General features: G+C 41.9%; 2 protein-coding genes and 8 non-coding genes across 10 annotated transcripts; 1 reads left to right on the top strand and 9 right to left on the bottom strand.

Annotated features, from left to right (window-relative positions):
- Window positions 1-20891: 20891 nt before the first annotated feature.
- Window positions 20892-31017, bottom strand: LOC143715761 (uncharacterized). The gene is made up of 4 exons (XM_077207501.1): window positions 30961-31017; window positions 29848-30061; window positions 29473-29548; window positions 20892-21669 (listed from the first exon to the last, which is right to left on the bottom strand). The coding sequence occupies exons 1-4, from the start codon at window positions 30978-30980 to the stop codon at window positions 21665-21667; spliced, it is 315 nt and encodes a 104-aa protein (XP_077063616.1). The 5' UTR covers window positions 30981-31017; the 3' UTR covers window positions 20892-21664.
- Window positions 31018-35826: 4809 nt separating this feature from the next.
- On the bottom strand, window positions 35827-35899 carry trnak-uuu (transfer RNA lysine (anticodon UUU)). Its single transcript has one exon. It is a non-coding gene; the product is annotated as a tRNA-Lys (tRNA).
- A 3870-nt stretch (window positions 35900-39769) lies between these two features.
- Window positions 39770-39842, bottom strand: trnak-uuu (transfer RNA lysine (anticodon UUU)). The gene has a single exon. It is a non-coding gene; the product is annotated as a tRNA-Lys (tRNA).
- A 4325-nt stretch (window positions 39843-44167) lies between these two features.
- On the bottom strand, window positions 44168-44249 carry trnas-uga (transfer RNA serine (anticodon UGA)). The gene has a single exon. It is a non-coding gene; the product is annotated as a tRNA-Ser (tRNA).
- Window positions 44250-44368: 119 nt separating this feature from the next.
- On the bottom strand, window positions 44369-44441 carry trnak-cuu (transfer RNA lysine (anticodon CUU)). Its single transcript has one exon. It is a non-coding gene; the product is annotated as a tRNA-Lys (tRNA).
- A 902-nt stretch (window positions 44442-45343) lies between these two features.
- On the bottom strand, window positions 45344-45425 carry trnas-cga (transfer RNA serine (anticodon CGA)). The gene has a single exon. It is a non-coding gene; the product is annotated as a tRNA-Ser (tRNA).
- A 7642-nt stretch (window positions 45426-53067) lies between these two features.
- Window positions 53068-107091, top strand: LOC143716465 (membrane frizzled-related protein-like). Its single transcript, XM_077209033.1, has 11 exons — window positions 53068-53074; window positions 54885-55034; window positions 61170-61389; window positions 83369-83499; window positions 89519-89644; window positions 89741-89817; window positions 101904-102052; window positions 102988-103118; window positions 103226-103360; window positions 106514-106641; window positions 106737-107091. The coding sequence occupies exons 1-11, from the start codon at window positions 53068-53070 to the stop codon at window positions 106959-106961; spliced, it is 1479 nt and encodes a 492-aa protein (XP_077065148.1). The 3' UTR covers window positions 106962-107091.
- On the bottom strand, window positions 53290-53371 carry trnas-aga (transfer RNA serine (anticodon AGA)). The gene has a single exon. It is a non-coding gene; the product is annotated as a tRNA-Ser (tRNA).
- Window positions 53440-53512, bottom strand: trnak-uuu (transfer RNA lysine (anticodon UUU)). Its single transcript has one exon. It is a non-coding gene; the product is annotated as a tRNA-Lys (tRNA).
- Window positions 54155-54226, bottom strand: trnah-gug (transfer RNA histidin (anticodon GUG)). Its single transcript has one exon. It is a non-coding gene; the product is annotated as a tRNA-His (tRNA).
- Window positions 107092-127064: the final 19973 nt, after the last annotated feature.

Below are 127064 nucleotides of genomic sequence, written 5' to 3'. Positions count from 1 at the left end.
AAACAGAATGTAATATATATATATATATATATATATATATATATATATATATATATATATATATATATATATATATATATATATATATATATAATATATATATACATAAAAATCGAATAAAAAGTTAAAATCTTGAGGTGTCTTATATAGTTAGGGTGATTGGAGGTGGGGGCTTATGTGTGTGAGTGTCCATGGGTGTTAGCAGTTCGTATGGCCCAGGGGGAAAAGCTGTTCGTCAGCCTGCTGGTGTGGGATTTGGTTGATCTGTAGCTTCTCCCTGAGGGCAACAGATCAAACAGGGGATAGGCAGGGTGTGAGGGGTCTCTTATGATGGCCTTGGTTCTCCTGAGGCAGCAGGATGTGGAGATGTTTTCCAGGCTGGGCAGAGGGCAGCCGATGATCTTTTGGGCAGTGTTAATGACCCTCTGCACCGCCTTCCTGTCCTCAGCTGTGGAGCCTGCGTACCACACACTTAAGCAGTGTGTTAGTACGCTCACCACTGAGGAGTGATAGAAAGCCAGCAGCAGCTTCGTGTCCAGATTGTTCTTCCAGAGGACACTCAGGATGTCTAGCCGCTGCTGAGCCTTCTTAACCAGGGACCTGATGTTGTAGGTCCAGGAGTGATCAGCAGAGATGTGGGTGCCCAAAAACATGAAGGTGGTGACAATTTCCACCCGATCTCCATTTATGAGGAGGGGGGTGTAGTCCTGTCTGTGCTTCCTGAAATCCAAAATTAGTTCTTTTGTTTTAAGAATATTCAGGGTCAGGTTATTGTCTGAGCACCAGCACGACAAATCCTTCACCTCTGCCCTGTACACTGTCTCGTCCCCGTCGTAGATACATCCAACTACTGTGTTGTCGTCCGCATATTTTATAATCTGGTTGGTTGGGTGGGTTGGAGAGCAGTCGTAGGTGTACAAGGCGTACAACAGAGGGCTCAGAATGCAGCCTTGAGGGGAACCAGTGCTGAGTGTGAGTGTGGAGGAGTGGTGGGGGCCTAGTCTCACAGATTGTGGGCGGCTCGACAGAAAGGTTTTAATCCAGATGCAGGTGGAGAGGGGGATCTGTAGCTGTATCAGTTTGCTGTAAAGAATGTCCGGAATAATTGTATTAAACGCTAAGCTGTAGTCCACAAAGAACAACCTCACATAGCTCTTCTTGTTTTCCAGGTGGCTTAGCGCTGTGTGGAGTGTGAGGGCGATGGCATCCTCCGTGGACCGGTTTGCCCTGTAGGCGAACTGGTGGGGGTCGAAGGAGGGAGGGAGGCAGTCTTTGATGTGCTGGGAGACTGATCGCACCAGGCACTTCATGATTACAGACGTCAGAGCGATGGGTCTGTAATCGTTCAAGCTGTCTATAGCCGTTTTTTTGGGATGATGGTAGAGGCCTTCAGACATGTGGGGACGGTGGCATGAATCAGGGAGAGGTTGAAGAGTTTGGTGAGGATCCCTGTCAGCTGGTCTGCACATGCTTTAACCACCGCTCCCGGGATGCCGTCGGGACCAGCAGTTTTCCTGGGGTTCACTGCTCTGAGATTCTTCCTCACCTCGTGCTCCTGAAGAGAGAGAGATGGAGTGCTGGAGCCAGGGGGAGGCAGTGACTGCAGGTGTGTGGTGGTGGTCTCGAACCAGGCAAAGAAGCTGTTTAGCTCCTCTGCCAGGGTGCTGCTGCTGGAGGATGTGGGAGGGGGGCGGCCTTTGCAGTTGGTTATGGCATGGATAACCCTCCACATCTGTCACGGGTTGTTGTCGATCAGATGTCCCTCTACTTTCCTTTTGTAGGAGTCCTTGGCCTGTTTAATGCCCCTCCTCAGGTCAGCTCTGGCGGTGCTGTAGAGAGTTCTGTCTCTTGTCCTGAAGGCAGAGTTACGATCTCTGATCAGGGTCTGGACTTCACTTGTCATCCAGGGCTTGCTGTTTGGGAAGATCTAAATGCGTCTCTTCGCTGTGACATTTTCGATACAGCACTTGATGTAGAAGAGGACAGACTCTGTGTGTGTGTGTGTCCAGGTCCTGATCTTCAAAAATACTTCACTCTGTGCAGACTAAGCAGTTTTGCAGCTGGATGAGAGCATTTTCAGTCCAGGCTGTGATGGTCTGTGTGGCTGGTTTGGTTTGCCTCCTGAGGGGGGTGTAGGCCGGGAAGAGGAGCAGGGAGAGGTGGTCTGATTGTCCGAGGTGGGGGAGGGGGGACGCTCTGTAGTCATGTTTAATGTTTGAATAAACATGATCTAATGTGTTTTCTCCCCTAGTGGCACACTTGACGTGCTGATGGAATTTGGGGAGAACAGTCTTAAGGCAAGCTTTATTAAAGTCCCCCGCGATGATGTGAACGCCATCCGGATGAGCCCTCTGTTGTTTAGTTACCATGAGCTGAAGCTGGCCGAGTGCCGTGCTAATGTTAGCATTGGGATGGATGTGATTTACTTTTCCCTCCACTTGTTAATGCCACATTATCACCAATACATGACCAACTTTAGATGTTGATGTATCATTGAAAATAAATTATGGTGATTATTGTTTGCTTTAGTTGGGCTCTTGACCCTTGACGTCTTATCATTAGTTTGTCTCTGGCTGCTGTAACTGTGTATTTCTTATAATAATATTTGTTATGCCAAAAAATGCAGGAGAAAATGTCATCAGATGAAGTTGGTCATGTATTGGTGATAGTGTGGCATTAACAAGTGGAGGGAAAAGTAAATCACAATTTAAACTAATCCGACTATGCCACAATGTGGCATTAACTAGTGGAGGGAAAAAAAACACAAATGTTATGGCAAAAAATGCAAGCGAAACTTAGATGATGTTGTTCACTTGTTAATGATTGTATACCGTAATTCCTCAAATAAAAACCGGGGCCTTTATTTACCTGAACTGCAGGAGGTAACAAGCTTTTATTTGAAGCAGGCTTTTGTTGGAGGCAGGCCTTTATTTCTAATTCCATCTTTTTGATAAATAATAGGATTGGGCCGATGGACTATGCAATCATCTATCGCGATGGCTGACAGACATCACTATGTTGAGACGGCATCGCGATCCCCCCGCCCCCCCATGTTTCCATGGTGACGCGTCATGCTTGGCATGTGATTCACCACAGCCAAAATAGCGCTGTATGACAGATGTAGCACTTTTATTTCTAAATATTAACAAACTTGCTTACCATGTTATCAACTATCTTCTATTCCGATTCTCAAATACATGCAAGTGAGTTAGTTTTGTCGTTTAAAAAAACCTTTATCAATGATCTTTATCTGTAACGTGAGATGTTTGTTTGGGCCGCAGCAGTTAAGAGATTCCTGTCTGTTGGATTTATTACAGCACGTGAATTCATCAGTTTCTCCCAAAATACATGAAAGTAAGTGGACGGTGAACTGGAAGAAGAATAGAGTAAAAAAAATTTATGTTCAGAATCAGCACGAGCTTTATCCTTTCGCAAATCCCCCCATAAACAACAAAGTCTAGATGCGATATAAATAAGAAATTCACTGTGCAGTGCAGACAACTTCAGGGTTTATGATGAGATTTTAGTGAGAGTGCAGAACGCGGTAAGTCAGTCATGGCTTAAAGGGAGCGCTATTGACAATCTAAATAATAATTTTGTTCGACTACGGCAGCTGGTTTAGTCCAAAAATGCGCAGTTCTTTGGCAGTTGGGTCTGTTCGATGTCGGATCACGTTCTCACCACAAACAAACCGCTCCAGAGTTCGCTTGAAAGCGTACGGAGACCACCTCTTCGAGGAGGTCTCGGTACGCTTATTTGGTCCGCTTTTGGTGCGGTTTGCGATTGCTGCTTTCACACCTGCCCAAACGAACCGCACCAAGGGGGAAAATGAACTCTAGTGCGATTCAACCGAACTAAATGAGGCAGGTGTGAAAGCACCCTAAAAAACCTCGGCAAATATATTTGAATGAATAATTATTGCTGCTTCCATAGACACCATTGTGTATTTTACAAACTATAAATGTATTGTTTTGCTATAAATTATATGTATATAAATGTCTGAAACCTAAAATAAAAATTATGTGGTTAAAAACACTGAATAGTTGTGATATACGGACGGTATGACCAGCGCTGAAAGTCCGTCTTTAGCTCAGCGCCAGCCATAGCGAGAAAGCACAGTTTGAATTTGGCAGTGATGTCACGTCAATCTACATCCGCTCCTCAGTGGTCAGCTGCTGCAGTGCGTGTCAAAATCGAAATTGCTGATGAGATGTAACGTTAGAGGGAAATATCTAGTGGAAAATGATTATGTTACGTTATGTCATTACATGAAAGGCACTTAGGAGATTACCTATCAACACTAAATTTTCCCCAGCCTTAATTTAAGACCGGCCTTTAATTGTCTGTGTTGACCCCGCCCCCGGCCACTATCAGAGGCCCAGCCGGCGTTTAATTGACTACCGGTTTTTATTTGAGGAATTACAGTAGTCATCTTTTAGTGGCCTGATTGACTGATATCAGAGTCTCTGATTAAATTGTTTAATATTAATTGTTAATTTCACATCCCAATACTACTGCAGAAATTCATGCAGTGCCGTGATACTCTGAAAGATTTCACACGTCACACGCATCACACACATGACCAGCATCGGCCAATAGTGAGCCTATGTGACGACACAGAAGCGCTGCGCTATTACACTAGTAAACTCACTCTAGGCCCACAGAGAAGAAAATCCCTTAGAAGCCTGTGGAGGAGTGACCCAGCTCTCAGATTTCATCACAAATATCCTAATTTGTGTTCCGAAGATGAACGCAAGTCTTACGAGGTTGAAACAACATGTGGATGAGTAATTACTGACAGAATTTTCATTTTTGGGTGAACTAACCCTTTAAAAGTAATTTGAATAACAGATTGTCATAATACTGATGCCACAATATCACAAGGCTACTGTAAATCATATGAAATTGACTGCTACTGTTTTTTATGTAATATTATTGTGGCAGAATAAGTTATTTTATCATCTGATTAGTTTAGTTTGGGGTATGGATTGGCTGGCCAATGGGGTGGGGTCTCCTCTCCCTGGCATTTCCGTTCCCATTCCTATTCAGGTATGTTAAGACTGTAGCTTGTTTATTGAGGATGCAGGACAGCCAGCTAATAAAGCATTACAGTAATCTAGTCTCGAGGTCATGAATGCATGAACTAACTAACTAAGGTGGAAAAAGGCTATTCTTGTAACATATGAAATATGATTTTCGAAAGACAAGTTGTGGTCTAGTATAACACCCAGATCTTTTACTGTAGTGGATAAAGTAACAGGACATCCTTCTAAATTAAAGTTGTATTGTACAAGGTTTTGGGGGTAGTTTTTTGGACCAATAAGTAATACCTCCGTTTTATCTGAATTTAATAGCAGGAAATTACACGTCATCCAGCATTTTATATCTTTGAGACACTCTGTCAATTTAGATGAGTTAGTGTTTTCATCTGGTCGTGATGAAATATATAATTGAGTGTCATCAGCATAACAGTGGAAATTAATTTCACGTTTTCTTATAATATTACCAAGTGGCAGCATATATATTGAGAATAGCAGAGGGCCTAACACCGATCCTTGCGGCACTCCATAGCCTACTGACGTTATCTTTGATTTTTCCCCATTTAAACAGACAAAATGATAACGGTCTGATAAGTACGATCTAAACCAGCTTAATGCCTGTCCCTGAACACCAGTGTAGTTTTGTAGTCGATCCAAGAGTATTTTATGATCTATAGTGTCGAACGCAGCGCTAAGATCGAGTAGAACTAGTATTGAGATACAGCCTTGGTCAGAAGCTAAAAGTAAATCATTTGTAATTTTAACTAGCGCAGTTTCTGTGCTATGATGCGGTCTGAATCCTGACTGAAATTTTTCATAGATATCATTTTCTTGCAAGAAAGAGCACAATTGAGCGGACACAACTTTTTCTAGAATTTTAGACATAAATGGAAGATTTGAAATGGGTCTGTAATTTGCTAGGTTATTTGGATCTAATTGCGGTTTCTTAATGAGAGGTTTTATTACTGCCAGTTTGAATATTCTTGGAACATGACCTAAAGATAAAGACGAGTTAATAATATTGAGAAGAGGCTCTTCCACTACAGGTAACACTTCTTTCAGTAGTTTAGTGGGTATTGAATCTAATAAACATGTTTTTGGTTTAGATGCAATTGATAAGTTTATTTAACTCTTCCTGTCCTATAGTTGAAAAGCGGTGTAGTTGTTCTTGAGGGGCGATAATTGAGGCTGAATCATAAGACACCATAAAAGATTGTACATTTACAATTGTGTTTCTGATGCTTTCTATTTTCTCATTGAAGAAATTCATAAAATCATTACTACTATACTGTAATGGAATATTTTGCTCTGGTGATGTTTGTTTATTTGTTAGTCTAGCTACGGTGTTGAATAAAAACCTTGGATTATTTTGGTTATTTTCTATTAGTTTGCGGAGATGCTCAGCCCTGGCTGCTTTTAGAGCCTTTTTATAACGTGACATACTGTCTTTCCACGCGATTCTAAAGACCTCTAAATTAGTTTGTTTCCATTTACGCTCTAAGTTACGCTCTAAGTTTCTCTCTTGATAACATGCGTAGCACTGTTGTACCATGGTGCTTTAGTTTTCTCTCTAACCTTTTTTAATCTAATTGGTGCAACAATTTCTAGTGTACTAGAGAAAATGGTGCTCAAACTGCTAGTCATTTCCTCTAGTTCATCTGTTTGTTTGGGTTCACTGAGCAGCTGAGATAGATCAGGTAAGCTATTTGAGAATCTATCTATAGTGGTTGGAAGGATTGTTCTGCCTGGTCGATAACGTGGCGCAACATGACAAATTTCAGGAGTACGTATTATGCAAGTTATCATGTAATGATCAGTGACATCATCACTTTGCGGTACAATATCTATATCAGTTGGATTGGTTCCATATGATATAATTAAATCTAGTGTATGATTTAGACGATGAGTGGGACCACTGATGTTTTGCTTGACCCCAAAGGAGTTTAATAAATCTGTAAACGCAGCCCCTAACGCATCATTTGTGTTATCTACGTGTATGTTAAAATCTCCAACAATTATTGCTTTATCGACATTGACCAATAGATCTGAGAAAAGTCTGCAAACTCTTTTAGGAAATCAGCATAGGGCCCTGGAGGTCTATATACAGTAGCCAAGGCTAGAGATAATAGGGATTTCTATCTTACAACTAAGAGCGTAACATTTAGCACAAGTACTTCAAAGGAATTAAACCTGTGACCTGTTTTCTAAGTAACATTTAGAATATCTCTATAGATTGTTGCAACACCGCCGCCACAACCGATCAGACGGGGCTCATGCTTATAACAGTATCCTGGTGGAGTGGACTCATTTAGACCGAAATAATCATTTGGTTTAAGCCAGGTTTCAGTAAGGCAGAATACATCGAAACTATTATCTGCGACCATTTCATTTACAATAACCGCCTTAGGTGTGAGCGATCTAATGTTTAGAAGACCTAGCTTTAGAAATTGTTTTTGTTCACTGATATTGAGATTTTCTGGTTTAATTACAATAAGATTTTTCCTAGATCCTACAGTAGATTTATTGTTTGGCCTCACTAAACGAGGAATAGACACAGTTTCTATATAATGTTCTACACTACTTATATTAATTAAGTTGGGACAGCAAAGACTGTGATTTGGACTTTGACTTACTAGTCATATGGTGTGTAACGTCTTGGAGATGTTGTCCGACAGAACAGCCGCTCCGATTCTGCTGGGGTGCAGGCCATCAGCACGGTAGAGCATAGGTCGCTCCCAGAACAGATTCCAATTATTTACAAAGAGCAGTTTCTGTTCATTACACAATGACATTAACCATTCATTTAGTGCAAATAATCTACTGAACCTTTCCTGTCCTTGTCGGTACGTGGGAAGCGGTCCAGACACGATGATCGTTGCTTCAGGCGATGTGCTGCGTACCGTCTCGATCAGGCTCCTGTAGTCCTTATTCAGAACCTCCGTCTGCCGCAGACTGATGTTGTTCACTCCCGCGTGCAGCACAACAGCTCCGACGCGTTCGTCAGCGTTCAGGATCTCGGGAACATGTGCAGCGACATCTAGAACACAAGCACCAGGAAAGCAGTGAGTGCGCACCTTACCCTTACCTGAGGTAGCACGGACATGACGGACGATGGAACTGCTGATGATCACGGCGTCGTCGCGTTCCGACTCGCGAAGAGGGGAGAAGCGGTTCCGGGTGGAGATCTCGAAGACCGGGAGAGGTGGAGAGGTTCTTGGTCTGGTCCTGGCTCGTGTCTTCCGCTGAGGAATCACCCAGGGCCCATGGTGTTGTGTCGGTGCCGGAGTGAATGAAGCCAGGGATGATCGCGTCCTGGGTGCTTGCGTCCTGTGCAGAGAAGCACACGGAGTAGACGAGGTCGGAGTCAAAAAGTTACTAACCACTGACTTGTGAGCTCGGCTTGCCTCTCTAGCAGACCACGGATCTGCTTCTCCACGGACTCCAGCTCCAACAGCACCGAATGCAGCTCTAATGTGTCCTCACCTGCACTCAGAGGTAACGTTAGACACACATCCGATATATTCGCCATTATAACAGATGAACAGTAAATTAGTAGTGATACTACCAATATCACTACTAATTTAGGACTGAAATCCTGGATATAACCCGTATCCTTTCAGTGAAACGGGTGTAAATGAGACGATCAATAGGCGAGAGGCCACGTGTGCGATGCTAGCGGGCTAAAGGCTAGTAGCGGAGATTCGAAAAGTTGGATCTAAGTAGCGAAATCAAAGCAATCCGATTGTTTTTTATAAGGAAAAGTATCGAAGATAAGTTCACATGCTATAAAAACAGAAAGTGCTTGTTTATAAATGAGTGGTAAAGAAGAAAATCAAGGATTTATGAATCAATTCGACGGAGCTCCAAACACAAACCGCACGCGCATGCGCAAAGAGTTGTGTCTTAGAAATGCATTTCCAATCACATTTGGCTGGCTGCGTCAGTTAATGAGCATGCGGTTTAATGAATTACCGGAGAACGTGTTTCATGAGGCTCAAACTCACACACACGCAAGGTCTCTCGCTCTCTCCCTCTCCGCCGTGCGCGCGCTACACGGTTTGGAGCACAGTTCTCGCATGCGCGCTCTTGCTCGCTCACTCTAGATTCCAGGAGATTTGAACTAATTTGTGGGCATCAGGAAGCGGGCATCAGGGAGCCGCTATCAATATGCGGGAGACTCCCGGAACTTCTGGGAGACTTGGGATGTCTGCAATATTAAATTACAGAAAGAACTGAGTTTCACTTTGCAGTGTATTCTTGTAGTTTTAATAGGTTTTCAAAGTAACTTGAAAGTAAAATAATTAGTAATCTGATTTTACTTGCAGTAATCAGTAATGTAAGCAAATTACAATTTTAAAGTAGTAATTAGTGATTTGTAGTGGATTACTTTTTTTGAGTAACTTACCCAACACTGGTAACCATACAGCTTTACATCTGGTGTTTGTTCAATCCAAATCATAAGTAAGCCTCACCCTTTTTTTACATTTGGAGTTTTGTGAATTTAGTTTACCTCTTAGATTTTTTTGTTAAAGGTAAAGGGGGAATGGAACATAAAAATCTTTAAACCCTACTTTTGTTTTTTAACTATTTTGCAGCTTTACCATAGCCTATTCCCAATTTATTTTCTCTTTTTTTTCTGCAATGTATTATATTGTTTTATTGTAAAGTGCTTATGCTTCTCGCCTCATTCAATGTCCTGTTATAGTGTATATCTGCTCTTGCTGTATGTGGTGTCGTCAGGGATCCTGAGTGCTATAGCCTCATATTTACGACACAGTGTCTGTAAACTTTTTTGCCACTTCTCCCTTGGGTGTCTTCACTTTCAACCGTAGGGAATATCTTTTGATAAGGACAGTCTTCTTCATCCCCCCGACTCCATGGACTATAAGCCTGATATTCTCACCGCACAGTCCAAGGCGATCAGCTGTTTCATTGGTGATATAATTGGTGTCAGATGTGAGGTCGATTAGTGAGCCAATAAGGCAACCCGAGTTTGTCGTTACTTCCATCAGCATCATCACCACTGGATGTTCTTGCAGTCCATCTCCAGCCTTGGCACATACAGTTGATGATATTTTGTTTGAGAACACATTCTTGCATTTCTCTCTTTGTTCTGGAGTAAGCTCTGCAAGAAACTCTTCGTGTTTGTTGGTTAGGCCAAGTTTCTTTCCTCCAATTTTTATGGTGCTCTGCTCCTCACTGCTGCTGTATTTATTTGAAGTCAGATGCTTAAGACACAGAAGGTAATTGTGGTCCGATACCCCTCCTTTCCGACAGTCTACTTTTCGGCAGAGGTATCTGGGTGTGCATCCTTTCCCATCCTTGGGGTGGGGCCGCAAACACTTGGAGCACAACCATAGCTTCTTCACATGGGCCCTTTTTCTTAAGAGATCTTCTTCCCTGGAGACCTTGCACGCAAATAGCTTGCCGGCATGGGAGTCATCTTCACAGACAGTACAGCTGGGATAGTCGTCCTTCTGACCTGCTGTGGATTTAGTGAATGCCTTCCTCCCTCTCTTATCTGGGTATTCTGCAGCACCCTTTTCCACAGGGCCTTTATCTGCAGGGCTTGCCTCCAGCTGGTCCAACTCCTCAAGAATCTCCTCCTGCTTCTTCAAGAATCCTATGAGGCAATCAAAATGATGCAGTGGAGAGAACCTGTTTTCCGGGTCAGTTTTGTGCATAATCCACTCCTTCTTGAGTGAACTGGGAAGCTTGCTTTCAAGAGATTGAGCAACAACACAGTTCTTCACGGCGTCTTCTTCACCAAGAATCTGGAGGTTGCACAGTGCCCTTTCCAGAGCCTGGATCAATTCAATGGTTATTCTTGGATTGTTTCCTTTATCGGGGGAAGAGACTGGACCTCGTTGGTGACCATTAAGACTATTTTCGCTCTGTTCCCGTATTTGCTGTCCAGTAGCCTAAACATATCGTCGGAGGATCCACAGCTAGATAGGACAAGATCCTTCTTGACCTTTTCGTGGAGACTATTTAATAAGTGGAACCTTTTTAAACATTCCACACCTTGTGGGTTACCCAATTCTTGTAGGTCCTCCCACTCAGTCTTCCAGCAGTAATAGTCCCTCATGTCACCAGAGAAAGTGGGTAGCCGTGCTTTTTCAATGCTGATTTGAGGCTTGAGATTAGAGTATCCTTTGGTTCTTTCTGGGCTGCTTTGCTGTAAGAGAGGCCGGGTGTTCATGTTTAATGCCCCAGTGTACCTTTTGGGCTTCAGCTTGCGATCGGCAGACATGTCAGGGAGAGAGAGGAAAGAAGCATCTTGTATCGGATCCATAATATATCATACATAATATATCATAAATTCTGAATAATACACAAATATAAATAAATATAAATTCCAATATAGCCAATACTATAAACACTATGGAATAATATATAATATATTATGGAATTTAATCAACATTCAATATTATAAATATTATAATATACTTAGTGTTTAAACTAAATGACTAAACAAAGCATACACATTTAAACACAGAAATGCTACAGTTTCACACACACCAAATATACAACAATGTCAATGTTACACACTAAACCAATCGCCCAAAACCACAAAAGGTATTCTCAGTGTTTTGGCCCAAAATGAAACCAGTGAGTGTAGTTTTAAGTAGTAACGCTGAGCATAGTAATCCATTATCAATGTAAAGCAATTAACTGCATTACCCATCCGGCACCGCAAACACGAAGTAACTCGTGTGACAGTGAAACGCTCCAAATCCAAACATTTACTTAAAATATAACCATGGATACTATAAAGCCGACATTGTTAAACATCAGGCCGCAAACAAGGTTTTATGAACGTGACCAAAGTAACAGTTATCAGGCATACAAACCGTGCACATATACAGCGGCAGTACAGCGGTAGCGCAAACAAACAAACTTAAAACCGCAGCACAATGGATAGAAACAGCATCTTTCCGGTGGTCACATCTCTCCTGATGAGACAACATGCCAAAACTAGTACTCGCTCCTGCTTATAGCCCGTACTCATTCATTACTGGATTCTAACACACCGTTTTTTGGGGATTTTTACTGGTCCACGTTTCAACTCTTGACTGGCCCGTCCTTCAATCAGGGAAGTGAACCTCCCGCCTATTAACCTGCGTTACATTGCTGCTTAACACCCGTGAAGTAGTGAACACGACAGAGTGAGTTCAACAGCAAGCAGTAAAATCAGCCGCATCACAGGTGGACTCCACATGCACAAACAACAGGTTCTTCTTTGCTGCTTTTTAATCTAAGTTGAACTGCATTAGACAGTTTGTCACACAAAGCATGACATTCCAAAGATTTGGATTACAGGAATAAAATCTGGTGTATTTTATGACAGCATATTAATAAAAATATGCCCCACGATAAACAATATTACAGAAATATTGCATGATTATGGTTAAATGATCACACAATTATGTTATGAATTCAATATTTTAAACTGTAGTATTGTTTAAAATGTATCCTTTGAAATGCCAAATCATAACAGAGTAAAATTTTATAATTTCAAATGAAATAAGTTCATAATCCTGATTTGGACCAAATGATCACTGGATTGATCTGGGCCACATTCCTTCCATCAACAATCGGCCCTCACCGTTGCCACAATGCCCAGTTCTGGCTGAAAGGATACGTGCTATTGCCGACAGAAGGCCAGCAGTGCTAGCTTGAGGCCACATTCGGCCCAAGCTTGCTTGCGATGTGGGTTTGTGTGGATTAATCAGGACATTAAGATAACAGGTAATTGTTTCTTTATACTGTGTTTCGATCATTAAAAGTGTACTGTCTCCATCTGATTCAGCTCATCACTTTGTCAATAGAAAGGGGACTAAAAATATATATTTTTCCCCAATTGTCCCCAAAGAGAAATTAAGAGATATGTCTAACAACCAACAACACAGTGATGTGCTCAACACAAAACACTACTGGGAATATCCCGTCTTTATGTTTATATACCTTTTGCATTATCAGTATTACACTTATATTATTGTATACTTGTGTTATTATATACTTGTATTACACTTACATTTATATTGTTACAGCAGTACAGTAATGCGTACTATTATATGGGGGAAGCAAGAATGGCAGACAGAAAAAATGTATTTAAGTGCAGACAGGGCCGTCCATAAGGGGGGATAAAGGGGAACGATTTCTGGGGCCCAGCCGCTAGGGGGGGCCCATGCAGTCCAGCAATAATTATGTTCATTCTAAATATAAACAGGTTACCATATTTTATTTTGAACCAAAAAAGCACCATTCATTTTTTAAAAAGTGAGAAAAAAATGCATTTTATTTAATGCTGCTTGAGTAAAATGTAGCCTGTGTCATAATGAAACACCCCTCTCCTGAAAATGGTCTGAGCAGGCTATTTTTTTTTTACGTAACGTAACGTCAAAAACACCATTGGTTCACACCAGTTTGCGGTCAGCAGCAAAGTGACATGAACAAAATAATTATTAGCTATTGTAGTAGCCTACATTTAGTTGGTATGCCAGGTATGTAGTACACGAGTACATTTCTAATAAAAAAAAACCTTTTACTCCGTTACTTTATTTTAATGCAATACCTGTTAAATGCGTAGTTTATTCCAAGCGCGCTGTATCTTTTTTTCTGGGCATGAGCGATGCTCAATTCACAAATTAATCACTCTTTCGAGTCGATTCGGTTCAAAGACTTCATCAAACAAGTTGGCAGATCTGTCTAAATCGGTTCGCGAATCAGTTTGAATGATCTGTTCAGTTCCTGCACGCACCGAATCGTTTGAAGGGCTTTCAATTCACACTTGACTCGAAGTTGTCTAACAGGAAGATTTAAGAACATCACAAGCGTTGGATGAATCGGCCGTGGACTACAGTACAGTCAAGTGAGAGCAAATCTTCAAATGCATCATATTGTTTGCCAGCGTCAGTGATGAAGATCTTTATTAGTTGAACATCTTCTTATGCTGTCTGTGAATTAATGATTCCACAGGACGATACAATCGATTTCATTTCATTCAGGTAATACATTTTACAGCCAAACAGATTATTACGCCACGATAGCACTACTACAAAGTATGACATCTATGGAGTCAAAATAGGGCCATATATATCTGCAAAATAAAACAATGTTTCGCAAAAAAAATATATGTTTTGCAAAAAAAAAAAATGTTTTGCAAATAAAAATAGAGCATTGAGAAAAAAAATGCTTTTTTGCAAGTAAAAAAAATAATTGCAAAAGAAAAGTTAACCACTGGGGGAAAAAATAAAGTTTAGCAAAGTAAAACTTCAGCAGCATTGACTTTGCAACACATATTTCCCTTTGCGCCGCTCCTTTAAATCCGCGTTTCAGTCATCCGTGCCTCTGCGGCGCACGCTTTCCTTTGCGCTTCCTTTTTCTTTGCGCCTCGCTTTGTGTCCCTGATTTGACGTGGGGGCGGGGTCAAGATGTTGGGGGCGGGGTCAAGAGGTTGGGGTGTGTAAAAGGGACGAAGGCGCGTCCCTCTCGTTTACGTCATCAGCGCGAGCCCCAGACCGAGTGGATCGATCGAAATGGCGGAGCAGACCAAGGGGGTAATCCATCAGTCGGAAGTTGAAGCTGCCTCCGGGGGCCGCCATTGTAGCTGGCTATCACCTGCTGTTAGCATCCCATTGACTCCCATTCATTTTGGCGTCACTTTGACAGCGAATAACTTTACATCTGAGGCGTCCAAAGACTCCATTTGTCCATTATTTATTTCTAAAGAAACACGACAATGTATAAAAGGCTCCATTACTTTGTATCTTACGTTATGGCCCCGTAGAAGCCATTCTTGTAAAAATAGGCTAAAAATTGCGTCATAACCACGCGACTTTATGTCGCACAATAGAGACATTACCGTATAGACAGGAGGAGAAGCTCGCAGGCAATCTTTTACTGTCTAAAGTCAGCCCATGGCATAGATAGAGTCCATAAAAGCAACGCGACAAAATATTTCAACAACGTTTTTGATGAATTTGAAATAATTCGAAATAATTTGATATGTGGCAAGTGAATACATATGAAGTAACATTTATCCACGAACTTTAAATTATTTATCTACTTCACCTATATATATTAACGGGGGATGGGGAAATTATCAGGAAATTATACATGCAATGGAAGAAGAAAAAACCCATCTCAATGTCTATCGCGGTTAACGTTGTTCCTTTATTTATTTATAGATCTACGCTTGAAGATGAATGTGATCCCGTTCGGAAGCCATGTACAAATGTCCTAGCCTACATAACGTGAAATAAAGAAAAACGTTTTTGTTCAAGTGTTTTTGATCATGATTTATTAGCCAAAACTACATGATTTATATTTTGGAATATTATATGGTCACATTGAATATACGAAAATGACGCGAGGGGATAGTATTTTATAGTATGGTTCCTGGGCTTATATACTAATAAGTCTTTTTTGGATGGGTTATTATTCTGTTTGATGTAGAAGGAAACGAAAAAGAACAATTGTAAATGTGTGCGTTTATGTATGTATGTGCCTATTTGAATCACTTTTAATAATTTTGGAAGATTGTGCTGAGATGTACATGTACTTATTTATCTGTTATTTTTGATTGTATTATATATATGTGTGTGTGTGTGTGTGTGTATATATATATATATATATATATATATATATATATATATATATATATATATATATATAAACATGTTCAAAATAAGCTAAATAAACTAACTAACTAAAATTACTAGAACTGCAGGCTACTCAAACGATTACAATCCAAAAGTAGGCTATTTTAAAGTCGATTTTAGCCACTTCTTGTGCCAGGCCTATAATGTTTTAATGTAAGATGTCATATTGTAATTATATAGCGTAAGTAGTTATATTAATATTATTGTAATATATTAATAAACATTGTATTATATTATTACTATACGATTTGATTTCCAAAACACACACACACACACATCAATGTGAGTTTACTCTGATCGTCATTGACCGTTCGAGATTAGCTTGATTGCGCTTTATGACAACACCTGCTAGTCAAAGCCCTTATTTTCTGGAGAGCCGTGATACTTCGACCTTGGAAACTTCTGATCATCATTCAAGACAAGTATTGTGTTATAGGTGGTATTTTGTTAATTCAGTGTGATAACTGTTTGTTGACTTTTTTTTTCGTGATTTCATCTTCCCTTTTACTTCAATTTACTTGTTGCTAGCATATTGTCCCTCGTGCGAAAATGTCTTGCTGTGTAGCATACATGTGTTCTAAGAGACAAGTCTCTTCCAAGTTAAGCTTTTTCAGGTAAGTCCACTGTCTCCATCAGTATAATGCATTATTTATCTACGGGTGATTAAGATTTGTCTTGGCACAGCTACTAGAAGATTTACAACTCCCAGTCAGGTTGCTCACGTGACATCTACGTCATCAAGCTCAGTTTGAGCCTGCGCAGAACGCTTGGCTATCAGGAAGTGAGTACCCATGTTTGGCTTCAACTCTCTCCGTTGAAATCAACGGGGTCGCTCTGTCCATTTCTTTTACTGTCTATGGAGCAGACTGGACCATAGATATCATATAGAGACTAGATGCCCTATTGGCCGCTGAGCACCGAGAAATACGGCCGCCATCTTGAACCGTACATACTCCTAGTTTCCTTGCCTGGCAGCAGATAAGATGCCAGAGCATTGTGGAGCATTTTCCTGTTCTAATCGCCGGACCATCGAAAATAGGGCTTTTCACAAGTAAGTCTTAACATTATTGTACTATTGGTTGTATTTTGTGAATAGAATATTTACAGATAATCGAGAAGGAGCAAGGATATTTGCTATTACTGTACTGAAATCGTTGTGAAATGCTGTTTAACTTAACGTTACTACATCAGCCGGTGTTCTGTTCACCCGGCATGGAGAGGTGGGGTAACGTTAACTGTTAAAGTAATAATTACAAGAGCTTCTAGGTTATCAGATAAGCATTCAACTGCCCTGTTGTAGGTTATTTGTGTTTGCGCACATGATATCAGGAAGCAATGTAATGATTGAGTTACCCCTCCAACTTCTAGTGTTATTGATATCTTATCACACGCGATTTGCCTATTGATATTACAGAAGTCCTGTGGTAAAATTACATTATTAACTTACTCCATCTACCCTTGTAAAGTTAATCCGAATAGGGCTTTAGTCTCGACATTTTCCCCTCCCACATCCACATACAATAAAAAAAGGTATAGGCTTAATGTTGTCCGAATTTAATTTTTAAAAATTACTGATGCAAACACGTTGAAAAGCTTCTTCTCAATTTTTATTACAGGTGGCTGCGTTCGGTGGATTCGGTGGCTGCGTTCTGTGTGTGAAAGTGTGTGTGTGTGTGTGTGAGAGAGAGAGAGAGAGAGAGAGAGAGAGAGAGAGAGAGAGAGAGAGAGAGAGTCTGTTCGTGTTTGTTTCTGTTCGTGTGTATGTGCGTGTCACAAATCATAAATTGTTTCTTCAACTTATTAAAATATCTTACTTTACTGCAACTACCTGTTTCTGCTTCTTTATTATATTTATAGTGTGTGATTTATAAAATACATTATATCCTTCATCACACATAATGTGTCTGGTCACTTTATATCTTATATCATATTACTGTTAAGCCTACTATGGATATTAAAATACGCCGAACCATGTGTCCTGTATCATAGCTACATGAATGACCTTTGCAGCAAAAAAAACCGCGTGAAAATCAGTTCAGTATTCTGTGAGATATGATTAATTTAATGCGCTGACAGCTCATTTCACCTGCCATTCAGATTACACTGACCGGAGCGGATGACCGGTTTAAGATGGCCGCTCCAATTCTCGTCCGTGCCAATAGGCAGTAGCGGTCGATAGGGCGTCTATCTATATGATGTCTATGGACTGGACATGCGGGTGATGGATCACATGTATGTATTATTGATAGCTTTCTTATTATTATTATTATTATTAGACTCATATATTATTAATAACAGACACTTCAGACCGGCCAGAGGGTGGTATTTAGCGGGGTTTTGAAGTAAAATTATTTTTATGTGTGGAGAGCTTTCACTGAACATCATAATCTCATTTTTTGATGGAGATGGGCCTTTAGAGGCTTTTTGCATCTGAAATCTTTAAATGTAATCCGCAAAAAAAGGCACAATATAGTATGGGTGGTGGAAATAGCATTCAGACATACGTTACTGCATCCGCCATGTTCTGTTGTCATGTGACCCGTATGTTCTTTGACCTGAGACGTTAAGAGTAACTGCAACCTTTTCCTAGGCGTTAGCACAAATAAGGCTGTCACGATTAACAGACATTATATTGTACATGATTTATTTATGAACAGCTCTCGTGCGAAAACTCAAAATAAGCGCAGTAGAGGAAGACAATAACACACATAACTAGTAATAGGAAATGCATATGGACATCATTTTATCAATATTATTAAAACGTTCTCAGGTATTTTCATGATAATAAAGTATATTAATAATAATGATGATGATGTTCGACTGGTGTTGCTTTTTCAAATGCACGTTATAAGTGACTCAAACTCGATCTGCTTTTACATAGAGCAGCATTTCCTACTGATCAGAATCGTGAAAACACTCAAATAAGAAACAATCGTCCACAAAACACACACAGATGCATGCACAGAACTCAACACGCACACACCAGCCAAACTCCTAACGGTGTTTAAACTTTAGCTGACTCGCATATCAATTTGTAAATCATTTTTAATACATTTAATCAAATAAATTCTTATCTTTAGGTCCATGGACCTAATGATGCCACAAGTCACCAGTTGGGAAGGATGATCATGGAAAGACTGCTATACAATGAGTCGCCTACCCCTAGATTTAGATTATTTGCAGTTTTTATGCGGTCATGAGCTTCTCTTCATTTCATCAGTCTATGATCAAATTTCAGTCCCAGAGGAACTCCTTGGCGAACTTTCAACCTTGAAAAACACAGTGGATAGGCATATTGACAATAACAATGAACCTATTACTGCCCTTGAAGTGGAATTTGGAGTTAAGGGGCCCCCAAAGTTTATCATCTCCAGAGAACATCTTCAGTACCTAGTTAATATGCAGCTATCTGTTACATGTATTGCTGAGCTTCTTGGTGTGTCAACAAGGACAGTCAAACGTCACCTCACTGAGTATGGCATTTCTCTAAAGGACACCTACAGTAAAATCACAGATGAAGAACTTGACAACCTAGTGAGATCAATCAAAGCTAAAAGTCCACACCTAGGCCATAGAATGGTGAAGGGACACTTACAAGCCTTGGGTCATCGTGTGCCATGGACAAGAGTTTGGGATTCCATGCATCGAGTGGACTCTGCTGGAATACTAGCAAGAATTACACAATTGAGATGTGTAGTCAGAAGGACTTATTCCGTCAAGGGCCCTCTTCATCTTGTTCACGTAGACACAAACCATAAGTTGATAAGGTATGTCATGCGTGTCAAGCCATTGATGTAATGCTACTGATAAAAGTTTGTGACCCTTTCTGTGAAAATATCACACATTGTGATCACATTACATTATGTGAAGTCATTATTTGTGAGTTTCTGTGTTTTCTACTTCTATTTAATTTTTTTTCAAAATGTATGAAGGAATATAAGTAATGCCCAAGATTTTTTTGATATTTGATATTTTTAATCCTTAAAAATGACTTTTATTATGCATGTGAGTTTCTCTACAGTTTACATACGCATTTCAACTGGTAATAACAGATTATCTTTTATCAGATATGGCCTTGTGATATTCGGTGCCATTGATGGGTACTCCAGAAAGGTATTTTTCTCTTTAATGCATTGTTGGTCTATAAATTTTGTACAAATCAAATTCCTGATGGAATGCATAAGTCTAACTTTACTTTATGTCTGAGAATGTAGAGATTGCCAGATGTATGTTTTCTGTGCGAGGTTGTGGCAGGGGAAGCTACATCTCAGGAAAAAGCGTGCATAACCAGCGGTAAGCAGCAATATAAACTAGAAAAAAAAGTTCGTCGAGACAAACTTTAAGTTGACTTGTGAAAGTTTGGACCAGAAAGTTTAAAGTAGTTTATCGTTTAAAGTAGTTTATCGTTTAAAGTAGTTTATTGTTTAAAGTAGTTTATCAGCTTGATATGAATTTTAAAGTGTTCTGTTTCTAAGAATGATGATTTTTTAAACATTACACACTGTTTTCTCTTCCATTTTTAGCATTGAGCGCCTTTGGCGTGACATATGGATGGCAGTTACAAACATCTATTATGATGTTTTGCTCAGCCTTGAAGAGGAAGGATTTCTAGAGCCAACCAACAGCCTTCACCTCTTTTGTTGTCACTTTGTGTTCCTGCCTCGTCTCCAGGCCAGCCTCGACTCCTTTACCAGCGGGTGGAATAACCATCCTCTCCGCACAGAGCGTAATCGAAGCCCAGACCAGTTGTGGGAAATTGGACTCCTGCAAAACCCTGTCACTCCTCCTCCAGTCCTATCTGAGGTATTTTAAGAATTTGTGTCTTTTAAAGTATGTAATGTTTTCATGCAAGATATTGCCCCAATGTCCATAAACTATTACCAACTTTTAACAGATTGCACAAGGCGACGACTCTGACTGGGACACAGACAGTATCTCTGACCAGCCGTGGACAGGGATTGTAGTTCCTCCAGTCGAATGCCCCTTAACTGAAGAACTTAAGGCCCAAATTCAAACTTTTTTTAACCCAACCTCACACTCTCAAAACTATGGAAGAGACAAGTATTTAGAAGTTTAAAATTTTGTGCTGCTTCATTCTTAATTGACACTAAATCAATCATTCAAGTGACCAAATGATCCATTTAGAAGCAAATTAACATCCAATTCAATAAAAAACAAACTTAAGTTGACATTGCATGCTTGTTTTATTTTCTGTATTGGCTATATTTAAAGCAGAAAAACACTTGCATAACTTGTTCTCTTAACACATGCATTAAGATATAAAATTTTACAATATCTAACATGTTGTGTTCTCTACACATACACAATAAATTTCAAAACCATAAGAACATTTACCAATGTATAAAAGGTTTTTTTCCTGAACATGTACAATTCCATACATTAAGTAGCATTTTAAATTCTGTTAAAACCGTCGTCAAACTGAATGGCTTGCAACATGACTGATTTAAAAGAACTGTAGTCACCCATGTGTACCGTGGGAAATGTAATTTTTCTGGCACAGGCACTTACAACTGGGAAGCATATTTTATGTTCTGGCATCCTCTGCTTACACTCATGGTCAAAATTAAGAGAAATTTTGAATTCTTTAAGTTCTGACATTAGAAGAGGTTTGTGTCCCTGGCCAGTGAGCCATTGCATTACACAGGGGACAGTTAAGGGCAGGATGTCTCCGTCAGGGTTATCCTCTACAAGCAAAAGAACTTATCTCTAGGGTTGGTATTGTCTGAATTAGATCAATTACATTTTAACATTAATTTGTGTAATCTGCAGTTTTTTAACAATATTTATACTAAATCAACTGTCAGTTCATACATACCACAGCTTTCAATTTCTTGGAGAAAGTCTTGCAGAAAGTTGATTATAGCCGTTTCATAAGTCTCTCGTACTGATCCCTTCTCCGACATTTTCGGAAGAATGTTCTGCATGATGAAGTCTGCATCAGCCTGTGGGAAAAAACACAACCATCCATTTTCAGGTACATATACAAATATTCATTTGGCTTTTATCCAAAGCTACTTTATTACTATAATAACATTTGTTTTAAGTATGTGCAATCCCTGAGATCGAACCCAAGCCCTTGGGCTATGCTAGCACTGTTATCTAACCAATAAGCTACAGGAAACCATTACTGAGGTATTAAGAGCAATCCATTTTCTACTATTATTTTTTGTAAGGAACAAGTGTTTGACAATTATTTTTTAACTTGGCAAATAATAATTTTCCTATATATAATATTCCTAAAATGAAAAACATGATACTGGCATATTTTTTTTCCCCCAGTTATTGATACCTTATCATCATCATCATCCACCACATCAGGGACAAAGAACTGGTGGCAAAGTCCTGAATGGTTTTCCAGGATGTCCACAAAATTGTAGACTTCAAGACCTTTTCGGATATGCTTCAACAAAGGGACCAAACGTAGAGTTGCATGCAGCACAAATTCAATTGATCTGAAAAAAGAACCAGGAAATTCTTGCATAATATAGACAGTGTTGTGGCTAATCAGTATATCTGGTAGGCAGCAAAATTAAAACTGTTTGCAAGGTTTCAAATGTGAAGAAGTTATAAGACTTTTTCTGACCTTATTATGGCCTCTTTGTTCTCAGGTTTAATTGCCCCAGTAAAACCACAGTTAATTATTTGATCATTCCATGCAGAGAGATCAGTTTCTTCTTACTCCACCTGAAAACACAAACACGTAAACTGTGACAAATGGTGTGCTTGCGTATAAATAGCTTTTATGAAATCAGATTTTATTTGGAGAAAAAAATGACTACCTTTTTAATCAAATTATAAAGTTCAGCATCATCCACATCATCTATAGTGAGAGTTGATTCATCCAAGTCTCCAGATGAGAGATAAGCAAAGCACCACTGCCTCAAGAAACGGGGGGCAGGCCCACCCTGAGCGAGACTAACAGAAAACACTTCTCCAGCAGTCCTGAAAGAAAGAATACAAAGTAATATTTAGTTGTATGCAAAAATGACAACTGACATGTTACTACAATGTAAAATATTACTAACCTAAAAAATCCCTTCTCCAGATTACTTAGGGAGTAGATGGGGCTCTTCCCTCCTGGTGTCCTCTATGCTCAAAGAGGTGTTTTTCAATCTCACCAATCAAATCTACAAACAAATGTACATGTTAAAAAAGAATGTTATTTACTACATTGTACAATTATAAGCACATTAAAACATACCAAATCTCATAATGACACATGTGGTAACTGTTTATTTTTTTTCTAAACTTTAAATTGTTACGATGAATATAAAAACCTAATAAGGCGATTGTGAACCTGACTTGCCTGAAAGAAATTCCTTACGAATGGCACCTGTGTCAACACCTGCTTCCCCCAAAAACGTTACACGCAAAGTATTGGCCGGGGTTCCTCTCTTTTGTCTTTGCCACTGCACCATAGCTCTTTGATAGAAGTCATTTCGAGAAACACAGATCTTGAAATCCATACCCAATGGTTAGATTGACGACTTATAACATTTACAACATGTTATAACACTTATAATACTCAAAACATGTTTTTAATACATAACCTTATTAAATGTCTGTAAAAGAAATAACTTTTCATATCATTAAAAATTACCTATCTCCACAAACACTTGCATGCATGGGCAACTCTGTCTGTGAAAATGTGTCTAAACAAATGGGACACTGTCCCTCATCCTATAAATGGCAAAAGGACAACTGATTAAGTATTATACAATAAAATCACAATTAAAACACAATTGGTTATTTCCAAACTCCAATCAAGTAATTTGTTTAATTGGTCACTTTAAATACTTTGGTCACCAAGTATTTTGCAAGATCTAAACAAGCACTCGCTGTTTCAGTTTTTTTAACTTTACAAAAAACATTCTGATTCAGTTCTAAATGTTTAGTAAATTGTATTGACTTCTAACATTTGTGTAGTGTTTTAAAACTATAAAAATAGGGCATTCTTCTCAACCAGTGTTATTTACCTCTTGCAAAATGGTCTTTATGTACCAATGAGAGACAGTATAATTACAATCAATTAATCAAAAGTGCTTGACAATAAGGCACTACAAAGAAAATACCATTACCGTTAGTAATAAAATCTGAACATTAACTAATTAATTTTACTAACTGCACTGGTCCTTATGCACTTATATTAAAATTAAAAGCAAATGTATTCTCAAATATTTTGAATATTAAAAACACAGCATTTTCATTTAGCTTGTAACCCTCAGCCTAAATAAGGCAGGATACACCACAAAATAATCGTTCAGAACCCTTTAGAAAAAGTATATATTGTGTTGTTCACATCTTCCATATAACCACTAGTAAGATGGAAAAATAACCCTGAAGTGTATCCAACAGCAAACACCAACAATCTATACAAACAATATATACAAAATGTCCAGTATTTGTGTGAGTGTGTGTGTGTGTTTGTTTGTGTTTCAGTCCAATGAATGTAGGTGATTTGAATCGGCCTCACCGGTAAGCCGTCAAAAGTCCATGCACGCGACGAGGAACAGCGCTGTCCTGTGTAGCGATCTCCAAGGAGAAATAATCCACTTTGTATAGGCCTACTTCCACGAAGAGTCAAACAAACACAGTCACTGACAAGTCCCTGGTGAAGTGCGATCGATCGCTAGTCCCCAAAAGAGCAATAGTTGCGTTGCTCTCGAACACCGATTTCCCGGCACCTTTAAACGGAAGTACAGTCATTCCTTCAGTTGATTAGACTGACGTCACTGGGGATTCCCTTGAGCTTCGCGAGGCTTCTCGCGAGAGTAAAACGAGAACACAAGTACAAGTCCATGCGGGCATCAAACACGGTAAGAATAATTATACCTTGGCAGTGGTCAAATAAGTATAACTTACAAAATTAACAGCCATACAAATATTCATACCTTATGTGGCCTGGCTACATAATCCCCCCCCCCCCCCCCCCCCATGGACAGACAAGGGGCATCCTCAGCAACAGGGATCTCCTGTATCCGGGACAAAGCGTCAGGTCCCATGTTGAGGCAACCTTTCCTATGATGGACCTGCAAATTAAACTGTTGCAGTCGGAGTGTCCAGCGGGTAAGGCGTGAGGAGGTTTTGGGGCAGTTGAAAGCCCAAGCAAGTGCCGGATGGTCAGTGAAAACGTCGAAGGGTCTTCCCTCCAAGTAATGTCGCAATTTCTCAACAGCCCAAACCACTGCTAAACACTCCTTTTCAGAAGTGCTGTAATTCTTCTCTGCTCCAGATAGGGTCCGAGACGCATAGGCCACTACCTTTTCTCCCTCGTCTGACCGCTGAGTAAGGATAGCACCTAGTCCTACCTCACTAGCGTCGTTGTGAACCTGGAAATCTTGGGTATTGTCAGGTTGAATTAACACTGGTGAGTTTTGTAAAGCTTCTTTGAGTGCATCCATACTAGCCTGACACTCAGGGGTCCAATCCCACTTAACTCCTTTCTTTTTGAGATGGTTCAAAGGTGCAGCAATGTCAGCGAAGTGGGATATAAACTTATGGTACCACCCTGCCAGTCCTAAGAATCGTTGCAAGGCTTTGAGGTCTTGCGGTGGTGGGAACTCTGCAACAGCCCTGGTTTTCTCTCGGTCAATCTCTACTCCCTTCTCAGAGACTATATGGCCAAGGAACTTGAGCTGTCGCTTGAAGAAGTGGCATTTCTTCATGTTCAACGTCAAGTTGGCTTGGGTAAGTTTATGTAGAACCATGTTAAGATGTTGACTGTGTTGTTCTACCGACTTTGAATAGATGATGATGTCGTCGATATAAACGAAACAAATTTTACCACGCAAATCAGACAGAACTCGCTCCATCAGACGCTGGAAGGTAGCAGCAGCATTTCTGAGCCCATACGGCATAGACTTGACTTGAAAAAGACCTTTGGTGGATATAAAAGCGGTTTTCTCTTTACTCAGTTCATCCATCTCCACCTGCCAGTACCCAGATTGCAGATCCAAGGAACTAAACCAGGAGGCTCCTTCCAGGGATTCAAGGATCTCATGAATCAACGGCATTGGGTAATCGTCTGGTACTGTCTTGCTGTTCAGTTTTCTATAATCCACACAAAACCGATAAGAGCCATCAGATTTGGGGACCAGGACCACCGGTGAAGACCAAGGTGAGCAGGATGGTTCAATTATATCCTCTCGCAGCATCTGATCTACTTGTTCTTCAATGACCTGCTTCTTAAGAGGAGAAACTCTGTATGCCCGGGATTTGAGAGGTATTTCATCAGATAAGGTGATTTGGTGTTGGACTATGGATGTCTTACCCAGGTTGTTGGATGTGGGGCGTGGCCAAGTGGAGATCAATTTCAACAACTCCTCCTTATTGTCAGAATCCCACGAAGGCATCTCAGATTCACAAGACAAAAGTTCAGGAAGTCTACCAGTTGGAGGTAAAGCATAGTACAAATTCAGCTTGGCTGCCATATAAGAAAGATCTTGACCAATAGCTGGACCTGTTGGAATCTGCGATGGCAGGAAAGGGTAATAGGTATATCCTTTTTCAGATCTTAACCCATATCTGCCTCGTCCCACTTCCAGTACTGCTCCCATGGTCCTCAGGAAATCCAAACCGGCAATAAGAGGAAATGCAAGGTGAGTGTCTTTTAGGATATAAGTATCCATACTGCATTCTTGTTCATGCCATTGAATCTTAATCCTTTGCAGATCTCTGGACTGGTGAATCGTTCCGTCCGCCATTATGAATCTCTGTGGGCTGGAGGAGATGACTGATGGAATCTCGCCTTTCAATTTTTTCCACAGGTTCTCTTGCATTAAAGTGTAAGTGCTACCTGTGTCTAGTACCGCCTTCACTTCTTTGCCATTCACCCTTACAGGCACCACCAGGAGAGCTGACACTGGATGGGGTTGTGCTAGTGTTACCACGGCCATGTTTTTGTTAAAGGTACGATCAGCAGATTTCTTGTTGGTCTTTTCTTTGCTGCTCTGGGTGTCGACTTTATGCCAGTAATCTTTGGCTCCCAAGTGGTCCTTTTCCACCATAGACCCAACCTTCACCAGCTGCTCAACAGAGTTGACGGTTCCCCTCAAGCACCCTGCAACCCTGGGATTGATGTTGTTAAGTATCTGATTTACTATTTCCTCCTCCGAGATCTCTGGCTTCCATTTCAGACATAGGGCTCGGTAGTCATAGGCGAAGTCCCTTAGGCGTTGTCGTGGCAGCTGAACCATTGTCCTCAGCTTTTCCTCCACTTCTGAGAGGTAATCGTCTGATAGAAAAGCAGCCATAAATGCCTTTTGGAAGGATTTCCAATCCATTACCTTGACCTTCTCTGCCTTCCACCAGCTCAGAGCGGGTCCCTTCAGTACTGTGCTCAAGGTTCCTATGAGTTCAGCACTGGGAAGGGGACGGATCTCCAGGAAGTTCTCACATTGTTCTATAAAGTTGAGCACCTCTGCCGTCTCACAAGAGTCACCAAAAGAGGGGAATTCGATGCGGATAGGAGGTCGGGTACAGAATGAGGATGACCCGGCCACTACCGAGGAGGTAAGCACATTAGAGTGTCTATCATATATAGGTTGTTGAATGTCATAAGTATCATTGAGGGGTTTATGAGTGTTAATTGTCTCTCTAGATACTAGAGCTGGTGTCTGTGATTGATGGACAGTGGAAAATCGGGTGGTATCTGGAGAATAGGCTTGTAATCTAGTGAGTGTGGGAGTGCTAGTGAGTCTTATTTTCCGCATTTGACTTTCCCATTTCGAATCCCTCCTCAGAAAACAATCTGTAACAGCCTTTTCTAACTTTTCCAGCGCATTTATAAAATAATCCTCCAACCCTGCCAAGCTAGTATCTACGGCCTGCCTGAAACTTGTTTCACGATTCAATGTACTGTCCATTGATTGTTGGAAATCTTGTTCTAAAGTCTGTAATCTTTGATTTAAGGCCAATAAATCCCCTTTACATTGAGCCATGTCTGCATGTATCGATCGTACCATGTCCACATTCTGTACATTACTCTCATCATCATCATCATGTTCAGCATCAGAAAGGTACAATGAGCTAATCATTGAAGTTATTTCAGCAGTAGGATTACGTCTAGTTATAAAAGAGACTAGTATAAAATTAATATCTGTTACTTCTGTATCATTTTGGTCACTTTCAAATGTAACTAGATCATCAGCAGTATTAACAACTTCTGTAACTGTATCAGTATTTCTCCCATCCATCTTGAAAAAAAAACAACAACAACCCAATAATAAAGGGTCCCCGTACGTGCCACCAATATGTAACCCTCAGCCTAAATAAGGCAGGATACACCACAAAATAATCGTTCAGAACCCTTTAGAAAAAGTATATATTGTGTTGTTCACATCTTCCATATAACCACTAGTAAGATGGAAAAATAACCCTGAAGTGTATCCAACAGCAAACACCAACAATCTATACAAACAATATATACAAAATGTCCAGTATTTGTGTGTGTGTGTGTTTGTTTGTGTTTCAGTCCAATGAATGTAGATGATTTGAATCGGCCTCACCGGTAAGCCGTCAAAAGTCCATGCACGCGACGAGGAACAGCGCTGTCCTGTGTAGCGATCTCCAAGGAGAAATAATCCACTTTGTATAGGCCTACTTCCACGAAGAGTCAAACAAACACAGTCACTGACAAGTCCCTGGTGAAGTGCGATCGATCGCTAGTCCCCAAAAGAGCAATAGTTGCGTTGCTCTCGAACACCGATTTCCCGGCACCTTTAAACGGAAGTACCGTCATTCCTTCAGTTGATTAGACTGACGTCACTGGGGATTCCCTTGAGCTTCGCGAGGCTTCTCGCGAAAGTAAAACGAGAACACAAGTACAAGTCCATGCGGGCATCAAACACGGTAAGAATAATTATACCTTGGCAGTGGTCAAATAAGTATAACTTACAAAATTAACAGCCATACAAATATTCATACCTTATGTGGCCTGGCTACAAGCTCACCTCAAAACTTGTGGTGGGTGTAGGAGACCAAGTTTGTATTGAAGTGGTGGGTGTAGGTGTAGAAGCTGGGGCTGTAGGGCTAACTGCTCTGGTAATCTCACCAACTACTTTTACATCATCATCATCTTCAGTAGTCTGAAATGACAAAACGAGATATATATTCTGCCTAAAAGAAAACTTAACTGAAAAATGTTATAATAAATTCTACAAAAAAATGTCATTGTGTAAACAACATACCTCATCATTAGCTGACTGTGTGCAGCCACCACAAGATTTAACATGCAAGTACAAAACTGGTAGTGGCATTGTGGTTTTACAAGTACGACACTCAACCTTTGGCATCTTAGCAAACTCTTCTGCTGAGAATGGCAGTGGATCAAGACACAACTCATCTTGAAGAGGGACCATATACAGTGCTGTTCTTCCAGTGGTGGTAGCCATTTTGAGAAGGCTTCCTGTATAACCCACGGAGTCTGGAGGGACAACAGTAAGCTTTCTTCTTCCATTCCCACCTGACAATTTAAAAACACATTAACAAATCCAGCAATAAAAGGTCTTTACTATATAATTGGGCTTTATACTGTAGCTAAAAACGATGTCAAAAAACAGTGCTTCCCATATTCTATTAACACTTCCCTGTGTACTATTATTAAAAAAGGATGTAGCCTGGGATTTAAGGTTAGAATGCCAGGGGAAATGTTCAATTAATAACTACCTATGGAAATTACTTGCACTGCAGTATACTCTCCTCTGATATTCATGTTTGTGTCTGTTCTGGTTGACAGTACAGCATACCTGGTGCCTTATAAAGTAACCACCCTCCAGTAAGTGACTTCATCTTTGGAAATTCAGCTTCAAGGAGCTTGCATAACTGAAATAAACATGAAACAGAACAAGGGTTCTCAAACAACCATACAAAGTAAAAACTAAATCTTTATCACATTGAAAATTTACGTGCATTTGTTTGTCATTTTTATACATACTAATTCACATTCACATTTTACTGTGTTTAAGCAAATTATGTTCATTCAACTCTGCATGTTTTGAAAGTGGAATATTACTTTGAAGCAGTTAATTATATATTATTCGCAGGGTGATATAGACATAATCCTGCTCTAAAATCAGATGGCACAAACTAACAAATTAGATTGTACTATAAAATGAACTTACATCCGAATGGTTCACATTGGATGAAATTGTAATCACCCGTTTTCCTAGTCCGGCCTGGAGTAGTTCAAGCTCTTCAGAAGCTGTGGGTGAGGTGTCAGTGTTGCTGCTCATTAAATATATGGAAACAGCAAATGGTTTCCAAGGTGTGGCTTTCACATGTATTTGTGTATTTGGAGTTTTCTTCTTTGCTTTTTTAAACATACCAGGAAAAGATCTACAAATAATAAAACAATGTTAATTATAATAGTAAACATTCAAAAGACAATTGTTAAGATAATTAGATGTGGATGCGGCAACCTGGCCATATCCTGCTCTATTCGAGGCTGAGAAATAGCAGGAGGCTGCTGTCGTTGTTGTGGCGGCTGCTGCTGACCCTGAGCTGACTGAATCTGACCAAGGCTTTGGGTCAGAAAACCTATTAAATTCTGTGCAGCTGTACAGACATCTGAATATTCTCTCTGTTAAATATGTCATGACAACATCATATAGGATTATCTGGATCAGGGGTTTTAAACTCAGTTCCTGGAGGGCCACAGCTCTGCACAGTTTAGCTCAAACCCTAATCAAACACATCTGATTCAGCTAATCAAGATCTTCAGGATTACTAGAAACCTCCAAACAGGTGTGGGTTGGAGCTGGTTTGAGCTAAACTGTGCAGAGCTGTGGCCCTCCAGGAATTGAGTTTCACACAACTGATCTAGAATAAGTGCAGTAACAATGTATCATACAAACAACACAGCTTTTAAACATAGTCTATAGGGATGTGACCTACTGTATATAAACCAACTTGTTCGGAATCAGAAAGAGGTTTATTTCAAATTATGTTTGCACATACAAGGCATTTGTTTTGTATTATTTGTTTTCAATTTACAGTATATTTTGAGAGACACCTTTGGCATCGTTTATAGTCCATAATACAACTAGGGCGTGGATAATAATAATAATTATTTATTAATTATAAAACAACGTGAAAGGTGTGCATATTGAGAGAAATGTACAGCCGCCGACGATTAGCTAATCGCCACATTAACCGCATTAATTGATCTCTAACTTACTTAAATATAGTTATCGGTCTATCTAGCGAACTTGAAGAAAGCTATCAATAATACATACCTGTGATCCATCACCCGCATGTCCAGTCTGCTCCGCCATTTCGATCGATCCACTCGGTCTGGGGCTCGCGCTGATGACGTAAACGAGAGGGACCCGCCTTCGTCCCTTGTACACACCCCAACCTCTTGACCCCGCCCCCCAACCTCTTGACCCCGCCCCCACGTCAAATCAGGGACACAAAGCGAGGCGCAAAGAAAAAGGAAGCGCAAAGGAAAGCGTGCGCCGCAGAGGCACGGATGACTGAAACGCGGATTTAAAGGAGCGGCGCAAAGGGAAATATGTGTTGCAAAGTCAATGCTGCTGAAGTTTTACTTTGCTAAACTTTATTTTTTCCCCCAGTGGTTAACTTTTCTTTTGCAATTATTTTTTTTACTTGCAAAAAAGCATTTTTTTTCTCAATACTCTATTTTTATTTGCAAAACATTTTTTTTTTTTTGCAAAACATATATTTTTTTTGCGAAACATTGTTTTATTTTGCAGATATATATGGCCCTATTTTGACTCCATAGACATCACCTGTGTTTTGGACATATTAGCTGTATTAATTAGTGTACTCATAAATCTTAATTGTTCTTACCTTGAAATGTTTAAGTACAAAATACAATTTGCCAGTGCTGCTTACTTAAACTTTGAATTTCATAACTTGAGGCAATCGATTGGTAAAACACCTTGTTTCGAAGGCTTGATTGTGTTTGTGGGGTGCACTGTAACGTGTTCATGCTTCATTTGTAACTTTACAGATGTTGTTTATGCTCAAACAGCAACATTACACACTAACTGAAGTTAGAAAAGTGAAATCATATTCAACCACCCCTTTAAATGTTTTGAGTTTTGCCAACTTATTCGTTTTTACAGTGCAGATCGTTTGTTAACCTTGGTGTGTCGTGTGTGTGTGTGTGTGTGTGTGTGTGTGTGTGTGTGTGTGTGTGTGTGTGTGTGTGTGTGTGTGTGTGTGTGTGTGTGTGTGTGTGTGTGTGTGTGTGTGTGTGTGTGTGTACCAATGTAGCCCCCATCACTGCGTAAGTCTCTCTCAGTTAAATGTATGTTGGAGAGAGAGAGAGAGAGAAAACAGGCATGGTATGAGTAGCCTAGCAGATTTGGGGAGGGCCCATTCACTGGACCTTTTCAGGGGCCCAGTCATTTCTGTGGCCGGGCCTGAGTGCAGGTGTGGTACCTTAATGAAAACAAAGCCAAAACCAAACCAATACAAGGGAACACGGAGAGCAGGGCACCATGGCGGAGCAGAGACAACACCAAATTATGTTTTTTGAAAATTTAAAACTGCAGAAAGTTTTCAGTGATGGGTAGGTTTAGGGTTAAAGGGATGGAGTCTATACAGTATAAAAATCATGCCTATGAAAAGTTCCGATAAAACAGGGAACACCAACCTGTGTGTGTGGTCCAGGACCAAATATCCCTACAGGGATAGTAATAAACATTTTGTGGGGAAAAATGTAAGTTCTTATGAAAAGAAAAATCTTATAAACCAGGGATTTTCAACTCTTGCCCTTTCCTGCAGTTTACCTCCAACCTTGAAAAAATTCACCTGCTTGTAGCTTTACCCTTTACTTTAATCAGCTTTTTAAGGTGTGATTGATTAGGGTTGGAGCAAAACTCCTGTTAAAAAAAAAAACGCTGTTATCTATGCAGAAACAAAAGTGTGTGTTGGGTTGTTGGGTTGTTGGTTAGGTGGGTGGGTGTGTTTTTTGGGGTGGGATGGTGGTATGTGTGTAGATGTGTGTCTAAAACAGAGGATTATTACGGAGCTCAATCCTCTCAGCTGACTTGGCTTTGGGAATATTTGGGAAGAACGTTCTGAATACCAGCCACTTTCTTTTAACAACACAAGATGTTGGACCATAATATTACAGCATAACAAAGAAAAAAAAAAAATCAATTTGATAGAAAAAACAACAACATTTTATTCTATGCACATACTCAATGGATTTAAAAACAACTTTTTATCTCCTTTTTAAAACATGTCTAGGCATTTTCTTTTATGGAAATAAACTTCTTTGAGTTTAACTTCTTAAACTCCACTCATTTTCACAACCAAATGGACCGAATTAATAGCCTACCTCAAGATTTCAGATAACTAAACATATATAAATGGTTTTTCAAAATGCAAAGATGGACTCTGACATTTCAACTGGGAGCCGAGGTGGATATGAGGTAAATTATTATTATTATTATTATTATTATTATTATTATTATTATTATTATTATTATTATAGTAAGTAGTAGATGTATCCATGGTATAATTTATTTGTTATTTATACAACATTCAGTTTTGGTTCTTAACTTTGTCTTAACTTTCAAAGAATGTTTTCTGCAACCCAGTTTTTGAGCTTGATGAAGAAAATGAGGAAAACAAAGAAAATTTCAAAATTGACATATACCTTGAATCTACTAAAAATCCAGCTGCAGGTAAGTGTGCATACCTTCTGATATATTTAATATAGGATATTCTTAGTTAAATGTTTAAATGTATACATTTTATAACACACTTGTAATAAGTACAGATTTAAAGATTTAAGACATGAAGTTGTATGGAATCCTTACCAGCACTATAGTGCATACACACTGACCCACTCTGTAGTCACCTCCCTGGTCAGAGTTCTGGCCGCTGGAAGTTTTTCAAGAAAGTACTCCCGGTTAGTTTCCTGGGCCTCAAAACTGTGCGTTTTTACGTGAAAAAATTATTTGCGTTTCAAAGCTTGATTAATTTAACACACAAAAAACACGCCGGTCAAAATTCATACCTCAGTTTTAATCGGCACTATTTTCTTTCCATTTCTATCAATCCGCGCTGCTGTCAACGTCAACAGTGCGCACGTTCAGACCAGCTGTTCCATAGTGTTTACACAATCGATTACGAAACAACGTAAAAAGTAGAAAATGAACGATGGTGCGAACTTGTAAATTTCCAGGCTGTGACCACAAGAATGTGCCGGGATCACCGTTCAGATTCCATCGTTTTCCTGTTTCGGATATAGCTACGAGACAGCTTTGGCTGGTTGCAATCGGCTACTCTGCGGGAGCTAAAATATCCAGAATCAAGGATTATCGTGTGTGCACAGTGCTGTACCAGTACCACGGGTACGCTCTATTTACTAACTTTATGATCCCATGTCTAAACTGTACGGTAAACAAGCTGATGTTTAGACTCCAGTGGAAAATACATGAAAAGATGTCTAATATAAAAACATTATATAGGGATATAGGTACAATTTGCTGAGAAAACTATTTGATTTAGTTCACTCTCTCTTCCCGTTCTATCTCCATCTGTTGAAGTACGGCATCGGTACTCCGGTTCATAAAGGTATCCCTTTGGCGTTGTGCTAAAATTACTTTCATCCTCATCTGTTCCGTCTGACATTGTGCTAAAATTGGTTTCATCATCAGAAGTTTCGCAGTCAGACATGTTGTCAGCGAGTCGCGCTATCAACAGCTGATCGGAACGTGCGCACTGTTGACATTGACAGCAGCCCGGATTGATAGAAATGGAAAGAAAATAGTGCCGATTAAAACTGAGGTATGAATTTTGACCGGCGTGTTTTTTGTGTTAAATTAATCAAGCTTTGAAACGCAAATAATTTTTTCAGGTAAAAACGCACAGTTTTGAGGCCACGGAAACTAAGCGGGAGTACTTTCTTGAAAAACTTCCAGCGGCCAAAACTCTGATCAGGGAGGTGACTACAGAGTGGGTCAGTGTGTATGCACTATAGTGCTGGTAAGGATTCCATACAACTTCATGTCTTAAATGGGCGAACTAACCCTTTAAGCACCTTTCAGTGTTGCAGTGAATCTAATCTATGTATTCCATTTACTATATTTTTGGCTTAATGTCTTTATAAAAGGTCACAGTGTGGTAAATGACTGTTTGATGACTTTAAGAGAACAGCTGGGTGGCCATGGAACAATAATGGTGTCAACCGGTGTGTTTTTGATTTCGGCTGTTCTTTGCATCATACTGCTCCTTGTTCTCAACCGTGAGTAAGCAAATCCAATTTATTTTTTTTATGGTATCTTTACACGCTTCAATGCTGTTGACTTGCCTCGCTCTTATTGTTATAGTAAACTTGCGTCAAAAGGCGCAGTTGTTTGTAGCAAATAGCAAGCCCGCGGCACTCTAGGTAACAGCCAGCGGATGTACTGACACCTAGCGATTAGAAAATATACACGCACCATATTCTCTCTGAAGCAAGATTCTTCCAAAATAAATAGGAGTGTTTCGTTTTCAGTCTTTTCTCTAAGGGTTCGAACCTGAGAGCTCATGCTTTCAAAGAAGGTCGCAGTTTCAATTCACTCGAACATCCAGAGCACGCGCCGTGCACAAAAAAAGTGGTCTGAAGGACGGGGTGACATGGAGCTCAATTTCAATGGCACCCAGGAAATCTTGCTGCGACCCGGATTCGAACCCGGGTTGCTGCGGCAACAACGCAGAGTACTAACCACTATACGATCACGGCGAGCTACCGGTCTACCCGACGTGTCCCTGAATACAAAGGGGCCTTGTCATCTTTAGCTTGCAGACAAAACTGTTTCTTACCAACATAACTCTTTTCAAGGGTAATCCTGTAACAGTGACTTTTTTTCCTTTTATAAAGTTTAAGCTAGGCCTCCAGAAGGTTACAAACTAAAGCAGGCGCAGGCTGTCAACGTAGTCTGCAGGATTCGAACCTGTGCGGGGAGAGCCCAATGGATTTCTAGTCCATCACCTTAACCACTCGGCCACGACTACAAGCTGGCTGAAAGGGGCATGTCGTTTGTGGATTGTTGCCTTGCAGCGTCGCTGCCCAAGGCCAGCGTAGATCAGCAAGAACTCAACAACAAAACGCACCGCTCCACAAAAAGAGGCTCGTTCGCCCGAACAGGGACTTGAACCCTGGACCCTCAGATTAAAAGTCTGATGCTCTACCGACTGAGCTATCCGGGCTCTTGTTTGAGAAGCGTGCGTGCTGCGTGGGAACGCACAGCAAAATGAATCGTATTGGCGCAGAAAAAAGAGTGTCCTCCAATGCATTTCGTTTCCTTCTTCGAAGATTCAGAATGGCCGTCAAAACGTCTGCTATGTCAAAATATATTTGCAAATTAGTGGGAATGCAGCCTATTAGACTGATGATAATAGTAATTAAAGGAAAATAATGCTAGGAAAAAGAACAAAAACTCACTGCTACTTACATTTACATTTACATTTAGTCATTTAGCAGACGCTTTTATCCAAAGCGACTTACATTTGAGGATTAAACCAAGCAAGTCATCGTGGAGAGGCAAAAACAACGCAAGAAGTGCTCAGAATACAAAGTTCAAACATTGCTCAGAATAGCATAAACCAGACAAGCGAAGATTTCAAGAAAAAGTTTTTTTTTTTTTTTTATATGTTAAGTGCTCACGGAAGAGATGAGTTTTCAGTTGTCTTTTGAATGCTGTCAGGGATTCTGCATTACGGACGAGGGTGGGTAGGTCATTCCACCAGCATGGAACCGTGAATGAGAATGTTCTGGACAGTGATTTTGTGCCTCGCTGTGAAGGCACCACGAGCCGTCGCTCCTTGGCCGATCGTAGGCTTCTGGTAGGGATGTAGACCCGTAGGAGCGAGTGAAAGTAGGAGGGAGCTGAGCCGGTGGACAATCTGTAAGCAAGTGTCAGCGCCTTGAACTTGATTTGAGCAGCGAGTGGTAGCCAATGCAGGGAGATGAACAGCGGAGTGACGTGGGCCCTTTTGGGCTCGTTGAAGACAAGACGAGCAGCAGCATTCTGGATCAATTGTAAGGGTTTAGTTGCACATGATGGAAGACCAGCTAGAAGAGCATTGCAGTAATCAAGCCTAGAAATAACCAGGGCCTGGACAAGAAGTTGTGTTGCATGCTCAGTTAGGAAAGGCCTGATCTTCCTGATGTTGTGCATTGCAAACCTGCATGATCGAGCTGTCTTTGAAATGTGGTCTGTGAAGGTTAGCTGGTCATCAAAGATTACTCCAAGATTTCTGACTGACCTTGATGGGGTGATTGAGGATGAGTCTAACTGGATAGTGAAGTCGTGCTGTAGAGACGGATTGGCAGGGAGAACGTGAAGCTCAGTCTTTGCCAGATTGAGCTGCAGGTGATGTTCCTTCATCCATGCCGAGATGTCCGCCAGACAGCTAGAGATACGTGCAGCTACTGTGGGATCGTCTGGTTGAAATGAGAGGTAGAGCTGGGTGTCATCAGCATAGCAATGGTAAGAGAAACCATGTGCCTGTATGATGGGTCCCAGTGATGTGGTGTAAATGGAGAAGAGGAGGGGTCCAAGGACTGACCCCTGGGGAACCCCTGTGGTCAGTCGATGTGCTTCGGATACCTCGCCTCTCCATGCGACCCTGAATGACCTACCTGTGAGATAGGACTCAAACCAGTGGAGGGAAGATCCAGTGATGCCCAGTGATGAGAGGGTGGACAGAAGGATCTGATGATTCACAGTGTCTAAGGCAGCAGACAGGTCTAGGAGAATGAGAACTGATGATTTGGAAGCAGCTTTGGCGATCCGCAGGGCTTCTGTGACTGAAAGTAATGCGGTCTCGGTGGAATGCCCTTTCTTGAAGCCAGATTGGTTAACATCCAGCTGGTCATTCAGAGACAGGAAAGATGATACTTGGTTGAAAGCAACTCGTTCAAGTGTTTTTGTAATGAAAGGTAGGAGAGAGACAGGTCTGTAATTCTCTAGAAGTGATGTGTTTAAAGTTGTTTTTTTAAGCAGTGGGGTTACCCGAGCCTGCTTAAATGCGGTAGGAAAAATGCCAGTATGGAGGGATGAGTTGATGATGTGTGTGAGTGCTGGTAGATGTGTGGGAGAGATGGCTTGAAGAAGGTGTGAGGGGATGGGGTCTAGAGGGCAGGTGGTAGGATGACTGGAGAGGAGAAGTTTAGATACTTCTTCCTCGGTTAGAGGAGAGAAGGAGGAGAGAAGGTTATTGGCTGTGGGAGAGGTTGGACTAGGTTCCTGTGTGTGTGGAGGAGAGAACTGACTGCTAATGGTTGTTGTTTTGTTAGTGAAGCAGTTAGCAAAATCATCAGCAGTTAGCGAGGAGGTGGGTGGTGGTGGAGGTGGACAGAGGAGAGAGTTGAATGTCTTGAAAAGTGTTCGTGTGTTAGAGGCGGAGTTGATCTTGTTGTGGTACTTGTCTGGAAAGCCTCTTCACACGCTTCAATGCTGTTGACTTGCCGCGCTCTTATCGTTATTGTAAACTTGTGTCAAAGGCGCAGTTGTTTGTAGCAAATCGCAAGCCCGCGGCACTCTAGGTAACAGCCAGCGAGTGTACTGACACCTAGCGATTAGAAAATATACACGCACCATATTCTCTCTGAAGCAAGATTCTTCCGAAATAAATAGGAGCGTTTCGTTTTCAGTCTTTTCTCTTAGGGTTCGAACCTGAGAGCTTGTGCTTTCAAAGAAGGTCCCAGTTTCAATTCACTTGAACATCCAGAGCACATCAAGGGCACGCGCCGTGCACAAAAAGAGTAGTCTGAAGGACGGGGTGAGGAGAGGTGGTAACATGGAGCTCAATTTCAATGGCACCCAGAAAATCTTGCCGTGACCTGGATTCGAACCGGGGTTACAGCGGCCACAACGCAGAGTACTAAACACTATACGATCACGGCGAGCTACCGGTCTACCCGACGTGTCCCTGAGTACAAAGGGGCGTTGTCATCTTTAGCTTGCAGACAAAACTGTTTCTTACCAACATAACTCTTTTCAAGGGTAATCCTGTAACAGTGACTTTTTTTCCTTTTATAAAGTTTAAGCTATGCCTCCAGAAGGTTACAAACTAAAGCAGGCGCATGCTGTCAACGTAGTCGGCAGGATGCGGACCTGCGCGGGGAGACCCAAATGGATTTCTAGTCCATCGCCTTAACCACTCGGCCACGACTACAAGCTGGCTGAAAGGGGCATGTTGTTTGTGGATTGGTGCCTTGCAGCGTCGCTGCCCGAGGACAGTGTAGATCAGCAAGAACTCAACAACAAAACGTACCGCTCCACAAAAAGAGGCTCGTTCGCCCTAACAGGGACTTGAACCCTGGACCCTCAGATTAAAAGTCTGATGCTCTACCGACTGAGGTATCCGGGGTCTTGCTCGAGAAGCGAGCGTGCTGCGTGGGAACACACAGCAAAATGAATCGTATTGGCGCAGAAAAAAGAGTGTCCTCCAATGCATTGCGTTTCCTTCTTCGAAGATTCAGAATGGCCGTCAAAACGTCTGCTATGTCAAAATATATTTGCAATTTAGTGGGAATGCAGCCTATTAGACTGATGATAATAGTAATTAAAGGAAAATAATGCTTGGAAAAATAACAAAAACTCACTGCTACTTGTCTGGAAAGCCTCTTCACACGCTTCAATGCTGTTGACTTGCCGCGCTCTTATCGTTATTGTAAACTTGTGTCAAAGGCGCAGTTGTTTGTAGCAAATAGCAAGCCCGCGGCACTAGGTAACAGCCAGCGAGTGTACTGACACCTAGCGATTAGAAACTATACACGCACCATATTCTCTCTGAAGCAAGATTCTTCCGAAATAAATAGGAGCGTTTCGTTTTCAGTCTTTTCTCTAAGGGTTCGAACCTGAGAGCTCGTGCTTTCAAAGAAGGTCCCAGTTTCAATTCACTCGAACATCCAGAGCACCACAAGGGCACGCGTCGTGCACAAAAAGAGTAGTCTGAAGGACGGGGTGAGGACAGGTCGTGACATGGAGCTCAATTTCAATGGCACCCAGAAAACCTTGCCGTGACCCGGATTCGAAAAAAAACGTACCGCTCCACAAAAAGAGGCTCGTTCGCCCGAACAGGGACTTGAACTCTGGACCCTCAGATTAAAAGTCTGATGCTCTACCGACTGAGCTATCCGGGCTCTTGCTTGAGAAGCGTGCGTGCTGCGTGTGAACGCACAGCAAAATGAATCGTATTGGCGCAGAAAAAAGAGTGTGCTCCAATGCATTGCGTTTCCTTCTTCGAAGATTCAGAATGGCCGTCAAAACGTCTGCTATGTCAAAATATATTTGCAAATTAGTGGGAATGCAGCCTATTAGACTGATGATAAGCTGCCCCTAAAGCCTCTTCACACGCTTCAATGCTTGTGACTTGCCGCGCTCTTATCGTTATTGTAAACTTGTGTCAAAGGCGCAGTTGTTTGTAGCAAATAGCAAGCCCGCGGCACTCTAGGTAACAGCCAGCGAGTGTACTGACACCTAGCGATTAGAAAATATACATGCACCATATTCTCTCTGAAGCAAGATTCTTCCGAAATAAATAGGAGTGTTTCGTTTTCAGTCTTTTCTCTAAGGGTTCGAACCTGAGAGCTTGTGCTTTCAAAGAAGGTCCCAGTTTCAATTCACTCGAACATCCAGAGCACATCAAGGACACGCGCCATGCACAAAAAGAGTAGTCTGAAGGACGGGGTGAGGAGAGGTGGTGACATGGAGCTCAATTTCAATGGCACCCAGAAAATCTTGCCGTGACCCAGATTCAAACCGGGGTTGCTGCGGCCACAACGCAGAGTACTAACCACTATACGATCACGGCGAGCTACCGGACTACCCAACGTGTCTCTGAATACAAAGGGGCCTTGTCATCTTTAGCTTGCAGACAAAACTGTTTCTTACCAATATAACTCTTTTCAAGGGTAATCCTGTAACAGTGACTTTTTTTCCTTTTATAAAGTTTAAGCTAGGCCTCCAGAAGGTTACAAACTAAAGCAGGCGCATGCTGCCAGCATAGTCTGCAGGATGCAAACCTGCGCGGGGAGACCCAAATGGATTTCTAGTCCATCGCCTTAACCACTCGGCCACGACTACAAGCTGGCTGAAAGGGGCATGTTGTTTGTGGGTTGGTGCCTTGCAGCGTCGCTGCCCGAGGCCAGTGTAGATCAGCAAGAACTCAACAACAAAACGTACCGCTCCACAAAAAGAGGCTCGTTCGCCCTAACAGGGACTTGAACCCTGGACCCTCAGATTAAAGGTCTGATGGTCTACCGACTGAGCTATCCGGGCTCTTGCTCGAGTAGCGATCGTGCTGCGTGGGAATGCACAGCAAAATGAATCGTATTGGCGCAGAAAAAAGAGTGTCCTCCAATGCATTATGTTTCCTTCTTCGAAGATTCAGAACGGCTGTCAAAACGTCTGCTATGTCAAAATATATTTGCAAATTAGTGGGAATGCAGCCTATTAGACAGATGATAATAGTCATTAAAGGAAAATAATGCTAGGAAAAAGAACAAAAACCCACTGCTACTTGTCTGGAAAAACTCTTCACACGCTTCAATGCCGTTGACTTGCCGCGCTCTTATCGTTATTGTAAACTTGTGTCAAAGGCGCAGTTGTTTGTAGCAAATAGGCAAGGCAAGGCAAGGCAAGTTTATTTATATAGCACATTTCATACACAATGGTAATTCAAAGTGCTTTACATAGAAGAAATTAAAATAATCAAAAGAAATCAGAATAATTAAAACAGTTTAGAATAAAAGATAAAATACAGAAATCAGAATAATTAAAACATAAAGTAAAATACAGTGCAAACAGTCGGACGAACAGTGGCACAGTGCTCATTCAGTAAATGCACAGCTAAACAGATGTGTTTTGAGTCTGGATTTGAATGTGGCTACTGTAGGAGCACATCTGATCTCTTCTGGAAGCTGGTTCCAGCTGCGGCTGGCATAGTAGCTAAAAGCAGACTCGCCATGCTTAGAGTGAACCCTTGGTATTTCTAGCCGATGTGATCCTAATGATCTGAGTGATCTGTTGGGTTTATATTCACTGAGCATATCTGCAATGTATTGAGGTCCTAGGCCATTGAATGATTTATATACCAGTAATAATACTTTAAAATCAATCCTAAATGTAACTGGCAGCCAGTGTAAAGACCTGAGGACTGGTGTGATGTGTTCATATTTTCTGGTTCTGCTCAGAATCCTAGCAGCAGCGTTCTGTATGAGCTGCAACTGTCTTATGGTCTTTTTGGGAAGGCCAGTGAGAAGTCCATTACAATAATCCACCCTACTGGTGATGAAAGCATGCACAAGTTTTTCTAAGTCTTGACTGGAAACAAAGCATCTAATTCTTGCAATATTTTTCAGGTGATAATATGCTGATTTAGTTATTGCTTTGACATGACTACTGAAACTAAGGTCTGACTCCAGAGACACACCCAGATTCCTGACTTGATTTTTAGTTGTTTGACCCCTAGACTGAAGGTATGCGTTCACCTTGAGAACTTCATCTTTGTTTCCAAACGCAATGACTTCAGTTTTGTCTTTGTTTAACTGAAGAAAGTTTTGGCACATCCAATTGTTTACTTCATCAATGCATTGGCAAAGGGAGTCAATGGGGCTGTAATCGTTAGGCGATAGGGCTAAGTAGAGCTGTGTGTCGTCTGCATAGCTATGGTAAGCGATTTGGTTCTTTCTCATTATTTGGCTCATTGGGAGCATGTACAGGTTGAATAGGAGTGGCGCAAGAATTGAGCCTTGAGGGACTCCGCATGTCATGGATGTCCACTCAGACTTATGGTCTCCTATACTCACATAATAACCTCTGCCTCCTAAGTATGACCTGAACCATTTTAGGACTATCCCAGAAAGCCCGACCCAGTTTTCCAGCCTGTCAAGAAGTATTTTGTGATCGACAGTGTCAAATGCAGCACTGAGGTCGAGTAGTACCAGCACTGATAATTTGCCTGTATCAGTATTTAAGCGAATATCATTTATTATCTTTATGAGCGCGGTCTCTGTACTGTGGTGCGGTCGGAAACCAGATTGAAAATGGTCAAAGTATCCATTCGAGCTTAAGAATTTGTTCAGCTGATTGAAGACAACTTTTTCAATGATCTTGCCTATGAAAGGAAGATTTGAGATCGGTCTATAGTTGTTTAATATGGTCTTATCCAGATTGCTCTTTTTCAGGAGGGGCTTGACAACAGCAGTTTTCAGGGAGGTCGGAAAACTCCCAGAGAGAAGTGAGGCATTTACCACTTCTAGGAGATCTGCTTCTAAGCTGTGTAACACATTTTTGAAAAAAGATGTGGGAAGTGCATCAAGGGCGCAGGTTGATGTTTTTAGTTGCTGTACGGTTTCTTCCAAAATTTTGCCATCAATTTCTTCGAAATCAGACATAGTGGCTACTTTCTCGTCCTGTTGTCTGATCTGCCTGACCCCAGCGCAACTCAAGGATGAGCTGATCACCTTTCTGATATTATTGATTTTCTCAGAGAAGAAAGAAGCAAACTCACTGCACTTTCTCACTGAGAGCATTTCACTGGGAATCTGGCTTGGGGGGTTTGTCAGTCTCTCTACAGTAGCAAAAAGAGTGCGCGTGTTGTTTATATTGCTGTTTATAATATTCGAGAAAAAAGTCTGTCTAGCTTTGCTTAGTTCCTTATTGAAAGCATGGATGCTGTCTTTGTAGATGTTATAATGGACTACAAGTTTTGTCTTCCGCCACATGCGCTCTGCTTTTCTGCATTGTCTTTTCATATTTTGCACTGCTGTTGAGTTTCTCCAAGGTGCTTTTTGTCTGCCACTCTTCTTCCTGACTTTCACAGGAGCAATATCATCAATTACACTCTTAACTTTTGAGTTAAAAGAATCAAGGAGAAAATCAACAGAGTCAAATAGCAAGCCCGTGGCACTCTAGCTAACAGCCAGCGAGTGTACTGACACCTAGCGATTAGAAAATATACACGCACCATATTCTCTCTGAAGAAAGATTCTTCCGAAATAAATAGGAGCGTTTCGTTTTCAGTCTTTTCTCTAAGGGTTCGAAACTGAGAGCTCATGCTTTCAAAGAAGGTCCCAGTTTCAATTCACTCGAACATCCAGAGCACATCAAGGGCACGCGCCGTGCACAAAAAGAGTAGTCCGAAGGACGGGGTGAGGAGAGGTGGTAACATGGAGCTCAATTTCAATGGCACCCAGAAAACCTTGCCGTGACCCGGATTAGAACCAGGGTTGCTGCAGCGACATCACAGAGTACTAAACACTATACAATGACGGCAAGCTACCGGTCTACCCGAGATGTCCCTGACTACAAAGGGGCCTTGTCATCTTTAGCTTGCAGACAAAATGGTTTCTTACCAACATTACTCTTTTCAAGGGTAATCCTGTAACAGTGATTTTTTTTCCTTTTATAAAGTTCAAGCTAGGCCTCCAGAAGGTTACAAACTAAAGCAGGTGCATGCTGTCAACGCAGTCGGCAGGATTCGAACCTGCGTGGGGAGACCCCAATGGATTTCAAGTCCATCGCCTTAACCACTCGGCCACGACTACAAGCTGGCTGAAAGGGGCATGTCGTTTGGTGTGGTCCCTTGAGCATCGCTGCTCGAGGCCAGTGTAAATCAGCAAGAACTCAACAACAAAACGTACCGCTCCACAAAAAGAGGCTCGTTCGCCCAAACAGGGACTTGAACCCTGGATCCTCAGATTAAGTGTCTGATGCTCTACCAACTGAGCTATCCGGGCTCTTGCTTGAGAAGCGTGCGTGCTGCGTGGGAACGCACAGCAAAATGAATCGTATTGGCGCAGAAAAAAGAGTGTCCTCCAACGCATTGCGTTTCCTTCTTCGAAGATTCAGAACGGCCGCCAAAACGTCTGCTATGTCAAAATATATTTGCAAATTAGTGGGAATGCAGCCTATTAGACTGATGATAATAGTCATTAAAGGAAAATAATGCTAGGAAAAAGAACAAAAACTCACTGCTACTTGTCTGGAAAGCCTCTTCACACGCTTCAATGCCGTTGACTTGCCGCGCTCTTATCGTTATTGTAAACTTGTGTCAAAGGCGCAGTTGTTTGTAGCAAATAGCAAGCCCGCGGCACTCTAGGTAACAGCCAGCGAGTGTACTGACACCTAGCGATTGGAAAATATACACGCACCATATTCTCTCTGAAACAAGATTCTTCCGAAATCAATAGGAGCGTTTCGTTTTCAGTCTTTTCTCTAGGGGTTCAAACCTGAGAGCTCATGCTTTCAAAGAAGGTCCCAGTTTCAATTCACTCGAACATCCAGACCACATCAAGGGCACGCGCCGTGCACAAAAAGAGCAGTCTGAAGGACGGGGTGAGGAGAGGTGGTGACATGGAGCTCAATTTCAATAGAATCCAAAAAACCTTGCCGTGACCCGGAGTTGGTGCAGCGACATCACAGAGTACTAACCACTATACGATCACGGCGACATACCGGTCTACCCCGACGTGTCCCTGACTACAAAGGGGCCTTGTCATCTTTAGCTTGCAGACAAAACCTTTTCTTACCAACATAACTCTTTTCAAGGGCAATCCTGTAACAGTGACTTTTTTTCCTTTTATAAAGTTTAAGCTAGGCCTCCAGAAGGTTACAAACTAAAGCAGGCGCATGCTGTCAACGTAGTCGGCAGGATTCGAGCCTGCGCGGGGAGACCCCAATGGATTTCGAGTCCATCGCCTTAACCACTCGGCCACGACTACAAGCTACTACAAGCTGTTACTACAATTCTATTAGACTAATGTTTCCATTACACAAGAGTAGGTGTTAAAACTTCATGCTGATTTGTACTCGGCTTTCACCAAGATAATCACCAACTAAGACGTAGCTTTACAGTAACCTATGCTTCTCCATCCATTTACACTTCTTTCCATCTGGTGACATGAATCTCCTTCTGTCTGGTGTTAATAGTGTATTGCACGTCAGCACACACAACGGCTGCAACCACATGTGTGGTCCCCCCATAACAACCCTCTGGATTGAGCGGAGTAGGGAACATCTCTAGGGTCTTCAAGTGGGCACCTTCCATCCTCAGTGTTTCGTCGACTAGCCCACGACACCTCAAGAGGGCTCGACAGTGACTCTGGCATCCCAGAGTCACCCCCCTCCGTCCCCCACTCAACTCAGCCCAGCTTACTGACCTCTACTTCCCTTTTGCTGCTGAGACCTTTCCACAATCTCACAATCTCTCCGCAACCCAACCATACACGCCAACCCGTTTGACTAAGGCTGTCGAGCCCCACTGGTGCGTTAATATGCAGTTTCAGTGGCAACGGTTCCGTATGGCATACCACCTACCAAAAAACACAATATCTGCCCAACCACCCGTCATTCACGCAATATACACAGGAACGTAATGACTGTAAATACTATACAACCTATACAAATAAACCAACAGTTGCTGCTGAGACCTAACCACAATCTCACAATCTCTCCGCAACCCAACCATACGCGCCAACCTGTTTGACTAAGGCTGTCGAGCCCCACTGGTGCGTTAATATGCAGTTTCAGTGGCAACGGTTCCGTATGGCCTACCACCTACCGCAAAACACAATATCTGCCCAACCACCCGTCATTCGTGCAATATACGCAGGAACGTAATGACTGTAAATACTATACAACCTATACAAATAAACCAACAGACTCTTCAAGTTTTCAAGAAATCTACGAAACCGTAGCATGGCGGCCTGTACACAGCCAGCTAGAATCTTTCCGTCTCAACCACAGCTAGTTGCTGCTCCTTTCTGCTGCTTCAGATAAGTTCTTTACTGTGCGACGCAACTCTTGGCCACTGAATCCGACGTCTCTGAGGAACCGGGTTGTAGAGTGTGCCACAAAACCTCGACAACCCACTTCCATTGGATAAACCTGGACTCTCCATCCTCGCTGTTCTGCCTCAGTGGCCAGATGAGCATACCGCAGTTTCTTCCTCTCATATGCCTCATCTACCGCATCCTCCCATGGCACTGTTAACTCTATCAGTTGAACAATGCGTGCTGATCCAGATCACAAAACAATATCTGGTCGTAGGTAAGTGGTGGCAATCTCAGGTGGAAAAATAAGCCGTTGATCAAGATCAGCCAGCATCTTCCAGTCCCTAGCAGCTTCCAGTTGTCCTGGGCGAGAATTGGTGTTAGCACCTTTTCTTGGTGGTTGCTCGCCTGGGCGGAGGAATATTGTCTTCTGCGTGTAATGTTTTGCTAGAACAGGCGGCAACTTATTGGTCATACTACGCTTGCCTTCCAATGATAAAGCCAGACATTGCAATACTTGGTCATGGCACCAAGTAAACCGACCTTGGCTAAGATCCACCTTACATCCTGTCAAAATGTGCCTTAATGTGGCAGGTTGTGAACACAAAGGACAAGAGGGATCCTCTCCTACCCAGAGGTTTAGGTTCTGCGGTGATGGGAGAACATCATATGTTGACCTAATAAGGAAACTGATCCTACTCTCTTCCATTGACCAAAGGTCTTGCCAGCCGATTTTGCGTTGTTCCACACTCTCCCATCTCATCCACTCTCCCTGCTTGGCCTGGGAAATGGCCTTTATACATCTCATCCTCTCCTCCTGCTTTCGCACCTCGTTGACTACCAGCTTCCTCCTTTGAGCTGGGCCTGCCTTGTGCCATTTAGGAGGAGCTAAACTCAGCCCAAAACCCCCTATTCCATGCTGTACCTGTCCCACGATATCCCCAATTGGAAGGTCAGCCTTTGCCTCTACTACAGATTTCTTTGCTGACCACTTTCTACCAGTTTTTACCACAGGGGCTGCCTCCCTTACACATTTGTCGCGTGACTCTGCTAAAGTCATTTCCAGTCTGACCTTGGCACACTTAAACTCCTTCAGTTTATTTATTTATTTTATTTCAGGTTTATTTAACAGGGACAATGCACACTAATGATACATAATTAAATGTACAGTGTGCCAGAATTAGCCAATAGGCTATTTTACATCCGCTGTCCCTGGACAGATCTTGATATGTCACACCTAAAAAAAAAAAAAAAACCAAACAATATAGCTGGGACAATGACTAACAACAGAGGTTTCACCTATCTAAACACAAAAGAACACAATGAGCTAGCCAACCACATTGCCATAGCACAAGAGGCACAAACAAGGAAACAAACAAACAAGCAAACAAACAATCAAACAAAAAAAGCAGAACAAGGAGGACAGTGCAGCAGCAAGATTTCATATCGTGTAATGTAAACAGTCCTGACTATCTATTAACCATTTCTTTAAGTTATGTTTAAAAGAAGCGTACGATTTAAAATTCCTAATGTGAATTGGAATGAGATTCCATTCACGAGCAGCCCTTACTGAAAAAGCTGTTTGACCAAGCGCACTCTTCCTAAACGGGACAATGCAGTCACCTCTTGCTGCACTCCTTGTAGATCTGAGAGCATTTGGTGCTGTGCTCACAAACTGGCGCAATACAGGAGGAGCCAGTCCATGCTGAATTTTGTACACAAGACAGAGATCTGCATATATAATCAAATTTTCGAAATTCAATAGATTATATTTTTTTAAAACATGACAATGATGATAATATATGGATTTCCTATCGAGTACTTTAAGAGTTTTCTTATATAGGGATAGTAGTGGTTTAAGAGAAGTGTTGCTAGCTTGTGACCAGGTTGTCAAACAATAGGTGATATGAGATAAAATCATGGAGTGCATGAACATCATAGCGGCCCTTTTTGACATGCAGCTCCGGACATATCTAAAATTTGCCAGGTTGTACTTAATGTGATTACAAACCTTCTTAATGTGTAATTTAAAAGTAAGATTGTTATCTATGTAAACTCCAAGATATTTAAACTCTGAGACGACATGTAGTCTCTCCCCTGCTACGGCTATATCAGGTTCTACACAGCGGCTTTTAGATTTACTTAAAAACATGCATACAGTTTTGGATATATTCAGTTGAAGACAATTGTGATTTAACCATTCTGTGATCTTTTAAATTGATTTTGATAGCAGATCAGCAGCTTGAGCTGCACTGTTAGCATGTACAAAGATTACCGTGTCATCTGCATACATTTGGGTATTGACATTAGGACAAACATTTGGCAAGTCATTTACATACAATGAAAATAAAAGTGGACCCAAAATAGAGCCCTGTGGGACACCTGCAGATAAGGAAATTACACTTGATTGATGATTCATAACTCTAGCGAACTGAGTCCGATGTGTTAAATAAGATTCAACCCATTTAATAGTGCCTGTATCAAAATTAAAAGTTTTTAACTTAGATAAAAGAACTCCATGATTAATGGTGTCAAATGCTTTTTTTAAATCTAAGAAAACAGCACCAACAACCCCTCCTCGATCCAACTGTGACTTGACTTTGTCAACGAAATAGCAATTGGCTGTTTCTGTTGAATGTTTAATACGGAAGCCAAATTGATATGGATGTAGAGAGTAAGAACTGGTGTTTAAATGATTTATCATTTGTTCTGAGACAAGTTTTTCGGCCACCTTAGAAACCACCGGCAGGATGCTAATAGGTCTATAGTTACAGATGGACAAACGATCACCTCCTTTGAACACAGGAAAAACTGCAGCCAACTTCCACACATTTGGGAACAATCCCTGAGTAATTGAAAGGTTAACAATTTTCGTAATTGGGTATACTAATAATTCAGAGAGCTCTTTCAACATAACAGTGTTCAATCCAATGACATATTTCGCTCGAGATGGCCTAAGAGATTTAATCACTCTCACTACATCTGCCTCAGTAATATATTCTATGTTGAAAGCTTGCTCTGTTTGTTCGACTTGACAAGGAGTGTTCTTATATTCAGAAGAAAAACACTTGATGATATTTTCTACTGAATCAATGAAATAATTATTGAGAGCATCAGCTACTTCAGCTGGCTTATCTCTTAATTTTCCACCCACTACAAGTTCAACTGTTTTGGCATTGTTACCATCATGTCCCATTAATTTTCTTAACTGGCTCCAAATAGTTTTAGTATTACCTCCTGCTTTTTCAATTATGGTCAAAAAGAAATTTGCTTTAGCTATCCTTATCTCTTTGACTACTCTATTCCGTAACATAGTAAAAATATGTCGATCACTGCTTGCTTTAGATTTAATTGCAGATTTCAAAGCCATATCCCGTTTTTTCATTAAATTTAAAATATTTGTGGTTATCCAAGGAATGGTGTTCTTTTTTTTCCTATGCCGTTGTCTGCATGTAAATGCATCAATTGATCTCTGCAGTTGTTGTGTAAATCTTTGACTGTCTTCTTCCAACGATCTTCCTAAAAGTATGCTATCCCAGCTAATGCTCTGGACGGCACTTATAAACTGGCCCTGCATATTTTTGGGGATATTTAAAGATTCTTGTTCTTGGACAAATGGAGTGAAACGCTTGTTAGTTAGCTTCCTGGCTATTAAGATCATATTGTGGTCTGATAGTCCAGTCAGCATATTAAAAGATTTAACAATTCGCTTTGGCCTATTACTAAATATTAGGTCTATTTGTGTTCTTGTAGAAGATGTTACTCTGGTTGGCCCATTTATCAACTGTGTAAGATCACAGTCATCAGTGATCTGTTTTAATGTTTTCCTTGACGATTTGTCTTCCCAATTGATGTTAAAGTCTCCCATTATGATCACCTCCTTATTAAAATTACATTCCTTTAACATACTTTCGAAATGTTCATAAAATATATTCTTAGAAGATGGAGGGCGATATAGTGTAATAAGTGAGAAAGACATAGATGGAGATTAAGTTATGTTAAGTCCAATACACTCCAATTCATTACATGACCACTGTATCTCATGGCATTGAAAGCGATCTTTTACATAGATTAAAACTCCCCCTCCTTTTGAGCCCACTCTATCTTTTCCATGCACCTTATAACCAGGAACATATAAAGCTGATGAGGGTGAATTTTCATTAAGCCAGGTCTCTGTTAAACACAAGAAATCCAGGTTCGAGTCTAATAAAAGCTGATGGATTTGATCACCTTTAGATTTAAAACTTCTTATATTTAAGTGCCCTCCTAAAATACCCCTCGGTTTTAATTTGGGGTCCCAGATTATTCTTGAGTGATTGACAGTCTGGAATATATTCAGTTTCCTATTTTTAGCTATTGCAACATTTAACATTTTTGAGCGTATACTGCATGTTGTTTGTTTGGGTGTAATTATTGCATATCCTACGGCCTTCTTATTTACAGTAGGCCTACACGTCGTCTGATCGAGTGACGACTTAAATGGATGGGTTAGTAGTTCCGCTGTAGGTGCGGATGGATTTGTTGATAGTACCGCTTTATCCGCTGAAATCGGCAAACAGTTCGATGTGTCACCTGGTGATCCAGCGATGCAACCGCTGAACACGGTCTCCGCTGGAAACCCCTCCGCGGCTATACACCGCTGGTCTCGCTGCCGGTCCGCCGCTGGATGAATATCTCCAGATAGTAGTAAGCAGATTGTGATTAGCGAAGCATTGCTTTGTTGAATTTTGGTTGAAGGCTTGTGTTTCTTTGTTAAATGGCACAGTTGTTGTGAATACATGAACGTTACTGCCAGCGCATGTTTTCCATAGCCAAAGTTTGTTGTGGTTTGGGTTGTTTGTTTAATATCTGTTGATATGTTAATATCAGGGGGCTTTAATACATTTAAAATCAATCCAAAAAATAAAAGCGCTACTGCTGCACCTGTCCTGCCTGGCACACATGCCGCCATCTTGCATCTCCTCGCCATCTGTTAAATGGTACAGTTGTACCATTTTACGCCATCTGTTAAATGGTACAGTTGTTGTGAATACATGAACGTTACTGCCAGCGCATGTTTTCCATAGCCAAAGTTTGTTGTGGCTTGGGTTGTTTGTTTAATATCTGTTGATATGTTAATATCAGGGGGCTTTAATACATTTAAAATCAATCCAAAAAATAAAAGCGCTACTGGTGCACCTGTCCTGCCTGGCACACATGCCGCCATCTTGCATCTCCTCGCCATCTTGCATCTTGCATCTTGCATTTAAAGCAGAGACCTGCAGCTGCAATACTCCTTTACTATAAAGTCCCACTCTGCTGAGGCAGCGTGGAACTCCCAACCATTTCCTGATGTATGAACTTATTAACGCTTCCAGCTTATCCACTGTTGTCAAAGAAACCTCGTACACAGTCAGTGGCCACAGCAACCTTGGCAAAAGACCAAACTGAAAGCACCAGAGTTTCAGTTTGCCTGGTAGAGCACAGCTGTTTATGCTCTTCAACCCTTCCACTGCTCTTCGTCTAACTTCTCCCACTCGAACTGTGTCCTTTAGATACCCATCGTACCATCTCCCTAGACTATTCACTGGCTTCTGAGAAACTGTTGGTATTGCCTCACCATTAATGAAGAATGTTTTATCTACTACCTTGCTTTAATTATTGAGATTCTCCTTGATTTAGAGGGCTTAAATTGCATTCGTGCCCATTCAATATTATCTGTTAACTTCCTCAATAACCGATAAGTGCAGGCTACCGTTGTAGTCATGGTTGTCATGTCATCCATGTATGCTCTGATTGGTGGTAGTCGCATCCCAGAAGCCAATCGCTCTCCTCCTACTACCCATTTTGATGCCCTAATGATTACTTCCATTGCCATGGTAAAAGCCAGTGGAGAAATTGTGCATCCTGCCATTATTCCAACCTCTAAGCATTGCCATGTAGTGCTGAATTCTGGAGTTGAGAAACTAAATTGAAAATCTCCAAAATAGGCTTTCACTAAATTTGTAATCGACATCGGTACCCTGAAAAAATCAAATGATGCCCAAAGAAGCTCATGTGGCACTGAACCATATGCATTAGCCAAATCCAGGAATGTCACGTGGAGCTCCCTCCTCTCCTTTTTAGCTGATTGAATTCGTTGCCAGATAACACTGATGTGTTCTAAGCATCCTGAGAATCCTGGAATGCCCGCTTTTTGAACTGAAGTTTCAATGAAGCCATTCTTTAATAGGTAGGTTGACAATCTCTGAGCAATAATGCTGAAGAAAATCTTGCCTTCTACGTTTAATAGTGAAATAGTGCGAAACTGACTATGCTTGTAGCATCTTTTTCTTATAGTAATTAATAATAGTAATTCAAGGAAAATAATGCTAGGAAAAAGAACAAAAACTCACTGCTACTTTTCTGGAAAGCCTCTTCACACGCTTCAATGCTGTTGACTTGCCGCGCTCTTATCGTTATTGTAAACTTGTGTTAAAGGCGCAGTTGTTTGTAGCAAATAGCAAGCCTGGGCACTCTAGGTAACAGCCAGCGAGTGTACTGACACCTAGCGATTAGAAAATATACACGCACCATATTCTCTCTGAAGCGAACCGGGGTTGCTGCAGCCACAATGCAGAGTACTAACCACTATATGATCACGGCGAGCTACTGGTCTACCCGACGTGTCCCTCACTACAAAGGGGCCTTGTCATCTTTAGCTTGCAGACAAAACTGTTTCTTACCAACATTACTCTTTTGAAGGGTAATCCTGTAACAGTGACTTTTTTTCCTTTTATAAAGTTTAAGCTAGGCCTACAGAAGGTTACAAACTAAAGCAGACGCATGCTGTAAACGTAGTCGGCAGGATTAGAACCTGCGCGGGGAGACCCCAATGGATTTCTAGTCCATCGCCTTAACCACTCGGCCACGACTACAAGTGTGCCAGTGTAGATCAGCAAGAACTCAACAACAAAACGTACCGCTCCACAAAAAGAGGCTTGTTCGCCCGAACAGGGACTTGAACCCTGGACCCTCAGATTAAAAGTCTGATGCTCTACCGACTGAGCTATCCGGGCTCTTGCTCGAGAAGCGTGCGTGCTGCGTGCGAACGCACAGCAAAATGAATCGTATTGGCGCAGTGCCAAAAAGAGTGTCCTCCAATGCATTGCGTTTCCTTCTTCGAAGATTCATTACGGCCGTCAAAACGTCTGCTATGTCAAAATATATTTGCAAATTAGTGAGAATGCAGCCTATTAGACTGATGATAATAGTCATTAAAGGAAAATAATGCTAGGAAAAAGAACAAAAACTCACTGCTACTTGTCTGGAAAGCCTCTTCACACGCTTCAATGCTGTTGACTTGCGGCGCTCTCATCGTTATTGTAAACTTGTGTCAAAGGCGCAGTTATTTGTAGCAAATAGCAAGCTCGCGGCACTCTAGGTAACAGCCAGCGAGTGTACTGACACCTAGCGTTTAGAAAATATACACGCACCATATTCTCTCTGAAGCAAGATTCTTCCGAAATAAATAGGAGCGTTTCGTTTTCAGTCTTTTCTCTAGGGGTTCGAACCTGAGAGCTCATGCTTTCAAAGAAGGTCCCAGTTTCAATTCACTCGAACATCCAGAGCACATCAAGGGCACGCGCCGTGCACAAAAAGAGTAGGCCGAAGGACGGGTGGTAACATGGAGCTCAATTTCAATGGCACCCAGAAAACCTTGCCGTGACCCGGATTCGAACCGGGGTTGCTGCGGCCACAACGCAGAGTACTAACCACTATACGATCACGGCGAGCTACCGGTCTACCCGACGTGTCCCTGACTACAAAGGGGCCTTGTCATCTTTAGCTTGCAGACAAAACTGTTTCTTACCAACATAACTCTTTTCAAGGGTAATCCTGTAACAGTGACTTTTTTTCCTTTTATAAAGTTTAAGCTAGGCCTCCAGAAGGTTACAAACTAAAGCAGGCGCATGCTGTCAATGCTGGAAAGCATCTTCACATGCTTTTATCGTTACTGTAAACTTGCGTCAAAAGCCATGTTGTTTGGAACAAATAGCAAGCCCACGGCACTCTAGGTAACAGCCAGCGAGTGTACCTAGCAATTAGAAAATATACAGCGTATAATTAATGTTTTATTATTGTTTTGAAGTTATTTTAGTTATTTGAAAATTACTTATGTTGCCTTTGAAATTAAGGCACAAGAGATGTAATTCTAGTATATAGTGTGTATATATACATTTATTGTGTGAAACTCTAGGAACTCGCTTTAAGAATAAAATTAAAAGGCAGACACGTGAGTGAACTTTAGCAACTGTGGCCCATCCCAAATGGACAGGAATTTTGACAATTACCGCATGATAGTTACCAAATTTGTAAATGATTCAGCAGCAGTAGAGAAAATAACTACATTTGCTTTCTCACTATTCTACTCTTTCTTGCTTTTTACAGAGGTTAAAAGTAATAAAGGAGAGATTTCCCCTTTAGACTCTCGGTTTGGAGATAGAATTTCACAGAATCTATCTTTGAGACCGACTGCACCTCATCCTACACATAGTTCCACACTACCCCTGCCTGGAAAAGAGCCCACATTCTTTACAAGTAAGTTTATGGTCTTTATACATATACTATTTCAAATGAAGTGACCGAAAAATGTGTTTGGACATTTGTTTGAATGTTCTTGCCTTTTATTACAAAATATCAACCGAAGTGGCATTTAATTTTGGGTTCATGTGCACAATACATGTTGTTACTCTGCTAGGACACCCATGTGGACTTGAAGATGAGGTTAGGGTTAGGGTTAGGGTTAGGTTAGGGTTAGGGTCAGATGAGCTGATTTAATTCATTATTTAGATATTAGAAGATCTTTAAAGAAGGAGCTGCATTATGACTGGATGATTATAAATGAGTAAATGAATGAAGTAATACTTAAGTCATGCTGTCAGAACTATACTGACTGAATATGAATTTAACAGAATAAATTAGTGACGGAATAATGTTATATGACTTGTTAGGTGAGCATTGTTCATGAAATACATTTACCAAAGGGTATGCAATTAATTGTGTATTTGCCCTTGCCAACAATAAAATACAGCTCAAATAAACATACATCATAAACTATAAATTATATTATTTTGCATTTATACCCAGAATTAATGTGCCAAGCAGATATGTTAAAACTATAATTATTGTCAGACAAAAAATATTTTGGCATAAGCACATCAGATACCATAAATTAAGCTTAGCGTCAGTTCTGGCAGGTCACGTTAGTCAACTCGCATCAGCTGATCCACGTCTATAGGAATATGACGTCTATCACTGTATTCATATATAAGCTCCTCAGTATTATCAACAGCTATCGCGTTTCTCAGGAGCCAATTCCCTCCTCCATCCCAGCTCGTCAGTCAGGACTCCTCTCGTCAGTCAGGATTTGGCCTTCTGATTCCACCTGAATCAGACTAAAATTCTCTAATTATGTTGTACATTAAAATAAACGCTAGCTAACACAACAGTGACAGTCACATAATTAAATAGATATCAAATAGATATAATCAAATTTACTTGTTTCAAAAAGTTTTTTTTTAGAAACCAACACCAACCCCTTCTGTCTATGCATGTGCCTGTAGAGTAGAATTGTAAGAAAGGCTAGAATCTGTGACTGTACCAAAAATTGTTGGCATCAAATATTGGCTCTGTCCTATTTTGTGCAATCTTTGTGGGTCCAATAGTAAATGCAGCAGTTTTACTTCCCTTCCTGTTTGGTCAGCCATGATATTTCTTTGGAACATTTTGATTAAAGTAAATGTTATAAATCAAATCAAATGAGAGAATATGCCCATTCAGATGGCAGTGGATCTGTCATTTAACATGTATTAACATAATTTAAATAATTAATATAATATTATTAACTTCTAGGGTGATGGTTATGACTTCATTTTAAATTTACATATGCAATTCATAATAATTAAATAATAATGATAAATTAAATATATATTATTTAACTAATGAGTGCATGACAACTGTGGTAAACAGATAAACTATAATTAGTATATGCTCTGCTGTTGTAATGGTGGCTGATTAATCGCAATGACAAGAGGAAGGAGAATTCAAAATAAACAGTCTTTATTGATAAACAATACAAGCACACGAGATCTCTGGACCAAAACTGTAACGTTTGCTGAGAGACAAGGCAGAGAATCCACTTGCACGCACGCTTTTAATCACAAATGATGTTTTATTAACAAAGTTAGGGAGAAGCACGTTCAGATAATTAAACCTAATTAAACACACGTGGAGCACACTCAGATAATCACACCTAATTAGACACGAGTGGAGCACACTCTGCTAATCAACTCAATCGACAAGTCAAGAGGTGTATATATACACAGCAAACTTACCTCAGTTCATTGACAGTCTAACAGCATCTTGGCTCGCCGTTTTTGCTACCATGTCGCAACACCGAAGTTCTTCATCTGACGAGGAAACAAACATCCCCAGGGATCCGCCGTTGCATTTCGCCGGCCCCAGGATCATTCCTCCTACGCCGGACATCGCACCTGAGCCCCAGGCTGCTTTGCGCGGTCGCACGCTTGCAAGAACAGCCCTCTGCTCGCCAAGACGTCGAGGCCAGTCTTCGCCGCCCCTGGCAAGACTTTCATCTTCCTTCCCGGCCTCCTCCTACCACTCGGCCGTCCCGACGATCCCACCTATCAGGAAATGGACCGTAGCAGGATTGAGGCAAGCGCTGGGTAATTCGGACGTACAGGCTTCACGGAAAATGAACAAAGCGGAACTGTATTTATTATCTGTACATTACCTTACAGTCAGTCAATCTCTCTCCAAAGTCAGGTTCACAGGCAGAGCAAAGCCTGCAGGGTCCAAAAGCCGCCTGCCCAGACACCACCGTCGTCCTCCCGCACAAAATCCAGCTCGCTTTGCCCATCGAGCCGCAGCAACAGGCCTTCAGCAAGCCTGGGCCGCGCCCCAGATTTCGCCAAGGCAGGTCCACTCCCACCTCCAGCACCGCATGCAGCCGGGCCCAGCGGCCTCCCCACAGCCTCTCAGTTTTAGACAGCCCATAATGCTAGACATTCTCACCAAATGTATTCACGCCCTCCGCATAGGCTACCAGCCCCTCAATACCGCCCGCACACTCGACGCTATGTTTATCCTAGCCTTTTTTGGTTTTCTTAGATGCTCGGAACTCGCCCTCACTTCCAAATTCGACCCAAAAATGCTCCCCACCATCTCAGACTTGTCAGTACTAGATGGTGAAACAATCTCATATTTGATTAAGCAAAGTAAGACCGACCAAACCAAAAAAGGTAATTTCATCTACATTTTAACCTCTCATCGCCAATCCAACCATACCAGTCCATTCTGGCATATCTGCAACGGAGAAGTTCTCTGGCTAAATCTCCTCTGGAACCCCTGTTCATAGACGAATCCAATAAACCCGTGACACGCTTTTGGTTCCAGAAACACCTCAAATCTGTTCTACAACAGTCAGGAATTCCAGCAAAGAATTTCTCAAGTCACTCCTTCCGTATCGGGGCAGCAACATCAGCAGCTCAAAAAGGCCTCTCCCAACTGCAGATCCAAGCTCTTGGGAGATGCTCCTCAGATGCTTTCCAAAGCTATATCAGGACCAACCGGTTCCACATTAAAAAAGCCCACCAAATCCTCATTGATTAAAACCCCCTGGGCTGTCCACCGGGGTTCTCTCTCTTTCCGTCCAGCAAGCATTTGGTCTCACAGCGGACGCAGCAAAACAAAAAAAAATTCCTCCGCTTTCAGACCGCACCAGCAGGCTGCAGCGCCAGTTGCAGCTAAACCCGCCGGTCCCCCCTCAACATATCAGTTTGTTGCTCCCACTGTTTCTAATCCTTTTCATTTTCAGTGGCCTTCAGCATCCGTTTTAGATGCTAGCGTGAGGCTGCCACCGCTAGCAACAGAGGCCCAATCATTCCAACCTTTTTCGCGACAGCTACTAACCCCTCCTCTTTTCAGTGGCCTGCAGCTCCAGCAGCTCAAGCTAGCGTGAGGCTGCCTCCAGTTGCAGCACAAGTCCACTCTTCTCATTTTCAACCTTCTTTTCCTTCTCATGCTTCTTTCAATCTACCTCCCCAAGCCCCAGAGGCCGATCCAAGTGTAAGGCTGCCTCCACTGACAATCGCAGGCCCGGCTTTGGTCTCTTCCAGCTCTCTCCTCCAGGCAAAATCTCAGCACTCTCTCTTCTCAGCAACACAGATGCCCGCCCCATCGAACGCAGTCGCTGCTGAGCCGCCCCCAGTGCCTCACAACATCCAAGCACAGATCCTGTCAGAAATTCAGGACGCTGGCTCCTGAGGTGGACCAATCCCCAACTCCAGTACCTCACTATTCAGAACTAATATTACCATAACCCTTGTTCCGTACAGTGAGCGTTGATGAGAGCCAGCGGACGTAGTATGCTTTTATGTTTCCTCTTTCTTCATCCAACGATCATTGGTCTCCCAGCGGACGCAGCAAGAACTCTCCTTGTACAGCACTCATGTTTCCTCTCTCTCTGTCCAGCGAGCATTGGTCTCCCAGCGGACGTAGTATGCATCTGTTTTTCTTTCTCCGTCCAGCAAGCGTTGGTCTCCCAGCCGATGTAGCATGCATCTAGGTTTCCTCTTTCTCTGTCCAGCGAGCCATGGTCTCCCAGCGGACGTAACATGCATCCATTTTTCTTTCTCAGTCCAGCGAGCATTGGTCTCCATGCGGACGTAGCATGCATCTGTTTTTCTTTCTCCGTCCAGCAGGCATTGGTCTCCCAGCGGACGTAGCATGCATCTGTTTTTGTTTCTCTGTCCAGCAAGCATTGGTCGCCCAGCGGACGTAGCAAGCATCTAGGTTTCCTCTTTCTCTGTCCAGCAACCATTGGTCTCCCAACGAGTATAGCATGCATCTGTTTTTCTTTCTCCATCCAGTGAGCATTTCCCAGCGGACACAAGAAATCTCCTGGCCGGGCTTCCAAAATTTGTCACTCCGCCGTCGGCCGGTAGGGCCCTCCAGCCCGACGGCGTGAGCTGCTCCCGTTGGAAGCTACAAGGGCCTTCTCGGTCGACCATCTTTGACCTCGCTGCTCCCCGCCCATCGGTCGGCAGAGCTCACCCTCTGACACCGTGAACTACTCCCATCAAGTCGCGGCGTCAACAAGTCAATCAACTCAATCAACAAGTCAAGAGGAGTATATATACACCGCAAACTTACCTCCATTCGTTGACAGTTTCACAGCTTCCCTCCACCACCCCATCTCCTCACTTCTAGTCCTAAATACACTTACAATTGGGGGAGTACTCTGGGTTTGGGCAAAAATTCCGAGCTCGGAGCCCTCCCCCTGGACAGCACGCCAAACATGCATAATCTTTACTCTGTTTAATTGATGTAAGTGTGAACTCGTGAAAACTCCACATGAGTAGACAGGAACATCTGACCCAAAACACAAATACGATCCACCACAGAGAACAGCATACTACGACTAGCAAAACCGAACTAAAATCCAAGGCCTTAAAGGTGACATTTTATGCCCCTTTTCACAAGATATAATATAAATCTATGGTGTCCCAAGAACGTGTCTGTAAAATTTCAACTCAAAATATCCCCCAGATCTTTTTTTATAGCTTGTCAAATTTCCCCTTTTTTGGGTGTGAGCAAAAACACACCGTTCTGCTCCCTGCCCCCGTTTAGAAGACGGCTGATTCTTTACACGAGCTTTGGATACTCTAGCAATAATAAAACATGGGAATTTAAATCAAATTTCAGAAATAACCAGTAGTCGAGTGCAGCCTTAAAGAGAGATTCAGGAAGAGGGCGCAACTTCTAGACGCACCTGGACGTTTCTGAATGGTTAGTGGATATTGGTGTAATCGGGGTTCAGATGTTACAGGAAGAAGGAGGCGGGAACCGGTGAACATTTAGACATTTTAATAATAAAATAAAACAAATACAAAAACAAAAGTATAAGCCAGCAGCCCCTCACGGATGACTGTTGTCCACACAAAACAGAAACAAAACACAACATAAAATCAGGCCTGTTCCTCTCTTGATCTTCGCAGTCGTCGCTCCTACTTTTATGCTTCCGCTCCTCCGTGAGAGATGAGATACCGGCGCGTCTCACAGGTGACGTTCATTATTACTCACGCCACCGGCCTCACGCCGTTCTCTCATGTCCCTAGGACACGTCCTGCTCGCCACAGATATATTTATGTAGTTGTTGTGGAGTTACATTGATTCATCTCTTCGACTTTCACGTACCGTCATGTTTAACTTTTACACAAGTTGACACAGTTCCCTGAGGTCTTTATAAGACATTACATTTTTTTAGTTAAATAGTGTTCAGTGCATAGTTCAATGCTCGTCTGTGTAGCAACGACAGAACAGTTTTCATGCTCGTTAGTTAAAACTAATGTATAATAATAATAATAATAATAATAATAATAATAATAATAATAATAATAAAGGTAAGATAAGTAAAGTTAATTAAAAAAAAAGCTCTAGTAGCATTCTGTTGGAGATGCCCTTTGGTTTGCCATTTTGTACAGTATCTATCAGTCAGACATTTTAAATGTGACTTAAGTATCCAAATACTCTAGGGCCCATGCGTGACTGTGTTAACATATAGAGCATCCACAATCAAAGGCATACATTTCATATGAACACCTTTTTCCACTTTCTTTTCAATATGAATTAGCCTTTTTTCTGCTTTTACAGAATGTGGTGGCGTGTTGACGGATTCTGGGGGGACTCTCAGTTCTCCAAATCACCCAGACTTGTATCCTCCTGATTCTCACTGTGTATGGTTGATCAGGGTGTCTCCTCCTTTCCTAGTGCAGATCCAAGTGTCATCTCTGGCTATTGAGGGACCCTCTCCTTGCTTGTTTGATTGGCTAGAAGTCAGAGAGGAGACAGAGAAGACATCTGCTGTCACAAGGTTTGCTCACCCTAAGTGTTTAATTGAATCATAAACGACAAGCAGAATTGACATGGGGAAACATTTACATTTAAAAAGCCTTTGAATTCAGTGCAAGAACTAACATTTGTCAGTCAGGATTTACATTCTATTTCATTTCTATTCAAATGAACAACCTCTGTTCAATTTATTTTTGACTGACTATTATGCACTATGCACCCTTAAAGAACTTCGAAAATACCTTAAACCATGTTGGCTGCCCACACCAAATTCTAAACTTTGTCAATACAATTCTTAGTAACACTACAATACAGGTGCACTAATATGCATTAATGCATGCTTAACTAATGCACAGATAACCAGTATTTTATAATACTGATTGTTTCAAAGCAGCTTTACAGTGATAACAGGAAAATAATGCAACAAAATTGGTTTCGGCTGTACAGCAGATGTAGAAGAAAATAGCGTCATAGTCCAGCTTAAGTAAGTTTAATGATGGTTCATTTTTGTTATAAAAAAGTTATTAATTTTAGTTCATTATATATATATATATATATATATATATATATATATATATATATATATATATATATATATACATACAGTGTATGATTACATGATTACAGAAGTCAGATTGGATTGGAACATTCAGAATATTTATCCAGTTCTATCTGGTTGAAGATTGGAGTCATCACACCGGTATGGAGACAGGTCTGTTGAGGATCAGTGCCTCTGGCTGTCGTGTAAATTAATGTGTTGATTACCACAATTGGTCAAAGCTCTGTGGAAGGCCTGGGACCATAAAATGTACGTTCAATCATTTCCTTCGGTCCGAATGAAATGACAGCATGTGTTCTCTGTCAGTCAAAGTGTGTTTGCACACCACTGCGCTGGCTGTTCACGCAGATATCATTTGTCATCAGCGCGTTTCACGTACGCTGTGCAGACAGAGCGAGAATGGCAGGCAAACAGCAACAACCTAACTTTCCTTCTGAACCACCAACAAGTGGTACTGGCAAAGGATCTATGATCTATACTGTATATCTTCATCGGAGCCAAGCAGACTCTCATCATGGAAACCTTGTCATGCAAGTAATATTATTACACACTGACACGTTTTTGGTAGCTACACAACCTAAAATATGCTGCATCTAATTACGTTTTTAAAAAGTTGTTGGCATTCGTTATTGTAGTTGTCAGGATTCCACCAGCTCCATCCACTCATTCACTCACTCCTCCCCCTTGTTCATTATCACCGGAGTACTGATCATCATCACCTGCACCTCATCATTCCACCTCCCTTTATATTCAGCTCCCTTGCACTCACTCATTGTCTGGTCTCGCCGCTGCATGACACACAGACTCACCTATGATACTCACCTGCTACTTACCTGATTCCCTTCGGACTTGCTTCGACCCCTTGCCCGTGGACATCATCTTCCGTCTTCAGCCATCCGATCCCCTCTATCCATGTGATCTCGCATCTGCATCTACTATAGAGACTCCTGTTATACTTCAGCTAAGTTACCATCTGATTATCATCTGTTTGAACACTCACCATATCTCCGTCCGTTTCTGCTACAACTGTAAATAAACTTATTACACTTACCACCTGTCTGACTCCTGTTCCATCCGTGACAGAAGACCAGACCCCAACATGCAGAATCCAGCGGAGCCGGTGGGGAATCCATCACGCGATTCATTCGCTGAACTTGTTCAAGCTGTTCGCCAGTCTCTACTTCCTTTTCCACCCACCAATCCACCCCCCGTTCCTGAAGATCTCCTTCCCTCTGCATGTCAGCGCTCACTTCCGCAAACACCCGCTACTTCGTCAGCTGCCTCTGCGAGTCCCATGGCCCGACCAGCGACATTCACCGGAGAGGCGGAGGACTGCAGCGGTTTTTTGCTTCAGGTTTCACTTTACTTCCAAATGCAAGCTCATCAGTTTTCAAATGATTCAGCCCGATTTGCCTTTGTAATCTCTCTGTTATCAGGCCGAACGCTTCAATGGGCATAATCCCTGTGGAATTCTAACTCACCTGTGGTAAAATCACTCTCAAGCTTGATACATTTCAAGGAAGTAATTGGGCAGTCAGTATCCGATCTCTCGGTTCACGATCAGCAATACAACCTTCGTCAGGGAAATTCCTCCTTGAGCACATATGAGCTCATATTTCGCACGCTGGCGGCTTCGAGTGGTTGGAATGAAACCGCACTGATAACTGCTTTTCGACATGGTCTCAACACCAACATCCGCCAGCTGATAGTGGTTTACGAAGATTCACTGGGACTTGAGAATCTCATTCAGAGAACCATTCGTGTGTCCCAACTTCTGTCTGCCTGCGATAATCCTGCTACCGCTGTATGTCCTCCACCCCCAGCTCCATCTGTCACTCCTCCAGCACCCGAGCCTATGCAGGTTGACTCCACTCATCTCTCTTCCATGGAACGACAGCGTCGCATTCAACATCACCTCTGCCTGTACTGTGGGGGTGAGAAACATCTCATCAACACCTGCCCGGTTCGACCTCAACGCCCAGCGGTAACACCATTCATATTCCTCCCAAGATTGCCTCCTTATACCGTATCACTGTCCATTTGCTAACCTCTCGTCTATGTGTCTCAGCACAAGCCCTCCTCGACTCCGGTTCTGCGGGGAACTTCATTTCCACACAACTCCTACGAAAGCTGAATGTCCGTAAACATCGAAGCCATCAAGATCTCAGAGTTCAAACCATCCAGGGTAAGCCGCTGGGTCGAGGTCGAATTTGTCACTTCACCCCCACACTGGCATTGGCTGCCTTCACACAGAGGAGGATTTCCTTTATGGTGCTGGAGGAGCCCACTGCTGAGCTCATCCTGGGACGCCCTTGGATGGTCCAACACCAACCCACCATCGACTGGAAATCCGGGGAAGTCCTTCGTTGGGGTGAAGACTGTTTCCATTCATGTATAGCTTCGGTTGAAAGAATCCTGAAAGCCCCTTCCTCTACCTCGCCATCTTCTGAAAGACAGTCCGAGTTTCCCGTTTGTTCCACTTCTATTGAGAGTCCTGAGGTCCAAAACCAGGTGAAGATTCCAGCTGAGTACCTGGCGTTCCAGGATGTGTTCAGCAAGCAGTTGGCGACTTAACTACCACCTCATCGGCCATGGGACTGCGCCATCGACCTGCTACCTGGAGCCACTCTATCCAAAGGCCGTGTCTACACTGTCCATCCCGGAGCAGAAGGCCATGGAGGAGGATGTGGAGGAGGCCCTGAAACAGGAGTACATTTGTCCATCCACATTCCCTGCCGCTTCCAGCTTCTTTTTCGTGGCTAAGAAGGATGGAGGCTTGAGGCCTTGTATTGCTTATCGTCATCTCAACTCCCAAACCGTGAAGTTCAGTTATCCCCTTCCTCTGGTCTCAGCAGCACTGGAACAGCTGCGTGGAGCCCGCATCTTCTCAAAGCTAGATCTGCGTAGGCGACGAATGGAAGACAGCATTCATCACGCCCTCCGGCCATTATGAATACCGGGTCATGCCCTTCGGTCTGTCCAACGCTCCAGCAGTCTTTCAAGGGTATATGAACGAGGTCTTCCGAGAGTATCTCAATAGATTTGTGGTGGTCTACATTGATGATATTCTCATATACTCCTCATCTCACTCAGAACATCAACGTCACGTCTCTCTCGTCCTGGAGAAGCTGAGAGCACACAAATTATACCTAAAACTAGAGAAATGTGAGTTTCACACCACCTCAGTTCAGTTCCTGGGCTACATCATCGACCAACACGGAGTTTAGATGGACCAGAGGAAGGTGGAAACTATCCGGGACTGACCCCAGCCTTCTACTGTGAAGGATCTTCAACGATTCCTCGGCTTCGCCAATTTCTATCGAAGATTCATCCATAACAACAGTCACATCAGCTCTCCTCTAACATCTTCCCTAAGGGGCCGGCCCAAGTCTCTGTCCTTATCTCCTGAAGCCATCACAGCCTTTCAACACCTCAAGGAAGCTTCCAGACCGCTCCAATCCTAGTTCGTCCTGACCCTGAAATTCCCTTTGTTGTAGAGGTGGACACATCCTCTACAGGAGTTGGAGCGGTTCTCTCCCAGCGACAGGGTGATCCTCCCAAACTCCATCCATGTGCCTTCTTCTCTAAGAAGCTATCCCCGACGGAGCAGGATTATGATATCGGAAATCGTGAACTGCTCGCAATCAAGTTGGCCTTAGAGGAGTGGAGGCATTGGCTGGAGGGAGCTAACCACCAGTTCGAGGTCATAACAGATCATTGAAACTTGGAATACCTCAGAGAGGCAAAAAGGTTAAATCCTCGTCAAGCTTGACGGGCCCTCTTCTTTACCCGCTTTGTGTCCTACCGGCCTGGCAGCAAGAATTGTAGAGCAGATGCTCTTTCCTGTCTTTATAGTCCTCTCTGCGAAGATCCTTCGCCTGAACCTATTCTCCCTCCAGCCATGTTCGTCAACCCGATCATTTGAGACATCGACGAGCAGATTTCCCAAGAGAACCAGCGTCATCCCGCTCCGCCGGGAGGTCCAGAGGGGTGCGTTTTCGTACCTCGTCACCTTCGTACCACCCTTCTGGACTCCACACATACCACTCCGGGCTCTGGACATCCAGGTAGCAGGCGTACCCTCTCGCTCCTCAGTAACCGGTACTGGTGGCCATCCATCTCCCAGGACGTCTCCAGGTACGCAAGAGGATGCTCAGTCTGTGCCGTTACCAACACCCCCAGAAGACTCCCGGAGGGCAAGCTCGTGCCACTTCCTATTCCTCGACGGCCATGGTCCCACATCGGTGTAGATTTCATGACGGACCTTCCCCGATCCAGCAACCACACTTGCATCTTCGTCGTTGTGGATTGTTTTCAAAGGCATGCAAGCTAATTCCATTACATGGACTTCCAACTGCTTTTGAGGCCGCTGAAACCCTCTTCAATCATGTGTTTCGGAACTTCGGCATCCCCGAAGACATTGTGTCGGACAGAGGTCCACAATTCATATCTAGAGTGTGGCAAGCGTTCTTCAGACTCCTAGGGGTTACAGTCAGCTTGTCTTCTGGTTACCACCCTCAGACTAACGGCCAGACTGAGCCGAAGATCCAGGAGATTGGACGGTACCCGAGGACCTATTGCCACCAGTACCAGGACAGCTGGAGCCAGTTCCTCCCCTGGGCCGAATACGCCCAGAATTCTCTTCGGCAGTCCACCACTGGGCTCACCCCCTTTCAGTGTGTCCTGGGTTTTCAGCCTTCTCTCTTCCCTTGGTTCCAGCTGTCGATTACTGGTTCCACCAGAGCGAGGGGGTATGGGAATCAGTTCATATGCATCTCCAGCAGGCAGTGCGGAGGCATAAGGACCAAGTAGATCGTCGACGTTCGGAACCTCCTCAGTATCAGCCTGGACAGAAGGTGTGACTTTCTACTCGGGACAATCGCCTAAGCCTGCCTTGCCGTAAGCTGAGTCCTCGATACATTGGTCCATTCACCGTGCAGAGGTGAATTCTTCTGGACCTTCTTTCCATGTGTCACATTTGAAACCTTTCACTGAACCTGTCACTCCTCCTCCCACAGAACCTGTCCCGGCTGACGTACCTCCTCCTCCGGTGCCCATTGAAGAGGAACCCATCTACCAGGTCTGCACCATCTTGCACTCTCAGCTACGATGTCTGCGGCTGGAATACCTGGTCGACTGGGAGGACTATGGCCCTGAGGACCGATCGTGGGCCCTACTCACTCAGTACCACGCCGACCATCCTGATCGCCCTGCTCCCAGGCCTCGTGGTAGACCTCGTCGCCGTCGTCGTCCCTCTTCGCAGTCTTCAAGAGCCGCCTCAGAGGAGGGGGGTACTGTCAGGATTCCACCAGCTCCATCCACTCCTCCCACTCATTCACTCACTCCTCCCACTCGTTCATTATCACCGGAGTACTGATCACCATCACCTGCACCTCATCACTCCACCTCCCTTTATATTCAGCTCCCTTGCACTCACTCATTGTCTGGTCTCGTCGCTGCATGACACACAGACTCGCCTATGATACTCTCCTGCTACTTACCTGATTCCCTTCGGACTTGCTTCGACCCCTTGCCCATGGATATCATCGTCCATCTTCAGCCATCCGTTCCCATCTATTCATGTGATCTCCCTTCTGCATCTGCTATAGAGACTCTTGTTATACTTCAGCAAAGTTACCATCTGATTATCATCTGTTTGAACACTCACCATATCTCCATCTGTTTCTGCTACAACTGTAAATAAACGTATTACACTTACCACCTGTCTGACTCCTGTTCCATCCGTGACATTAGTACTGTTACTCAATGTACTGTAAAGTTTTCTCACCTGTAAAGGACACATGATGTAATCCAATAACGTTGTCTCTGGTCGACTCGCTTCTGGTCTGTGCACGTCCGTGTTTTGGAGGAGGCATGGCTTTGGATGGCGATTTGATGGGATTTGATCGTATGCTTTCAATGCTAGCAGGCTAAAGTTAGCATTTCCCAGATGACCTTTTGCACTTTTAATTAACAGCAATTCATATATTTCTTAATCTGTTAATCATATAGACTCTTTATTAGTTACTGATGCAGTAATAATTAATTAATGGTTTAGTTCTTCATGAGTCATACATTAAAATGTGATTGTCAGTGTATTAGTTAAGCATGAATTAATGCATATTAGTGCAAAGGTATTTTAAAACGTTACAAATTCTGCAATAACCCAATCCCTTATTGGAAACCCTAGTCAAGGCTGGCTAAGTTTTTGTCAATATCGAAAAGCCACTTTTTTTCCTAAAATTTACATTGTTGCAGCAGCAATTTTCACATTCTGTGTAAATGCTTTAGTTTTAGTTTTGGTTTTGATTTCTTTAAGATCCGCCTTCCTAAAAGCCCAGTTAGCTGTGATTGGTCAGCCCGCCCCAGTCTGTTGTGATTGGTCTTCAGAAAAAAAAGAAAAGTATTTGTGGTGTTTTATTTTGCCAAAAACATCAACATCCATAGTGCACTTTTGATTTTGGCACCGCCCCTCCGTTTATATAATTTTGCTGACCATTATAGAGCCATGCTGAAAGCAATAATGAATAATTCACATCAGGTCATGTAAATAATTAAAACTGTGAACAAACAAGAGAATTCTATGACAAAGCTTATATCAGGCCCTGTCCTGTTGTAAATAGAACACTTCATTTGCACTTGCTGTTTTGTAGACTGACAATGGCCGGCGCATGTGTATGTCCGTTATGGCGACAAGATCATAGGGCATCTGACATGCAGTGACAAAGTGGCATGATCCCATTAATTTCAATGGAGAGCTAGCAAATTCCATTGGTGACGGGATGTATGTGTGTTCATTGATGGAACAAAGTTGATATATGTTTAACTTTATGCAAATGAAGTGCGACTTTCGGTCACAACAACCAATTGGAGTAGGTCAGTAGAGAGCATGTGATCTGTCACAACATGATCCTTGTTGGCGACAAGATGGGAGTAGTTTTAGCGGTCAGCAATTTTCCTATAATTTATGATATGTCTCTTTGTACATAGTGGTACTTGCCATGTAGACTTCGAGCCTGAATGGTTTTATGAACCCAGCCTGACTGGCACTTTCTTTTTTGTTCATCTTTAATATTAACCCTGTAAGACCCAAATATAGAAAAAAAAAGTAAAAAATATTGTTTCACCTGTCAGATGCTGTTGTACTGATGTTGTTGTTCACCTCTAATGCAAAAATTGAAGGATTTTTTCAAAAATTATGTTTTAGTAAGTTTTTAAGGAATTGTTGTAATATTGCAATGTTGGGCCTATTCGGGAGCAGAATTTCAGCATTTGCACTCACACTGTCAGAACAAATATACAGAACAACTAAGGGCTCGTTTTAAGTGTGGATTGCTTACATAGCACCGTAACAGTAAATATTATGAATAATAATCACCCAACAGTCATATTTTTATGAGTTAGAATTTATTAAAAATAAACATAACATTTAAATATTAAATACAAAACAAATTGAAACTGTCAAAGAAACAGTGTCCAGTGTTCACTTGCGATGGTAGTCCCAAAAGCAGTTCCTTTCCTTTAAAAAGCAGAGACTGAGATTGCACTTCCTGCAGAGCGTATTCGAATATCCTTTTTTTGCAGTGTCTGCAGCGTCCTCTCATTCTGAAATGAATAATAATAGTTGTAAGAGTTAGAGTATGTTCAAGTATAAATAATTTAAATGTAAATTAATCATATTTATGTGATACATTCCACTGAAGTGTAGGGCTGGGATGGTTACTGCATTACCACAATACCGTGGTCACATGAAGCACATCGGCAAACCTGACCTTACCTGACTAGGCTACTCTACTATTTTATCATTTTGTTTTGAATTTTGTTCAAAATTAGACATTTCAAGCTTTCTATTTATTTCTCATGTCTGTGAGGCAAGTAGCCTATACGCTCCAGTTCCAGTATTTAACGCGGTTTAGCGCTATACCGCAGGAATTTCTTTCTTTTCAACCGCGATTTTAGAAAAAATCCATACCGTCCCAGTCCTACTGAAGTCACACAATTTTATAAGGAATATACAAATCCCCAGACCTCTTACATCCCCACATTCCAGAACATTAACACCTGTCCCTGAACAATGTGACATGCAACCCCCTATATGTCTGAACATCCACACCTGTCCTTGAATAACTATCCTCCAAAGCATTCCATAAACAGTGTCTGCCTTGCAACAAGCACATATTTGGGCAAACAAACAAAGCCCAGATAAAAATAAAAAAAAAACTATATTTACTGCTTACATACAGGAACAATTTCAAATACTGGCACTGAAGGGACTTAAAACACTGCAACCAGAAATAATTTATTCATTTAAAATTATTCAAATCTGATCTAAACTGAACTGTTTGTTTGTTTGTTTAGCGTCTACCGTGCCTCTCTTTTATGTTGGCTTGGACATTATTATTTTCATTTTCCTGTGGATTTTTAATGTGGATATAACACGGACATTGACAACTTTCCAACTCATCGCTGGCACTCAACTAACTCGCATAACTCATACTACTCTGCTGCTATCTGTTGATCTTCGCGCTACTTCTGCACCTGTAATAACAACAACAACGCTGTCGTCCCGGGTACATTACCCCAGATGCGGAGATATGCCGAGGAAACCCAATAGCGCAATAATGGAGGAGGAATTGGAAAACATAAAAATATCTCTGAACACTGACAGCTGAGATGCAGAAAATCTGGACGCAACAAACGACCATAATGGAATTGATGCTTGAAGTGGAAGAATTAATCTCTCCTTAGGATCTCGCCTTAGGAGCCCTTTTAAGCGCTAGGAATAGCTTTTATATTAACTGGGATTTTCGTGTCACTTTTAGGGGAAATTCTAAGAAAACGTCATGACTGAGAATTTTCTTAGAATTTGGCCGCTAGGAGCCACTTTTTGCACAAAAATTCTTTAGGGATACAGGCCCAGGAGTCAGAGTTATTTAAAATGTTGAGCACAAACCAATGAATATGCTAAATAAGGTGGTTACTGATATAAATTTTTATAACTTTATCTATCATAACTGTAAATATTGCGATGAACAAATTAAAACATTAAATAAGGCAGGTCGTATGTCAATAATGCACTTAAACTGCCGCAGCTTATACGCAAACTTTGAGTATGTTAAAGAATATTTGAACAAGCTAGATGTCAAATTCAATGTAGTTGCACTGTCAGAGACATGGATAAATGAAAACAAATATGGGAATTTTAAACTTGATGACTATCAAATGTTCAACCAAAACAGACACCATAAATCGTCTCGGTTACGTATGTAACCCTAGTTCCCTGATAGGGAACGAGACGCTGCGTCAAACGCTGCGGGAACGCCCCTGCGTTGTGCGTCATGAAGCACGTATGGAATCAGCCCAATGGAGAGATGAAACGTCATAGGCGGGTGACGTCATCGACCAGGAAACTATAAAGCACCCCAAAAACACAAGCGCATTAGCTTCTGATAGGCTTGAAGGAAGCGCTAACGGGAGTGCCGGGAGTATGGCGGAGCGACGCAGCGTCTCGTTCCCTATCAGGGAACTAGGGTTACATACGTAACCGAGACGTTCCCTTTCAAGGGAACTTCGAGCTGCGTCAAACGCTGCGGGAACGCGAATACCCACGTCGCCATAGGACCAAATGACCGTCATGTGAGACTAGCGCACAGAGGACGAGAGCACCTGTGCCCCAGGGGTAGAGCTTAAGTCTAGGTCATAGAACTTAATAAAAGTATGCGGTGAAGACCATCCAGCCGCATCACAAACATCACTCAGGGAAACCCCCGACAAAAGAGCTTTAGAAGCAGCCATACTCCTAGGAGAGTGAGCTCGGACAACCAAAGGTGAAGGCTGGCCAGCCGACTCATAAGCAAGTGAGATAGCCTCAACCACCCACTTGCTCATTCTCTGTTTAGACGCCGGACACCCTTTCCTGGGTGGCCCGAAACATACAAAAAGTTGTTCTGATTTCCTCCACAGGGCAGCTCTGTGGACATAAGCGTCTAATGCCCTAACAGGGCAGAGTGAATTAAGTTTCTCCTGGTCCGATGACATAAATGGAGGAGGACAGAAAGCCTGCAGAACCGTAGGTCTAACAATATTAGTAGGAACCTTAGGAACGTAACCTGGTCTAGGATGCAGAAAAGCTTTAACCATGCCAGGTGCAAATTCCAGGCACGAGGGTGAAACCGACAGAGCCTGCAAATCTCCGATTCTTTTTAGTGAAGAGATAGCAAGCAAAAAGATAGTCTTAAAAGTGAGAAACTTCTCGGGAACTTCTTCGATAGGTTCAAAAGGAGCTAGGGAAAGACCTTCTAATACAATGGCCAGATCCCAAGTCGGCACCCTCGTACGAACTGCTGGCCTCAGCCTCAAAGTGCCACGGAGGAAACGAGTTATAAGCGGGTGTCTCCCAAGAGAAACTCCACTGAAAGGGACGTGGTAAGCAGCTAGTGCCGCCACATACACCTTTAGTGTGGAGGGGGATAACCCTGTGGAGAAGCGCTCCTGCAGGAATTCCAGCACTGCACCCACTGGGCAGTTAACTGGGTCCTGCAGGTGTTCTCCACACCAAGAAGTGAAAAGTTTCCACTTCAAGGCATAAAGCTTCCTCGTGGATGGAGCTCTGGAGTTAAGAATGGTCTCAACAACCTCGGTTGAGAGACCGGAGTCTATGAGCTGGGCCCCCTCAGAGGCCAAGCCCACAGTTTCCACAATTCTGGGCGGGGGTGAAGTATCGTGCCCCCCGCCTGGGAGAGTAGATCCCTCCTGACCGGGAGCTCCAAAGGAGAACCGTCCAGGAGAGAAATCAGGTCCGCAAACCATACTCGGGCCGGCCAGAACGGGGCTACTAGTAGTAGACTGACCCCGTCCCGGCGGACCCTCTCCAGAACTCCTGGTAACAGAGCAATCGGGGGAAAGGCGTACAGACGTGACCTCGGCCACGGCTGCACCATAGCATCCAACCCCAGGGGGGCTGGAAGAGTGATGGAGAACCACCGATGACAATGAGTGGTCTCCTTGGAAGCGAATAGGTCCACCTCGGCGCGACCGAAACTCAACCAAAGGAGCTCCACCACCTCGGGGTGGAGTCTCCATTCCCCTGGCCTCGGCCCCTGCCTCGACAGGGAGTCTGCTACCACATTCAAATACCCAGGGAGATACATTGCTCTCAGAGATAGTAGCTTCCCTTGGGACCACAGGAGGATCTGACGGGCCAACTTGTAAAGCCGGCGAGACCGCAGGCCCCCCTGATGATTTATATAAGAGACCACCGACGTGTTGTCTGATTGAACTAACACATGATGGCCTCTCAGGTCTGTTAGGAAGTGTTTCAGAGCCTGAAACACAGCCAACATCTCTAGACAATTTATGTGCCACGAAAGATGATGATCCTGCCACAGACCTTGGGCTGGGCGACCACTCATGACCGCCCCCCACCCTGTGAGGGAAGCATCCGTCGTTAGCGTTATGCGACGACAAAGAGCCCCCAGCACAGGACCTTTGGATAGGAACCAAGTTTCTCTCCACATGACCAGAGCACGAAGGCAGCGCCGCGTGACTTTGAACGTGCGGAGCGGATTTCCCCTCGGGGAGAATCCCTTGGTCCTGAGCCACCACTGTAGCGGTCTCATGTACAACAGGCCGCAAGGTATAACGTTGGACGCTGCTGCCATCAGACCCAACAGTCTCTGAAACTGCTTGACAGTGAGTAGCTGGCCTAGCTTCACTTGTTTCACAGCTGAGAGAATCGAAGCGATGCGGGTCGGAGAGAGTCGCGCCCGCATCGATACCGAATCCCAAACGACACCCAGAAAAGTGGTCTTCTGGGAAGGAGATAATACACTTTTCTTTGCGTTCAGCCTCAACCCCAACTTTCTGATATGAGCGAGGACGACATCTCGATGCCGAACCGCCATCTGCTCGGTCTGAGCTAAAATCAACCAATCGTCGATGTAATTGAGAATACGAATGCCCTGAAGCCTCAGAGGCACTAGTGCTGCATCCATGCATTTCGTGAAAGTGCGGGGAGATAAAGCTAGGCCAAACGGAAGAACCCTGTACTGGTACGCCTCGCCCCCGAAGGCGAACCTCAGGAACTTCCTGTGTTGTGGAAGGATGGACACATGGAAGTATGCGTCCTTCAGATCTATCGTGACAAACCAGTCCTCGGACCTGATTTGAGACACGATCTGCTTGATAGTGAGCATCTTGAATTTTAGCTTCCCTACCGAGCGATTCAATATGCGCAGGTCTAAAATTGGACGCAACCCCCCATCCTTCTTTGGAACGATGAAATATCGGCTGTAATAACCTGACTCCAAACTGGGAGGAGGAACCCGTTCTATAGCCTCTTTTTGAAGGAGCGTTTTCACCTCTTGTTCCAATACCAGAGCCTGCTCGGGGCCCACCACTGTGTGCAGAACCCCTCTGAATTTTGGTGGACGACACCTGAACTGGATAGCATAACCCTTTTCTACTGTCTGCAGGACCCAATGAGATATTTTTGGAAGGCTTTTCCACTCTGCCAGAAATTCTACTAAGGGTACCAGCCTCTCGAGACTGGCCTCTGGTGTAACTTGAGCAGCAGACGCAGCGCCCTGTAACGGCGCACCGGCAGGGAACAACTGGTCTGACCGCTCTGAGACCCTCCTCAGAGGGAGCGAGCGTCCCTCGGGAAAGCGCTCGCTGGGATCGTCTGTGCCCCGGCATAAAGGCGGGGTTGGCAGAACGAGCCCCTGAGGGCACCGAGGAGGAATGGGCACCGTAAAAAGAGGTGAACACCTTTCCGCCTCGGTGGGGACCACCCTCAGCATCCTGAACGGCTTGGCGTCAGGACTTCTTCTTAGCCGAAGCCTTCTTAGCCAATATAACTGTCCTCAGATCAGTTCTACTGGGAGAAGGCTTCGGCTGAGAGTGTCGCGGCTGAGCCCACTGTCCAGCAGGGGGAGCACGAGACGCGACACTCTGCCTCTGCTGCGCTCTATGTGATGAGCTCGAAGACGGCCGGGGCTGCTCCCGCCCAGCAGCCCCAGGGACATGAACTTTAAGGGGAAGAAACTTTTTAAAAGCTGCAGTTTGTTTCTTTTCTTCTTGGAATTTATCGATAACTGAATTCACAGCATCACCAAACAACCCCATGGGAGAAAGAGGAGCATCTAAAAGAAAAGCTTTTTCTCTCTCTTTAATATTAGTCTGATTTAACCACAAATGTCTTTCTGCGGCCACCAGAGCTGCCATAGAACGACCCATTAATTTGGCCGATTCTCTGGTGGCACGCAGGGATAAATCAGCAGCCTGACGCAGTTCGCGAACTACGTCAGTACTGACCTCCTCACTCTCACTCATGTCCCTTAGCAGATCAGCCTGGTATGCCTGCAAGATTGACATAGTATGCAGACATGACGCAGCCTGACCTGCTGCCGAATATGCTTTACCCACCAAAGCCGAAGTGTTTCTTAAAGGCTTGGTGGGTAATGCCGGTGCCTTAAAAGATGATGCTGCTTCGGGGGAGAGATGGCTCGCAAGCGTCTCTTCCACACGAGGCAACGCACCATAACCATGAGCCTTGGCTCCCATAATATTAGCGTATGTTGAAGTCTGGGGACTAAACACTCTATATGACACCGGTTTTCTCCATGATTTCGACACCTCGGTGTGGAGATCATGGAAAAACGGCAGGCACCGGCGTGGAGGCTGCACACGTGACGGCAAAAATCTCTCATCCAACTTTGATTTAGAAACAGACTCCTGTCTAGTCACTGGCCATTCAATATTAAGTTTTTCAACAGCTCTTGTTAACACCTCCATAAGCTCATCACTCTCAGGAGTGTGGGGTGGCGAATCCTCCACATCTCCCTCAACACTAACAACATCAAGTTCCTCAGAACTGGATAGCATTGGTGCCTCAGCCCGAGCGGAAGAAACCGCAGCGCGTGCTTCCGAACCCGGGACTGAGGCACTGGATCTCACAGGTGAAGGGAGAGATAAGGCAGAGCCCGTCTCAAACCCCGCTGTGAGATCCATCTGCGATCCCCACGATAAGCGCCGCCGCTCTGCCTCGGCAGAAGCGGGACCCGAACCGCGGGGAGCGCGCACCGAACCGCTCTCCTCAAAGAGCGACCGGCGGGAGCGGAGCGTCCTTAACGGCAAACGCTCGCAATGCTCACAGTCTGCTCCCTCGAGAGCAAACTGGGCATGCTGAACTCCCAAACAAACAACACAAAGATCATGTGTATCCCCGCTCGTTAAATAACGCGAGCAGGGAGGAACACACTTTCTAAACTGCTGTTCGTCCGCCATAATCTCTCAATATATATATATATAGGGATAAATTGTTTGTGTGGTGCAGGGTATGTAAGACAGACAATATCACACAGGGACAGATTCACATGTAGCGCGACTGAAAGCACAGAAGCTAATGCGCTTGTGTTTTTGGGGTGCTTTATAGTTTCCTGGTCGATGACGTCACCCGCCTATGACGTTTCATCTCTCCATTGGGCTGATTCCATACGTGCTTCATGACGCACAACGCAGGGGCGTTCCCGCAGCGTTTGACGCAGCTCGAAGTTCCCTTGAAAGGGAACTGGTGGGGGGGGGTTGCACTTTATGTGAAAAAAGAATTGAAAGCTCAGAAGGTTGATTGTATGACTATGGAAATAGATCATGTGTTTAAATGTGTCACGGTTGAGATATTTACTGATAAAATTAAAAAAATGCTTGTATCTTGTATTTACAAAGCTCCGGGTGCAGACATGGAAGTGTTTATTGATCACATGGAAAGGTTGTTTACAAATAAGAATCAAAAAGATCTAATTATATGAGGGGATTTCAACATAGATTTATTAAAAGCAAAATTACATAGACCCACTGGAAAATTCATAGACACTATGTACAGTCTTTGTTTATATCCAACAATTACGAGTCCCACAAGGATTACTGCACACTGCGCTACCTTAATCGATAATATATTCACAAATATTCAGAACTCTAATATATCAAGTGGATTGCTGGTTAATGATATCAGCGATCACTTACCAATTTTTATATCCTAAGAAAAAAGAATAAATACAAAAAAGATAAGAAAAACAATAACAAAGAAAATCAGACTAAGGTCTGAACAGTCAATAAATATTCTTAACCAAAGCCTGTCCAAACAAAATTGGGATGATGTTCTTGGAGAAAATGGTGTAAACAAAGCATATTCCAGTTTTGTTAATACATTTAATACCTTATATGATCAACACTGCGCTGTAAAAACATATACATATACGCAGATGAATAAAACTAGACCACGGATGACAAAGGGATTGTTAAATGCGTGCCAAAAAAAAATACTTTATATAACACTTTTATACGGAAAAGGATGAAAGAATCGGAAGTAAAATATAAAAAGTACAAAAATAAATTAATAAGTATTATAAAAACCTGTAAGAAACTATACTACAGAAATTTGATTGAGAGAAATAAAAATAATATGAAAGGTCTCTGGGGAGTATTGAATAATGTAATTAATAAGGATTATAAATATGCTACGTTTCCTGATTACATGATTAAAGATGACCAAAAAGTAACAAATATGGATAAACTTGTTAACGCATTCAATGATTTTTTTGTTAACATCGACCCACAATTGGCATCAAAAATTGCCACCACAGATCATAATTACGCTGGCTACACAAATAAAATTGTACACTCACTGTTTCTGACTGCAACAAATGAGAATGAAATCATTAAAATAGTCAATGACTGTAAAAATAAAAAGTCCACAGATTGGAACGACCTCGATATGGCCATAATTAAGAAAGTAATATGTAATATAGCAACACCTCTAACCTATATCTGCAACACATCTTTTTTAAATGGAGAAGTCCCTCAGCTCATGAAAATCGCAAAGGTCACCCCAATTTATAAAAATGGGGATAGTCATCAATTCACAAACTACCGACCTATTTCTATACTTTTCTATAAAAAATAGGTCAACTGCTCATGCATTGATTGATCTAATAGAATATATAAGTGGCAAAACTGACAGCAAAGTGTACTCGGTGGGTATATTCATTGATCTCCAAAAAGCGTTCGATACTATAGACCATGAAATGCTTTTACAGAAACTACAACAAAATGGGATAAGAGGTCTTGCATATAACTGGGTGAAATCTTACTTAACTGATAGACAGCAATTTGTACAGATAGGTGAGCAAAGGTCAAGGTGGAGAAGCATCACTTGTGGAGTCCCTCAAGGTTCGGTATTGGGACCAATATTGTTCCTGTTGTACATAAATGATCTATGTTATGTATCATCTAAACTTAAACTTAAATTATTTGCCGATGACACCACAATCTTATACTCGGGCAAAAATCTTCAGCTACTTGTGAATGAGATCACAGTGGAGTTAGAGAAACTTAAAAAATGTTTCAATCAAAACAAATTATCCTTAAATATAATGAAAACAAAAGTGATGTTATTTGGTAAACATAAGGAGGATGTACAGTTCCAAATCAAAATTAACAAAGTCGAAATAGAAAGAGTAAAAGAGTATAAATTCCTAGGAGTGATTCTTATACACAATATTAGCTGGAGACCACAAATAAACAGCATGCGTACTAAATTAGCAAAAAATATTGCTATTATGGATAAGTGTAGATATCTATTGAACCAACAAGCTCTCCTTATCTTGTACTATTCGCTCATACTTCCTTATCTGCAGGGAGATACTACTCTCCGTTACTGCACGGAGATTTGGGGAATTACCTACAGTAGCCATTGTTGTAAACCTTCTTCTTCTTAAGTGTAGAAAAACTCAGAAGATTCTTTTTTTGCTGTAGTCTGCTTCGTCCAAAATCTTACCCAAGTCTAACTAAGGGAAACGTTCCCTGGCAATTTATACACATTTAGGGGTAGGGCTTAACATTGTGATGAACAAAGCATGTAAATGAGCTGAGACATGAGAACAGAACAGGCAGGATTTCCCGCACCGAGACAAAAACTCAAAGACAAAAAGTGTAACTCAGAGCCTTTAGATGCTAATCCAATCAGCATGATTAGATCAACAAAAGCCCAGCTGAACTTTGAGAAGTGACAAGAGGTTAATGTCCGACACCTTGGTTGCCTCAAAAAAGGAAAAAAACTGTGTGCAACTTTCTCAGTTAAAATACTATAGTATTGGAAGCTCAATTAAACATTTTAATAAATTTGTAACACTACACCATCTAGCGACTGTATATAAATTACAAAAGAAAGCTATTAGGATAGTGCACAACGCTGTGTTCAGGGACCATACTAACACATTGTTTATAAAATCTAACCTTCTAAAACTTTCTTCTAAAAAGAAGATTTAATAAAGCTAAAAGTGCTTTTAATTGTATTTAAAGCTAGAGCTAACCAACATCCTAGCAACATCCTGCAATTATTCGTCAACAGAGAAGGCGGATATAATTTGCGGGGAACGCTTAATTTTAAGGTGCAATGTGTTCGTACTACCCTCAGGACCCAATGTGTCACTCGGAGAGGTGTGAACTTATGGAATGGCTTAAAGGATGAATTAAAGAATGCTGTAAATTTCCATCATTTCAAAAAACAATATAAGAAAAGTATCTTAACGCAATATGTCACATGTAACCACTAAGCAGGATTTCTGTCACTGACTATTAAAATGAGTATAATGTTAAACGCAATATGTCAAAAGTAACCACTAAGCAGGATTTCTGTCACTGTCTATTAAAATGAGTATAATAAATCATATCATGCTGACACAGCTACTGTCGCCAATGTCTCCACATGATCTGTCATAATTAAAATGCTGTTTATTACCATTGTCATTGCTATTGCAACATACGATAAACAAAAGAGAATTAGGGCAGACGAGACATGGACCTTTCGGGTGAAGGGCCCCCTCCTCCAGACTGGCTCATGAAACACCGTCTTCTTAAACGCATCACACAACAAAGGTTGCAAACATTGCCCGCCTAGACAATTATTTAGGGTAGCTGGGCGAGCCTGTTGGATGGGGGCTAAGACCCACTCCCAACTGGCCAACACCCTGGCTTTTTAACACACAACACAAGATAGGATGCACCTCATAATCAAAATGAATGTTGTAAATGTATACCCAGTTGCTGTAGAGATGGTAATGACAACAAGGTGATAACAAGATAAAATATGTACAAGAAAAAAAATATTTTTACACAATGCTGTTAATAATGATGATACTTTTGAATCTAATACTGGCATAATAGAATGGATAAAAATTATAACTAACATATGGTTAACCAAAAATTACAATAATAATAATAACAATAATCGAAAGAAGCAAACAATATGGAGACTGGTCATGTCAGTTATGATTGTTTCTGTTTTGTTTTTGTTTTTGCTAACGTCAGGTGTAAATCTTCTAGTAGTATGCAGAATTCTGTGTTAATGTTATCTTTCGCGGCATAATGCCTTATGGAAGAACTTATTATTATAGATGTAGTCATGCTGCTTGTACAATAGATGTATAACTCAAACATTGTAGTTATCTCTATAAGCTTGCGACAATATATGTTTGATGTGGAATGTAGCCACAAGCTCGTATTATCTCAAATCAGGGCTGGACTGGGACAGAAAATCTGCCCTGGCATTTTTGCCCAGACTGGCCCACTACATATGATCATAAACACCACCCATCTTTGCACGCCCTTGAATATGTTCAACTCCTATTCATTAAAACCACTAATGGCATGTAATGAGTGAGTAGGAACGAGTGAGAGTTAACAGGTGAAATAAGTAAGAAATTGTAATTTATTAATACAATTGAACTATACTCCGCAGTGATGCATCAAAAAACAAGCTATAAGCTGCACTGGCATAGCAATACCAGTGTTTCCCACAGGATCTTTGGTAAAACTGTGGTGGGTGTACCTCTGTCCCTCTAGGGGGGTTTGGGGGCATGCCCCCCTAAGAAAATTGTGTGCATTTTAATGTTAAATTCATCAATCTGGTGCACTTTGAGAGTTAAAAATTAAAAGCTCCAACCCATTTTTAGTGTGCAAATTAAACACAGAAAAAAAAACTCTTTTAGTATAACACTATTACACTACTACATAATAATAGTTATAATTAATCTCAAGACAGTAGCCTAATAGCCATATATTGTAAAACAAATGCACTGAAAAATAAAGAAAACTTTCATAATTAGTTTTGTACTAATTTATAAACTTGAAAGAGATAAGCACATGATCTTTTATTTTGACGGTAATTGCATCAAGCTTTTATTTTGGCGAAAAACATGGATACAAACGCGACTCATTAAACTTCTAGTAAATTGCTGTAATCGTCAACAATGCAGATGTGGAAATAATGCGTAACTAGGTAATGGGTTCCTACACTCATAGCCAAAGTGTTTTAAAAAGTAGTTCTGCTTACCACAGGCTCTACACTTTCTCATCTCTCTCCTGATCCTCCTCACTATCCTCCTCATCAGCCACTGGAGCTGATGAAGGTCCTGCTGCTGCAGAAAACACATATACTTTGACACATTTTACAGCGTCTGCTTGAAGGGCCTATATCTATTTTTCACGCTATTTCTCTGCACATTCCTTGCGTTTCTTCTCCATCTCTCAGACTATAGATACACAGTACACTTGACACTGCACGCTCACTCAAAGTACAAAGGGGGAGGTGTTTCAAGATGTGATTGGGCCAGCCCAGTGTCAATCAAGAAAACAACCAATACTGAACTACGTGTTTCATGGGCCGGTCTGTCATTGGAAAAAAATATGATTTTTTTTTTTGACCAATGCATTACATCGGCACTAACCCAGCGCCGTCAATTAAACAAAACAAAACGAATGGGCTGCCGATGTACGAGTTTTATGGGCCGTAAAAAAAAAAAAAAAAAAAAAATTATGAGATGTATCGGCCCAAAAAGCACGTCGGCCCACCGGGCATTTGCCCGGTATGCCAGATTACCAGTCCAGCCCTGTCTCAAATGCTGCTATTTGCAATGTCCATATTACTGATTGTATGGTTGGAAATGTAATTCATAAACAGGTGCACGCTCGTGGTTGTGTGTGCCTGGGTATGAAAATGATATACTTGAATTATTGCATATCTTGTGGTAACTTTATAAATAAGATATACATTGTTAAATGCAATGTTATTAGTTGAGTTACAATTGAGAATACAATCGTGAAATCCATGAGTACTGAGAGTATTGAACATAGGGGTAGGCGCACACAAGCTTCCTTGCTTCAGCCTACCCCTTTTGAGCTTACATTTTTGTGTAATCTTAAGACTTCTGTAACAAACATGATTGTGAACAGCTAAAAAAAAAAAAAAAAAAGGTGCACATGCAATTTTGACTACCATTCTCTCCCAATGTTGTAAAATTACAACAAAGACATAACAAGCTAAAGGTCTTATTTGATGCATGCATTCCACAATAACCAAGAATTTACATGAACTAGACATTCTAACAATCACAAAAAAATACATATTTCTGGGGTTTTACTTACTTCAATGTTGAGATATCCAGTCCAATGAAACAAGGAGATGCGCTTACAGGAAATTCATGACCTTATGGCAAGACCTATATACACATTTACTATCCAATGGCATTGCGAGGCTAAACAATAGGACCCATTGGCTATGTAAATGTGGTCTTTCAAAAAAAAAATTGCAGATGTGTTTTTGGAAGAGCTAAAAGAGATGTTGTAATTTTACAACCACGGGTCTTACAGGGTTAAGTATTTTATGTACTGTTCCATTTATATTTAGTCTTTTCACTCCACAATATGTGTTTTTAGCGACAAGAAAACGGATTGGGTTTCTACAACATGGAATAACATCTGTGAATGTCATTCATATAGTTTACTAGGCAACCAGTAGGGGGAACTCTCACTAGTGACCTCGTCGCCAGCTAGTGGAGACATGCAGCGACAAAATCACCGGCAGCTTTGTGTGAACGCAGCTTTAGTCTGCATATCAATGGCACAAGTCTCTCTTACTAGCTCTCAAATTATGTTTTAGAATTAGCAACGGAGGCTTGGGAAGAGATGTGAGAAAGTTGTCCAACACACGAAAGCATTTTAATAACAAAAACCTGTCACGTTTTGAAGTAAAGCGTTTGAACATTGACGTGAGCCATGGTAACCACAGTGTAAGGTGGTTTGACTATATTACTTGACTAATTGTCTATTATTATTAAAAACATAACATACACCGACATTATCATTACCGCATTAACACCGCATTATCATTACCAACTTTTCTAATAATTCAATGGCCTGTCGTCAGTTATTCCTAAAAAAACACAATTATCTATAAAAGAAAAACAAGATACCTCTTAAACAGACATGGAATATTTTGAAGCTGCATACATTGGAATAAATGAGTTAGTAAGTACATTTTGCTGTACAAGGCTGTTCTTGACGATCTCTCACAAACTTTTAATAATTAAGATTCACTTCTTCCTAGATTTTGTGGCAATGTTTCACCACCTACATTGAATACAAATAGCAGTACTGTGTTGGTGTCATTTCACACTGATGGGAATATTGGTGGCAATGGGTTCATTGCACAATACCATTCTATATTACCAGGACAGAGTAAGTATAACTTAAACATATCAACATTATTTTCCTTTTAATAGTTTAAAACTGTACAGTTAACATTTTATATAGGCACAATTTAACGTTGTGCAATAAATAATTTCAAAAATTCAAACATAAGCCTTAAAGGTCCCATATTGTAGAACTTTCTGAAGTTTTATTTTAGGTTTTGATGTCCTTAAGAATATATATTTGCGGTATAAGTACCAAAAAGCATGTCAATATATTTTTACAGCTCCTTTCTCAGGAGCTCTGCCAAGAACAGGTCGATTTTGGCCTGTCTACTTAATATTCAAGAGCCTCTATTCTGATTGGCCTGTTGTTTTCTGAGTGACCCACCATTGGTTACTGAGTAGTTCTGACATCACAAATATACGGAAGTCACAACAGCTTGTGAAAAGGCACAGCTACTTTATGCAGGCTGTGTGCACTTGTCTGTGGATCGACTGTTTTGAAACTTATATGGTAGTTTCATAACCCCTAGATCTCTGTTATCATGAAAAAAGCCAGGAAATTTCAGTTTTGACAATATGGGACCTTTAAGATCAATAAACTCAATCTCCTGGCACTGCATATCTATCTTTTAGCGTGTTCTTTATATATATAAAAAAAATGTATATACATTTATTTTTTTACAGGCATCTGATATGCAATATCCAGTTACATTTCATTGATCGATTTGCAGGAAGCGAAAGAACTTTTCTTGTGTACCTTTTTTTTGTGTACCGAGAGCATGCCGAACACTGTGAGTGTCAGGTATGGGGAGAGAACATAGTGGTTGGTACGTTTTTCATCTTCAAACCAAACTTGGGTCTTGGTAAATACCACCTGGCTTCCCATAATGTTTACGCATTAGGTCAGTAGGTGGGAGAGTAGGCGTCTTTTGTGGCTGTTCTTTTGTCGCGGTTTTGTTGGCTGTTTGTGGCATTTACACTACATAAGCAATCCGGTCAAATGCATGTGCGTTTTGGAAGTGGTCGAAAGTGGACAAGCTCAAAATGTTTTAGACTCCGTTTACAACTCTACATAGCGTCACCCACTTGTCACCCACCAATTGACCAAAACGCATCTTAACCCTCTGGGGTCTTATTATTTCTTCACAAGACTTTTGAAAATTGTATTACGTAGCCTAGAATATTTGCTCCAAAACTATGTGAAAATCATCCTGCATACTCATTTAGATAGACAATATAGAAGACAATATATTGATTTAAAATTTGTATGACGTGTTTTGTGTGAGAAAGCTTTATGCGAGGAGGCGTGAATTTGTCATTAATATGAATGCATTTTACACCTGAGAAAGACAAAGACCCTCCCCTTATGGCCCTATCAGGTGCTATCAGGCCCGATCATTATTAGGAGCCTTGCACAAAGAATGAGGAGAAATTAAAAAAAGAATGGCTTTTAGATTGTCTGAATTTATTTACAACACAACGTAATCCAAAGATACACAACAAAGGACAAAAAACACATTAGTAAACACACTGATCTAAAGACAAAGACTTAAACAGTCACACACCTTTGTGCCATTCCTGAAACATAGTAGCCTACATACCTGTCATGTCCAAGGTGTTTGACTTTTCATTTTGCCATGTTCATGTACAGAGACTCATGTGAATTTTGAAGTCAGCAGGACTCATCCAGTGGCATCTGGTCCCTTATAAAAATAAATAAATAAACACCAGTAAACATGTGGATATCAAGACCAACTATAGGGCTGCACGATTCTGGGAATAGATTTTAGATTTTTCACTCACACACACACACACACACATATATACTGTATATACACACACACACACACACACACACATTGCCGTTCAAAAGTTTGGGGTCGGTATGATTTTTAATGTTTTTAAAATAAGTCACTTATGCTCACAAGGGCTGCATTTATTTGATTAAAAATACAAAACAAACCCAGTCATATTGTAAAATAACATGTCAATGTAAATCAGCTGTTTTCTATGTAAATATATAGTAAAGTGCAATTTATTCCTGTGATCAAAGCTGAATTTTCAGCATCATTACTCCAGTCTTCAGTGTCACAGTCTTCAGAAATCAGTATAATATGATGAGTTGATGCTCAAGAAACATTTTTCATTATCATCAATGTTGAAAACAGTTATTTACATTTTTATTTCAGGATTCTTTGACGAATAGGAAGATCAAAAGAACAGTATTTATCTGAAAAATAATCTTTTGTAACATTAAACACTACCGTTCAAAACTTTGGGGTCAGTAAGAATTTTTATTTTATTTTTTGGGGGGAAATAAATAAAATGGATCAATACTTTTATTCATCAAGGAGGAATTAAATTGATAAAAAGTGACAGTAAAGACATTTATAATGTTACAAAAGATTATATTTCAAATAAATGCTGTTGTTTTTAACTTTATGTTCATCAAAGAATTCTAAAAAAAAAGGTACACAACTGTTTTCAACATTGATAATAATCAAATAAATGTTTCTTAAGCATCACATCATCATATTATACTGATTTCTGAAGGATCATGTGACACTGAAGACTGGAGTAATGATGCTGAAAATTCAGCTTTGATCACAGGAATAAATTACGCTTTTTACTATATATTCACATAGAAAACAGCTGTTTTACATTGAAATAATGTTTCACAATATTACTGGGTTTGTTTTGTATTTAATCAAATAAATACAGCCTTGGTGAGTATAAGTGACTTCTTTTAAAAACATATAAAATATTACCGACCCAAAACTTTTGAACGGCAGTGTATATATGTATATGTATTTTGTAATTATATATACGAACACCTAGTTTGTTGTGCCTTGTATATAGGCATGTGTAGGGCTGCATAAAATAATAACAATAGCCTAGATAGCAGGCAGCCTATACATCGTTAAAAATGAACACTTCAGTAACACTACACTAGGCAAACATATATTGTTTATCATATGTTACTTCAAATATTTCTATTCGTTATGAAATGAGATTAGTTTGGCGTAAAGCCTAATGTGTGGCGTGTTTTGCTTTTCAAACACACAGCGTGACTCAGACCCAAACTCAGCGCGTGCAGCGATCGAGCCGCTCCAAACTATGAAACATTATTGTTACATTATACATCTACGTTTGAGCAGATATCCACAAACACAGTATTTAACAGTAAACACAGGTCTAAACATTAAAATATTCACCATATTAGAATAAACACTCATACTAGCATACTTGTATCTCATTTCATAACATTTTAGGCTGGCACCAGTTTAGTAGCTACAATGTAAAGTTTATGCAACAATAAAACACTTACTATTATGTCTCTTACCTTAAAAATTGTTCTCATAATCAAAACGTGTCATTCTGAGGTAAATCCAAGGTAAATCCACAGCACAAACAGTCTTCCAAACTGATGAAAAGCATAGAAATACTGGAGTTCATTTAAAAAAGGAGACTTCAAGCTTTGTAAAGACATTACTTTCATGTCTGGGTGGCAAGTATTGGTTGAGTTACAGATTATTTTCTGTCACGTTTAAGAATGAACTTCACATTGAGAGAGAAGACAGAACGTGCATCATGTTTTTTTCTTTATTTTACGAAAAACACAACTTTTTGTTTTTATTATTAGTGTACACAAATAAAAGAAGACATTTAACAGTTTTTAATGATGTATAACACTTGCCTGTATGACAAAAATCGACGGATATGATATATGATATTCTGGGGCCATATTCACAAAACATTTTAAGGCTAAAAGAAACTTGCAGATTTAGAAGAAAATTTTAAAAATAATAGGCGTGTCAGTCCTAAATTTTTGCTCTAAGAGTATTTCACAAAACATTTTAGCACTAAAACCAGCACCTAGTCCTAAATCTGTGAAAAGTTAGGAGTAGCCAAGAGGACTCCTAAGTCAATAAACCAAATAACAAACAATCATTAGGGCTATTGCCGGCAATCCACCTCACTGTAAACCATTGAGGCAATAGGCGATAGGGCCTTGGGTGCTGAGCCTTCTCCCCTTATAAATGCAATAAATATTTTGATTTATATTCAAGTCAAGTCACCTTTATTTATATAGTGTTTTTACAATACAGATGGTTTCAAAGCAGGTTTACAGTGATAACAGGAAGATAATGCAACAAAGTTGGTTTCTGCTGTACAGCAGATCTAGAAGAAAATAGCGTCATAGTCCAACTTAAGTTCAGTGATGGTTCATTTGTGTTATTTTTGTTCATATATATATATATATATATATAGCTGCTCTGGAAAAAACAGTGATTTCATCATCCAGCTCAGTTCCATTCTTATATAATGGTGTCAATGCAGGCAGATCAATAATATTGTGGAATTTTAAATGTCCCAAACTAAGCAAGCCAAAAGCCAAAATCGACAAAAGGGGCTTTCGCACCGGACTTCCTTTTCATAGTTCATAGAACTATTGGCGGGAGAACCCGAATTTCGGCATGTTCGCAACACAGGAACTAGGAACGATTTTAGTTCCAGGAAATCCTTTTGGAAGAACTAATTTAGCTCCTACTTCAGAGTAGGGTCTAAACCAGCACTATAGGAATTACCAGTGACGAAATCACAAAAAAAAAAACTGTACACACACAGATTATAGCCTATATATTTACTCCACAAACTAACTCTAAAAACATGAAAAACTTGGACTAACTAAGATTGGCCTCTTAACCTTTACGCTAAGGAGGAAATCCAACGCAACTTTGAGGGGACCAAGCGAAACATGATTATGTATTTCTGCTCAGCTAGCAACACTGGATATAAACTAAAATTTTATTTATTTTATTATTTTATTTTATCAAATAAAAGTCACAACAACAAGTGCGGCTTATGTCACTTCAAAGTTGTGAATGTACCAGGAAAATGTTCTTAAGGGAACCATTAGTTCTCAAGGAACCGCCCTGGTGGCTAGTTCCTAGAACTAAGTTCCTAGACCTACCTGGTGCGAAAGCCCCTAATGGCGACAGTGGCAAGGAACCAAAACTCCATCAGTTGACAGAATGGAGAACAAAACCTTGGGAGAAACCAGGCTCAGTCCTTGGGAGAAACCAGGCTCAGTCGGGGGGGCAGTTTCTGCCAGTTTGGTTTCTCGAAAGGTTTTTTCTCCATTTTGACATTTATTTTAACGGCACTGAGAACTCCAGAGGCGGAGCACATAGTGCCTGCATTTTCCGTGTTCATTAGTTTATGATCTGTCTAACAGTCCTGTCTAATACGTTATTAGATAGAAATGTTATACATAAAAAGTAGACAGTATATGAAAAGGTATTAGAGTATGCCATGTGCTTGATGTCCAGTGTTGAAACAACTGTCCGGTGAAACAACTGCCAAAGTTCACACTTACAAATTATCAGAGTAAAGGAGTAAAATAAGCTTATTTGCCGTGCTGTCAAAGGGAATCGAGGGTTCTGAGCTCAGAATTTATCCCAAACACTGAGTACTCCCCCATATCCCTGGCTGGGCTGAGAGTGATGAGTCGGGGTGGCAGAGGGTGCAGAAAACTGTCAAGATAACTAGGCGAGTTGGATGTGTATACAGTATATGTGCCTCCTCTCGAGCTGATTAGATAGTGCTCCTTCCGAACTATGTTTATAATTTTTTTTTGCAATCTATCGAGATTCAGACATGTAAGAGGATACATGCATTCATATTTTAAATCCTTTATTTGAATATGGCAAATATAGTTCTACAATATTTCTATGATTAAATCACTGACAGAGACCAATCAGTCAATCATAGTTAGTAAGCATGTTGACATCATCCATAGCAACGAGGTCAACTCCGCCCTTATTCTTAGTTTAAGACCTCTGTATATTTTGCTTAGTAAAATTTGGTCTCAGGAGCTTTGTGAATAGGTTTTAAGAGAAAACTCCTACCTAAGAACTTTTACTGCTATTTAGGAGAACTCTTAGTGATAAGATAAAATGTTTTGTGAAGACGGCCCCTGATCACAAATGATAAAAAAATATGTTTTAAACTAACTTTTTCTGTTTATGTACTAAAGTTTTCTTTCTGCATGCAATCAGAAAGCTGCTCCAGAGAAGAGTTTATGTGTGATGGTGGTCGTTGCTTACTACCTATTTCCATCTGTGACAGCCACCCAAACTGTCAGGACCACTCAGATGAAGTCAACTGTAGTCAGAAGCACAAGGGTTAGAGTAATAGTCATTACACAAAGTGTGATACTTCTAGTCTCTTATCTCACTTGAAAATAAAAACCATAATGGATGCAATCTTTTGATTCTTAGTATGTGGAGGGAAAATAACAGGAGAAAATGGATCATTGTCCAGTCCAAACCATCCAAAGCCTTACCCACATCAGAAGGTAAATGTTTTATTGACTGCTACCACTGTAATTCAGTTCCTGAATCTGAATACTATATACCATAAATTTTGCAAACAAAAACAGATCTGTTCTGACAAGGGTGCAGACAAACTTCTACAAATGCATATGCAATAAGGTCAGCCGCAAAAATAACTGTGTCCATGCCCTTTCATCGCAAATTTTTGACTGCGTGTCTAATAAATCCTGACAGTAGTTTTCTTAACACCAAAAGAGGGTGTGCACTTGCACAAGCTGTTAGTAAATCTGGCCTATAGTGGTTTTGCTATTCACTCAACAATTAAACACCTGCATAATACTGTACCCTTAGTTATACCTGGAGAGCAGAATGTACTGTGATTAAACTCTATAATCATTCAATATCCTTGTTCTTTAAACTGAACTTCGTACAATGAACAGTCAAACTCTATGCAAAAGAATTGGTGTTTCTTCAGGCAGATGATCACAAAGGCCAGTAAGATTCCTCTTAGAAGCATTATCATGGTCAGTTTGACAGGCCAGCATTTGGCCAACATAATGCCCCCAGTGTTCTCATAACCCCACATCAACAGTGTATTACACAGGACCATCTTTGATGACAACACCAGATGCTTACTTATTTACTTCAAAAGCATTTCTAAGTGATTTCCTTTCAATCTGAACATAATTTTGCTCTGCTTTGTTCAACATTCTCAAAGCAAAAGTTATTTTTTTTTCTTGCACGTCTGGGAGTATACAAGAAATGGTGGCATACAGCGATGCATCACAGTTTACTCTGATTGTAAACTTTGAATTGTAAAGTGTCAAAACCTTTCGTCTAGTCAAACACAGCCTCACACTCAGGAGACCATAACTGCTGCTTCCCTTTGCATTGAAGACCTTTGAGGGGGAGCTAGCACAGATGCAAGATTGGGGATACATCTACTGTAATAGTTTATAAGTCCTAGAAATGAACCTGAAGGATTTACTTTGGTACAGGTACATCCAGGATTGCCCTGGACTTATCTGGTGACTTATGAAGACCCTGTGCTTCTATGAAGTGCCCCAAGCACTCAAGCAAATCCTTTAAAAAATGCATACATTTCTCACATTGAGAATAACCACAAACAACCTGGATTTTATGTTGCTAAATGAAACTTGGCTAGAAGACAGCTGCAGTGCAACATTCCTCAATGAAACTGCCCCTCCTAACTTTAACTTTTTGAGTGTCTGCAGAGCTGTTAGGAGAGGTGGGGGTGTAGCTGCTCTTTTTAAAGATGTCTATCAATGTAAGCAAATATCATTTGGGAATTACCCATCCTTCGAATATCTGGGTATTGTGTTATAAAGGTGCTCCACGCATTTTACTTATCATTATTTACAGGCCTCCAAAATACTCTCCAGCATTTGCTGGGGACTTTAAAGAATTGTTATCAACAATGTGTCATGATTCTGCCATCATGTCCTTGATTTTCCCTGGTCTTGTGGCAGGATCATGGCAGACCCATGTTTTGTGTACAAGCGCATGGCCTGTTGCTTGGGCCATGTGCTTGTGTTGTCTTGTTACGTAACCCCGCCCCCTTGTTATCCTCGTCTTTTCATTATTGTCTAGTCAGCTTCACCTGTCCTTGTCATTAGTGTCTCCCTATATCATCCCCTTGTGTTTGCTGTCCTGTGTCGGTTCATTGTGAAACCCGCTGTGGTGTTACACTCTGTGAAATCCTGCCTGTGTTTGCTTTAGTTACGTGTGAGTCATTGATAAATATTACCTGTGAGTATCTTGTCTTAATTACGAGTCCTGTGAAGATCCTGTTTGTGTATTTGCTGTTAGTTAGCGTCTAGTCATCTGTCTAAATCATAGTCTAGTTAGTCATCCTCTGCCTTGTCTTGTTTTACCCCATCGTGGGCATTATTTTCCCCTTTTTGTCTTCAATAAATCGTGTGTTTAGTGTACTGTCTGCACCTGGGTTCTCCTTCCTCACCAGCATAACACAATGCATACATTTCTCACATTGGACACATAGACCAAACTCATTCAGATTGTAGAGAACTGCATCTGCATTCCTGAGATGTTCCTGATCATCAGACACAGTCATTAATATATTGTCTGGATCAAAATGAACGTTAAGAATGCCTTGAAAGACCTGATCCATTGCCCTTTGAAAGATTGTAGGAGCCAAAGCAATATGAAATGGTTGTAACACAAGAGCCTCCTTGACGTGAGACATTTACATGAATTTTATGTCATAAGCACCTGTAGGTATGCATTTGAAAGATCCAGTTTGGTGAAGCATTGGCCTTCTTTCAGTGACGCAAATAAATCCTCAATTTGCGGAATCAGGGAAAGTTCAAATTATTATTAGGGCTTAACTGTTACTTTCAAATCCTGGCATAGGATATAGGCATAGCCCAGTCACTGCATGTCAAAAAGGAGATGATCCCCAGCTCCAGTAGTCGATTTATTTCAGCCTCTACCTTTGGCTTCAGTGCGTAGGAGACATTAGGTGCTTGACAGAATGATGACTGAAATGGTGGTTTTAGATACACATTAGTATTAATACTATTTAAACACCAGTTCAGATTAATTTCTTGAGCCCCTCTCTGTTTATCAGTGGTGGAGTGACAACCCCAATTCTGAAAAAGTTGGGACAGTATGGAAAATGCAAAACAAAACAAAAGTCATATTAAAATTAAATTAACCCTGTACTATATTGAAAACACAATATTAACAACTAATTTAATGTTTTACTTTGTGAATTTAATTTATTTTTGAAAATATACACTCAGTTCAAATCTGATGATTGCAACACACTCCAAAAAAGTTGGGACAGTCGACTTTTTACCAGTGTGTAACATCTTTTCTTTTAATAACACTTAAGCGTTTGGGCACTGAAGACAGTTGGTTAATGCAGCGAGCAGGATGAGGCCGATGGCCGTGGGAGAATGACGCGAGGCAAGTGTCGTGGTTATTAATGAGCGCCACCTGCGCGACGCACCGGTCTCGTATCTCTCACGGAGGAGCGGAAGCATAAAAGGAGGAGCGACGACAGTGGAGATCGAAAGAGGCCAGGCCTGGATAAGTGACAGCAGTCGTCCGTGATAGATGAACTTTTAGGGCTCAGAATGAAGCCAAACCCAGTTATTTTGCTGGTGATTTTGATAACTTTCTTAATCAATCATGCCAAACATGCAGCCGGCTACAACCACTACATGTATAGTGGCCAGGAAGCCCAAATCGTCTACACACGAGACTTTCGGCTAAATTTTAAATCCCCTGCAACGCATCTTTATCCCTACGACACATTGCTGTTACCACAGGAATGTGTCACAGGGCAACAACGCCAAAGCAAGGAAACGTGGCAGGAAAGGAGGAATCCAGGAACGGGTGAAAAGACAGCCCTACAGACAATCACTTCAATCTGTTATGCTCAGCAATGTCCAAAGCCTAAGGAATAAGGCAGATGAGTTGCAGGCCAGCACTCAGTATCTCACCGACTACCAGCAATCCTGCCTTATCTGCTTGACAGAAAGCTGGCTCACTGAGGCGGACTCTGACTCGTCGGTCGAACTAGAGGGCTACACACTGGTGAGGATGGACCGCAACCTGAACTCCGGGAAAAGGAAAGGTGGAGGTGTGTGTGTGTTTATCAACAATAAATATTGTAACCCTGGTAGTATTACGACGAAGTGTCAGATCTGTACGAAGGACATTGAACTATTAGCGCTGTGCCTAAGGCCTTACCATTTGCCTTGTCATGATCCTGGTATTCTCCTTCCTTTCTCTGTCTCCCTCTTCTGGTCACACACGCTATTATCTTTCATTCATTCATTCACTCTCACACACACACACACACACACATTCTCTGCCAGCCCTCTCTTCAATTATCGCTATAGCATTCATTCCTTTCCCACCTGCTACCTCTTTACCTCTGATTAGTCTTCCTACTTCTTGTTCCTTCTTCCACCTCTCCTTTGCCAGATTATTATCTATGATTGCGTACGAGTCTGACTGTTCACCTGATTATCTTGTCCTGTCCTGTCTGGTTTGGTGAGTCCTGTTCTGCAGGCTTCTTTGATTGTTCGCTCGCTAAAGCTGTTATCTGCCCAGTTACCCTGCTACTGAAGACAAGAGACGGGTTCCTTACCTGAGTTCCATACCGCTGCTGTAGAGGCTCTGCTTTTCTCCTTCGTTGTCACCCCGGGACCCGCCAGCCCTGCCCAGGGTTACTTCTCTACTGTTTGCAGCATTTAATGAGAGACTTTCTGTTGCTAGCCCTACGAGGCGCATTCCTTTGTTATATTAAAGACATTGTTAATCTGCTATCGCTCTTGGGTCCTTCCTTCAGACATCCCTGACATGCCTAGGGAAATACACCAAATCAGACTGTTTGTTGTGTAAATTGCGCCCTCCACCGACACATTAACCGCTGGCACTACGATTCATGAACTCGTAACTAAAGCGGAGGAAGAGGCCCCCGACGCAGCCAATTTCGTGTTGGGTGACTTTAATTTATGCAGTTTAAAGGAACATTTACCTACGTACAAACAATATGTCACCTGTTCTACGCGCAATAAAGCTTGCCTCAACCATTGCTATGGAAACATCTTGGACGCCTTTTATTCTAAGGCCCTGCCCGGTCTAGGTAACTCGGACCATAATATGATTAAACTGATGCCTACCTATGTGTCCCGCTTACGGCGCGAGAAAACAAAAAAGGTGGAGGTTAAATGCTGGACTGCTGCTGCGACTGAGGCACTTCAGGATTGCCTGGAGGGCACAGACTGGAATGTAGTGACCGACAGGACTGACAACGTCAATGACGCAGTGTTCGCTATCTCGGGGTACGTACAATTCTGTGAGGACACAATCAGCCCCCAAAAGACCATTAAGATGTTCCCTAATAACAAGCCCTGGGTCACTCCAGAGTTAAAGCAACTCCTTAATGAGAAAAAGCGTCTGTTTAAATTAGGAGGAAGTAGAGAAGAGAAAAAGACAGTGCAGAAAAAGATTGAAAGCAAAATCAATGACTGTAAAGCGTCATACAAATATAAGTTAGAAAACTTTTTCAAAAATGATGTTAGGAGAGCTTGTCCAATTTATCACAGGATATAAGCACAAGAAGCACCCTATGGTAGCAGAGAACGATCTTAATATGGTAAATCAATTACATAATTTTTATTGTAGATTTGACACATATGATTTTAAAGTATAACAGAATGAGACCATCATATGGCGCTTTTCCACTGCATGGTACGGTACGGTTCGGTACGGCACGCTTTGGCGCTTTTCCACTGCATGGTACGGTACGGCTCGGCACGGCTCACTTGTGGCGCCTTTCCACTGCATGGTACGGTACGGTACGACTCGCTTCGGCTTGCTTTAAATGGTACCACCTCTGTTGAGGTTCCAAGCGTACCGTACCGATACTAAAATGTGACGCGAAAGCACTGTAGATCACTGATTGGTCAGACAGACAGAATCATCACTACCAGCGTCATTGTATTTGCGAGACATCAAACCCGCTAGATTTAAATAGCCAGTAACAGCCACCGCTGTAGCACCTGTTTTAAAACTACTTGCTTGACTTGCTTGAAGAAAAAAAACTTCCAAAAAAGAAATGGCTGAATCGTGGTCAGTGGACGAGAAGCGCAGACGTTCCTCTTGTTAGTTGCCGAGGAGCGGATAAACTATAACGATCAGTCATAATCCCACCCACTAGAAGCGGTACTAACTGCAGTGGAAAAGCAACTGAGCTAAAGCGAACCGAGCCGTGCCGCGCCGGGCCAAGTCGTACCACGCAGTGGAAAAGCAAAGCGAGCCGAACCGTGCCGCGCCGAGCCGAACCGTACTGAGCCGTACCATGCAGTGGAAAAGCGCCAATAGCAGTAATAGCCATGAATGGTATGGATATTGATACCTCTTTGGAGGAGGTCAAATCTTATTTTAGATGTGTAAATCGCCGTAAAGCTTGTGGACCTGATGGTATCAGCTGCAGGACACTAAAGGTGTGTGCTCAGTTGGCACAGCCCTTCCATAGGTTGTTCCAGCTGTCACTAGATACAGGTGTCATTTCCAGTCTGTGCCTGTGCCTAAAAACAATAGACCTAAGGAACTAAATGATTTGCGCCCTGTTGCCCTTACCTCTGAAGTTATGAAATGTTTTGAAAAAATACATTTAAAACAACTTCTCCATGAGGTTTCACCTCTTTTAGACCCGAATCAATTTGCCTATTTTGCAGAGAGAGGTGTTGAGGATGATCAGAGCCCCAAAGCACACAAGGAGCATGGAGCATCCAGAATGGACCGAGACGAAAGAGACTTACAGAAGATAATGGAAGCTGTGGAGCAGAGGCAGAATCCCTGTGATCTTGATAGCATTCCTGAGGAACTGATCAACATTGCAAATGGTCAGGTTGCATCTGAGAAAGTTACAAAAGAACTCTCAAGCTTCCTCTTAGGTGGTGCGAAGCAGAATGTCTAGCGAAATCGAAAAGAACAAAGAGCTTCTGGGAGCCAGAGAAAAAAAATCAGTGTGCAACCTTCAAGGACATGAAAACATCAGTTGGAGTCAGCATATCTAGAAAGGTTCACATGGACTCAGACGTGCTCTTTCGAAGATTACTGGCTGTCTCCAAGCAAAGAGAGGTGTCCATGGAGACTGTGATGTCTCACGAACTCGCAGCTGTCCCACCCTCTTTGTTTTATGATGATGGAAGCATGAGGAAGACAACAAAAGCTGACCTGGCCAAGAAACTCGAGGCTGTTGTTGAAGAGACACAGCAGCTGCCAAATGTTAAAGAACCATCAGCATACATCATCGATGGCATGGCTCTTCTACAGAGTATCAATGATTCAGCCTTTCAAACGTTCAATGACCTGGGTGAGTGTGTCTGGAAAAAGATTGCAACTTTAATGGGAAAGGAAGGTAACAGCTGTGTTGTTATAGTGTTTGATAGATATGACCACCAACACTCAGTCAAAGATCTTGAAAGACAAAGAAGGACACCATTCACACCAGCAGACGAACACATATAATCACAGGACAAACAAGTGTTCCAAACTACAGAATATACCTCAGAATAAGTGGAAACAAGGCTTCTCTATGTAGCTTTGGTAGCACCTACATCGCCAGTATTGGGCCAACGAGAATTTCTTCAGGGAACACTGTCATCTTGGCAGGTGGCTTTGAAAATGGTCAGGAGGTTAAGAGGGTTAGCAAGTCAGGCATTGACTGCTTGAAACATCTTTACAGTGACCAGGAGAAGGCTGACACGAGGGTGGTGTTACATGTAATACACCTTGCACAGTCACATTCTCGTCTAATTGTCAAATGTGATGATACAGTTGTACTAGTTTTGCTTCTGTACTATTCAAGCAAAGGTATGTTTGGATCCTCAGCAGTGTTTATGCACTCTGGACATGGCCTTCAGGAAAGATTTGTCCCTATCTGTTTGATCGCTCAGAAGCTTGGAGCAGTGCTTTGTGATTGTTTACCTGCATGCCACGCCCTCACAGGTTGTGACACCACAAGCAGTTTGTACAGAATTGGGAAGGCCACTGCCCTCACAAGACTGAAGACCCATATTTGTGAGTTACAGGAAATGACCAAATTTGGACTCTCTGGTAGCCTGGAAGAAGCTTTGCCTGTGGCAAGAAGGCATGCCCTCCTCCTGTATGGCCAAAAGAAAAAGGAGGATGGGCATCCTTGCACCAACCTGGATGAGCTGAGGTACACACTAGCATCTATCACAGATTTGTCAGCAGCAAATCTACCCCCAACAGAAGATGCCTTCCAGCAACATGTGCTGAGAGCCTTGTACCAAACAGCAGTGTGGTGTCACAGACACCTGGCCAAACCTCTTCTCTGGAACCCAGTTGGTAGAGGATGGAGGCTCAGAGAAGATGGGTGCATTGAACCTGTGATGTTCCAGAAGGCACCAGCACCTAAAAAAGTTAGAGACATCACCCAGCTCTACTGTAAAGACAGAAACTGCAACGATCCCACCAAATGCCAGTGTCTCTAAGTGGGCTTGACCTGCACAGAGTTTTGCTCTTGCCCTTTCCCAGACTGTCCAAATATGACCCACTTTGTCACTGATGACAATGTGGACGAGTGACAGAGGTGTGTTGCAGTTGTAACATCATGGGGGGCTGACCTCAGAATGGCTACCCAAAGCAGTTCATGTTCCAAATGATTGCTGCTAGACGAGAAGAGAAGGCTCATTCCCCCTCAGAGTGTTTGTTTTGTTAGATTGCCATTTGTTTGATTTAAGACAGTAATTTAATTTGTATTGTGTGAAGTTAAGTTATAGTTGTATTAAAAGGCGCATTAAGGTCAAACTGCAATCCTGATTCCTGGTCTCCTGTTTGTCCTATGGTAAGGTGTTATCTTTCTATTTCAATCGTGGTTTCCATATAGTACAAGGTGCCATATGAAATCTTTCATTATTAAATGTATCTTATATTTGAATTTCTCAACATTCTTCTCACCACTGATAATGGGCTTTGGACTAAATTATGTCAGTGTTCACTTTTCTTTTATTTTAGACACCTCATACAATGAGTGATAGAACACACTGATTTGTCATGCTATATTTACATATTTGGTATTGCTGGATTCAGCACAAGCCCGCCTTTCCAACAAGTCAACATATGTGTTTCTTTGATAATCCCTTGCCAAGCAACCACAAAGTAAATGAAAACATTCTGCATAGATATTAAATTTGTGCATGTCCGCTTATTTTAGGCATGTGTTTATATGTCTCTATTTATTCCATACATCAAGATATTCACATACAGTCTTTTCTATTAGTTAAAGCAACTTCCTGACTACAAGCATGTCAAGTTTCAAAGCTCTCAGAGCTTGTGTGATTGATCTGCACAAGTTTATATGCCTGAACTCCAATACGGACAGGCTATATTTTATATATATTATATATAATATAATATTTATTATATTATATTATATTTTATATATATTTTATACTTTTTTGGTTTTGGGGTGTACAACAATATCTATTAATTTAACAATCTTAGCAGTAAAATATTTTGAGCCAATAATCCATTTCATATATGGGAGACCTTAGAGATGAGGAAAATCATTGTTGGGTTTAGTTCTACCTCCGGTAGGGGTATCTCAAAAACGAAAGCACTTTTTGACCATTTGTCACTAGCCTATAACAGATCACTATCAATACCTCTGTGCCTTTAGGAATTCCAAATGGCCCTTTTGGCAAGAAAAAGGGCATTATAACAGGAAAGCAAATGTCTTTTTTGATTTTCAACTGAGTGTCCCCTTCATTTATACAGCGCTTTTAACAATATGGACTGTTTCAAAGCAGCTGTACAGTGATAATAGGAAATTACAGTAACAGAGATTGTTTTGGCTTTACAGCAGCTCTAGAAAAAAGTTATTGTCCAGCTAAAGTTAGTTTTGATCGATTCACTTCCGTTGCAAAGATCAATAGTTATTAGTTTAGGGGCCGCTAACACGACACCGTTCTAACAGAAAAGCCTTAACGCGCTCCGGCCCGCTCATTCGCACAACAGCGGTCCCTGGTGGCTCGAGAACGCAAGCCTTGAAATAGGTTCAAGGTTTGTGTTCCATCTCTGGAGACACCATCTCGTCTGTATACATTCTCAGAACCACCTCTGTGGCATGTAGTGGTTTTTGGGCTAACAATGTGTTGTAAAGTTCTCTTGAAACCAAGGAAACTGCAGCTCCAATGTCTGATTCCATTACCAAAATTTCTCCCTCTACATTTGGCTTTACACTGGCTACTGTTCTTCCTGTTGAATAGGGGCCATTCACATATCACATTTTTTGCGCATTCAAATTCGTTATTTCAAATGTAGATGTGCAAAAAGCGCACCGCAGTTATGTGACAAAAACCAACCAATCAGCTTTCCGTAACAACATCGAAAGCTGGGCCGAACAGCTGATCATAGGTTTTAATTTCTCATCTACATAAATATATCTAGTAGTAAAGCTAATGCAAGGGCTAGAAATCAATTAATCCTTTGCTGATACTTCCTCGTCAGCACGGAGAGCGCAGTTCATGGTTGCATAGCAACGACAGATGCTACGGGAGAGCAAGCGCTTATGGAAAGAAGGAGAAAGCAACACGGCCGTGCTTTCCACATGTTTTTAGACGCGATATGTGAACAATAAAGTGTCAAATAAAGGAGTGTCCCGTCATTCTAAAATTCTCCTTTCACTCAGCGTCTGTGAAGTGGAGCAGGACAACATCCCACCAATCCTTGATTCAGACTCTCATCCACTGTTTAGGGCCATTTTACTGCGTGATAAATATAAGCAGCGGCACAACGGTTCATATGCTCATTGTCTCCAAATTATGACCAGAAATGGATAAATATTAAGTCTGCTTTTTAAAATAAATAAAGAACCAATGTAGGAGAATGGATATTATGGGCAAACAGCGGGAAACTGTATATTCGTGCAGTGTGTGCATGTCAAAAAATCTATCTGGATTTGAAACTTGTGACATATTAACTTAATCACGTTTAGCGTTCATGTAAACACTACTTTCGGATTCACCAATCGGAATGAATTCAGTACGATTGAAACAAAAGTTGTGCATGTCATCATTAAAATAGTCAACGTGACTACAGTGGTTCAGCCTTAATTTTATGAAATGACAAGAAAACTTTTTGTGCGCCAAAAAAACGAAATATCGACTATATTCAGAAATTTCTTCTCTTCTGTATCAGTCTCCGATGCGCGTTCACGAGAGCACCACGAGGCATGCGTGTGGTGATGACGCAGGACCTGGCGTTCTGACATATGACCTACAAGCAGACGAAGACCACTATAGTCTGTGAATTATGCGGATATGTTTTTGTGCACTTTCAGTTTCTGACCCTCTGATTTAAAACACTCAGGCCTGGTTTCACAGACAGGTCTTAGATTAAGCCAGAATCAGGCCTTAGTGCAGTGGCGGTTCTACATTGAATTACACCCTGGGCGAGACCCTCCTTCGATGAAATGTGCGTTATTCGGAAGAAAGTCGAGGTGTGACTGACTTTAGCCCACTAATTCCATTAGAGCATCGGTTCCCAACAAGGGGGTTCGGTCCACAAGGGGGCGTCAGCGAGCTCTTTGGGGGGGTCGCGTCATATTTTGAAAAGTGTTGAACGGGGAGCATTAAAGCAGCAGTCCGTAACTTTTTTTGTGTTCAAAATTTACTACATTTATATAATGATCGAGTACATCATGAATCCATTTTCCAAACCGTGTTTTTGTCTTATCCTGAGTCACTGTGGTACACCTATAATAAGTGTTTATATTGGGACTATTTTACACTGGTTCGGGTTGTACCGCTGGTGTAACCCAGTGCCTGCGTGACTCGTCATAGACATAAACAGATGGAAGTAGCTCCGGCTACAATGTTCTTCCGCAAGGCGCATTATTCTGTTAATAAACGCATGTTTATTAATCGCTAGAGTGCCAAATGGTCATATTAAATGAGCTAATTTTATTCAAGATCCCCTGGCTGACCAAAAAATGGGTTTTCAACGAGGTCCCAGACACCAGTCATTTTGTAATACCCTATAGCCTATTAATTATGTTTCCCTACACAGTACTTATATTTTTGTTATTGCATTTCAAATAAGGCCAATTAATAGGCTACTCCTAGGCTTCCGTTTTTAAATTACAAATGGCTGACTGATATTTTTGTTATAGTATTTTCAATATTATACACTATTATTTGTGCATACATATATCTGGTTATAGTAATAAACATACTATTTGTTTAAAAACAAAACATTTTTGTTATCCTTGCTGCAAGCTTACAAGAGCGACAATATCATTAAATGTGAAGGGGGCCCTAAAATATTTTCTTGGGAAAAAGGGGGTCTCGGACAAAAAAAGGTTGGGAACCACTGCATTTGATTATTGCTCTATACAGTGGAAAGCTTTAGATATGGAGCTGTTGACCAGTCCTGCCAACCTGGCTGTGCACTGATCAATTAACATATTGGTTCAGTAGGCAAGCTATTAAGTATTTGTTTCTGTTGCTTGATTGTTTCTATTATATTATTTATTTAAGTTATATCTGCTACTTAATGTTTGACCGCTCTCTTATAGTTGTGTACGTGGCAAATATCTGTGAAAGATGGACAAGTTGTTAGACTAAGCTTTCAGAATTTCAGTCTGGAAACGCAGGATGTCTGTGAGTTTGACTATGTGGAGGTTTACGACAGTACAGACACAGTTCCTGACACTGTGCTGGGGAGGTAAGAATACTTCACTTCTTTCTCTGCTTTTTTCAAAACTTTTTTCTAAAATTCATCACTACATTATTTGCATTATCCTGAAGCTGACTTTAATTGTGTTATAGAGCAGCTAAATTAAATTTCTTCAGGGATAATTGTATTTGATGAACTGGAGCAATTAAACAGTTGCAGAATGACAGCAATTTATCCTTTTTACAGACTGTGATGATGCATTTTTGCAGTAACAATATTAGCTATGGTCCCCCATTACATCTATACAAGTTTACCCTGCCACACTCCAAACCCAGAATTGGGTTATTCTAAAGTGGAAAACATGATAACACTCTAGTAATGACTGAAATCATTGTACGCTTTTAAGGTTTTTGTAAGGTTTTAGGGAGTACTGGCTTCACTTTATGATTTTCATGATTTTTACTTTAGAATACTGATCCAAATATTTAGTAATTCATTCTAAAGGATTTGGTAATATTTGAGTCATTACTACTGGGTTACCATGACTTTTACTTTAGAATTAATTCTATATTATGCAATGTTAACATTAATTCTGAACCTGTATATAGTAGTTCTTAGTAGTCCTCTGGGATGTATGAAAAAAAAAATTAATATTGAATTACCTCATCCGACTGAGTGCTATTACTTGCTAATTTGTTAATCAGTTTCTTGTTAGTTAATAGTAGCTAACAGTAGAATGTTAATAGTGCGTTACTCACTTGTTCCTGTGTAGTTATTCATTAATGATGGACCTGTTCTAAAGTGTTACCCTGTTGTACATAAACTCCCATTCCTCAACACACACAGGTCTTACACTTAACACAGAAGCAAAAGAAGTCACAGTATTTCTGACATACTAATCCTAACCATCACACAGTCCTTTCTGCATTTTTATAATGAATTCTTAACTTCAAAATATTATGCACCACTATCATTCTATGCAGGTATTGTGGTTCAGCCCTGCCTCCCGATCTTACCTCTTCTGGACCTGTGATGACTGTTGTGTTTGTGGCAGATGACGGTGTTGCTGACAGTGGTTTTTATGCATCATTTAAGGCCATATCTCTTTCAGAAAGTGAGTACCACAAGACTCCACAGCTTTTGTCAATTTAAATTTTTGTCAACATTTTGTGAACCTCTAAATTTGTAAAGCTGCACTGCATCATGTCTTTCTGCTTTAAGGAACATGCAGTCCAACACAGTTTGCCTGTGGCACTGGGGAGTGTCTTCACCAGGATTGGCTGTGTGATGGATGGAATGACTGCGCTGATGGTGCAGATGAGCATGACTGCATTAACTCTACCTACCCTCCTTTCAGTGAGAATCTATATATACATTTACATTAGGGCTGTCGATGCAATGCATTTATTTAATAAATTAGTTAGGGTAAAAAAAATAATGCCTTACAATTTTTTATTCATTTAATGCAACCACCCCACCCCAGACCTACATAAGTCATGTGACATTACATACAGTTGATGGTGACGAACATTATGCCCCTAAAATTCAAGATATTGGGACAAAAAATGAGTTTTTGTCTCATATTTATATCATATTATATAGTTCTTGTTAGATTTTGTTCCAAATAGCACGAGCGCAAATGTGATACTGATTTTATACAACAGATCAATAAATAAGAAATTAATATTGTGTTATATTTTAGAATAATGTAGAATAATATAATATACAATATTGTCTGTTTTTGATTCCTATAAAGCCATAGCAGAATGACTGTGAATCTCCAAGCAAAACAGTATTTCTGATTGAATTAGTGTTTTGAGTGAATCAGTCGGGTGAACCAATGATTCAATGACCAGTTCATCATGTGAGACATCAGGCTTGTTCGACTTGAAGCAGTGCTGCACAGACCGATCAGTGCATGACATCAAAGTACCACGATAGCGATTAGAGAGCTGACGGCTCTGAATGCTTTTGAATCGCTCTCACTGTACTTTGATGTCATACACCGATCAGTCTGTGCAGCAACACTTCAAGTCAAACACACATATTTACTTCATTCCTGCATGAATCTGCTATTTGAATGAATCGAATTAATGAATGACTCATTCAGACATTTACCACCACCTACTGGCAGTTTTAGTTCCTTGTTTAGAATATTATTTCATTAAAATAATAATTTCTTATTACATTTTAATAAAAAACCCAGTTAAAGGTATAGTTCATCCAAAAATTGAAGTCATCATTTACTCACACTTAAGGCGTAAAAGGTTTTGTGTAATAAGTTCTGTTGAATACAATTTTTGATCTATTTCATGCTTTTCTCATTTAACACAATAATGACTTTAAATGATCTTTTGTGGGTAATCTCTCAACCAAATTTGATGTGCGATTAATACTTATGTACTTTATATTCATCAATCAGAATGATTTCAGATACTAGTATCCACCCAGGGCCATGGCTTTGATATCGTAAGCCGCAGTGCAGGTTGTTGCTGTAGGACCCCTCGGTTGAAATCACAGGGGCCCTCCTAAAGCTCGGGGCCCTTAGAATCATTACAACCTATTGCCCCGCTAGCAACAGGCCTGTATCTGCCAACATTATCAAGCTTAGGGCTGGACGATATGGCCAAATTTTATATCACGATATATTTCTTAATTTCGGTCGATACGATATAATTCCGATATCGATATGAATAATATAAAAGGCTCAGAAAAACTGCCAAGAACGCCCATAACAGATGTCTGTTCCTACAATCTTCTGAAAAATGAATTTGCCAAGTCAAAATTGAATAAGGTTATCAAATAGTCTGAACTGCATAAATTATAAATTAAATATAGATTAATCCTTATTAAAGCTACACACGTTCTTTAGACACGATCACTGAGTAATTTGCTCTGTTCCCCTTTGTTCTTTGGTTAACTTAACTGACAGACAGAATTGGCTGTTGTCCCTTTAAGATCTGTCGCTGATGAGAGGATCTTACGCATTTAATTTTCTCATTTGGCTACTCTTAACTTTCATTTAAGATTTTATTTAACTCATTTAGACTGTTCTTGTGAGGATACAATTGACAAAACGGACATTTTGGCATAAATGTGTGTGTTATTATTCAAGCGCTAAAGAAAGAGAACTGGATTCTGCGCGTCGTGTGCGTGTGTGTGTGCGCGTCAGGACATTCACAGGGAGCGATACCTGCTCATTAGAACTTGCAGTGAGCTATTTTTAGAGTGTGGACGCGACGTTCCTGGCCGCGGACGCGCGCATCGGCCTTTCTCCTGATCCTCGTTTGATGTGTTCCCGCTGCTAGTCGGACTCGGCAGTCACACTCCGGCACATTTTGCAGCACGCTGAAACACCGAAACACCACTGAATTTATACCACTGAATTAGTCTTTCCTCTCTTATCAACTATTTCGTATGCTTTCTCCTCACTTGTGGAAGCTCGTTCAGTCACATTTGCATTGCGGTCAGGGGCGCTCATTCTGTGGCTGAAACTTGCCGCGTTGGAGATCCGCTGCTCTGAGCAGTGGCTGCGTGTCTGTGGTGTACGTCATGTACGTCATCAGGAAAGTAGCCAATTGTGTTCTGCTCTTTCTGACAGCTGCGCGCCTAACGTCGGTCAGTGACAAATGCTGCTATGTATATTGAAATATCGAAAATGTGTTTAAAAATCATATCACCGTTATCGAAAAAAAAATATCACGATATATATTGATATTGAATTATTGTCCAGCCCTAATCAAGCTGAAGAGCGACAGTTCCAGACCTGCAGCCATAGGGCAGAAGTGAAAGGCGGAGCTTATACATTCTTAAAGGGATACTCCACTTTTTTTGGAAATAGGCTAATTTTACAACTCCCCCAGAGTTAAACTGTTGAGTTTTACCGTTTTTGAATCCATTCAGCCGATCTCCGGTTCTGGCGGTACCACTTTTAGCATAGCTTAGCATACATCATTGAAGTGGACAAGACCATTAGCATTTCTCAAAAAAAAATGACCAAAGTGTTTCGATATTTTTCCTATTTAAAACTTGACACTTCTGTAGTTACATCGTGCACTAAGACCGACGGAAAATGTAAAGTTGCGATTTTCTAGGCTGATATCGCTAGGAACTATACTCTCATTCCTGCGTAATAATGATACCATGAGTGCAGCAGGCGCAATATGACGCAGCGCCTGAAAATAGGTACCTTCCGTCAACTGCGCTGCGTCATATCATTGCGCCTGCTGGACTCATGGTACGGCAGTAAAGTTTCTTGATTATTACGCAGGAATGAGCGTAATAAAAAATAATAAATGTGTAACTGTGTTGTTTCCCATTTTACTGTATTGTGTGATAATATTATTTAAAGACAGAGAGTATGTGACATATTTAATGTCAAACATTCTGTACTTGACCATATAATGAAAAGCCTTGAACTGAAATATCATGCTAAAAAGTTACTTTTTTAATAGTCAAAAGTCACTCTCATTGAAGAATCACATTCGTATTTGTTTTTTTTCTTCTCAGCTTCACCTTGTGAGCCCATCCAGGTTGAAATGTGTAGAGGTCTAAGCTATAATCTTACATCCTTTCCAAACATCTGGCTGACTGTTTCTGATCAAAGAGAGGCTGCTTCTATTCTGCACAAGTACAGGGTGAGAAAGCAAGTTCTTAATGTGTCAAGAGAGTTATCTTGATCAACAATACAATTCACATTTTATTTGGGAAATGTGTTCTGATATTATTGCAGGTGCTGATGGAGCTTGCCTGTTTTGAATCTTTTCGCCGGCTAGTATGCGGTATGTTTTTGCCCCATTGTAGCCCTCAGAGTGGAGTTCTGCAGCCATGCCAATCCATCTGTTCCACGGCTGAGCAGCAATGCAGTCAAGCTCTTAACCTGATCAACTTGAACTGGCCCTTCAACTGCCATCTCTTGCCTGATTCACAGGATCCCATGGAGTGTTGTCTTCCATAGGACAAATAACTGTGTTGGTGGATACACCACAACCTAAAATCAAATTGGAAAATGAGTACACTCAGTGATAAAAATCCAGGAGCAAGGATTGTCCCTTCTGTGCATAAAGTGAAAGAGGGTTCAACTACACTGTAAAAAAAAATGCTTTGAAGTTGTAAATAAAGTTAAATTGATTGGAAAACTTGGTAACATTTTATAACAAGGTTTCATTTGTTAACATTAAAGGGGTGGTAAAACACGATTTCACTTTTCTAACTTTAGTTAGTGTGTAATGTTGCTGTTTGAGCATAAACAACATCTGCAAAGTTACAGCACTCAAAGTTCAAAGCAAACGGAGATATTTGCTTTTAAAGAAATCAATTCCTAAGGACTACAGCAAACAGCAGGTTTTGGACTACACGACATTCCTCCGGGGTTGCTGATGTCAGCATATCCCATTATTTACATAAACCCCTCCTCCGAGAATACGAAATAAGGGCGGCGAGGTCATTTTATATTGCGTTGGAGAAGAGTTATTGTGGTATAGGAGTGTTGTTGCCGCCGCAATGTCGTCGAAACGCTGTTATTTTCATCAGTGCCCGGATTGCAGGTCCACTTTGTTCAGCCTTCCTAGGGTCGCGGGAGTTAGGGATCAATGGTTAATTATTACCCAAATCTCGCTCTCTGTGCTGCACATGGAGGAAAGCTTCCACAATCTTGACGAGTTCAATGCAGGATTCGCACAACGGCTTGTGATGAAAGATGGAGCAGTTCCAACTTTAAGAACAGAAGCTGTTGTTTACGGGCCACAATCTGTAAGTATGATTTATTTTTCGTCGATGTGTTTTCCTGTAATAGTTCGTATTGTTAAAGGGGGGGGGGGGGGGGGGGGTAGGTAGAAATCCCCAAAAATACTTTTTTCCACATTTGTTTAATCATAGTTATTGTTAATCTTAACTTTTACTAAATTTTTAATATCAAAAGTTGTATCTGTAAACATTAGTTAATGGACCGTGAACTAAAATGATTTTTTTATTAACTAAAATTATCAAAGGTTAATACTGTAAAGATATTTTGCATTAACAACATTGTTAATTTATAGTCAATGCATGAACTAAAGTTAAGAAACGAGACATTACTGTAATGTGTAACCAAATACTTTTGCCAGTCTTAAACTTTAAATCATCACATTTAATTCAATGTTTTTTTTTGTTTGTTTTTTAATCATTTGTCAAATCTACAAGCAATATCGGAGAAAAATAGTTCCCTTTCATTGTCACTCCGAGTTACGTCGGATGACGACGAATGGGGTTTCGCTTAGAACACCTATCGACTTTGAGTATTACAAAACGAGCCAATGGCAAAGAAACGCCATGGGGCTGCGGAATTTGCATAGCGTATCTCTGCCTTACCTCGTGGGTATAAAAGGAGGACACCAGCAACATGCAGATATGTTTTCGCTTCGGAGCCAAGAGTATTTCTTCACTACACAGCCACCTCTGACTTCGCTCTACGAGACGAGCTTCTCTCTCCGGTGTTGGTGTGACGGCGATCTGCAGCGAGCTCACAGTGCCTGCTGATCTGTGCAGTGATCTGCCAGTGTGTGTGTGTCTCCCTGTGCGCTTCAACATCGCGAAAATTTTTTCTCCTCTCATAAAAGAGCACGCACGCGGCACGTCTTTTTAAAGACGGCTCGCCCGTGCATTTCTGGTTGCAGCGGACTGGTATCGGACTCTGATGGGCACGAGCGCTGTCTAGTGTGTTTGGGCTTTGATCATGCTTGAACAGCGCTCGTGGATGACTCATGTTCTCTCTGGGAACGTGATCATCGCGTAATATATAGGTCGAGACTCGGTGAACTCGCAAGAGTGATAGTCCCCTCATCCACCACCCGATCTTCGGCTGGTGGCCAGGGTGACCTTTGGGTGTTGGTCTGGAACAAGGCGCCGACTCTGTGTCCACGCCCCAGCCCCCCCTCTTTAATGACGGTGCCCGCTAGTGAACTGATGATTCCACGAGTCTACCCTCGGGTGGCCTGTGTGTTTTCATTTGAAGCTAAAGAGGATGATGCTGTGTCTGTAGCAGCATCACTAGGTGGGCTTGATTCTTTTGGAAATGATGACTCGTCACAGCTGCCACCTTCTGGTGTGCATACGGCTGTGCCTGAGTCTGATCCGGAGATGACGGGCATGCTTTCCCGGTACGATTGGTTTTTGGTTGAGGCCGCCGACCCGCGTCCACGGCAAACTGTTGCCATGCTACTGTGTCCTCAGAGTGCTTCCCAGCGTAATCCTAAGCACCCGTCCAAAGCCTGTAGTTCTTTTCGTCTACACTAATCTGTGGCAAAATCCTATAGTGCCACAGGACAGGCAGCCGCCTCACTGCATCCCATGACCATTCTGCTGGTCTACCTGACCCAGATGCTCATGCAGGAGGGCGGGACTGACCCGAGGCTCTTCAGTGAGCTGCGCGCTGCTACTGACCTTGCTCTCCGAGCGACGAAAGTGGCCGTACGCTCTCGGAGTCAGGTGATGTTCACCAGTCTGGGGCTGACCGTTCTGATGAGCACGATGTCGGGCGGACCCGTCTGCTCGACACCCCCATCTCCCAGGTCGGCCTCTTTGGCGGCGCGGTTGAGTGCTTCTGCCCAACAGTTCTCAACCGCCCGTGAGCAAATTGAGGTTATTCTGCCCGACGGCCCCGCCGTCCGCTCAGATCCCTCAGTCTGCTCACCGCCGAAGGCGCCCTCCCACGGTTCCAACCCCGCCCGTTCACCCGGGCCTGGCTCTGGAAGTCCATAGGGGGGATGCCACAGCCCTCTCCAGCCCCGCCCCCCGCTAAACGCCGGGTTAAGCGGCACTTTTGAGATGGGCTGCTCAGAGATGTGACTCAGTTCTTTCCAGGAGTTGGTAGCAGGGCCACTCCTTTCCCCGGTGGAGGGCTGGGGAAGAATCTTTATTCAGAAAGAGCTGACTCTCTCGTCTCCGAGCATACAGAATTCTCGGACGACACAGAGCGCCGCCCACAAGCCGTGCTCTCCTCGTCCCCCTCTGTCACAGAGGCGTTTGACACGGCGTGCCGTCCACGGACGGCTTCGCCCCGTCCCCCTCTGTCGCCAGACCCCTGACAGAGCAGGCCCCCGTGGAACGCTGGTCCTTCCCTGGCCTCCTCTGTCAGGGTGCGGTTTTGACCTTGCCCCCACACCGGGCCGCTATGCCGTCTGGGCCGGTCATTCCGCTTCGCTGCACCACCGGGGGGACGTCTGTGGTTCTTGACGCCGCTGGCACAGTTGGGAGCCTGCCTAGAGCTTCCCTATCTGTCCCGCTGGGTCGCGCGAACCATCGGCTCGGCTATGCGATTCAGTTCACACGGTCTCCTCCCCGCTTCAGGGGAGTCCGCTCCACTTTGGTCGATGGCTATAACCCTATCATGAGAACGGAGGTTGCCACCCTACTGGCGAAGGGTGCGATTGAGACTGTCCCTCCAGGCGAAATGAGGTCCGGGTTTACAGCCACTACCTCATTGTCCCGGAGAAGTCTGGTGGGTTACGGCCAATCCTGGACCTACGCATCTGAACCGCTCCCTTCACAGGCTGCCGTTCAAGATGCTCCTGGCCAAACGCATTTCTGGATGTGTGCGGCCACAGGATTGGTTTGCAGCGATCGACCTGAAGGGCGCCTACTTTAATGTCTCCGTTGTCCTTCGACTCAGACCATAGGGGCGCGCATATCAGTACGCTGTTCTCCCATTCGGGCTAGCCCTGTCTCCTCGCGCCTTCACAAGGTTGTTGAGGCAGCCCTTGTTCCTCCATGGGAACACGGGGTTCGCATCCTGAACTATCTCGGTGACTGGCTGTCTGAAGCTCACTCCTGAGACCAGGTTTGCGAATACAGGGACCCAGTGCTCCGGCACCTAGCTCGTCTGGGCCTTCGGGTCAACCTTGGAAAGGAGTAAACTTTGCCACGTGCAGAGGAGCTCTTTTCTCGGTATGGACTTGGTCGCCTTCTCCACTCAGCCATTGCTGACTTGCCTGAGACTATCAAGCGCAAGAGTGCGGTTCCACTGAAGTTTTTTCAGAGGCTCCTGTGGCAAATGGCATCTGCAGCCGCGGTACGCCGCTCAGATTGCTTCATATGAGACAGCTTCAGTTTTGGCTTTGCGACCGAGTCCCGAGGTGGGCATGGCAACACGGCACCTTCCGAGTACCAGTTACTCCGACCTGCCGTCAGTACTCACCCCGTGGTCGAACCTCAGTTTTCTACGGGTCCGAGTGCCCCTGGAACGAGCTTCCCGGCATGTTGTTGTCTCAACAGATGCCTCCACGGGCTGGGGCACCATGCGCAATGAACATGCTGTCACACTCTCATGTTGAGCAGAAATGCTCCAGAAAAATTCAGTGAGATTTATCACACCTAGGTGTGAGATTTATCACACCTCCTCTTATGGAGTCAGAAGCATCTGAGGTCGCTTCGAGCCATTTTCATTCCCGGAATCCTGAACTGTGCAGCCGACGAGCTCTCACGGCTTCAGCCCCTCCCTGGAGAATGGCGACTCCATCCCCAGTCGGTTCAGCTGATTTGGGACCAGTTCGGGGACGCACAGATAGATCTGTCTGCCTCTCACGACTCGACCCATTGCGACCTTTATTATTCCCTGACCGAGGGCACGCTCGGCACGGATGCACTGGCGCACAGCTGGACGCGGGCCGCAAATATGCTTTCCCCCAGTGAGCCTTCTTGCGCAGGTTTTGCGCAAAGTCAAGGAGGTCGAGGAGCAGGTCCTTCTGGTTGCGCCCTACTGGCCCACCCGGACCTGGTTCTCCGAACTCTTACTCCTCGTGACAGCACCTCCTTGGCCCATTCCTATGAGGAAGGACTTTCTTTCTCAGGGACGGGGCACCCTGTGGCACCCTCGTCCCGATCTTTGGAGCCTCCACGTGTGGCTCCTGGGCGGGACCAGGCAGGTTGGAGTACCCTACCACCTGCGGTGGTGGCTACCATCACTTCCGCTATAGCGTCGTCCTCGAGACACATCTACGCGTTGAAGTGGAACCTCTTCGTCAGCTGGTGCTCTTCTCGCCTAGAAGACCCCCGGAGATGCTCGGTCGGTGTCGTGCTTTCCTTCCTTCAAGAAGGGTTGGAGCGAAGGCTGTCTCCCTCCACCCTCAAAGTCTATGTTGCCGCTATTGCCGTACTCCATGACTTGGTAGAAGGTAAGTCCTTGGGAAGCACAACCTGATCATCAGGTTCCTGAGAGGAGCGAGGAGACTGAATCCTCCTCGCCCTCCTCTCGTTCCCTCTTGGGAACTCGCGGTGGTTCTAACTGCCCTGCAGAGTGCTCCCTTTGAGCCTTTGCAATCAGTGGAGCTTAAGCTCCTTTCGATGAAGACAGCGCTCCTGGTTGCACTGGCCTCTATCAAGAGGGTAGGGGACCTGCAAGCATTCTCTGTTGGCGAAGCGTGCCTGGAGTTCGGGCCGGCTTACTCTCACGTGATCCTGAGACCCCGGTCTGGATATGTGCCCAAGGTTCCTACCACTCAGTTCCGGGACCAGGTGGTGAACCTGCAAGCACTGCCCTCGGAGGAGGCAGACCCAGCCTTGGCACTGCTCTGTCCAGTATGTGCTCTCTGCACCTACGTAGACAGAACGCAGTGTTTCAGGACCTCAGACCAGCTCTTGTCTGTTATGGTGGGAAGCTGAAGGGAAAGGCTCTCTCCAAGCAGAGGTTGTCTCACTGGATAGTGGACACCATTGCTTTGGCATACCAGCAGCAAGGTCGACCGTGCCCCCTTGGTGTGACTGCCCACTCCACCCGGAGTGTGGCGTCCTCTTGGGCTCTAGCGCCTGGCGCCTCGCTAACAGACAGCTAACAGACATCTGCAGAGCTGCAGGCTCGTTTGGGCTGGCTATATTTGCATATTTCCTCTAAACTATGGGATATGCTCCCCAGTGTACCTTGGTATTCCTGTGTTAAATAGGAGTCCTTGCTAGTCTTACGACAGGGATCTCAGATTTACGCAGGGCACTGGAAGACAGCTGTGAAGGTGGCGTGATTAGACTGGTAACCCCATTTGTCGTCTTCCGACGTAACTCGGAGTGACAACGAAAGGGAACGTCTCAGTTACGTATGTAACCCTCGTTCCCTGAGTAGGGAACGGAGACGTTACGTCTTCCTGCCACTTTCCGCTGTGCCGCGGGGATCGCCTGAGTTCAGTCTCGGCTCCTCAGCGAAGAAACATATCTGCATGTTGCTGGTGTCCTCCTTTTATACCCACGAGGTAAGGCGGAGATACGCTATGCAAATTCCGCAGACCCATGGCATTTCTTTGACATTGGCTCGTTTTTTAATACTCGAAGTCGATAGGTGTTCTAAGCGAAACCCCATTCGTCGTCATCCGACGTAACGTCTCCGTTCCCTACTCAGGGAACGAGGGTTACATACGTAACCGAGATGTTTCCTAGCTTTTTTTTATGCAAATCCTACAACAAGTAGATTTGACAGGAAATCTGAGGTATATTTTTACAGACTGCAGAAGCTACAGAACGGCTCCAGGCGGCGAAACGTGGATTTACAGTATCATTTTGTCAATATGCTGAATTTAGGGGTAAAATCATACCCTATAAATTGTATTGTCATCAATTAAATGTTACCATCTAATATTCTGCATAATTTTATGTTTTTAAATAAATAACGTTACTGACAAAAACTATACAAGTTTTAGGGGTGGACGATATGAACTATATAACTGATATAACTATCATTATTGTATAAAATATAAAGCTATCACAGGGAAATTTGTTTTATTTCCCAGGCGTCGAAATCAGGCACATAAACATGTCAGGAAAGACGATTCCTGGCTGCATGTCAATATCCATTGATCGATCACTGGATCTTTGGTAAATATCGAGTCCAACCTAGTTTAAACTAATAATCGTTTGTTTTACTCACTTTTTCGCATTTTCCCCTATTAAATCCAGTAATGCAGCTGTCTCGTCTGCCACTCACACCAGCGTGTTCTAGTGATGTGTCGTTCATGAACGATTGAATCTTTAATTGACTCGGGAACAACGAGTTGTCTCAGACTCTGATTCGTTCATTTTGTGTTGACCGCGCTTGCGCAACATCCCATGTTCTTTACCGAAAACAGAAATTATTACTTCACCTCTCGATTTACGTAATGCGTTCCTGGTCTCAAATTGTATCTTTTTTTTAAATTATTATTTCTTACAGTTTATATATTTGTGATTTTTTGTTGTGATGGTTATCGATGGTTAAAGTTTAATGTTTTAAACTTTTTCCGTATGATGGGAAATCACTTTTATAAAGCAAAGATTGAGAGTGGATTCTAATCTTCAGTAAATATATAGTCTATGGGAAATATTGACTTGACTATTACTAATTTTGGATCAGTTGTACTTTATTTTTCTCTAATGATATAGGCTATATCCCCTTGTTACATGATTTTTGTTGTACTTTGTGTTATTACTGAATAAAAATAAGTAAAATAAAATAGAAATGTATAGTGTTATGTATTTTGGATTAATGCATTATTTTGAGTCACTCACTATGTTTTTTAGTCCATAATAAATCATCTAAAAAGTTTACAAATAGTTTTTTTTAACTGAAAAGACACAGAAGCTATAGTATAACTTCAATGTGCAGCTATTTATAAACCTTTATGAAACCTACACTTTTGTAACATATCGTATTACAGCACTGTACACTCTCTTGTTTATGTGCATGCAACCCCTCGCCCGATGTCTTTCTGAAGAGTTTCACCCTCAAGAGTTAAGGGCCCAGTAATCTGGCAGCACTTGAGACCATTGCTAGCTGATTATGTGCATAATCACTCTTGAATTGTTGTTTATTGTTTTTTTTGCCAACAAAGCTTTAAAACAAATTGGATAACTATCCAAAAATGAATTAAATTAAAATTAATTAAAATTGAAAGGACACTATAAAGCCACAAAAAAAAAAACATAATTATTTAACTTAAAATCACAATATAAAGCCTAAAAACAATATTCCACAACAAGCTGTCGTGTATTTTGAATAATGACTCTGGATTCGAACTGTATAAACGTGTTTACTTTACTTCCTTCAGGCAACGTTTTACATACATAACATTTCACTGGCGCTTCCTCATCGCACTTCCCGTGACCTCATCTCCATTGCGCCAACCTCGAACACCACAGCAACAACACCACTTCTCCCCTTTCTAGAGATCAAAGGGTAGACTTTGTCTCAACAGACCTTAGAGGATTATTCTGCCTCTTTTCCTATACGTCTGCTCCTATCTAAATCTTAAACAAACCCCGTAATAAACATTTGTCCTCATATTTTGAACAATTTATTTTTTCAGTATGTACATTAAGTGGGCAATGCATTTGCAACTATAATGCCAGTAAACCACACACTTATTTACAGGTTCAACCTTACAGGTTTCACGACCTGTCTCCACACCTAGTTCTAGGTGTTGACACCAAATCAGGGATGTCTTGCTCCTCCGATTCCTGAGTGACAGGGTGCGTCTCAGAGAATGTCTCTGAGGACCGATCTTGTGTATCACTTTTATCATCCTTAGCTGATGCTTGCATAGGTACCAGATGGTTGCGGTTACTTCTCACAGTCCCATGCTGCATATTCACAAGGTAAGACCGTGGAGCAAAGTGACTGGCAACAATCTTTCCTCATTCTTAAGCATCTGACACCCAGACTTCCTCTCCTGGTTGTAGTGTGCTGAGTTTTCTAGCTCTGTGATGTTTATCGAAGCGCTCTGCATCCGCACTCTATCTTCCCTTCTCTTTTATAAAAATTGCATCAGTATCAGGGAGTGCTGGATGTAGCAACGATGGGAGTGTGGGCACAGTTGTTCGCAGCCTCCTTCCCATAATAAGCTGAGCTGGGCCAGGGCCGGCCCGTGGCATAGGCGGAATAGGCAAATGCAAGGGGCGCCACTCAATAGGGGCGCCAAAATGAGTGAACGAGTGAATTTTTTTTTAGATTTTTTTTACTAATACTATTTTAAAAACATCAATTAAAAATACTACAAAATAAAGCAAAACAACTCCACAAAAACTTAACTAAGTCCCCTGACTCCGGTCCGGCGCATCAATCTTCCCCCGCCCAGCGAGTGCTTGAAGTGCGTCAGAAACAGAGCGCGCGCGATCAGTTTACTGTTGGTAATTTGTTGTGTAGCGTCGCCCCTCGCTGCATCCAATGTAGACAGCATTTCTTTCGTTTGAGGGCACTTAACACACTCAAGCATCCCGTAGAAACGGGCCTGGCAGCTTGCGCCAGGTCTAGACATGGTGAAAGTTACCCGATTGTGACGGATGGCCAAATTTACATGACACACTTTAGATTAGCATTATAGTCTGCAATAGATACAGTGCCAAACGGAAGAGAAGAGGATAAAAGGGGATAAAGACAGAGGTAATGTAATGAATCAACAGTTTATCTAATTGCATAGTAGTAAGATATATAATTTAATGGCAGTTATTTTTACCATAAACTTTATGCTAACAGTTGTTCTGAGTTCTCCAGAGGCCCCAGACAGTGTGATTTGTGACAATCATGTCAGTTTTTTTAGACGCATTCACTATCACTTTTATTAATTAATGTTTTACTCTACAGTTGTGCAGTTTTGAGGGGGATATATGGCATTTTATAAATTCATTTGCCAAAATTATTAATGATATTTATATAGGCTACAGGTTTATTAAAAGTAGCAAAGTTTTATGTAAAATTAACATTAAAGAAGACATTTCGCAGTTTCTTTCATGGTGAAAACATGAAACGTGCCATAGTTTAGTGGAAGATTGCTGCCATCAACTGCAAAACAAACACTTTTGCTAGCGCTCAATGAATAATTTGTGCATGAATGACATTTGGACGATGACATCACTGTTTTATCCAGAGCGGCTATATATACTGAACAAAATTATAAACGCAACAAAACTGTAAAGCTGTAAATCTGCCTTGAAATAATCTATATTGTAAAAAGCTCTATAAAAATAAATGGGACTTGACTTGAATGCTAGATGTAATGCTCTTGCTATTTTTGTTTAGGCTGTAATGTGTGTGTATATACAATAAGCAGCGGCAGATCGCTCGAAAATAGCGTTTGCCTCCGGCGGCCCGCGGAAGGACCGCCTTCGATATAACGACGGCGGAACGGCAGATGGCCAGCGACCGGCCGTGGAACGAAGACGGTAGGAAGCGGCAGCTTTTTAAAAGCGGCAGCCGCCGGCGGTGCACCGTCAAACGTGTTTGTGATATCGCCATTCAGCCGCTTTGTATGTGTCACGGTTGTGGTTAGTGATAACAATTTCAAAACACTGCTTCATGAAGCTTTGAAGCCTTTATGAATCTTTTGTTCCGAATCAATAGTTCGGAGCGTGTATCAAACTGCCGGAGTCATGTGATTTCAGTAAACAAGGCTTCATTACTCATAACTGTTCAGAAACATTCAGAAATTTCAATGGTTCACCGCTGGGAGCGATGATCTCTGTCAACCTATGAACCATGAGGAGTCACTGAGAACCAATGAACAAGTGTCTGTGGGTTTTACCTGATCTCTGAACAGTTTTATACGATAATTAGACATTAGTATAATAAAAATGAGGTAGTTAATAGCCTTTATTGGCCTGTTTAGCTGAGGCATTCATAGGACAAACAAAACAAACCCTGACAATTGATAAAAGAACATGTTTAAACATTATAATCTTATTAGATGCTTAGATAATTGCATTTGAAAGATTTTACTCTCAGTAAAAAAATTGCAATAGATTGTAAAAGGTGTTTTTATGCATGTTTAGTCTGGGTTTCAGTTGCATTTACACTGTTCTGACCACTAGGGGTCACCGTGGAGACGGTGTCGGATTGTTTCGAAGCCTCGGCACAATATGGCACATTTGATTCAACTGTTTCAGTGTTCCACGAAGCCTCGATCTGCCCACCACTAGTTGTGGTGCCGGTTGAAGACACAGAGTCAAAAGGCTCCAATTCAAACTTTTACTAAATATCCAAAAACAACAAACAGGTACAGGCAGGTTGACGGGCATTAACAAGAACCAACGAGGACTGACTGAACTGAAGCAAAACTAAATACAAGCACAAATCAAACATAACAAGGTGATCACAGGTGACATGGATGATGAAGACAGGTAATTGAGGGAGTGAGTTCAGGTGTGGAGACAAGGAGGATTCTGGGAAGTGTAGTGCGGACAAAGACAGTCTGATGCAGACGATGACTGTGACAGTATGCAAGGTTATCCAAAATAATGACACTGACTCTCCTGGCAATCTGTAGTGTAGTTGTCCTTCATGATCAATATTTTCACATATTTTAAGTCACATGTGCTGATATAGCCACCTGATATAGCCACCAGGCAACATAGTATGTCTCCACCACTTACACACTTTGTCCTTACATGACATTCACTTTTATGGTATTTATCCCCCCTCCAAATTCAACTTCAAATTCAACCAAAGTAACGTAGAAAGTCATTGTTGATGTGAACACTGTTTTATTTGTATTATGTTTCTGATTGTTCAGGGAAAACCACTGGGATTATACATAAAAGTTGTAATTAATTCCTCGTGGTTAGAGTAATATTTCAATATCACCTCTTCATAATTTTGCTGTTGTTGATCCTCTCTTGGTTAAAGTTGTTCTTATATTATAATAAACCCTTTAACTGATAATTTTGTGTTTTCGGTCAGGACTACTTTGGGTAAACAAAAATATTTAGGCAATTGAACATTTTAAAAATACTTAATATTTATTCATTGCATAATGTAATTGGTTAACACATAAATGATAGTGGTTTGTTACATAATTAATCCTTGTCATGTTTACCAATGTGAACAGTGCCAAAGATGGTACCCTGCATGCTGGCTTGGACTATCACCAGACCAGCTACCTGGAAAAGATGCCCAATGGTTTTGCTCACTGTGTACCTAGTTAAACAGTGGAACCAAATGCCACTTTTAAAATTATAATGTATTACATTAAGAATACTTGATAAGTTGGTTGAACTTTGTCATTAAAGAATATCTACAGAAACTTCTGCTTTATTGTCCTTGTTGCAGTATGGATTACCACTGTACATCTGTATTTTGGGACTTACAGTTAAAGACCCAAGGACCAGATATGATTAATTAAGACCAGGAGTTAGAAGTGCAGTAAATTTAACACAAGTCTGAATTATAATAAATTAAAGAACATTTTACTGAAGATACTTTGCAGTTTCACCAGGCAGAAGACAGCTTCAAGACTCTCACAGGAGTTCGTATGCCGCCCCACTTACAGTTACAAAGATCACAGCAGTTATACCCTTCACCAAGGCCTAAGCCACGTCATTTCTTCAGGTTGAATGATTCTGATTGGCTAATAAATAAACACACATTTTCTACACATAGATAGACTGAAGCATATCTCCATCGATTATGCGGCTGACATTTGGACCCTGAATTTAGGCACGTCGTGATCTTCCCGGTCGCAGATCTGGGTTGCTGAGCACCAACATGTCGAAGAAAACTAGTCAGTCAATCTCCAATAATTAGGGGCAAAGCCCCGAATGGGATAGCCCCTATTGTAATTGTTGGTTTTCCTATTCTTATTCTTCAGTATGGGGAGTCTCTGGCAGCCTTATCAACATAACATAGGAAAATCATTAAATTTGGCACATCTGTAGTGACTGTAATGAATAGTAATTGGACCAATTTTTGAGTCTCTAGGACCAACTTTATAGCCCCACCACCAGTTCAAAAATTCAACATTGAAAGGGTTATAACTTTTTAACACTTTGATCAAGATAAATTTAACTAAGTACACCTGATTCCACCATTATGGTGATCACAATCACAGGGCTGCCAACTCTCACGCATTGAGCGTGAGACACACAAAATTGACCCAATTCTCACGCTCTCACGCCACACCCTAGAATTCTCACGCTGAACTGTAAACCCGGTCAGTCAAATGCCTGAAAGATGAGTTTATCTATATATCTACCTGTTGAGCCACTCGTGATCGACTAGTTATACCGTAAATTAGTAAAAATATCCCGTAATCTATCTAGAGCGAGGGTGCATGCGAGGACAGATATTGTGCTTCAAACCGCGCGCGCGGCAGCGAGCGAGAGACCGTGTGCAAGGTGTAGTCGTCGTCCAACTGAACCCCCCCCCCCCCCCCCCCCCCGTTGGAGAAGTCTCACGCCAAGCTAAACTCAAAAGTTGGCAGCTCTGCAATCAATATCTACTCCTCATTCAAATTTTGATAAATTCTTACGTGAAGTGACTGAACAGATATTTGATATTCGCTACCGTTCCCAAGATATTTGTCTCCAAATTTGACCTAGCCTGTATTTGTTGCCTAATGTTAGTTAGCGTAGCATGCTAACCGGATGCCATTATTTCTAATGTGGCTCTTCAGCTATCAGGCTAACCATAAGCTACATTAGTATTAAGTTAACTTAGCATGCTAATCTGGTTCACATGCTTTTCAGTGCTCATTCTTACACTGAAGCCTCTCCTCAGCATCTCAGTAAGTCAGCGTCAACTGAGTGACGCAAGCTGCTAAGCCACGAGCCCCGAACCATTCAGGTTGTGGGTTTGAATCCTGTGTGGCACATGCACCGACTGCAAGAGTAACTGTTGCCTTAAGTGGTGGAAAAGTTGTTTCTGTTCCAGACATGGTGTCTATATGTGAAGGAACTCAGTAAATACAACATGCAGCAAATTTTCATAAAAATTATTCATTTTGAGTTGCTTATCAGTTGTTTTATTACATAAACATATTTGATAATTGTAAAGTAAGGAAAGTATTGTCAACATTTCATCTAGAGGAAGTCAGTCTGGTCAATAGGAACATGCCTACAACCTTTGGGTAATAAAAAAAAATCCCTTTGGTTAATTAATGTAAATTGATTCTAAAAATATTTGTGTACAGGATGTACAGTTTTGGAGGTTTCCTAAACACAATCATTATAATGCAATTGTTATTGTTGCTAAAGGACAATCAGGCGTTGATTATGGTGGTGACGGTGAGTACACGTCCCCACCAGATTTCGCCAAGAGTCATTTTGTACCCACCACTTTTTGAAACATTGAGGCACGGATGTGCCTAATACAAATGAATAAAACATCTCCAGTTAACTATCAGAGTATTAATTTAATTCGCTATTAAATAAGAGATCTAGCGCTAAAATGTGATGTGTTTTTGAAATCAAGCTGAGCGCGTGTTGCCGCGGCGATCAATGTCATGGATACAGTGTTCGCTTGTAGCTCGCACAGTCTTCACTCGGACGCGCGCTTCAATCTATCGCCATTGTGGAGACTCTCTATTCATTCCGGTGAAATCACAAAATAAAATGCACACAAACGTGTCCCTGCTTGATATACTATCACCTAAAGAATTATTAGGAACACCTGTTCAATTTTTCTTAATGCAACTATCTAATCAACCAATCGCATGGCAGTTGCTTCAATGCATTTAGGGGTGTGGTCCTGGTCAAGACAATCTCCTGAACTCCAAACTGAATGTCAGAATGGGAAAGAAAAGTGATTTAAACAATTTTGAGCGTGGCATGGTTGTTGGTGCCAGATGGGCCGGTCTGAGTATTTCACAATCTGCTCAATTACTGGGATTTTCACGCACAACCATTTCTAGGGTTTACAAAGAATGGTGTGAAAAGGGAAAAACATCCAGTATGCGGCAGTCCTGTGGGCGAAAATGCCTTGTTGATGCTAGAGGTCAGAGGAGAATGGGCCGACTGATTCAAGCTGATAGAAGAGCAACTTTGACTGAAATAACCACTCGTTACAACCGAGGTAAGCAGCAAAGCATTTGTGAAGCCACAACACGCACAACCTTGAGGCGGATGAGCTACTAACAGCAGAAGACCCCACCGGGTACCACTTATCACCACTACAAATAGGAAAAAGAGGCTACAATTTGCAAGAGCTCACCCAAATTGGACAGTTGAAGACTGGAAAAATGTTGCCTGGTCTGATGAGTCTCGATTTCTGTTGAGACATTCAGATGGTAGAGTCAGAATTTGGCGTAAACAGAATGAGAACATGGATCCATCATGCCTTGTTACCACTGGTGGTGGTGGTGTAATGGTGTGGGGGATGTTTTCTTGGCACACTTTAGGCCCCTTAGTGCCAATTGGGCATCGTTTAAATGCCACGGCCTACCTGAGCATTGTTTCTGACCATGTCCATCCCTTTATGGCCACCATGTACCCATCCTCTGATGGCTACTTCCAGCAGGATAATGCACCATGTCACAAAGCTCAAATCATTTCAAATTGGTTTCTTGAACATGACAATGAGTTCACTGTACTAAAATGGCCCCCATAGTCACCAGATCTCAACCCAATAGAGCATCTTTGGGATGTGGTGGAACGGGAGCTTCGTGCCCTGGATGTGTATTAGTATGGTGTTCCTAATAATCCTTTAGGTGAGTGTAGACTGTAACCACTGATGTACATATTCAGTTTTGATGAGAGAAAAAAAACTATGCGAGTGCGGATTAGAAACCGTAACCTCTGACATGCTTGGGAAAAGATCTCCCACTAGACCATTTAAGAACTTTTAAAAAAAATTCTGGATGGATGGATTTATTTACGGGTTGAGCAGAGAGGCTGCACTGTTTGACAAGTTTGTACCCAGCACTTCTGAAAATGCACTTCCGAATGCGTCTCTGTCCGCAAGCACATTTCAAAGCAAACTGACGCCCGTGAGCATTAGAACAAATAATGTGAGAGATATTTGCTGGCACATCTGTACTTGGCTAAAATGTAGTTGTCTGTTTGCACACAATGAAAAATGAAAAAAAAATTACATCTTTTAAGACGGTCCCTTTCTTGTTTACCACACTACACTGGACATTCAGTGGACATTCGCAAGTATGCCATTAAAACAATACTTGCCCATTTTGATCATTGTGGAAAATATAGTTCACCATCTTTGTTGTCAATATCATGAAATTAGAATTTAGAATTCTAAATTTAAAAATTTAGCTTAGAATTTTCAAAAATGAGCTTTATTGCACATATAATTGAAAAAGTTCTTAAACGTGAATGTGCGATTATAAAACCAACTTTACCCAAGTCATTATGTGGAAACTTTATACTCCTCAACCTCCACGATGAGACGAGTGTCGTCCATTATCGTCTTTTCAGGTGCACTCTGAAGACCACCGCCTGTGACACCACGTGCTTTTTTGTTTATGATTGATATATATATATATATATATATTATAATAATAATAATGTAAAAGATATACAAACTGTAGATGTGCACAAAACAGAGTAGTCGTTTGGAAACTTTTATGACGAACTCACTTTAATGTTATTCTCAATGTAGTCTCCCTACTACTGACCCGAAACCCCGCCCCCTGACCTTCTCCTCTAATATCCTGCTCCCGTACATCTATGAATAGGTGCGAATCCACATATTCTACATCTTTCCTCTTTTTTTTTAACAAGTACAACAATAGAAATAAGAACCAACAACATATAACATATGCTCACATCTATTACAAACACTACGTACTGATAAATCAATCGGTGTGTAACAAAGTCTTTGAACCTTGAATTAGGCTTGGACACCCTTCCTGATCGAGTGACAACAAGCGGAGCTGGATTCTCTTGCCTGGAACTGTCGCTGTTTTGTGGCGACGGCATGTCACATTCATTTTCCGAAGTGTCATGTGACATCACAGTACATGGCCTTGCTTGGGGTTCTGGAGAGATCATGGGCATGGACATGATGGTGGTATCCGGACAGCATGATTCAGTCACCCGTAGAAGGTGACGGCGGATTCTTACATAAGTCTTCCCATGAGACTGGACAATATAGCTGTTAGGTTGAAGGGCATTTCCTGAAGGGCTCCAGAGGCGAAAGACGTCTGGCAGATTTGTCATGGCTGATCTTTCCTTTTTTTCTGAGTGCAAACAAAGCAGCCTGAACATTGGTCTGAACTTTCGGTGTGAGCTGGGATGGTACCATGGGGATCAAGGACCTGGTGCGTCGGGACAGTAGACGTTGCGCCGGAGAAGGCATGCCCTCTCTGGGTGTGTTGCGCAAGTTGAGCAAAGCTGCATGGATGTCAGAACCGTCACGTGCACACTTTTCTAGGAGATGCTTTGCAGACCTGACACCACGTTCCGCCAGACCATTTGACCTAGGGTAATTGGGACTGCTCGTGACATGCTGAAAGTCCCACTGGTGAGCAAAGTTCTTGAAGTCCATGCTTGAAAATGATGTTGCATTGTCAGTCATCAACTGGTAGGGGATCCCATGTACAGCGAATTGCCGTTTCAGTAGCCTGATCACAGCAGTACTGGAAAGGTTCGGAAGAATATCATACTCCCACCAACCAGAGTACGAGTCCACTTAAACCAGGTAAGTCTTCCCTGACCACTCGAATATGACAGCTGCCGTGATGGACCATGGACTGTCTGGTATCTGGTGAAGTTGCAAAGGTTCTCTCATCTGATGCTGCTTTAGAGCATTGCATGGGGCACATCTGGAGACCTCCCTTTCAATATCACTGTATATTGTAGGCCAGAACATGGTCTCGTGTGCCCGTCGCTTGGTAGACTGAATGCCAGGATGACCTTGGTGGAGCTGTGTGAGGTAGTGTTTCTGGAGCGAGTGGGGGATTACATACCTCTGACCACGAAGAATCAAACCATTATCCACGGTCAATTCATCCCTCATGGCATAGAACGGGCAGATGTCATGTGGAACGTCCTTATATGAGTCAGGCCAGCCAGTGAGAATCGTGTCTGCGAGTCGTTTGCAAACAGCATCTGTCTGTGTGTTTCGCCTGATTTCCTCAATCCTTCTAGATGACAAGACCCCTTCCAGAGCTAGCACATCATAGTCCTCGATGGTTTCAGGACTATCAGTGGTGTGGAGGTGTGCGCGTGACAGTGCATCCGCAACATACAGTTCACGGCCTCGTTTATAAATCACATTCAGATGATAGCCCTGAAGTTGGAGCATCATTCGCTGGATGCGCACCGACGCTGTGTGCAGAGGCTTTCTCAGAATGGTTATGAGGGGTTGATGATCCGTCTCCACAGTCACTGGCCGGTAGGGCTGTCGCGGCGAAGGAGTTTCCCTTGCGGTAATTTTGAGTTGCTCAATAGCGCGATATGCGGTTTTACCGCCATTTATTTATTTATATTTATTTGTTGCTATATAAATACGTGTTATGATGTGGTCAGCATACACAAAAACAATGTAACCAATGTAACCGAAACTAAACAGCGTCTCTGCGCATTGAAAGACTGTCACTCAGCGCGCAGTTGTTACGCCAACGGACTGTCTCTGAGTGAGTCATTAAACCGTTCATTCAACGAAAACGTTCAAAAAATCTGATTCCTTAAATGATGTTTGTTTAACTTTGAGCTCCACTTTTCAAGGGCTCAGCTGGCCAGCAATGCTTCACTTTTGGGCAAAGCTGAAGTAAAGCTTCACTTAATAGAGACCAATGGCATTGATTCAATGCGTGACTCGCTGCTTTCCCCCCACGGCTTCCTCGCGCTGTGTAATGCTGACCAGCGCTGACACCATTCATAGTAAATACCCTTACACGTTAAAAGGATAATAGCCTACGACAAATATTTTGCGTTCCTTGGAAACGGCAACCTTTTCACGAATATACATGACTTGACTTCAAAGACAGACGCAGGTAATCGCACGCGCTCAGTCGATCACATTCACTGTCTGTTTAGGCTTAAGTCCAAATCCACGAATCCTCTGTACAAATCACCATGATAAACAGTCTTGTTATCATTATTAACTTATTTAACATTCAATACACATGGTACGAACCACGAAGGGTGGCCTTATGAAAAAAGAAAACGCGGTTCGCGGTTGCTGTGGTTACTTGCATTCCTCTGCGGTTGGCCTGTCAGTAGCGCGGTACTGCAATATTGCGGTTATCGCGACAGCCCTACTGGCCGGTCATAGATATAATCATGGAATTTTACACAGGCAAAGACTAGCCCCAAGAGTTCTTTCTCAATCTGTGCATAGCGCGCTTCAGTGTCTGTGAGAGATCTCGATGCAAATGCAATAGGCCTGCCATCCTGAAGACAGACTGCTCCGAGACCATGCTGGGAGACCACAACCAAGACAGAACATAGGCTAAGTTGTTTATGTTTTACAATAGTAGCCTGGCTTATTTTTTTTTTTACGAAATGTCAATCTTCATCTTTATAACAGAAGATAAAATACAATACAACAATCTTCAAGATACAGTAAATCTTCAAATGTGTAACGGATTGTCACCTTAAAAATTGTCTTTTGTGGTGGAACAAGCAATGCTAAATAGCATCTTAATTTAATCTTTGTTTTATTACTTTAGTTCATTAACTATTTGTTAACTCAACTAATTTAACGTAAAGACCAGGATACTAGAATTAGGCTACTAATTAAATAAATGTCAACTAGCCTAAATGCATTGATTAGAATTGCCATTGACTAAAGATTTTCTAGTCGACGACTAGTAGTCATTCCTTTAAGCAATTATTCGACTAATCTCTCGTTAATATTAATTTCTGCTTAAATTCTGAGTGGAGGCATATAGCCTATTCCGCGGTCAAGTAAGCGCATGCATAAATATTGCCGCAAAGCACCGGCAAAAGCAGGCTAATGATAATATATGTCTGGAAAAAACCTAGGCATTTTTATTATTTAATAATAATAATAAAAAAAATTAAATCAGTGTCGGCTGCAAACATATCTATATCTCCGCTGTAAAGGGGATGCGCCTTTAGAGAGAAATGCACCTTTCATATCATATCAGCCTAGTCAGCCGACTTGCTTTCGATTAGAATTTTTTCTTTTAAAAGTGGACATTTCAAGCTTTATATAGAAATATTCATCATGTATGTGAGGCTATACACTATTTTTCAGTTCATTTTTGAGACGCGCTGCAGTTCACGCCACGGAGACCATGAAAGCGCGCCCTGTTTGTTTTATTTTATTTTACAAAAGCACAACGTTTTCTTGTTATTGTGAGTTTACAAAAATAAAAGTAGCTACTTGCGACTGATGCATTATTCTTTTCTGTATAGGCCTATGACCAGAAAAGAT

Source organism: Siphateles boraxobius, unplaced genomic scaffold (assembly GCF_051911475.1).
Source record: "Siphateles boraxobius isolate OS27281-9 unplaced genomic scaffold, OSU_SipBor_1 6, whole genome shotgun sequence".
Lineage (NCBI taxonomy): Eukaryota > Metazoa > Chordata > Actinopteri > Cypriniformes > Leuciscidae > Siphateles > Siphateles boraxobius.
This window is presented reverse-complemented; position numbering and strand designations above follow the sequence as displayed.

Coding starts and splice junctions, on each gene's coding strand:
- LOC143715761 (XM_077207501.1), bottom strand. CDS start 30,980: ATGCGGGTGATGGATCACAG. Junction 30,062..30,960: donor ATGCGGGTGATGGATCACAG/GTATGTATTATT, acceptor TATTATTTGTAG/ATCTTTTCCTGGTATGTTTA. Junction 29,549..29,847: donor CCAATGTGAACCATTCGGAT/GTAAGTTCATTT, acceptor TGTTTATTTCAG/TTATGCAAGCTCCTTGAAGC.
- LOC143716465 (XM_077209033.1), top strand. Junction 89,645..89,740: donor CTGTAGTCAGAAGCACAAGG/GTTAGAGTAATA, acceptor TTTGATTCTTAG/TATGTGGAGGGAAAATAACA. Junction 89,818..101,903: donor AGCCTTACCCACATCAGAAG/GTAAATGTTTTA, acceptor GCTCTCTTATAG/TTGTGTACGTGGCAAATATC.